The sequence below is a fragment of the Seriola dumerili genome, unplaced genomic scaffold, assembly GCF_002260705.1.
Source record: "Seriola dumerili isolate Sdu_G_001 unplaced genomic scaffold, Sdu_1.0 BDQW01000468.1, whole genome shotgun sequence".
In the NCBI taxonomy this organism is placed as follows: Eukaryota; Metazoa; Chordata; class Actinopteri; order Carangiformes; family Carangidae; genus Seriola; species Seriola dumerili.
This window is the reverse complement of record NW_019174723.1, coordinates 36955-180349: the sequence shown is the minus strand read 5'-3', so window position 1 is coordinate 180349 and position 143395 is coordinate 36955. Positions and strand designations below refer to the sequence as shown.

The 143395-nt window shown below is 39.1% G+C and overlaps 9 protein-coding genes across 13 annotated transcripts; 5 read left to right on the top strand and 4 right to left on the bottom strand.

Annotated features, from left to right (window-relative positions):
- The first annotated feature begins 68524 nt into the window (after positions 1-68524).
- On the top strand, positions 68525-76482 carry LOC111235039 (dnaJ homolog subfamily C member 11). The gene is made up of 16 exons (XM_022763337.1): positions 68525-68604; positions 69891-70020; positions 70146-70219; positions 71292-71393; positions 71523-71651; positions 71777-71899; positions 72052-72125; positions 72236-72425; positions 72535-72620; positions 72783-72899; positions 73422-73577; positions 73698-73767; positions 74032-74089; positions 75186-75328; positions 75565-75694; positions 76031-76482. Exons 1-16 carry the CDS (start codon positions 68533-68535, stop codon positions 76054-76056), a joined length of 1680 nt encoding a protein of 559 aa, XP_022619058.1. The 5' UTR covers positions 68525-68532; the 3' UTR covers positions 76057-76482.
- A 2988-nt stretch (positions 76483-79470) lies between these two features.
- Positions 79471-83481, top strand: LOC111235034 (F-box only protein 6-like). Its single transcript, XM_022763326.1, has 6 exons — positions 79471-79909; positions 80856-81105; positions 81221-81335; positions 81435-81530; positions 82333-82468; positions 82573-83481. The coding sequence occupies exons 1-6, from the start codon at positions 79802-79804 to the stop codon at positions 82717-82719; spliced, it is 852 nt and encodes a 283-aa protein (XP_022619047.1). The 5' UTR covers positions 79471-79801; the 3' UTR covers positions 82720-83481.
- Positions 83482-83592: 111 nt separating this feature from the next.
- LOC111234891 (cell division control protein 42 homolog) lies at positions 83593-89016 on the bottom strand. 2 transcript variants are annotated; one of them, XM_022763088.1, is made up of 6 exons: positions 88915-89016; positions 88245-88381; positions 88057-88129; positions 87841-87950; positions 86061-86258; positions 83593-85191 (listed from the first exon to the last, which is right to left on the bottom strand). In XM_022763088.1, the coding sequence occupies exons 2-6, from the start codon at positions 88347-88349 to the stop codon at positions 85102-85104; spliced, it is 576 nt and encodes a 191-aa protein (XP_022618809.1). In that variant the 5' UTR covers positions 88350-88381; positions 88915-89016; the 3' UTR covers positions 83593-85101. The 2 variants fall into 2 exon arrangements, with proteins under 2 accessions (XP_022618809.1, XP_022618810.1); XM_022763089.1 differs by lacking the exon at positions 83593-85191 and adding an exon at positions 85293-85883.
- A 583-nt stretch (positions 89017-89599) lies between these two features.
- Positions 89600-92788, bottom strand: LOC111235036 (CMRF35-like molecule 3). The gene is made up of 4 exons (XM_022763328.1): positions 92710-92788; positions 92220-92585; positions 91751-91808; positions 89600-91636 (listed from the first exon to the last, which is right to left on the bottom strand). Exons 1-4 carry the CDS (start codon positions 92744-92746, stop codon positions 91492-91494), a joined length of 606 nt encoding a protein of 201 aa, XP_022619049.1. The 5' UTR covers positions 92747-92788; the 3' UTR covers positions 89600-91491.
- A 2457-nt stretch (positions 92789-95245) lies between these two features.
- On the top strand, positions 95246-98538 carry LOC111234853 (acidic mammalian chitinase-like). Its single transcript, XM_022763051.1, has 11 exons — positions 95246-95270; positions 95451-95480; positions 95598-95799; positions 95935-95991; positions 96079-96244; positions 96488-96612; positions 96769-96892; positions 97073-97258; positions 97426-97545; positions 97803-97944; positions 98047-98538. The coding sequence occupies exons 1-11, from the start codon at positions 95246-95248 to the stop codon at positions 98337-98339; spliced, it is 1470 nt and encodes a 489-aa protein (XP_022618772.1). The 3' UTR covers positions 98340-98538.
- A 94-nt stretch (positions 98539-98632) lies between these two features.
- Positions 98633-102297, bottom strand: mfsd4a (major facilitator superfamily domain containing 4A). Its single transcript, XM_022763083.1, has 10 exons — positions 101939-102297; positions 101602-101800; positions 101106-101342; positions 100835-100997; positions 100575-100690; positions 100267-100440; positions 99638-99785; positions 99477-99547; positions 99217-99337; positions 98633-99114 (listed from the first exon to the last, which is right to left on the bottom strand). Exons 1-10 carry the CDS (start codon positions 102166-102168, stop codon positions 99020-99022), a joined length of 1554 nt encoding a protein of 517 aa, XP_022618804.1. The 5' UTR covers positions 102169-102297; the 3' UTR covers positions 98633-99019.
- A 13597-nt stretch (positions 102298-115894) lies between these two features.
- LOC111235096 (lamina-associated polypeptide 2, isoforms beta/delta/epsilon/gamma-like) lies at positions 115895-123913 on the top strand. Of its 3 annotated transcripts, XM_022763418.1 has the most exons (7): positions 115895-115905; positions 116179-116273; positions 119845-119956; positions 120090-120236; positions 120555-120616; positions 122245-122318; positions 123240-123913. In XM_022763418.1, the coding sequence occupies exons 2-7, from the start codon at positions 116211-116213 to the stop codon at positions 123550-123552; spliced, it is 771 nt and encodes a 256-aa protein (XP_022619139.1). In that variant the 5' UTR covers positions 115895-115905; positions 116179-116210; the 3' UTR covers positions 123553-123913. The 3 variants fall into 3 exon arrangements, with proteins under 3 accessions (XP_022619139.1, XP_022619137.1, XP_022619138.1); XM_022763416.1 differs by lacking the exons at positions 115895-115905; positions 116179-116273 and adding an exon at positions 117232-117426; XM_022763417.1 differs by lacking the exons at positions 115895-115905; positions 116179-116273; positions 122245-122318; positions 123240-123913 and adding exons at positions 117232-117426; positions 120900-120947; positions 121056-121311.
- A 356-nt stretch (positions 123914-124269) lies between these two features.
- On the top strand, positions 124270-137254 carry pm20d1 (peptidase M20 domain containing 1). 2 transcript variants are annotated; one of them, XM_022763047.1, is made up of 13 exons: positions 124270-124526; positions 124660-124746; positions 126825-127060; positions 127167-127253; positions 127355-127488; positions 127679-127798; positions 127913-127988; positions 128076-128137; positions 128215-128293; positions 128396-128467; positions 128559-128724; positions 128810-128909; positions 137012-137254. In XM_022763047.1, exons 1-13 carry the CDS (start codon positions 124307-124309, stop codon positions 137079-137081), a joined length of 1509 nt encoding a protein of 502 aa, XP_022618768.1. In that variant the 5' UTR covers positions 124270-124306; the 3' UTR covers positions 137082-137254. The 2 variants fall into 2 exon arrangements, with proteins under 2 accessions (XP_022618768.1, XP_022618767.1); XM_022763046.1 differs by lacking the exon at positions 137012-137254 and adding an exon at positions 129321-130061.
- On the bottom strand, positions 130164-133246 carry LOC111234851 (acidic mammalian chitinase-like). Its single transcript, XM_022763049.1, has 6 exons — positions 133046-133246; positions 132791-132915; positions 132561-132684; positions 131406-131588; positions 131164-131280; positions 130164-131043 (listed from the first exon to the last, which is right to left on the bottom strand). The coding sequence occupies exons 1-6, from the start codon at positions 133244-133246 to the stop codon at positions 130852-130854; spliced, it is 942 nt and encodes a 313-aa protein (XP_022618770.1). The 3' UTR covers positions 130164-130851.
- Positions 137255-143395: the final 6141 nt, after the last annotated feature.

Below are 143395 nucleotides of genomic sequence, written 5' to 3'. Positions count from 1 at the left end.
AACGTTCTCTCATTCCCTCTTTCACCTTCTCACTCTTTTGCCCTCTCCTGTCTGTGTGATCACATGCTATAACAAGCACACAAAGCCCAGTGGGATGCTAATGCTCAGTGCCACCTCCCTCCCCCTCTATCTCCTTCTCTTTTCCCTCTGTCTGCTTGTCACCTATGACTGCCCCATCTGAGTCAAGTCTGGGGCATGATACAGGAGGTATGTATTGTATAGGCAGTCTCAGATGGCTGGCCTCTGCAGCGGAAGAGAAAGGGCAGGGGCAAACATTATAGAAAACACAACACACACAAATGTAATGCCATGAAGCCTCAGGGGTGAAGGGCACAGGAGTCAACCCAGCAGTTCAGTGGTGAACGCTAATTAGCGCACAGCTCTGACCTTGACAAGCCATCCTTTCTCCTCCGTCAAGAGGCAGTTGTTGCCACAATGCAACACAGACTGAAAGAAAATCCTCAGCTGAATGAGATCTATTGATGGCAGGGTGAGCAGTGAAGAGGCAAGGAGACAGGAATAAAAACATCGCCACAACGCTTGACGTACTCCCTCAGCAGCTTGCTGTGACTTTGGCTTGTTGCACCCTCATTTGAATGCATTACACAACCTCAGAATACAAAAACACAAACCTCAATAAATAAGGCCTGTGTGTTTCAGGCTGCACCAGTCTGCACTGATCTGGGCCTTTCAGCCCACTCTGCATGATTAACAGAGGTAGCAGCGTTTTGCTTGAATAAATTAGAAACTCCAGTGGCCTATCCACTTTTAAGGGTGAGGCAGAGGGAGATACACAACCGATACGTCTTTGTTTGCAGAATCTCCAAAGGCTCCAGTAATTGAATTTGCACAAAATTTCCATGTTTACGCCACAACAAAAGAAATTAGATAAAGCACGGGGAAGAAGCAGAAATGAAATGTGGCTGTCACAAAAATAACTCAATGCAAAGCCCCTCAAAGTTAATGCATTAAAAACTGTCTTTCACTCCTGATACACAGTCAGCAACACCGAAATTACCAAAAACTATAGGCTTCACGGGGCTTCTTGTCTTTTACTTTTAATTCTCATCAGAAAATGTCTCAATAGTAAAAACAATACATTGCTTCTGTCTCTTTTAACATCTAGCAAATCCAGTCCAATCCAATCTAATCCAAAACCACACCCAAGAAAACAGTCAGTGCAGGTCAGACCAGACTGCTCCCTTTATCATGTCGGAAAAAACTTACTCTGATGAAATCTACACCACCATCACTGAAAAACAGGGAGGACCTCTGACTGAACTGATGTACCACACTTCTGGCCAACAAAAGCATTAAATATGTGATGGAGTGGGCGTGTTGCTACAGGTACAGTTGAAAAAGATGAGAAATGAACCGGTCCACTTTCAAGGTTTATTAAATGCAGAAACAATGCACAGTGGTTCATACTGCTTTGAGACATTTTTACATCTCTTATTGACACTGCAATGTTAAATAAAATACTGTATGTCCAGACGGTGCACGTAAGGTATTGCAAAAACAGGCCAGAAATATTTTGTTTGTATTGAGGAGGAAAGGATTTTCTCTCAGTATATTGCTGACTAAGATGCAACAATTTGTTGTGACCAATGGCTGCAAATATAGTATAGTACAATATAATACATAATGTTGTAGGCCAACAGTCTAAAATAGTAGCTACTGTATAGCATATAAAGCAGAGACCTTGGTGGTATAGAACAGTAGCATTCATAAATAGAGCAGATATAAGATTGTCTGTAATTAATCCATGAGCCTTTTTCCTGGATAGATTCTCGCATTTATGACTTTTTCATAAGGGGTTTCATGTATAATGGAGGCCGGAGGGAATGGGGAAGAATGTAAATTAAGAGTCAAGCTTGTTAGAAGGCCAGTTTGACTGTTTACATGCTTGACTTGCCCTGGGTCGACCCTAGTTAACAATTCATGGTGGAAGTTTTTCAATCTTTCAGCCAGACCTCGGCACAAAATGCATCTGGAGCCAAGAGGTGTTCAGCCTGTCTCGGTTCACTCAGTCAACCCCCTTTTAAGCTGTCTGTTCCTGTTGTCCTCTTCATCTTCTCTTTCTTGTGTGTCTGCCTTCTATTGGAGACCTGCAGGTCAAGGACCCAGTGCCACAGATGTGGAACACTGAGTTTTCAGGCCAAAGCTCTCCCCTAAGCATCGGAACAAGTCAAGTGGCCCAACAAGGAAGACTTTGAAGAACAACTGGTATTTATATGACGATGAACGTGTTTGGAATGTGTTTTTTTTTTATCTATAAAACTATCATCAGAAAATACTGAGCAGATGTACACTAAGTAACCATTAAGCACGTCACTTTATGAGCTTCTTGAGCAGAAAACTTCATGAGATTAACTGCTGTGTGATTAATCACTTCACAAAAGAGTTAAAATCTTTTAACAACAGCGACAACCAATGCCCTTGGCAGTTAATGGGTGTCTATGTAGAGTATGAGTGTGGAGTGTTGTGTGAAGAGTGTTGTGTGAGTAGGCAGTCATAAGGGAACTGAGCCACGTCTGTGTGCTCAGCAGAGTACATCAGGACTGAAAGGGACATCAAAGAGTGACGACAAAGGATTATGCTGAGCATGAGGTGTGTGTGTAGGTGTTGGGGTTACTCTCCAGTCACAGTGTTAATGACTAGCGGGATGGGGGAGGCCATCTCACTCTCCTTCTGGCCATCCATAGCGTTGCATTTCCCTGTCAGCGGAGCAGAGTCTGGGAAGGGGGTGTTCAGTCCAACGGATAATGGGTATGAACACAAGAATAAAATTTATCATGCATATTAAACCACAAGGCTGGCCTCAGAATATACAGAGTGCATAAAAGGATGCACAGAACGTGGTAGGAAAACAAAAAGAGGGGAATAAACCATAAGGAGAGGAAAGCCCGGGCCTGAGCCAACCCTCCCCCTGCTGGGAGATAAAGATGACTGATACCTGCTCCATTTCCAGCCCAATCTCTTTAATGCTAAGAGGAGCCAAGGATAGGAGCTAAGAGAAAGGAGAGGGGAATTGGGCACAAGGTACAGCAACTCTTTCTCCCTCGACCAAGTTTATCTCAGTTGAATTGCAGACATCGCACTCTCTTCATCACTTTACCCCGCCTCGCTTCCCTGTCTCCTCCTATATCTCTGACTAACACACTCATGTTTGTGGTGGCAGACAAACACCAACATCAGGTCCCTGGGCAGATGTGCTTCCCAGTGTTCCGCATAGAAAACGGATTGTTCAAATGCTGAATAATTACCATGATAATCATCTCCATCCCACAAGGGTCTGAAAATGCATACCTGACATCTGACATTTGGTACCCATGGCTCCTCTCTCAATCTGCATAATCACATTCCTACCTAATTTCCATGCATATGTTTGGGGAAAAAAAAAACTGAGGTAGATTTGTTTGCATTGTGGTGGGGGCTTGGTCGGACTAATATACCGCAACACAGGGTTTTCACATTAGAGCCAAAACAACAGGTTGATGAGTCGAAAAACATTTGCAACTATTTTGATGATCAGTTAATCATGTCAGTCATTTTTCAAACAAATATAGTGGAAAAATACCAAATATTCTCTGGAGCTTCTCAAATTAGAAACTTTGCTGCCTGTCCATGTTTTCTGTAATTGTAAACTGGTCTTTGGGGTTTTGGACATCTGAAGACGTTAGCTGGGAAACTGTTGGGTATCTTTAAATCAAAGATAGAATCAGCAGATTGACTGATAATAAAAATAACCATCATTTGCAGCGCTTATACACAACCTATAGTGGCAATACTTGCTTCATACTGTACTGAACACCAATGGTAGCAAGGACTGTGTCAACACCTTCAAGGCATTGTACAATACTGTAATACTCTAATATCTGTCACCTCTGAAGTACAAAGCCAGTTAAGTATTACCCATAAAGGGGCACTGAGAGTGTCAGTAATTGCTTCACCACACTGACTGTTCATAGACCCGACTGGGATGGTACAGCAAAACAATTATTTTCATTTTCAAAAGGCACTCATGTACTAAGATCAGCCACAGCAATGGGCAACAATAGAGCAGTTCCTTTATAGGGGACTTTCTGAAAGGACAAACATTTTCAATACTATGGATCATGTTCTGGCCATTATTAAGTTGTACAAATGTGTTTATAGTACAGTCCAGTCCATAAACATTGTTTTGGCTCTGTAAAATAAAACACTGGATTTGAAATGAAACAATGACAGTGGCTTTTTTTTTTACTTCTAAATTATATGACAATATCACAGGAAAATGATCCAAATGATCCAGTTTTTGTGACTTGGTTATTCTAGGTGTTCTATAATCTGGATGATTAAGAATCCTCACGGAAAAAACAACAAAGTGTAACTGTCCCACCACTTATGGACTGAAGTGAAGCGATGTAATGCCATGTTTTCATTATTTTTGATTCCACTATATATAGTACATGTTTCATTAAATTCTAATTATAGTAATATGATATCCAAATTTCCAGTGTTTGATAGAGTGAACGTGTGTGATGAATAAGTATATCTTTGTATTTTAGAGTGTAAAAAAGACTGGGATAGTGTTTATCTCATACTGCTTATATAACACCAAATCCAATCACCAATCCAAATTTATTCAGGCTAGAAGAATAGTATACATATATATATATATATATATATATACTATACATGAAAGAAAGAAAGAAAGAAAGAAAGAAAGAAAGAAAGAAAGAAAGAAAGAAAGAAAGAAAGAAGTAAGACTATTATAACTATTGCACTAAAACTATAAGATTGTTGTATCATGATATATTTCGATAACACTAATTGCACAGACAAGGATGTTAATGGCAATAGTCAGGTTTTTGCCCAAATTACAACTAAATTCCCAGCAAATAAGTAATGTACATAATGTAAGTTCATGTACATTATGATTTATTTGCTAAGTCTGTTTCCATTACGCCTTTTGTTTTTATCGATACATCATTTTCCACATCAGCAAGGCGTAAAACTTTTACTGTTCTGTTGAGCATTGAAATTGAAAACCTCCAGTGTGGAGGTTTTTATCAACATTATAATGAAAGGAATATGACTATGTCAGTGGCAACACTCTGTGTCTTAGGTATTACGCCTGTGCATCAAGAGCAGTTTGTATTCAATGTTCAAGAAGGCAGTGAAATATAATATCTAATAAAATCATAAAAAACTATTTATAAGGATTTTATATCAATGTTTATCTCTGAGTTTCATAGTTTGAACATCTTTGCTGCACTCAAACACTTGCACTGGATCTGCTACACTGAGACAGCACAGTATATCAATTACACCAGTAGTGCGTATGCTACTGCAATGCACACCAAGCTTTTTCTTTTTCTTTTTCACACATTCAAGACTTTTATAAGACATTAGGAGATAACAAGTTAGAAACGGTGAGAAATGATTAGGCAGAGCACTCGACAGATATGAGAGACTCAGTTAGTCCCTGTTTAGCACCTGTACAGTATGTCTCAGTCTGATGGTTGGGCAAGCGGGGGCTCCCCCCCCCCTCTCTCCACTATCCTCACCACAACACAAGGCCCACTCACATATTCACAGCTCTGCAGAGCAGCTTGGCTTCAGCGTGAGCTCCAATCCCTCTCACTCTGAATCACGCTGTGATGGGACAGCAGTCCAGCCTCTCATATTTCCTCAAAAGCACAGTCACTGATACAAAGCTTGACTGGCAGCCAGATCCATCTCTGTAGCTTTTTGTTGCCTCCACCTGAGAGAAAAGCCCTTAAACTGTGATGGCCACTCATTCCCCTGAAAGCGTATTGTGGGTTTTATGACAGAGTGTGTCGCCCCACAGAGGATCATCTGATGTGGTCTACCATGGGGTGCCTATGTTTCATGTATTACACACTGCAGACCCAACAATGCAGGCCCTTCCCATGTCTCTCCCTTCCTTTGTTTCTCATTATTGAGCTAAATGGAATTAAGAGCTTTTCTATTGGGATCCTTTTTTCTGCACTCGCCCTTTTGAACAACCTGAGGGGGATTTTAACATGCTATTACCCTTTGACACAGTGCCGGTATTGGAAGTAGGAGAGTTGTGAGGTATTTAGCCGGGGCTCCAGACAGTGAAATGGAAGGCAGGAAAAGACTGGCGCTCTCCTGCGAAAAGAGATGGAGAGGGAGCCTGGGGGCAGCAGGGGTGGAAGGCCCCAGCCTGGGCCCTGTCCACTGCAACCTGCCAGACACAGCCTGAATCCCATTTATTCCTGGTGACCTTAAATAAAATGCTGGCTACCCCTGTGGGCCCCATGTGAGGCCAAAACCAAATGGGCTGTGTTCTCCTCTCTTTCTACCCCACTGCTAGAGAAAATGAGCTTTATCTGTGGGGGAACTCGAGGCCATGTGACTAAATGCCCCTTTCTCGGCATGAGTTTCCCCACAAACTCTATTCCGCAGTTAATCTGCAAAGCTGTCGCCTTTTAATTACTGGCTTTTGGTATTGAAGTGCCTTAATATGGAAACCTTTTGATTCATTTTGCAAAGTTTCAGCTTGTATATCATTAGGGCAGCTAGACGGTTTGCTATTTGAGACATTAAAATTCCTTATCATGAAAATGTACATGTACTCTCATCACACACATGGTCCCCAAGGTGACATGGGGGCTGCCTGACAAATGTGTTGGTTAATTACTGCAAAGGAACTGATAAAAGAAATATGCGATCATAGTTGATTAAGTTAGGTTGTCAACGCACTGGGCAGTGACAAGTATTACAGAGGTGAGAAATTGTTAGATGAAACTCAGTGTGTGTCTTTCTGACTGTTTAGGACTCACAGCGCATAACACAATGTATCACAGATTCATATTAAGTGCTTTGATATTTGAAGCCAGTTAAAACAGGTATCTGTAATGTTTTAATTAATAAATCATTCAACTCGAGACTGAGCCGGTGGACTGGAAGCGACGATTTCACACCATGTTTGTATTTTTATGCATCAAAATCAAGCATAAGCTCGGTTGTATCACACTTCGCTAGCTGCCACATTTGCCATGCTTTGCATTGGTTGATTCACATAAACAGCAGGTGTCCACAGCCGTCAGCAACAGCTTCATCACATTGATTGAGACAGCCTGCTGCTGCCAGCAATGTGAAGAAATGTATGTATTTCACCTTTAATTCATTGATCTATTGTTAGTTGGTTGGTTTATTTTTCATTTCCGTAATGTCTTCCCCTTATTTCTTCATCCATCTATTTCCTTGGGATTGTTTTGAATATTCGAAATCTCCAATCCAAACTAAGAAAGTTGCCTATCTATCAAAAGGGCACCTCTTTGTCACAAGAACCCACGCAGTGTACTGGTGGTTTTCAAGTGCCCACTACACGTCAATGCACAACCAAAGTCTGCATGAGCAACTCTAATTAAAGTGGAGTTAATCACAAATAGCTGGATAGGGCCACAATTGAGGCATATGTTAAGAATGAATTGCTAATTAGAGCAGCAAGCAGTGAGACAAGTCCCAGACTGCTTGAGAAGTCTTGGCACGTTACTAATATATGAAAAGGTATAAACAAACAGCAATCTGGTTGTTTAGCTCCTCCATCCCACTTACAAGGATCCAATTATGGCAGATCCCTGGAGCCGCCAATACAATCAGGCAAGAGTGAGTCGGCGTTATGATTAACTGTGAAGGCCACATACTCTCTATGGCTGCTCCAGCCAGCCAGTAGGCCTCCTCTGACGGCGGTGGTTATGTGGCTCAGTGAACCCCACGGCTCCACTCCCAGAACAGGCCAATGGAGAGCCCAACACAACAGAACACAACAATAAAACACAGCCCCGGCCTCAGATACTGCATTCAGCCTGTGTTGTAATATGTACAAGCTAATTCGCTGGATGGCTTGCTTTTATAGGGCGCCCCCTAGGGTGTGGTATAACATACAATTAACACTGTGAATTCCTTGAACAATACCTATGGCGCTGATGTTTTGAGGGAAAACCTGTTTCTCTCTTATGACTTAAAGCAAGAATGGAGGCCCTTACATACACCACACCAAGAAGACGAAAATGCAGCTGAAGCTTCCCATCAGCCCACAAAGAGAAGATTACAGAAGCTGCTAATCTTCGTTGACAGCATTTTGTCCAATCAGCTGGTAGGCTTTTAGTCCTGTACCCCCGCCTGTGAACACCAAAAGCACAGGTAGCTTCTGTAAGCAGAATAGCTGTTTAACAGGATAATTCTATATCAAGGCCTCTCCAGTGCAGTCGCATCCATACATCCGACTGTGCTTTTCACCACACTTTCAGCAGGAATTTCAGTGTGCAGCCGAGAGGTAAGCTTGGCAATGGATGAAATGTGCTTTTTTTTGCCATTTGTCATTCAGTGCTGGAGGTCGTGTACAGTTAGCCATCTGGATCCTGGGGAACTGTAAAACGTTCTCCCTGATACCAGACTGCAAGGAGCAGTAGAGCCAGAGACAGAAGCAAACATATCATGTGCCTGTACAGATGCAGCCCTGCCACACAAGTAATAAAATAACATGGTCTTAAGTCAAGTCATATAACAACTGTAAATGCAGCTTGTGCAATGTCTTGATCTCATGATATAGTAGGTAAATGAAATGTTGCCGTTCTTCTTTTTCTCCCCACAGGCAGGATGTGGTACACGTCTGTAAACTCAAAGTCGAGAGGGGATCACTCAGATCATCACCAGCCATCCGGCGCTAACAAGAAAGACACCTACAGACACGCCACTGGAGGTGAACAGCATGATATAGTCAGTCCTGCACACAGACAGATGTAGACACACACACGCACTAACAGGGCACTCTGCAGGTGGGAAACAGTGTGATCCAGCCCTAACTTTAACCTGTGTGGTGCTGCCTAAGATACTCAGAAAAAACACAGCGCACCTCCTATGTCTTGTTTCCTTTACTCTGAGCCAAGAATGCCAAGTGTTCAAAAAGGCCCCCCCACTCCACTTCAATTAGAGACGCTGATTGGTACCAGTCCTAATTCCAGCAGGAAGCTACTCAGCCTTCAGCTCAATCCAACTTTTTACACCTTGATCCAATCTGGATCTCCCTCCTGCCCTGCCTCTCATTCGTTCTTAGTCATAATGTGCCTGATGTGTGTGTGCGTGCATTTGTGTGTGTTTTACAGTGCACTCTGTTAGCACAGCAGCACTGGCCCGCCAAGTCTTCGCTTCTCTCCCCAATGATTAATATGCCGGCTTATGGCGGAGTTGCAGGGACAAGGGGGAGGTCGAGACTGGAGATTTGTCTGTGGTTTAATTAGTGCATTCCTGGCAAATTCTCCATCCATAATTATGGCCAGGGTTCTTTCTGACCTTTCCGGTATTTTCTGCATGTTTGGCTTTTATCTGATCATGTTTTATTCAGGATCTTTGTTGTGTACATTCTGTTCAGCCACTGTCTCTGCCGCTGCACAAAAAAAAAAGAAAAAAAAAACACTTTACAGGATGGCCAAACGGCATTTCTATCCTTTATCATTTCCCTTTGATTCTTTTCCTGTCCCTTCTCTCTGAAATTACAAGGCTCCACCATGAAGCGATGGGGGCCAACGTGGTACTGGCTGAGCAGCTCATCCAGAAGGCAGACATCCATTTTTATAAACATGTCATTCAGTTTGCTTTCATAAAATTCAATTTTGCACAGATGAGAAAAAAAAGGGCATTCTAACTACATGTGAATAGTTTGCCGGTGTCCACATCAGCCACCCAATGGACAGGACATGTTGTCTGAGATGTTATTTTGACATCAGGCAGGGGATAAAACGTATATTTCAACTGGAAAAGGACTAAAAAATGATGGGGAAAAATGAAGCTGTTGAGTTAGCATATCATTTATATCTTAATAACAAGCTTAAAGGTGGCTTACTAGAAGACGACTTTTGTCAAACTAGGGATATGTATGTCTGAAAACTTTCCACATATAAAGAAAAAAGAAACGACTCAAGATAGGAATGTGGTGCACACACTCTTTACTTTACAAGCTGTGTAAGCTGTGGCAGATGTAGCTTGTACTATCAACTACAGATGATAAAGAGTGATAAGATGATGGTCTACAGTATGCATGCACATAGGCATGTACACATACACACAAACACAACAGCACGAATATAAGAGCAGAGGCAGCGCTGGGGGGATTTGGGCTGCCAGGGCCCCTGTGGGGAAGCAATGGCTTCCTGTTTGCAAGCCTTTCTTTAGTGAAAATGCTTAAAACGGGCCAAACGAGAGCAGTGCTTATCCAGCAAAATTGCTGCTAGATGGAGCAGAAAGTGCACAAATTTTCTATGACACCCCAGTAATGAGGTTTTATATTGACCCAGGCACAGTGAGTGGAAGGGCTCGCTGCTCCTCTTCTCCTAAACTCAGTCAGCGCTCTTCACCCTCTATATGGGGCCCCACTACAAAAAAAAAAAAACCGTATGGGCTCAGACAGGTAGCAGAGCAAAAACACACACAACTAAACGAGGGGCACTTATCAAGTATTCATAAACCTCCATTATACTGCTGGTTTTTCCTTAAACTGTGAGAAAATAAATGATTTTCTTTCTCGCAGAGAAGGAACATCTTTTCTCTTCCTCATCACATCAGAGCTGTTTTGGCATGAAACTGTGCCTGTTTGTTTTTGTTTTTTTTACCAGGTCTTATCACAAGCGTAAGTGCAGACAGGGATTTCCATGGTGCAGGTGCGCACGTATAGACCGCCCTAGTATCATGTAAAACCTTTCATGTATGCTGTGATCTCTCACTTTGATTTTTTTTACCATTTTCATTTAGTATAGATTTAAAACTCATCAAAATACAACTTTTAATGTGATAAGGGAAGTGATATACAGGTCAAACACTGTGCTTTACTCAGTTCATTTAGAGGTGGAGCAATCGGTCAATTAATGGATTAAATGATCAATTGATTATTGAAATAGCTAACGATTATTTTTTCCCAGGTAATTAAGTAATCTTTTCCAGCAAAATGCTAGAAAAAATGATCCGGTTACAGCTTCTCCATTGTGAGAAATTGCTGCTGGACCTTTGCACTTTTGCAATCTGGATAGCTTTTGACTTTGGACAGTACTAGTGAATCAATAAATCAAGTCAATAACTGATAATCAATTTGTTAAATCTTCTGAACCAAAACCAGAATTTTAAAAAACAGATACACAACCTCCTGTGCTTCTCTTCACATCTTTTTCATGTTTCCTTTTCTTAAACAGTGAAATCAATTCAAGTGTGCTTTGCTTCTTCAAAAAACAGTTCAATAAAAACAGTATTTTATTCAACTATTTGTACACATCACTATCTTCTAAAGTAACATTAAGTCATTTGCAACAGCAGGTATATACATGTAAATGGATATAAAAAGTGAGAGTCTGCCCTTGAAAGCATGTTTAGGGGTTCTGTCGTATTCATATTTGCGTTTCGCTCTCGAGAGTGTGCACCTCCAGAGGAGGGCTGTTTCTCCCCAGAGGAGCCAGCCTGGACGCTCCTCCCTGCCCATTAAACTGTCTGCTGATTTTAATGGAAGGTGCGAGAACCTGATTTGATTGGCCATTACTGAAGCTTGCACCAATTCCACCTGCTGAGTATAATATATTCCTCTACAACCTCCTAATATGTATTATGTTCTCATTCTACCCAAACCTCTCCTACAGTTTGTGATAGTGTCTAGTTATTAAAAACTGCTAAATTTGTTGGTCACGCACAGGCCACAATCCACTCTTAAAAAACGGTAGACATAGATTTTGCTCATTTAAAAGACTGAATAGACATAATGTAGCATTCAAAACATTCTAAGCATATCATAAAAATATTTCTTTTTCTGATCCAATATGTGTAACTTTTATTGGCCACTGACAAAGATACTTAAGAAAGATAATGTGAAATAACATAGACTATAATTGTTGGCTTTTATACAAAACTGTACAAACAGAAGTGCAGATGCTTTGATAACAGTGCATGCTTTTCGTTTGATCAGAGTCTCCCTGAAGACATCTCTCTCCCAGAATCCTAAGTGCCTAAGGCAGTGGCCCATGATGCACGGCTCTATATCCTGGAGCTGGAGCAAGTAAAGGTCAGCGCTGGATGTTTGTGAAAACCAGGGGAGCTGCTGATCTCTGCACAGCTATTGTATCTATACAGTAGCATATGTGTAGCATCTAGCGCTGTGGCCTAACACTGACATTCAGAGTAGAAAGAAAGAAAGGCTTAAAAACATCTATCTATCCGCGGCGCCTGAGATACGAGTACGGCTGAATATCGGCATCTTGTGAGCGAAGGCGCAGCTCAACATAGGCCTGGCAATCTCATTAGCAATATTTTTGTATGTCCATCAGGATAGCATGCACCAAGCTATTTTAAGCAAATGCATCACCAGTGAGTTTTTGCAAAGTCTGCAGTCCTCTGATAAATTAAAAATGTATGCTTGGATGGAAATAATTTTGGTATACATCATAATTATTACCTTAAAGGGAAACTCATATCGTTGCAAGAGAGGGGGGTTATTTCTAAAAATTATCTTTCTAAAGAATTTTAATAGTTCAGTAACAGCGGTGTCTGCCTTGCAAACTTCTAGCCACTGCATCTTCAGCCATTTAGCCCTGTTTTCTATATAATCTGTCTGAGGTGCCAAGATACAGTCTGTGCTTTCTGACAAACGTAAGCCTCAAAGGCCACTCACAATGCATTAAGAATGTTTTCTTTTTGACAGACATCAAAATGTGACCTTTAAATGATTCTTGTTATCAGGGAAGCTGAACAAGAAAATCGATAGGATGCAGCTGGAGAAGAGGGATTAATGCAGGGCAAATTGATCATTCCATTTCATTTTCATCTTGATTTGATGTGCCAGCCATACACACCTAATCTGACCACAAACTGCTTTTAACACTTCACAGGAGAATCCTTGGAGCAGAAAAATACACGCTCAACAAGCTTCTCAGTTACAAAAACGATAGGGCAGGAGCATGAGCCTTTACTGACAGTTAACCTTAATAATAAAGAGACAGTTTTTTCCTTTTCTTTTCATCACTTCTCAGTGCTTTTTAGTGTGAGCCTCAGTGCTGTTGCCTCTGTTCCCCACAGGGAATACAAGATGGCAAAGCTCATTGTCTATTTCACACAGTTTACGGGTCCATCAAACAGCAAAAACAAATACATTAATCATCAGAAAACACTGATAGATCATTAATTATTGTACCTCACTGTAGATGTCACACGTTGTTGAATCCTTTCATGGATAATCAGAGCACTTCGGCAGAACTTTATTAAACAAACTGTTCATTTACAAAGTCATGTCTGGACGCGCAGGCACCGAGTCAGAGAGATAAAAGACAATATTTTCTTTTAAAGAATCTTTCAGTAAACATTAAAAGGAATATCTGCCATGGAAGAATTGCACTCTTTTCCCGCGCTGCTTCCCGTACGCAGCCGAGATTGGGAGCGTATTACCGCTGAAATGCCAGAGCTCGACAGATAACTGTGATAACAAAGATAGCAAATCTGGGAAATGAAAAATGGCACTTCTCTTCTACAAGGAGATACATCAGTGTTTATTAAATCAATGCCAGACAGAGGAATCTGAAGGTAAAATAATGAACCACTTATAAATGATCTTTGCTTCGCTGGGCCTTACCTGATCAGGGTGTTCAGGGACCACCAATGCGAGGCATATTAGGAGAGGTCTATTAATCCTAGTGCTTCTCATAGCTGACTATAAAATGGGTGAGTCCTCTGTGACTTACAAGGCACATCCTTTTTAATTTTTCAATGTTAAAAAAAAAAAAAAAGTCAGCCACACAGCTCTCATTGATTGGGTGTGAAAGTTTGGGTTGTCTGTGTATTTCTGCTGTAACAGTGTGGATATTTCATTATGGTGCTCTGGGACACACATTACGCAGCTCTGCTACCTTTCGCACGGCATCCATGGCAACTAGGGAGGCCGCTCTCCCCGCAGAAATGTGCTTTTAATTGAGTGACATCTAATCAGGCAGTGAAATACAGCAGTGGAGTTAACAAAACAGGTCAACAAGGAACAAGGACTACCAGCTGCAGTCGCCATCACAGCACAAGCGCTTCGTTGTGGTGTTGACCAAGCCATGTTAGTCTGGTTTTAATGAACAAAATTACAGGGTTGGAGGTATTCTTCACAAGATCCTTGGGTGAATGTGTGATTGGATATGATGAGCCCTTCTTAAGACTACACCAGCTTGGGGAGGAGGCATGTCTTTGATGTGCTGAAATTACTGGAGCTGAGAGGTCTCACAAGCTACGCCTTAACACATATTAAACAGGCTCTAAAGGATGAATTTTTCACCGTCATCTGTTTTTTTTTTTTATCTTTAGCTTGTTGCATGGAGTGCCAGGCTTGGCTGTCTGCTATTTTCTTCCTCAAATATAGCTTGTGGTTTTAACTGAAATAGCATTTCTTCCTTATTATCAGATGTTGAATCAGTGCACAGGGGGACACCATCAACTCCCCTCGACCTAAAATCATCTGTGCTGACAGCACTCTGTAGTGACACACATGGATAGAGGGGGTAAAGGCATAGTCTCAGGAAATCTCCTGCCTGCGCTTTGGGGAATCATTGGAATTCATGATCTTTTCTCAGTATGCTAACAATAATCTTCTGCTCGCTCTGTCTCGCACATCACCAGGCATAGCAAACACTTGTCTTCACCCAGTCTCAGGGAGCATCAGCTTCTCCTCACCATGCAAATTTCAGGGCCATGTCTCTCTTTGTATTACAACTATGTCCTCAACCTTTTCCAGTAGCTTCCTTTCATATGCCTGGATGATGAATCCAGGGCTCATGGGTGGCAAGCTTAACACACACCTACATTCTCATAGAAGATTTTACTTTGATATGCCCTTGAACTGCAAACAACAGGCAAATGGACTTCTGCCCCTCTTGTTGTAGATTACAATAATTCTCTTAGACACATTTTAAGGCCCCCTTAAATGTCTCCACTAAACAAATGCTCCACTCCAAGCGCAACGCTGCCCTCAATATAAAAAAGGCACAAGATGCTTTTGTTAAGCAGAATATAACAAATGTTTCTGCAGTGAAAATCTGCTGGATAAATAAAACTCAACTCAAGTGAAATTTGTCCGTGTTTGTACATTCCACTATGTGCAGGGCTGCAAAGACAGTTCTTAATTGGAGGCACCTTAGATGGATGTTACTGAGGGTGGAGCTTTCAGCCTTTAGTTCATGCTTTACTAACAACTGAACTGTTGTCATATGAATTTGAAGAAGATCACAGCAGTGAACTTAAATCCTAAGGAGGATTTGCCTCTTGTTATTAGTTTGTTGCATGTATCTATGACTGGGAAGCTCATCTGTTGTTTTAATAATGAAACAGGAACAAATTCTTTAACAGGGTGGTTTTAGCATTTTGATGTTGTGTGATGTGATATTATGTATTTTATTATGCTTTATTAGGGTTCTTACCCAATTTTTGCTTAGGTTTTTTGTTATCATTATTATTATCATCATTATTATTTGCTTTACAAAAAAAGCCTCTTGGACCATTAAAGTCCACTGTGATGGATTTTTTTACTAATTAGTATAATGTGGAAAAAAAAAAGTTAAATTAACAGACCTTTTTGAATTTTTACTTTAGCAAAGCCAAATTTGGAATGCAGCGTTTGGGGACTGAGACACACATTTGTCACACAATTGTATCTTATGTTTGTGTGCATTCTAAAAGGAATTTGCCTTTTGGCACAATACAACTGAAGCTGAAATAAATATTGGCACAACAGATGGTTCTGATAGAGTACACTTGCACCACACCACTAAAAGAGGTGATGAATGTATTATGAGCACTGGTGAAGATAAATAAAGATATAACCATACACTCAAGCCCATAAATTGATTTATGACATTTTAACTGCTCTTTGTCATTCTGTTTTGTTTCACACATGCCAAACATTTACGATTTAAAGGTGTAACACACGGCAAATGTAAACAAAAGACCATCACAAACATTGGTAGCAAACACATGAGGCAATTACATCTGTATCTTCACATTTCTTCATTAACATTAGGACAATAATCTGGTGACTATTTTATGATTGCAATCGCGTTTTAAAAATGTTTCTACGGCGCTGTGTCTTATCATACTCATGGTATTATAGAACTATTTCATCTGCCTCACCTCCAGCGTGAAGCTTTTGATGGTGTCAAGTGGAAGACGACAACCAATTAAAAGAAAATCAGTCAAACAACTGGGGGTCAGATCTCAAGATGCTCCCAATCACTCATAATTTCCTGTTGTTGTGCTGCATTTCCACTGCTGCTGATTGGAGTCTGATAAGTCAGTTTGCACAATGGTCAGTGTGTGGTATATGCAGTTTTATCTCATCAAAAATAAACCCCAGTGAGTACAGCAGCAAAGCACTCTCCTTATCCGTCTTGTCTTTGGATAAGGCAGGTGACCCTCACAGCTTAACCATGTTACCTTAAACAAACAAGGGCAGAGGTGAGAAGACTTGCAGCACCTTTAATAATACCTTTGCCCACAGCATTGCACGGGGTGGTCGCTCTCCGCTTGGTTTTAGGAATGCAAAGGCGGGGAGATGATAGGAATGGCATGTGTGGGATCTGGCAGGACAAGGCAGTAGTCCTGATAGTGTTTCTGTGCACGTCCTCCTCTGTTAGTCATTACTGTGTGCAGACGAGGGGTGATGTTTACTCTGCTGAGACAAGCAAGTCTACTGCTCTGGGTTGCAACCTTGTGACTCCCTTCTCCCTCCTGCTGCCAGCTCTCCTAACGTCTAGCCCTGGCCCTGCCACTCCAGGGGCTCACTGGCCTATTGCTGCTGCTGAATGCCTACCGTCTACCAGGACCAGGTTTTTTGGAATAAATCCGGCAAAAAAAGGATGATGCATTTCTGTTCATACTGTCTGCCGGGTGGGTGTTCGGTTGATATTTCAGGAAATAATAGCATAATGCACACAAGGGATGTGATACTGCAATACAATGCTGTGCCATTTTTTTCTGCTTCTGTCTTTAGTTTCCTTGTGTTGTCACTTTCAAACATTACCTCCACCCACACACACGAGAAAAAGAGAAAGTTAGAGAGAGATGGTGACAGAGACTTACTGCAGTACACATTGTATGAAACAGGGAGTTGCAATCCTTGGTAATAGATAGAAAAAAAAATCAATCAATGAAAACATAGTTGGATGGTTTATCATATAAAGATAATGAAAAGAAATGAGAGAATATAACAAAGAAATTAAAGATGTCAGCAAACAATGACAATTTGTTTGTGTTAAGCTAATGGCTCAAGGACAGGGGAAGTAACAGCACAGAGAGAGATGAGTGTGAAATAAAAATAAAAAAAGACAAATAAATAAACAGAATGCAACAGTTACAATGTTACAAACAGAAACAATTATAATGGTCATGGAAAATAAGATGAAGAGACAGAAGCAAAACAGTTGTGATAGATAATGGCAATGATTATGATACATGGCAAAAGGATAAAATCAATTATAATGCACCAAATAAAAAATGAAATGATTACCAAGCTTATGCAGGAGGTCAGGGGTCAGAGGTCAAGTTCAATATAAACACGGAAACCATAATGGCGTCTGCATGGATGTCTCTGGAAGAAATAAACAAGGAGTTGATGTAAGTACACTTCACTGTAAGTGCTGTTTAAATCCTACATCTACTTGACAATATGTAGCACTCAAATATTAATGTGACACAATGCTGTAGTAAGCACTGATTCACAGCAGTGCACAAACCAGAGAAGCTCAGTTTCCTTAAGTGGTGGTAGTGGGCTATTCCAGGGTTCAGTGAATCAGAGACACGCTTATTCCAGCCCTTTAAAACAATAGAAGGCATCTTTTTATCATCCCATAACAGCATCCAGACCATAAATTAAGTGTTTGCTCATTTCAAAACCTCTCAGCAAAATTAGGTAGACTAAGCAAGACACCAATGCAAAGCTAACACATCACTCATGCTTTATGTTTCAAGCCCGCCCCCTACTCCCATGCTTACGCACAGTGTAGATACTAGTACGACAAAGAGCGTGTTTGATTTTTTTTTGTTCACCCCCCCCAAAAAAAAACAAAACCAAAAACTAAAAAGACAATACAAAAAAGAATCCTATAGTAGCATAGAAAACAGTCTGTGAGGCTCCAGCACACCAAAGACAACAAAGGCATTACTCTTTTCCAAATAAAGAAAAACTACAAAAAATGGCTATGCAGTCAAAGCAGAAAGTATTCATCTATTTAAGTCTGCACATTTTTGTTATGCATAAAATGCTTCACATTTATTTATTTGATATTGTTTGTGTGAAGTGGATAAGAAATGCACCAAATAAAAAGTATTCTCTCAAATATTATTCAAATATGCTGCCCCAGAGTTTTCCACCATATCGAGCTTGAACAAAAATCTTTAGTCTCTAAAAGTTTTTCTACTGTTTTACTCTCACAACAATGTTCATATGATCTGTGTGCTTCCAGTGACCACAAGGTCACTGACACTGCATCTCCACTTGCAGCCTATGTGTTTCACTAGAGGATACAAAGACGATCCAGGTCCTGGCATTTTGAAAGGAATATACTGTCCATGCACAGTTAAATACCAGCATGCAAAAGATGTAATAACACAGAACACAGAAATTTTACAATGGAGCCCAATAAAACACCCACTAAAACACTATCACTTCTTCAGTAAAATGGGCTGATGACTCATTTTTTAATTGAAGACCAAGAAACTGTACTTTTCAGCTGTTAAAACCTAAACCTAAAGATCCACTGAGGAGGGTCTAAGGAGCCAGATGTCACATTTATCAGCGAGAAGGACACAACATAAATGGTTTTACAAAGAAGAAACATGTTGCCAGACCCTGCCGGAGCATGAAATCCAAACAGCATTAGATGTAAGACAATAGTCAGTACACATGAGACCCTAAGGCAACATATTAGCACTGGAACAAGAAGGAAAGTACCTTTCAAAACAATCCTGAGTTTTATTAGTGTCTCGCACTTCAAGGAGCTCATGCACAAACTCTCAAATAAATTCATTTTGAGATTCTTCTGTAGTGCAGTGAAATACAGAAAAAAGCCCAAGGGTTGGGGAGACACTTCGGAAGCTTCTGCATCTGTGTGTGATTAGTTCCACTACCTAAGATAAAGCATGCAGAGCAAATGTAACCTCATCATAATCTATGTGTCACAAAGGCAGGGGAACACTCAACCAGAAAACAACAACAACTGCTGTACGGTATAGCCTACCACTGTGACAGTGCCTAGCATAAACCATAGTCCTGCCAGTGTTTTCCACCCATCATTAATTGTCTGATCATTGTGGAACAGAAAACAGCACGGGTTTGAGCAGACAAGAGATCTCACAGGTATTAGCTGCTAATTGCCGTCAACCAAACAGGCAGCACTTTCTGGAGAAAACAATCTATATTAATTCTTTCTATTCTCCCCTGTGGAATGCACACTTCTTGGACACACAAGATAAATGCGTATACCATAATTACAACTAATTGTGCAAATAATTGCAAAGTTCTAGTGCCACCTATACCCACAATAAAACAAAAGCAATCTATGCAGCTCTTGGCTGTGAAATTGAAACAGTCCTATTTCTCTAGTCACTTTCTTCTACTCATTCATTATCTAGCATTTGTATCTGTGGTAAAAGCCAGATTTTGCAAAAGTGAGGGGAAGGGAGATGGAAGGAGGCTGATGACAGGGATTCATAGATGCTCTGAATACAGACATGCTGCTCCAGCGTCTCGCCTCTCCCAACAAAACATTTGAAAAGCTTCAAAGCCCAAAGCTTTACGCTTTGGAATATGTCTTTTGATTATATCCAAGTCTCCTCTTTTTAAAGGATGAAAAAAAGAAACAAACAAAACATCACCTGTAAATCGAGATAGCCTTTTGCAGAAGGTTTTTGCACCTAATCCCTTTCATTTCAGGTCAGTAAAATATTAGTGCTTTCTCACTGCTCTGATGGTCAAAGCACATTTCAAAGATTCTGTGTGCCTCTCCAGCAGAGGGAAGGAGAGGGAGAGAGAGACAGGGCAGTGGGGAGCTCAGGCAATCCCCCATCTATTACAGACGAACCAATCATCAAAGACAAATTACAGTACACTTCACTGGGATATGCTAATTCCAAATTAGATGCAAGTCATCAAAAGATCAGCATTGCAATATTTTGCATCTACAAATTGAAAATGTCTGCTTACAGAACAGGTTTTAATACCAATATAGGATGAAAAAAAAACATGAACCTCCATCCAGGGCCAGAGCATGCATGTACATTAGGACCAGGTTCAGTACAGCAAATTGCATGTGGTATTTTGCATAGTAACATTGTGGATGAGAGCGCAGAGTTGTGATATCCAACATGTGTTTTTAGTCTAACAAAAAAAAACAAAAAAAACACCACAGTGCTGGAAATAGGCCACAACATATGTGAAGGCCCAGTCACGTGTCTCCTCACAGGACACCTCCCAACTGTCGCACATCTATGTATCATTAGTTGTGAATTACTGTCTTAGGATGCATTAGTTTCACTCGTCTTGTTACTGTACCTGTGCCCTGACATGGTATCCCTCTAGCAAAAGAGAGAGAAAATATGTTGTCTATTGGAAACACTATCTGTAACAAATTTTAGTGTCACCCTTCACTGAAGCATAATGCTATGTATGTTCTTCGCTCCCTTTTTGTGTTCTCTGCGAGGCGAGACAAGAAAAAGAATCTTTCCTCTTTTGACTGTTTGTGTCGGTGAGCTCGGTATCCTCAGTGTGCACAGATAAGGCTCAATTTCTGCTTTGGACCTCAGTTTTATTGGAGGCTAAAAAGAGCTGCATTAATATTTCCTTTTTTCTTCTCCTGTTAAATGGAGTCATACACAAGTTAAAGTGGTTTGTTTCCCTTGGACATTTAAGTTTGGTAAATAAAACTGTGAATTTGCATTGAGGTCTCTTGTGCCTGACTTGCTGTTCCAGTTAAATTCATACTATAATTAGATTGTTGTGGTGGGATTGATTGCTGTGCAAAAGGTATTTCTACAACCATTTTAGTTAGAAATACCTATTCATATGAATATAATCTAGACTATTGTTAACCTGAGAAGTTTCAAATATTTTCATATCATTGTCATAGTGCACCTGATTCATTTTGTTTACTTTTTATAGTCTAGTCTTGGAGGAGTTTGTCATGTGATAACTATTTTTCTATACTCTGCACATACCCACCCACTCGAGAATAAACAAATCATTATAACATCTAAATTTAGTCGCTGCAAAACAGCATTTCCTGTTTCCTTTGTTCTGTAAAATGTTGATTACATATCAACAAACTGTTCTCTGCTTTGCAAAGCATCTAACAACTGATATCATAGTGCATATTTATAATGTAATTTCCGTTGAGATCATAAACACATCGATGCCTCATTTTGTGTTTTGTTGCGTTGTTTCCCTTGCTTGGTGATCTTTATTCAGCGCGGCCCGGACATTTATCATCATTTGTGGAATAGTGCTGTCAATAGGCAACATTAATTTCATCCTTTGCACATCAATTGCAACATCATCAGCAGCGTAATAAAAATGAACATATACAGAGAAAAGTTCCCTCTCTATATAGACAAATAAGTGTTTGAAGCAGACAGCAGCTTAATGTTGAAGGCTGCCCTGCATAACGTTCTCACACAATGTCCTCAGCTTAGCGTCCTCAGAAGTAGTCCCAAGCATAGCCCCATGTAAATCCTCAAAGTGCTTTTTTTATATTTCAGTTTTGTATACATTGAACAAAGGATACATTAATTGTTCATTTGTGCTGATAGGTAGATGTTGTTACCTTCAGTCAGAGCCAGGTTACCTGTTTCCCCCTGTTTCCAGTCTTTATGCTAAGCTAAGCTAACTATCTCCTGACTGTGACTTCATATTAGGTGTTTAGATGGATATACAGAGTAGAATAGATTTTCTCATCCAACTCGAAGCATGTAATCTAATAACAATATTTCCCAAAATGTCTAAATGTACCTTTAAAGGTAATTCTTTGTGATATTAACACAAAATACATCACAATGAGTACAACCACATTACAAATATTGATTCTTTCTTCCAATCCAAAAGTATAAAATGCACGCTGTATTTTTTTCTGCTTGAATTCTTATAAAAAATATTGAATCTAAATTTGTTTCAAGAGCAATGTAATGCAGATCAGAATATACACTGTTAAATGAAAAGATATTGATTTGTGAAGCTGCCTCATCTGATCAGTATGGATACCACTGTCTTCCATCATTGTTCTGCCGAGGTTTCCATGGCTGATTTGAGGAGGAAGACTGCCAAAATCCAGTTAGTTTAAACAATAGAAACACAGACAGACAATTACCCAGTCCTGAGGGAGTCACAGACTAAAGAGCTGGTCAATATTTCTGTGCAACATATGCATCAAAATGGCTGGGTCAGCTCCAGCATCTTGGTGCTCACTCTGTTCTCTCACTAAGTGCCTCTTTTCCCAATCTATGTCCAAGGGGAGCACAATTGCCACATCAGGCGAGGTGCGAATGCGTTGATGAATTTACCCTTTACGTGTGACACCTGATATGTAAAAGCACGGCTTATGTTCAGAAGCAATGAGCGGTGCTTTGACAATGTCAATATTTCTCTCCAACATGCAGAGTAGGCATACAGACTAATGACAGACAGAGTATATCAGCAAATGAGTGCACAACGGGAGCAGAGGACTGGGGGGAATTAATAGCTCCAGCAACAAATGACCTGACAGGACAACTGCAAACACACAGACAGACAAAGAGGCTCGAAAACATACACACACAAAGGTATTGGTACACACTCACATGCACACCCTGTCAACTGCAAAACCACAGGGTAATGTTTCCTTAAAAAATACATCAGAGGACTTTAAGATATACCCACAGCATAAATGTTCCCCCGCATGTCACTAGTGGTAACATGTGAAAGAGGAAGAAAATAACACTTGCAAGTATGCATGCTGCTGTGTTTCAAAGGTTCCTCCATTAACAGTATCTTGTTGTGGAACACAAACCAAACTCCTGTGTGACTTTCACCCATGGCAGCCTACTTTATTTAAGGCATTTGTGGTCAGGTAAACAGATTTTTATTTCTTTAGTTCTTCAATAGAAAAATTCCTTACTTACGCCTCATTTGATGGCCCCCCCGACACCCTCCACCCCTCAGTTCTCATACTCCCAACACCCCCATCCCCCCAGCATAAGGCTTATCACGAAAGCACAACAAGGATATATTGTCAAGAATTCTTTTAGGTAGCCCTGATTGAAGAGGCTGACTTTTATTCTCTCAAGTACACCCTTCCTCTTTTCCCTCTGCCATGGTACACAAGGGTACCATTATGGTGGCTGTGGACCTCATCCATTCATCATTCTTCTCACCTATGAAGCAAAACACACATATATCAAGTACAGCTGCCCTCCCTCTTCCCTAAATCACGCTTTGTTCTGCTGTGTGTAAAGAAAACTGCCTCAGCTTTGGACAGCAACACCCACTGAGCCAAAAGAGAGGGATGCAGGAGGAGAGCTTCAACATTTTGCACTGCACAGTTTGAAATGGACAAACGGAGGAAAATCAATTAAAATGAAATATTTGTTAAGATTTGAATATCTTTAACAATTAAAAATTACATCTTTTTTCATTGGTGTTGAGTCTATTTTACTTTTTTTTTTTTTTAAATCAAAAATGAGTTGGACAAAAGGTCAATTTTAGTTTAGATTTAGCATGTTTGAGCCAGGTCTGACATAAAACATTTAATGTCTATTAATCTGTGGTAATATTTTTTTTTCTGCCTCTGCTGAGGTTAAGTCTCATTTGGAAAGAAGCAATTCCCTCAATCCAGGAGGTTAATGATTGTGTTCAATGTAGATATTATCATAAGTGAGCCTATCCAAACAGCTTGCAGCTGGTTAACGCTCTGTTGTGTCCTTTATAGCTTTTAACAGGGTTTTAGCTTTAGGTATGTTCATACTTTAATGGTTCGTAGGAGATATCAGGATTCATTATAATAAATGTAGGCTATTACTGTGAAAATCACAGGCCACACACTCCACACAATTTCTGAAACCAGACAGGAAATATAAGTGTCTATGCTCTGTGCAGTATACCACACACATACATTTCTCTCACTGGTCTATTATTGGTAGTTGTCAACTAAGGAGAGTTGGTATGCATGATAGGAATGCTAATGATAATCCAAGTTTGTTACCATTCCACCAGTTTGGTAAGACAGACATCCGAGTTATTAGCATAAGATGCTAATGCCAAGTACACTGCCAGCCTCTCATTTACCTCCTGTAAGTACCTTGGGGTTTTGGGAGTAAAATGTTGGATAACTGTTGTGTGAGCTACAGTAATTACATCTACCAAAATCAGCATTCAAAGAAAAATATTTGGCACCAGGATATTTCTAGGGTTTTCGAGGTTTACTACCAATTTGCTATTTAATTCCTCAATATTACAAAATTCAATATTTTTTTTCTCCACTACCACCAAGGTTTGTTGTTTCCTAATAAATCTAAAAATACGGTGCCTCCGATTAAAACAGCATAGCATAGCACAAGGACATGTTCAATTCTTCTGAAAGGATACTTATGTATCAGTGCAAGGTTACTTTGGATTTACCTCTACTGAACACTGACTGGTTTGCATACTGTATGTAGGAGTGTTAATTGTGGTGGGATTATTTGCCATTTATTCATTACACAAGCAATTTCTCTTGCATTATTCATCTTCCAACAGGATCCGGGCATGTTTTAATCACACTGAATGCAGACTGACAGTGCTGTGTCACCACTACTTTTGACTGAAGCCAGCAGAAAGCCAGCCCATCTTTGTTCAGTGTCGCAAAATGTTCAAACTTGAACAGATTAAAAAACTGTCCATGTGCAAATATCACTGGCATTTTAATGGAAAGAGGATGTTTACATGTTTTTTTTGTATAGGGATTGCAAAATGCCAACAAAATGGGTAGCATAGCTTCTGAGGTATGTTAGAATGCTGTATATGTAGCTGAGATATGTTCATGTAACACAGTAGCGGGGGCTCTGTCCTTTTAATCTCTAATCCTTTCCTCGCTAAGGAGGAGGAGAGGGTGAAGATCAGGAGAGAGAAGGTATCCTCTCCCAGACACAGAGCCATGCCATGGCACTCCTCCTGTCCTGTACTGAAGCTGTCACTATTGGTGTCTGGGGCCATGAGGCAGGCAATTTTAGCGCTGTGGTGTGAATCGATACCCAATCACATCACGTTCGGAGGCAGCACATCACCTGAAGAGGCCGTAGCGCAATTTACAGCATATTGTCTTTGGCCCTGTGAGCAAACAGGCGCTAGGAGCAATAGAAGCATCATGGCAGAGCAAGACAAGGCCTTGTCATGGCCATAACAGCCTTATCTCTGGTCACAGAAGTACTCATATTAACCACTCGAGCCAAGGAGGGCTGAAAAACACAAAGAGTGCATAATGCAACTGCTGTTTAATTTCAACAGTGGAATCCAATATGGTGGTTTGCCTTAGTTTATTGCAGGAATTCTCATTTTAACAAAGACCACTTGAAAAACATCTGTCTACATCCAACTGTCTGGTACACCAATCTCAAATAATGTATATATATTGTGTATAAAGAGTATATATAGTTGTGCATTTCTTCTGTTTATCCATACGAGGAAAAAGATTTCATATGATGCAAATATGCCACAAAGTCAGACACCACAAACATACTTAAACAAGTTTAAAGTTATTACAGATATATAAATGTATATACAAATATTATTTAAATATAGTTATCAAGTAATATCTGAATATAACATCAGAATAAAAAGTGTGCCACTGAGACGATACATCAGTGCAGGTGGTTATTGAGGAATCAAACTCCAGGGATGTGACAGACTTATCATTCAGAATAAAAAAAACATGTTTGTTTGTTTGTTTGCAACTTGCGTCTTGTCATGCCAACAAGTGGTTTCCATACACACCTGCAATCATTACCTTCACACAGCGGGGTTGCCACAGTGGAACACACTGCCACGCTGTGAGCACAGTGTGTTGCATGGAATCGAGTCGAGCGCCACAAGGTATTCTCTAGGAAAACAAGAACTAAGTGGGTGAAGATCACATTTTATACCTAACCACAAAAATAAAGTATGCTATTGTGTAAGGATGTGTCCTATATCTACATACTGTATGGCTGAAATGCGGTCTTATCCTGAAAGCATTGTGAAATTGCAATCAGGCCGAACAACCAATAAAAGGTAATTAATTACATGCTTCAGCAAACGCAGTTGCTGTCCTTTTTTTATCAAATAGACAGAACAATATAATGTGTATGCCTTTTTATAAAAATAACTCCATTCAGAACAGGGGAAAGCAAAGTGGCCAATAATGTGTTGTGTGATATACAGCACATTACAGGTCTTGTGAACACTGCACAAGCATGTTTCTTTATGGTTCACATTACAGCGAGAGCAGGTGTTGAGGTGACTTTTATCAGTGTAGGCACTTGAGTGGCTTACATGGAGGCAGTCCACTCTTCTGTAGTGTTCAATTACTAATCTGATCTGGAAGGCACAACAGGAAACAGGGCCATTTAATGTAAAAATGAAAGACATCTCACTAGTGTTTGATTGATGTGGTTATTCCCCAGGGAGAATAAGCCACTACTTCACTTTCAGCATCTGTGGCTGACACAATACACTGTACCTGAGATGGTTGTTATGACTACGTAATTCCCTTAAATTATGCTTTTATTCAGTGTAGAACCAACTGAAGCAAGTCAAGGGCAAAACCGCTAAAGCATTTACCTGCACAGCTCAGACAAATATCAGCTTTGTGTTCTCTGACTTCTCTTTAAAAACGCAGTCATGATGAAGATGTTTGAGATTTGGTTTGAGATTTCTTTTATTCAATGGTGGATTGATTTGTGTTTTGCAATTAGGCAAAACGCTAAAACTTTTATTCTAGTTAAGGTGGGCATCGTAATTTGTTCATTTTATCTTGAGCTCTAACTAATCATTATTTTCATGATCGATTGAGCTGGCTATTTTTTTTATTTAGTTTGGTATATACAATGTCAGAAAATAGTGAAAAATACACATCACAATTCCTCAAAGTCCAAGGTCACGTCTTTAAATTGTGTCTTTATCTGACCTACAGTCTAAAGATATTAACTTTACCAACACATGAGACAAACAATTCCCTCTTACTTTTGGGAAGTTAGTTACTAATCATAAAAATAGTTGCTGATTAATTTTCAGCTGATTGACCAATTGATTAATCGAATAATCTTTTCAGCTCTATTTTTATGCCGGTTGAGAGTTACCAAAAGACCAACCCACACTATAAGTGACCACAAGGACAAATCGTTGTAAGTTTTCTCCTTTTGTTTATTATTCATTCAATAGTCAGTTCCCCTTTTGCTGTGGTCGCTGTCACTGCCTCCAGTCATTACATTTCCCAAGGAGGGTAGGAATTATACATCTGGAGGTCCACTCTACTCCCCCAAGATCCCAAGCTGCCCCACACAACCAGTTGGAGTCACACAAAGACATGATTGCACCTGCAAACACTGTTAATTGAGCTGACATGTGGTTCTCTGATCCAGAGCTCTGCAGTAGTGAGCATGTGCTTTTATTAATGTGCCTTCGAATACCTTTAAATTTTGACATGGTAGCTGTTAACTCACTAGGGACATCTGTCTTCCCATGTTGTCACACGCAAGTTTTAAAAAACTACAAACATATCAGGATTAATTACAATTAATGTTAAAGGCTGTTACTTTGATAGGAAATGAGTGCATGCAAGAAAAAAAGCTGAACTGTCTGGGAGACAAAAAAGCCTCTTTACTGAAACAAAGCTTCATGTAAGAAAATTACAGCAATATCAGAATATCAGACTCAGGATTGCACTAATAGAAAAATGTCACCAGAACTTAAACACACGCTTTAGCTTTGACTACAGTTTTTCAAATTTGAACAAATATACTTCACAATCATGTAAAATCCTGTGGAGCTCAAATCAAACATGAAATAATAGGACAAGAATATCTGCTCTGATTTAATTCCATTGTATTGCTTATTTTTGCATTATAATTATTTTTATTTTATTTTTAAGTCTGAAGTCTATGAAATGGAAACGGCACCCATACATTATGTACACAAAGTGTATTGAAATTACATATGAAATAAGAACATAGTTCATTTGTCATCACACTGCTATCCTGTAACAGAGTCGAACTCAGGAAGATGTGCTAACATTTTAGTTCAGAAAGGAACGGATCAGGGGCTGAATTCTGACATTTCCATTTACAGATAGCAAGAGCTAATATCTTTACACTGATTAGAAGCTGTCAGACCTCTATTTGAATTGCTATCAATATATTATGTACACTAGTGCACAGTGTACGTGACATTCCAGGACAAACCGCTAGTAAATGCAACTCATTTACCATTGCAGATGTTCTCCACACAGAGATCAGTGTTCATATAAGACATATAAATGTGAATTTTCATCATATCCTCACGCAGAGAAAATTAATCAGCACTGTATCCCCTGCCAACCAGGCCTCATCCATATTCCTGCAGGCTTATTGCAAGGGGAGCCGGTGTTGATAAAGCAGGATCGATATGCAGAGCTGGTAAAAACACAGCAAGTACAACAGCATGGCACAAAGGCAAAGACTGGAGAGGACAGGAGCGTGAGGGAAAGATGCCTGGTAAGCCCAGTTTCAAAATCATCCCCCACAGCATTTTACAAAGAGGAGAGAAAGCAAGGCGTCCTCATCTTCTGTTATAGTTGTAGGATGCATGAAATGTACATATGATACACTGTAGACTGAGGTACAGTATAAATACTATTGTAGTCATGGTGGAGCATATTTCCTCTACTTCTGTACCAGCTGTTTTGGGGGTACAAATATTCATTTTCAAGGAAGCTATAAAGGTAAGTAAGCAAAACCTTGCTACTTGAAATGCCAGAAGGCATTTTGAAAAATACAGCAATAGTAAGTTAACTCTTAAGGTACTGTATATTTCTTCTTTATATCCACACAGAGCAAAAAAAAACTGTTATACAGTTCATGGGTGCAAAGATTTTTTGACTGCACCAGTCTAGCTGTACTATAACTTGGGACACACTGCCTTTAAACCTTTTTGACAGGTAAACCTGGGAAGGCATCAAAGATTTTCTCTCATTGGCATATCTCAAAACTGCCACAGAAAATTGAGTGACAACTTTATTTCTCATCTGTTACATAAATCAAGGAAATACTGTGAAAGTCAGCTCCACAAACTAAGAAATTCCCTGTGCTTTCTAAGCTTCGAAGGATTTCTTTAACAAAGTTTCACACAGGAGCGAGAGAAAAAGTAATTTCTTTGACAGGCAGACATTATGTGATAGAGGAGACTTTTCACTGCATTAAAGAATGGGGCTCCAAACAACAAAGAGATAGTAGCTGTTTAAAAGGCCAATTTTCCAGTCCACATTGTCATTGTCACACTCTTAACTCCAAAGGCAGACATGCACTCTGGCATCAAAGGCCATTGATTTTCTAATCAAGAGCAAATGATGATTAAGGCATATCTGCCCCCTTATCTTTCCGTTTAAAATCCTCCTTTCTGGATTCAATTTGACTTTGGCTGTTTTGCTGCTGAGGGGAATCAGGACAGTCAAAGACAAAGACACCTTGTAAAGACAACGGGCGGTGTCATGAATGATTAAGGCTTGTGGAACAGAAAATGATCGCCCATCCTCCCTCTCCCTGGGTCAGCGGAGGCCTGCACTGCTACTATGCCTTTTTATCAATAGACATGGAAGCTAGTAATGTTGATCGATAAACTTCTCATTTGACAAACATTAAACTGAAAGTTTATTGCGATTGATAGGCCACATGTAGTGCCAGTGGCATGAGGCACAGCTATTCCTCATCTCTGACTCAAGCAGCTTTACAAAAACATAAAACATGGAGCTAAGCTAGTTCACCCACTAGTGCTATATGGACTCCCACCTCAATATTCTCTAAAATTCCCAGGCTGGGTAGCAATAAACAATGTTAAAAAGGTTGGGCAATGAAACCCCCATCTCTTTTACCTTGATAACATTAAGAAGTAATACCACAAAGCAGAGCTGACTCACCCTAAGGGTGCACATGCTCATTTCTTAGCCGACTTCAATTATCCAAACTTTCTCCCGTGGTTTTTCTTCCTATGTATATGTTTAGCCTTTGTGATACACCTGCCTGAGGATGAGGGATTAACTTCCACCCCTCTCTCTAAGCTTGGTTTGGACTTTAGGTTTAACCGTCCTTCAGGACCAGCCTGGAGCTCAGCTTAACAATGATGCCCAAACCCCTCATCTCTCTTGCAGTCCCTCTCTCTCACCCTCTGTTTCCTCATTCCAACTCAGACCATAAACATTTCACTGGGGGGTGGAGGGTGGGGGGTTAAGAATCAAAGACAGATGGACATCATCAGTCCCTGACCTTCAGGCAATGCCGATTCTACATTCAATGCGATGTTTTTCGTTGTTAAAAGTATAGTAACTCTGGTGGTGAAATAAACAGACCGACAGACACTACAGACAGACAGATAGATACACGTTATAAAACATGCAGGTCCCCATATCTTTGATGAATAGGGGTCATTGTGTTACAGCTGTTTATGCTAATTACTCCAGTTTAATGAGTTATTACTTCAGGTGTAATTCTCTCACACAGCCAAATAATAAGAAGCAAGGACACTAATTTCCAGATTCATCATTTCCAGCTAACAACTTCTAAGTGTTCATCAGAGCCAAACAAGACAGCCTTATTGCAATTGGAGTGTCATTCGTTGAGGATTTCATTCTCTCAGATGTATTCATCCAGTCTACTATTAGCACTGTTCCTTCAAGCCTCCAACTATGTGATGTCAATATACCCGAAGTGATTGTGAGTAGGGCATCGTGACGGAGATGAGAGAATTGTGGGACGTCTTCTGTTGCACAGCAAGAGCTGACTTGTCAGAAAGAGAAACTAGCGGGCCGCTGTTGGGTGCACAAAGTCCTCTGCAGACAGATGGGACAACAGAGAGAACTAGTTTTGTTCCCTACCTATTTTCCTCTCTTATGGATGCCAACATATGCTCAGTGATTTTGTCTTCTCAACAGGGCTCAGAAACAAGAGGATCTCACGAAGATTGTGTTTGCCATATTTGAATACTGAGACCAGAAACTGACAGCGAGACACAGGCTGTACATCCTTGAGACGCCTATGGGTTGGTGTTTCATGAAAAGTCTTGCAGTCGTCTATATAGACAGATCACTGCTTTGAGAAGTATCATGTGACTTATCAGCCACCAGTAATGCTAACTCATGACTTTTGCATTTTGTTTAACAAGTTAAACTTAGTTCAGTGAAATTATTCCAGAAGTAGTCAGGGAGAGACAGGCAGAGATATGTAACACTGTCATTTCCATCATCAGATTGCTAAACTATTACCAGTCCCCAATGATTACCTCTACCTGTCCTTATCAGCTGAACACTACGTACCCATGTAACCTGCTATTCGCTGTGGCTAGATTTGTGTTTTCTTATGGAGAGGTTTCTGTAGATTTTAACCTTAATCCTATCAGCTAATGTGAAGGCACTGATCCGCGCCTGTCTTGAAGGTTATCTGAGCATGTTTCACACCCACAGGCATTCATTATTTACATAGCTGCTCCCCCGAGGCACCAGCCACCACAGGAGGTGTAGATGGGAAATCTACCTTCCAATCTGCCAGCGACACATCCATATCTATACTGCATGGCTCACTGACTTAGGAGGATGCAGTGTCAGGATTATCATCCGTTCCCTGGAAACTTCATCATCATCGGCACCGGCAGCTTCAGCGGTGGCATCAGGCAGCCGTGTTTGCCTTTTAAATCAGGGGTTCCCCAACACTGAGGCCTCAAGAGAGACATTTTTGGAGAACAACTAGGAAACAAATCAGAATGTAACAATGCTAACAATAACAACACTCATTAAGGGCAGGCTTGAGGATATAGTTAACTATAGCATGGAGACTGCCCTCCAAACAAAAACAACAAAATCTCGTTTCAGCAAATCCCCAAAAACAATATGTTTTCGTTCAAGTGACAAAGCCCTCTCATGGCAATAGGAATCATGATTCTTGTCCATAGGAGCAAAGGAGGAAGTAGTGTGGTGTTATTATAGAGCCACAAAGGCCGCAGAGGGAGGAGGTGAATGAATGGAACAAAAAAAAAGTCTTTTAACACGTGGGATCGTTGCTTGTTTACGATTTTCTACCTTACAGTCAGTGTTGGTTTCTTTTCATTCGGTTTCCTAACCTTAACCAAATAGTTATTAACACAACACACTAATAGTTATTTGTAACCATGATGACAAAGGTCAGCTGACCTGAACAAAGTCATTTTTATCCAGAACATGATGTTGTTTTTGAAGGCATGGACAAACAATGCCCTGTCGATACAGAAAGTGCTTGTAAGTGTTGCTCTAGAGGGCATGGAGCAAAAACAAATTCTGTAATTCAATTTAGAGGCCTTGTAGATAGGAAGGGACGTGACTTAAAACATTAAAGTAAAAAAAATTCTAAGCATGTTGCATAGGCTCTGAATTCAAATAATTTGTGGACGTCAAACAGCATCAAGCTATTTATCTCCAGGATAGAGGAACAGACTGAGAGGATTTCAGTGGCAGTGTTTTGAATGCAATATATGCTAATAATGCTTGTTTGGTTAATGTCTAAATCAGTCATTCATCTAGCATCCACACAGCCATGTGGAGTAAGATAAATGTAACAGCAGTTGGATGCAGCAATTTCACAGCCTTATCACATAACTCCCTGGATAATTAATTCTAATGACACTTTAATTCTGCAACACCCATCACGATAAACATCAATGCACAAACCTACTCATATGAATGTGCTATTGAGTATAACACTGACCTTTCCAGACCCCCTGGACCCCTGAAGACGTGTGTGAAAAACACCCTCAACACTCAACCCCAGCCCCTTTAGTGTGCGGGGCTGATTTGATATAAGTGTGACAGGGGTATTTATAGAGCACTATAGAGCCTCGCTCTCCCCTCCTTTCTACACCATGAGCCCATTCCAGCCCAGACACTATTGGCAACCCTGCTCACTCACTGGAAAAGCCATCATGTCAGCACACTGGCAGTAGATAGCATGTTGTGCTAACAGGTTTGGGGGTACACTAGAAGGAGCTCAATTCATTATGCAGTGACAATATACATCCCTTCTTTGATGCCTTATTGCACACCACCAAGACAATCTGTATTAAAATGTCACTGTTTTCTTTTTCAATCTAATACAGACATTAGCTTTTGCCACAGCCTGATATCTTAAGCTTCCATCAGCAAACTTGTGATTATTAGCTTATACATAGTGATGCAATCTTGAGAAACATTGAAAAAGTAGTGCAGAAAGTATTACATTTATGCAAATTTTGTTTGGGCCTCCCTTCAGTTTAAATCAGAATATTTCAGATATATCTGTGGAGGCCTTGTGGTGTGAAATGTCCACACATTTATTATGGAGCTGAACTTGATTTAAGTGACTGGTGTGTGTGGCATCAATTGCAGCATGCTGGACATGATTAAAATGCATCACAACTTTCAGACGGTAGATTAGATTATCCTGCTATTTGTGATCCGTAAATGCACTGGACCATAATCCACTTCAATGTACTTTCAATGTACTACAAAAATGATACTGTACTTCGTGTCAAAAAATATATAATTTTCAAGGACTTTTATGTCCTCCAATATGTGGCAACCAAGTTGGACTGACTACATAATTAGTCATTATCTCACAGTGTAAACATTGAGTATTGACTGTGTGATGTTGGCAGGGTCACTTTTGACATTACCTTTTAAAATACTTATCTATCTAGAAAGCCTAAAAGGAAAAAGAGAAAAAAGATTAAGTAAATACTAAATAAACAAATGCAAATTGTCTTCAATAATCCGCTAAACAATTAATTCAAAAGGAGATTTATAATCAGGAGGTAATCTAAGGCCATTTGACCGCCGTAGACCATTAGCAATGCGGCTTATTCAGCCACACCCATTCAAATGCAGCATCTTTATTCTAACAAACATTGGTTCAAAGAGCCAAGGACACCAGGAAACCAGTCTTCACGTCCCTGGATTTGGCCATTAAGATCAGCATATCATCAGCCACACCAGCGGGGAGAGGAAGATAAATCCAATAAATAAGTTACAACACCCCAAGCAGATGTTTACATAAACATCATGTACAAATACATAATGTATTGCCCAGTGCCCTCACTGCTCCAACAGAATTCTCCATTAGGTTTCCAGGTGTTCCTTTATAGTACAGCGATACACTGCTTTGATCAGCCTATCAGAACAATTCCCTCTTTCATCTTGGGAAATATGATTTGGTTAAAGGGAGATTTTGGATCGAGGTTCTGCCGGAGCCTGAGCACGTCCCTCCCTGTTGTTTAGTATTCATGCTGAGCATGGTAATCTGGTGTTGCTTTACTAAAAGTCATCGGCAACATCAATTTCTTATTAATACAGAGTGCAAATATCCGAGAGGAGGGAGTTGAGCCTGAGAAAAACAGCAAAGTGAAGTGTGGCGGAAAAAGTGGAAAAAAAAATAATACAGGGAGAAAAAGAAAATATGAATTTAAACTTGCTGTTGTCCTTTAATTTACAACTCAGATTTCAAAGAGTTGATTTATTACTGTTCAAGAATTTGATGCTCTTTTTTCTTTTGTTGAAGGCATGTCTAATGATATTTCACAAAATCATCTGGGAGAGGTTTGGCAAATGAATGACTGCAGGGCTAACTTTAACTATTGCTCATACGATCAAAACAAATTCAGCATTTCTAAAAACTGTCAGAGACAAAAAAAGAATATAATGTTGTTTTTTTTTATTATTCGGTTACTCTGGATTAAGAACTAAAGCAAGCTTTCAGGTGTTACACCTGCCAGTAACAGTCTTAGCAAAAATCTATAGTTTGCTCTTGTAAATGAAAGCAATTTTCCTCTGCCAACAACAGTGGTTTAAGCACTTGTGTTGATTCAAGAGGCTATGACTGGAAACCCTGTGGCAATACAAGGGAAAAGAAGTGAGCACGACAAACATAAATGTACAGTTTAGAAAATCAGTCTAATATAGGACAAACTGCTGTCTGAGAGGGTTTCCTTATCTTCAAGCAGAGAGGGATATATTGTGTCTGTCTAAGAAGAGGGAGTTTGGTTCCGAGATAAGAAAGACCAATCAAAAGCCAGGAGATGAAAGGTTTGATTCTAGGTACAAGCTGGTTGTAGTTTTCCAGAGAGCAACTGTACCTGTGTTACATCAGCTGTAACGTCTGTGGGGCAGAGTTGAACCACAAACTTGCACAGCAGCTGACCTTGCGATTTGACCTTTCCAACAAAATTGATCCTGTGTGTATGCGCTGTTTTTGTGTTTCTGTGTAGCAAGGTGATATGAAAAGTTGAACTCCGGTTTCTCTGCTTGATAGGGTTAATAAAGTTCTATTCCCTTTCATTCTTTGCTTTCTGCCGAGCACATCAATCTAACTTGGCGGGCCGAACTTGGTCTGGGTGCCACTGACTAAGTACGGTCTAAGCTTAAAAGCTAAATTATTTAGCCAGCAAGTCTAGTTGATAAATGTTGGTGGTGCAGGTCAATACATTACACGGATGTGCGGACCAACCCTTTTGTAGGATTTATTATGCATTGGGAGAGATAAAGGCCATTGATTGTCTTCAACAAGGTCACAATAAGGTCTCTTTCTCCACTGAAAGGGGTCTATCTCCTGTGTCGCTAGCAACAACTTTAGGCCACCATTTGGCGATACCACACAATAAGGTTAATCAAATCTGTGGGAAAAAACTATGAACTTTCTTACGTCTACCAAGGCTACAGAGCGATAATGGGCTGTATTTATATGAAGGGATATCTAACTTTTACATTATTCATGGGGCTGTGGAAAATGCGATGGCAGTGCTAATATAATATTGACCTAACCCCAACACTACATGAATGGCAATAGAGGCACGGCTTAACACACATACACACTATACACACATGGTGGAAAGTCTTACTGGAACATATCTCTTCCTCTGATGATCAACTCACATCACCTACTATACACAATACTTGGAAACTCAATACAGTAGATGGTCTTCTTAAAGGTCACAGGAGTTACTGGACACAGAGAGGAACAGAGTTGTGTCCACACAAACCAAAAAAAACCTTTATCATCAGACATCAAAGCCGTACAATGAAACTGTTTTCGGTCAAGAAAATACTCAGGAGGGAGTTTTCTCTCTTTATTTGCTGTTCTGTGTGGGTGGACAAGAATAAGTGGAAATAAAATAGTGCTTGAATGGATTAATGGTTTATCAACCAGCATTTAATGAAGATGTGTGCGCGGCTGACTGTATTGTAAAGCATAATCATCTCTCAAAGATAGCAGTAAAGCAGCAAAGTACAGGCTTAAGACAAGATCAGATTTTGGTAAGACGACACGTATAAAGCATGAGAAAAAAAATCGTCACAAGGAAACAAACATAATCATCAATCGCTTCTCAGTCAACCAGCAGAGGAAACTGTCTTCCAATTTGAATAGGGGGAAAAGGAAGGAGGAAAAATATTGAAGTGATGAAAGTGTGACTGTAAACCCCAGTGATCTATATGAACAAATGTATGCCTTCAGTAAAACAAGTTGGCAAGTACAAATATTATAAGGCAATGATGGTGTGCTGTGCACCGACCGATCCATCCACCCCAACTTCTCCTCCCTGCAACTTCTCTGCACTTTTCTGCAGTGGAGCTAACTATTGGCACTGAACCTGAATCGTACTGCAAAATAATTACTTATAAACATTCATATCAGACCACAAATATATCTCAGCCTACTTTACCATTATAAATTTGCGATTGGGATGTTTTGTCTCAGGGTGTCACACATCATTGGTTTCACATAATATAACCCAAGAGTCACTACGTGTAATGCAGGAAAAACAATTTGCCAGCTTGTCTTATTGAGAAAGTCAACATGTCATGGGAGAATCACAGCTGAGTTGAAGCATTTATGCCTCCAGTCCAGAGGAGATTTCTAAGCATTTTCATTGTTAGATACCATCAAAGCATTTTCACTCCTTTCTACTTATAGTATATAAACATGACTTTGAAAAATATCCTGCAGTGGGAGAACAGCAGAGCCACTGTGGGTCCATGTTGCCTCATCAACAGAGATTTCAAAAGGCAGTGCAGAATTTCAATGGTGCTTCAAGGTTCTGCTAAAGGACAGGCTGGGGGAGTGGAAGGAAGGGGGAGGGGAAGAGGACAGGTTATTATGGACTCTCAAAATACACTGTGTTGACACTTCAACCTTTTAGGCTCAAGCTGGAGAGCAAACGCTGCTGTCTTTCAACAAAAATCAACACCAATCAGTGCGTAGGGGTCAAACAACAATCCCACGTCACCATAGCTACAACTATTATAAAGCTACAGCTACTCTGATCTATAAACTGTCTGTACAAATGGAGGCAGGAAATTCAATTATGCCAAAGACAAATTTACAGTATAAAAGACTAAAGATGAAAAGATGAAAACGGAGCTCAAATTCTCACTGGTCAGAGAAGGTACAAAAAGCTACAACTAAGCACATGCAAGCTAGAGTGCTGTGTCAGACACATTGGCTATCTGTAATGTACATTCATTCAAATACTTTTCAGGTTCAGTGCTCTACAAGCTCTGAAATATAAGGGATTAAACAAGCCGCATATCTTGAAGTACAGCACTGGAAATATTTCGCGTAAAAATCGTGTCAATGTAAATTTTTTTTTAATTAAAACTCTTTCATATCAATTGAAAGGTTTATGCCATCTCTTCAAGGCTGTTCTTATTCTTTCCCATTTTACTTTAAATCATATACTACAATTCGTACCGTTGCTCCACTTTGTAGCACCTGCTACTGAGTAACTCAAAATCAACTCCCCTGCAGCAACTCCATAAGCTGCACAGATCACTCACATGAGATAATATACACCTCACTCTGGTGTTACTCATCAATTCAGTGTCCACTTTCTTCAACGTTTAGAATAATTCATTCTTCACTGCAAAACTATTCTGTCCTCAGTCTTTATTGGATGTGCGCTTATTCTGGAAATCATTTCTAGGCAGGATTTGAGAAACTGCTGCAGAGAAGCTAGAGACCAGAGCAAAACACAGCAAGAGCACAAGGTGGATTTTGTCGTTCCTGTTCTACGTATGACTTCAAAGAATAGAGGATTGTTGAAAACTAACAGAATAAATGACCTATCACTTTAAACAAGCATTAGAAGACAAACCTACTGAGAGTTTCCTTACTCTGCAACTTATCCTTGCTAAAAAGGTTTTTAAGAACTTGCTCAGTCCTGGATCAGGGACCTGTGGGATGGATCATTATGTCCTTGTCAGCTTTATTTTTCAAATTCAGCCAGTTTTACTGATGTGTAAACATCTCAAAGAGAAAAGGGACTTCACATGCTGCCCAGATGAACAAAAGCCTCAAGGACACCCAACCAAAAGGACGTCTGAATCCTGCTGGACCACGATCCTACGAGCTGCCTGAATCGGCAAAAAAAACAACAATGAACTTAAGGGGAACAACCTTTGGTACTGTGATTAAGTGAAATACATATATGTAAACCAAAAGGTCAGGGCGACCTATGCCAGAGTAATACAATACAAATTAAGATTTATTCAACCATATAAATCTTTTTTAATTTGTAGCCCTGAAGGTGCAGATACCAGAAGAACACAGTTTTAAAATTTTGAATTTTGAAAAGTTGTCGATTTTCTATTTGACTTTATTATAATCAGCATTTTGGTTCCTTCAGGATATTAATTAAAATTAGGATATATTGGATCTGCAGGGAAATTTTTAGCAACAAGACTTGACTCAGGTTCTTATTTGAAGATTTAAGACTGGAATCATAAGAATGTGTGATTTGACGCTAACACCTTGTTAGTTAGTCACCCATGCTTCTGGGAAAGCCAGGTTTTAAACAAGAAAAAATGACAGCCCAGTCAGCTGTGCATCCACAGTTGTGTCAACCTGCCAAATGCTCAGGTTCCTCGTCTGCAATTTTTTATAAATGCTTAACACATGCAGAGGGAGAGCTAAAAATAAAAATATGAGATGGATCTAGTGTGACTCCATTAAACACAGGTTTCCCCCAAATTGGGAAGAACTGCAACCATCAGCTTAACAGCCTCTTTGTTTTGCAAAAAAGTGATCATTAAAGACATTAAAGAATGGATACATGCAAGAAAATGCTCGCATTTTAAGACCGTCCCTGCTGCTTACAAACAAGGTCAATGATAGCCCTAGTTCTAGTTCCCCGCCTTTGACAATGAGAAAGGGTTTAATCAGATGAAGGCCTAATACAGCAGGGCTATAGAGGCACTGCAATGCCTGGAGCCGTCCATCAGATAGAAAAGGGCATGATGGGCTGGGATCCAAACAGGCCCACAGAGAATCCCAGCCTGCTGTTGTTGCTGGCTCTTCATTCTCAAGGACCTTTAGAGATCAAAGACCAACACACAACAAGAGAGACAGCAAGAGAGAGACGGAGATAGAAAGAGATGGACCAAAGAAAGTGAGTAGGGTAAGCAGGAAGGATGCCATGAATCAGAAGAACCCATGTGGCCTTCCACTGATTACCCAAACGCCAGGCCTCCTACTGAGTCCAAAGAACAGTCAAAGGGATTTCCTGGAGAACGTCTGTGAATCATCCACTCTGTGTCAGGGCAACCTCCTCCATCCGGTGCCAGATGAAGTATCTTCCGACCGAAACTCCATCCTAACATGTTATATTTTGTAGCGTGGAATGATGTGCTCTTTTGATACTCTAAAAACAGCTCCTCTTTCCTCTAAGGAATAGTTGAAGTAGCCTCTCTCCCTGCTTTCACTCTCTCAACAAAAATAAAAAGATACATGGTGTTCTTCTGCCGGCCAGCACTGTTGTTTAACCTTGGTGAAATACAAAATGGGACAAGCAGTAGAGCCGAACAAATACTAAGCTACATGAAGCGTTACGAAACAACTTAGAACATCTAAAAATGGACAACAAAAATACAACTGAAAGGGCAAGCCTCCCAAATATGAACTCAGCCCAAGCTCGGCTCAGCAAAGGCACAATTTTATTGTAGATTTCCACAAGGAGTTCAGCCGAGATCGTGTTTGCTCAGATGGATCTACTCCATCAGAACTACAAAGAAAGGATGTGGTGTGCTTAAAATGTATGTGCAGTAAAGTCAGTAGCTACAGGGCATGGACAAACTCCCACGGACATCATGTGATACAGTGTAATGCAATCAAATGCTATAGCCTTAATTACAGTATAAATACAGTACAACCTACTATAACTCTACAATGAAAGCTAAAGACTGTCAGAGGTGTTGATTCAGATCTTACACCATACAAAACTTGTTATGAGTTTGGTACAGATAACTATTAAACTACTGATTCTGCTTGTTCTGTCACTGCTCTACACAATGGCTTCTCTCTGGAGCTAATCGCGATTTGTGGAAACTCTCTGATCCTGATCTGATCCTTGAAAACCACAATCTTTCACTAACCTTAACCAAAGTCCTTTTTTTTTGCCTCACCACAGACGGGACTATTGATGTGAACTCCGGTCTCTGGTGTGACAGTCATACACTTTGTACGCCCACCATCCATCTCCCTGCAAATCTGCTTCTGTTAATAAATGTGCGGCTCTATTCATTCAAAAAAAAGAAAAAAAAAAAAAAAGAAATTTGCCTCTGAACAAAATCCTGCCAGCAGTTACTATTTCCAACAAAATGTATTTGCTGTTGCAGTTTGATTGTATATAAACATAATTTCTCAGAGACATTTTGATCATATTAAAGCACAGTTTGTTGCAAGGAACGAAAAATGTATTTGAGGGAAAAATAATAGATGATTTTGGAATCATTATTATTCTTTACACGTACAACATTTCGGACTATAGGATCCCAAACAATGAGCTAAGAAAGCCAATGTCAAACACAGAACATTAATCTTGACTGTGACTTAATCTTAATAGAGCAGACTGACTGGATTTATCATTTCTACTGGTCCTTACAGTATGTACTCGTAGAACATACAGAAGATCCAATTATGAACAATGAAATACAATATGGGCGTGCGTAATGCGGGGTCTTTTAACACATCTCTGCAAATGTGTTATGCCAGTGTTTTCAAACACCTTTACAAACAAATGCTAGAATTGTAGGTGCCACCTTAGTCGTCACCGTGTGACTCTCTTTTGGAGCAAAGCAGCTTTTTCCTGCGCTGACAGCACAGTGTGTGAAGAGATGTCTGACTGATAAGGAGGTACAAAGATCCTAAGTACAGAGGGGAAAGAAATTACCAATAGAAAGAAGTATGGAGAAGAGTTAACGTCATCTATTATTTTAAAAAGAATGCGGGAACGTAGGTCTCTAAGTACAGCACAGTCACTATGTTTCTATCGCAAACACACAACCATTGCCACAACAGTGTGCCATCTGTTGTACCTACAGTCTGGTACTTGTTCAATTGTTCACATTGCAGCTTTTTTATGGTCGGGGTAGAAAACTTTATTCCCTACATAGATTACTTCACCTGCAGTACACAGCAGAACATCAAACTGCATCCTGTTCTTCTCTTGCATCGTTTTCTAAGATATGATGTCAGCCTGAAAAATTTGATTGTACAGGCGGCGGTCCCAAAGCATTAAGCACACTCGCTGAACAATATAGCACTGGTCATGAACAATACGTTATCTGAAGTAATATGCATAATTCAGAATAGAGTAATTTTATAGCTTACCAGTTGCACAAGCAGCCTTCTTGTAAGCTGCAATCTCCTGACACACTTCTGACAGGATGTTAAACCACTTTTTTTTGTATTCCACAGGGTACAAACGACAAGAGTAGAGCTGGCATTAATTTTGTTTGCAATCTCTTTCCATGCATCTTTTTTGTCTACTCTTGTCACTTGGCACTCTTGTGGTACTAAATTTCCCTTTTATTATATGTTTTCTCTGATGTGCCTCCTCTGTGAGCAGCAGATTTTCCTCCAAGCTCCAGTTTGGTTTCCTCTTTGTTTCGATTTTGGCCAATTTGCTATAATTTCTTCTGTATTTAAATGGTTAGAGGCTGCTTGTTGTTAATTTCATATCAGTTAATTGCTGCTGGAGATTAAAAAATAAATAAATCAGACAAATTATATTCTTTTCATACATATTTTTTCTCGATATCTTATTATAAATTTAAGTTATTTATTTAAAAGAATGAACAAAGTTCCTCTAAATGAAAAGCTCTTCTAAAGTCTAAAGAAAAGAAAGAATACTTTCCTAGGTCAATAAAGTTTATATAGATACACCAATGAATCTCAACCCACACAACTTACTATAAGTCAAAGAACACCGTCCCCTCAAAATGTTATTTTTATGGTTGACCTCTCCACAAGGTGACGAGACATGTTTTTAGCTCCAGTACCACTAGTGGAAAAACATATTATGTTATATACAAAGAAAACAGATCAGTTTGCAAATATGCACTTAAAAGTTCCAAGAGGCTACTTAGATTACAGACAGGATCATGGAAGTAAATATGATAATATTCCTGCCATTCAATCCCATTCATGGCTGGAAGAACAGAGGTATTCACTCATATGAACATCTACTGTATAAGGAACAATATAACAGTTTATTGAAGCATAGACACGCACATCAAATGCAGAACTCATTTTCCTTTATCTAGTAAATAAAGTTAAACTCCATTACAAAATGGTTCCGCACAGAAAAATCCTGACCCAGCAATTCAGAGGGAAAGTTAGAAATCTTTCCGTCTACACCTGAATAGCTTTGCAGCTCAGTGAACACATGAGGGAAAAGGGAGACAGAAGATAAGAGTAAAGGAGGGAAACCAGAGGAAGAGAGAGCTGGAAAGAAATCAAAGACACAAGCTGGGTTCAATTTAGAGGCTTCCCACAGGAGGTGGAGTGACCTGTATCTGCTACAATAGAGGTCATGCAATTTTGAGTGGATACCCCTGCCTTCAGATGATACTGAGGACCCCTGCCTTGATGTGCGCATCCAGAGGAAAAAGCAAAGGGTCCCTATAGCATGCAGGACTCCCTGAATGACCTGACTGGTGGGTTCCTATTACAACTGCCTCGCTACACCGTAGCCTTGCAATTGACACTTCACAGTAAGCCACAACGCTAGCAATCAGTAAAGCTATCAAACTCACAGGAAGTTACTATGAAGTCAGCCATCCAAAGAAACTCCACCAATTCCTTATCTTTCTGTTTTCTGCTTTCATGAGCCAAATGTGATGAAAAAAAGCACCATGAAATATATTTAGTAAACTGGAATTGAGTGGAAACGACAGTAGATGAAAGTATATGATCACTCCACACAGACTCGACATAGGCATAGATTAGCCCGGGTGTTCCTATTAAAAACACTTTGAAAAGAAATGGTGAAAAGTTGTCATTCTGCAACACTGTGGCTGAATAACTGCACTCTCTGAGCAGCCAGAATAAATTGCGCAGGCATTTTGCCATCTAAATCTCAACCTGAGTGGTTCAATGAAGAGCTGATATAAATAAAACCTGAACCCTGGTTAAAAAAGATCCCCATAGGATGCACTGCACATACTCTATTCAGTGACAAGTTCTCAGTACCTGTTAACGAAGAAACACTGCATGAATCTAACCCAGAAAATAAATATGAAAAAGAAACAAACAGATAAACAAACAAATAAACAGATAGATGGACAAACATGACCTTTAATTTCCAATGATTGCCCCAGAGAAGCTAATGAACATTTCTGTAAACATTTGCAGTTGGTGGGAGTCATTTTAATTACTTTCCACAGAGAAAAACCATGCATGGCAAGAAGCTCAAATGAAGATAAACATTTAATCAAGCATGACCTTGTGGTCGATTAGGTGAAATCTCTGAGCACTGATGCCCATGAAAACAACACTGACCGTCCAGGTTTGGCAGTGTAATGACGGAAATGTATCAGGACTGGCAATAAAGAGTCAAATAAATAGTACCTGGTAATTTGACCAGGGTAGTCAGATCTCTCTAATACGAGTCATACTAATCCATAGAAGAAAGCTTTTATCCAGCCAGTGTTTTAATGAGGTCAGGATATTCCAAAGGGGATGCTTCAGCTTTAGCACCAGGAATTTTAGACCAAAGTCTTAGGCCTGCAGAGCGCTCCATGCAAACTCCAATTTGTTTTGTTTGTAAAAGGCCAAGCTGGAGTTGAATACAGTGCTATGAATAAATACAGGCATGCTCAATACAACTTGAGGTCTGTCTATTTAATAACATACACACCAAATGAAGCAGGTTGCACAGGGTTTCCTTTGCATTTTTTTTTTTAGTGGAGGCACCTCGCCTAGCCTGAATGCCTCCGCTAATGCTAGAAGAAATTATTGTGTTTTTATGTAATATAATGTAAGGTGCATTAAGCTTCAGGGAAATGGAGCAAGGGCCATCTTTTTAACCTCATCTAGCAACTACATAGATAACGAGATGAGTCGTCTAATTCAGCTCGACACCATATGTTTGCTTTGCAGTAAAAAGAACAGCACCTCACTGCTTGGTTTAAAGTTTATATTGACCAGCTGGACCTGTATCATCAGTGGGTGTGATTAGACATGGGGTAGCACACACCACCTCTGCTAACCAGTTTCTTATAGTTATAGTTGGAGGAGACGCGGTAAAAAAGAGAACATGGCGTATATTTAAAAAATGATAAGTCACATAGTTTGTTTTTATCATTTGCTGCTGATAATGTTATTGGTGTAATAGGTTTCAACAAAAAACATGCATAAAATTGCAACAACTTCAGTTGACCAGCCTACACATACCACAGTAAATAGTGCAAAAGTGAAGGTTTGTTCTGATCCCAAACCTGATACACTGCCCACACACAATAAATACACTAACTTTTATGTAGTTCTAGAGAATACTGCTAGACTGAGAAAAGCATAACACTGGAGGGTTGTGGCATAGCGATACCACTGTGGACAGATATCAGGTAGGGTTTATTAACAGTTAAGAATGAAATTATAAACTTCATTGTAAAAGACATCTGCTTCACATGTGACATGCAGAGCCATTCATTATCCTTTCATGTCTTAAATTAAAACATTTTAGTTTTAAAAAACACTGAAAGAGGCATTACTGTTCAATGAATGAATAAAAAAAATATTCATTTCCTCTCTGTAATTGTATTCAAGGGAGTGTATTGTTGTGTAAAATCATAGCAGCAGGATTCAAGATATCACAGTGGCATGGAGCAGGTTAACACAGATTATGTTTTAGTGAGAGCTAAGGAGTGAATTATTAAACTGCACTGCATCCAATTGCGCTTGTCATTACAGCACTTATCTTATAGTGTTACTGACAGTCTCTCAGGTTTATCCGATCTCACCTTTAATTTCATTTGTTGTGGTTTTTGATCACTCCCCCCCCCCCTCCCCCGCCCAGTGAGTCCACTAAGTGTTTCTGTTGGTGCTCCTGCTCTGTCCTGAGCGGTGGCATATTGCATGTAGGCACCATGCTGTGCTGCTGCTGGCGGTGGCGTGAGGCAGAGAGGATTATTCCTGACGACAGGGGCATTAAATGTGTAGCAGGCCGGTGGAGGCCTGAGCTGATGCTCTCTTGTCTGTTTTGGTTCAGCACCAGTTCAGAAGCAGTCCCCTCTAAGCTGAGTGGGAGCTCACAGTACTCAGAGCGTTGTGCCTTTCATTAAAGGCTGTGGGTGTCACACCAGCTTAGGCCCAGCGTCCTCCCTCAACCACAGCTTCATGCTGTACTCCTTTGCCTCTGCTTTTTAAGACTGAGTGACTAGGAATATAGTCACTTCACCAAAATTGGCAAATTTTCTGTTTGTCAATGCTTTATAATGTAACACGTTTGGGGCACTTGTTAAAAGTCAGCAAGGTTTATGTCTACAAGGAGGCTAACACTGAGGGGTCTAATCCAGCATGTTGCAGCAGAGAAAATATTGCTCGCTCTTGTCCTCAAGACTCCCGTGGCAAGTCATAAAAGCTGTCATTCAAACTCCATGCCCACAAGAGCTGCTACAGAAGTACATAGTTAAGGGGCAAACTCAAGCTGAATAGCAGAAAAGTCTAGCCAAAATAAAATCAGCCCCTTTCTTTGACTGGTAGTTTCTCAACGGGTGATACGCTTGCTTTGAATCTTATAATAATACACAGCCCGAATCAGAGCTGTAAAGTGAACCAAAGACCGAGAAGTCCATCCTGAAAACAGCATTGGTAAAATCGCAATTCTTCAGCAACCCTCATGCCAACATCAGCCTGACTCTGTTTGATCTTGAAAGGGATATAAGCCTAAAGCCCCTCCTGTGTAAGATGTCCTTCTTTAAAAAGATTCTAATCTCAACCGAAATGTCTAGCAAAATAGAGGTCATCGTGCCAGAGCACCAAGCAGACAATTGCAGCCGGCCACAGACCTGAGAGGAATTCTGCGAGGATGCGTCTCACCTGAGAGACACAGGGACATCAATGGCTGAGAGAGCAGTTACACAAACCAGGTAAATATAGACTTCTGGAAGTATTTCTATTTTCGTGTGCAAACCCAGAATTAAGTGGAGTGGTGTATCACCTTGTCTCATTTCAACAGATGAGAAATCACAGAAATGTCACTATTATTTCTACATAAAAATGTTACTCCAATCATAACCTCCCTTTGTATTTCTTTCAATAATACCTTGTTTTTTCTCCACTACACTTGCTAAGTAAATTCTGAAGCACTGCCAGGTGCTTCTCTCCCATTGATAATTTGAAGGCTGATAGCATATCCGTAACCTTGCACGCTGCTCATGATTCAATGATGAGAGCACCATTCAACCTTCTAAACTCCCATCCTCTCCCTTGAATTTTGATTCGATTGGTTTATCTAATTTTCCAGTAAATGCTTGAAATGTATTCCTGCACACCTCCTTCTCATGAAACTACACAGAGGAATCATGAGAATGAGATAGAAATGAATAGTTCTGCATTAGCTTCACTTCACCTCACCGGCAACACCACGGCCCCCACTCGCTCTCCTTCCAGATTAAAGTTTCCAAGCAGCAAGTTGTGTCCTCAATCACCAAAAGTAAAATGAAGTGTGTACCTCTTCTGAATGAAACTGAAACAGAATTATCCCAGATTTGAGCACGTAATGTACAACTGCAAAAAAAGTGGGTAGAAGGAAGAGAGGAACAATAGACACTTTATGAATATTCCTTCATACAGTATGTGCAGCTTTCAAATAGCTTTGCAGTCAGGTCAGGAATACAGAGAATGCCTTCTTGGAGAGCCACTGCATATATGAATGTGCACAAATAATAGATAAATACATAATAACCCAGCAGCAGAGACAAGAGATAGCTGTGAATGTCAACTGATTTATTATAAAGCCAAATAAAGATTTGCAAGCTGTTTTGTAAGTGTCCTATCCATAACGGTGCACATTTTAGCTGGGGAGGCGTCACCTGGGTTCACATGATCAATCAGTTAGTATTTAAGGTTCATTAGCAAGCCAAAGTCCCACACCCATAAGTTAATTTTATCATAGAACGACTTAATACTTACATGTTACGGAAAGCAGCTACTAGGTAAAAGCCCTCTGATGTTAGCTATTCTGCAAATAGCAGTAGATATGTCAATAATAGTCAATAATATGGGAACTCAATCATAAAATAACCAGTTGCCAGGCAAACAAACAGATATTCTATTCTGCAGCATTACATAATACAGTATAAAATAATTTCTAGGACTGACTGTTTCTATTATCAATTAATCTGCAAATCACTTCTCAATTAATGGTTTGGTCTATAAAACATTCGAAAAATAGTGAAAAATGCCCTCTGCAATTTCATAGGTGACATCGTCAAATGTTTTGTTTTGTCTGCCCAAGAGTTCAAAATAAAATAAATTGTTTGCTGATTGATTTTCGGTTAATGAACTAATAGATTAATCGATTAATCATCGCAGCTCTGAGTATTTCACACAGTTAAATGAACTTGTGGAACTCTAACATGTCTGCTAGAGACAATAATAGTTTTTAAACATAAAGTAGCAAAACTGTATGAGCTAAATGTTGCTATGGAAGAAAAACAACTATGGTATATGTCACACAATCAATTTCCCTGTTGTTCAAATGAACATTAGCATCTCTAACCTACCAGACTACTGATATTCCTTAAATCTAAAAGGTAGGAAATTAGTGCATTGAGCATGCTGAGCTAGTGCCAGAAATATGCATAGAATTGATGAGGTGTCACTTTCACTAAGAATCACACTATTGCGCCGACAAGAGCCTCTCTGATCCCTCCCTCCCTGCCTGCCTGCCACCAATGAGGCACAAACACTCTGATTTGCATGGTCTGCACAAAAAAGAAACGTCCTTGATTTTAGGAAAGGTTGCCTTGCTCTCTTAAACCCAGGAAAACACTATTGGCATTCATACCACAACACCACTGAAACCATCTTTTTTTTTTTGCTCATTTTTTCCAATATCCTATCAGCACACCAAACATCCACAGAAGACTCTGCAGCCCAGTAACACAACATGGTGAAATATGTCTGCTATGATTTAATTTGGTGAGAAATGACAAAGACATGCTAACAACTGTAGCCGACAGCATTTATCCCCAGCAAATGCTTAGACTTACATTTTGAGATCAATTTCATAGCCGTGTTAATTAATTTAGACTGCTAGCAGCACAATGCAGGTCAAACAGGGCAAACAAGTTACAACATCAGCCAATTAGAAACACACAAGCGCTATACATTTTTTTCATAAATAGGGCAGGGCTAGTGTGAAAAGATGTGACAGATTGAAACATGAATGGAGACTGCAAGTGATGTACAGTTAAAGAAACTATGGGTATTTCCTGCTGCATCAGTCACCACTGTAATTTTGTCTGCTTCTCCAGATCCACGTCTTTACCACAGATAAATTAATCCCTTCAGCTATCTTCTAAAATATATCGACTACACAAAGTGGGTGTAAAATAATATTTAACTGTATGTCAATGACAGATTGTGTTTTTGAATATCCTGTTCCTTAGAAATGAGCCTGTCTGGTGCCTTATCATCTGGTTGTTTTTCAGTCAATTAACTTTCATCACTGCAGATGACTATATTTATATGGTCACAATTTGTTAATCAAAAACATGGATGGTTGATTTTTGCATATTTGGTTTTAAGATTTGTCATGGAGTGTATTTAGGTCTAATTACTTACGGTTGTTCTCTGAAAAGAAGAAGCAGGTTTTTTTTTTCATCTATCAGTAGTGGAAATGAAAGAGATACATTTATCAACCTGTCCCCTGAGAAAAGGGGCAGGTTGGCAAATGAGTTCTGAGGCAAATGAAGTAACACAAGTTGCTGTTAGGGAAATACAATATAATGTTTGTGCATATGATGGTCAATGCAATTAAATAATCCAAAGGAAAATCAATCACTATGTTTATACTGTATCATGAAGATTGTTTAAAAAAAGGCAGCTTTGGTGAAACATATTCATTTTATTTGTTTTGGACTTCAGACTATATAAAGAGAAAAAGTGCCTTTCTTGTTTTGCATGTAGGAAATCTGACAAAACAGCAGGTGAACAGATGTGTGTCTACTACATCTTTGTGGTAGATCAAGATTTACACAGCAGTAACAAATACAGCAATTCACTTTGTCAGGAGACTCCAAAAAGGTACATTCCTTCATAAACACCACAAACATCAAACAAGACAAATTTCCCTTTAAGTAAATAAATTAAGTGCTGAAAAAACATTTAAATATCTCTCCTTCAGGTAAAGAAAAACTACCACAAAGGGCATCTGTCACAACTTCTCACCAAAGCAAATAATGTTTGGGTTTGAATTTCAAGAGAGAAAATGTAAAACGGTGCATCATCTTCCCTAATGTGATGCAAATATGAAATGCAAGACACCTAGAGCTTTCACAGCACCAATGTTAAACACTGTTTACGTTTACATCAAGAGGCCCTTGTGACGCTTGCTAAATACAGCAGGAGTGAAGTCTTGTTGAATAAGACTCAACGTGCAATTGACATTAACCTTTGATTTGTGCCAGACAGGGTTGCCTTGCAGAGTGAGTACTGGCAAATCCATAGTAAACATAAACTACAACTGTCTCAGTTCAAACACAAGGATAGAGGGAGAGAATGGTTTGTCTGTTTTGTGGTTTATCCTTGTACTTGACCTCAGAACATACTGTGTCACAATTTAAGGTGAGACTATCCATGCAGAGCACGGATGGCAGTTAATTTTGTATGACAGAGGAAGCTTTGGGCTCTTTAAGAAAATCTATTTTAAAATAATTTCACTTAAATTATTGCAAAGGTGATGTACTTTCTTGAGTTGCACTGTAAATGTCATATATAATAAAAATAAAATATAATGTGAAGTGTAAATATAAAAAATAATGAATCCCCTAAAACCTTTCATACAGTTAGAACAAGCATGACGAATTGTCCAGTAGCTGTAATCTGAACCAGAGAATCAACTGAAAGTAATATATTTAAATACATTCAATATGTCACATGGTAACAGGTTCACATGGTAACAGGTTCACGTGGTAACAGGTTCACTGTTATCATGTGACATATTTAAATATAACTATGGGAGCAGTTGAGAGAAAGGGGGTATATACTGGAGGATTGGGGAACCTCGTGGAAAGGTGTGAGGTATCTTTTTGAAGACAGTTCACTTGACTTACAAATCTGTTTGAAAGGGGCCCCGGAGAAGAAGTGTGTCGTCTGGATGGGCACCTTTGTAAAGAGATGGACTGAGAAGAAAGTGGTACGATAAGGAGCAGTGGCCTTACCTCATTAGTGTTCCACCGGTGTCTCTCCTTTGGCAGCGAGGTGCATTTTGGTAGACATTCAAGCAGCTTCTTGGGCAGGTATATTTTCAAATGTCCATGTTCATCTATAACAAGAGCAAGACAAAACAGATTATTTAGCACAGGCTTCATACCTTATTGACTTGCTCGTCTCCCTCTTTATCAGTCTATCAGTCCCTCCGCAGCAAAACGCTGACTGTAAAATAACTATCTCCAACTGAATTAGGAAATTAATCTAAAAACAGACTATTGCATACATTTTATTTTGTGCCCGGCTAAATTATTTTACTGTGAAATGCATTCTATCAAGGGAGTTCGCCAGAAATTTTTCACTGTCAACTTGTAAAGGCTGTGTCTATTCATTATTTAGACACAATAAACACCCTTGAGTGATTTTATAGTGTATGGGGATTTAGTATGGGAATCTGCGTGCTGCACGCCAGAATGTGGTATATTATTAAGGGAAATAATTACAATTACCAGGCCCAATGCTTACATCATAATGCATGTCGTTCAGTCCATAATTTACATTTCACAATCAGTTCACAAGTATTATAAAACAGTACGGTATGAAGACAGCCTCATGCACAGATGCATTCAAATGTTCATTTCATTCCATTGCTTTCTTCCTGCTCAAATATGCAGATGGCTTAAGTGTAAACAAACTATATTTGTTTAGGGAGACGAAAACGTGTTGCATTCATAATATCACTAACGCTATTATAATTGTGGGGTATTTTTTTCAGAGCATGGGATATGGGCTTATGTGGAAATAATTTAAGTAATTTACATACAAAATGAAAATCTTATCATTAACAATTACTTTCAATGCAGAAAATCTGTGATTGTCAATCAATGTGAAATGACAGAGGAACCTTTTTTAGGAAGGAAGTGCTGCAGTCAAAAAACAATCACAGGTGCATCAACATATAAAAAGTCAGTGTGGGAAAGATGTATGGTTTATTACAAAGGGTGAATACACATACATCAGACTGTGCAATTGAGAAAATATCACCTAGTAACAGCACCCAAACGTTATGAGCTTCTCTTTTCTCTGTAGCTTCAAGTTAAGTTTAGGTTATTCCTCCCCCCACCATTCACACAGACTTTGAGCTTCTAATCTTTTGTATATACCACACTTCTAATGCATTTACGAGCTGTAAATCAAGCTACAACTGCAAATCTTGGATGTAGAGTTAGTTAATCCAGGTAATGTTCCAGCGTGTGCAAATGAATCTATTATTCAGTTTTAATGGGTGTGGATTTAATGTACATAAATTCACAGAAGGTAATGCAAAATACTGCATATATGTGGAATGTAATTTAGCTTGAAAATAAGTTACAGCTAAAAACCAAATACCATAGACTGAACAACATCCTTTCACATTTATATAACTGCAGGTTGGGATACTAGGGAGAAATGGGGCAAGTAAAGGGAGAGACATAGAAAAGCCTGAATATGAGTGCTGACTATGGTTCCCTGGAGTAACTAATGTCACTGGTTGAGTGTAAAAAAAAAAAGAGAGAAAAAGTTCAACCAAAGCAAAATACCACTTTAAAGCCAATACAAATAATATGGTAGTGCACTTGATTATGAGGATATGATAAGAGTGTATGTAGCCTGCTGTACATCACAGAGAATGAACAGAGTGCTACTGCCCAGAAACCTCAGTGAACACAGTTGGTCCACAGAGATGGAGCTGGCTCGGAGCCTCTGAGTGTAACGCGTAAGGTGGAACATCATTGCTCCCAAAGGACCGCAAGAGAAGATCTGTAGTATTTGCCATTTCCATCTGTAACTATAATCCTGCATGTAGTTTTATATCAGCTGCACAGGTATCTGTAATCATTCGCTATGCCCAATTAAGAATCACATACAGCATCTGCTCCTTGGTACCACCAGAGCGGTTTCACTGTCAGAACTGGAAAACACGCTGCAACTGAATGATCAGAAGTACCAAAGTAAAGAGGAAGCTGTTTTTACAACAGACTTTCTTACTATGCAACAGAAAACTTAAATTAAGCAAAAGACTGCTTAATGCCAAGTCACATATTTTTTATCATTCACTAAAAGGTTCAAGAAGAGCAAAGGCCTTTCAAATTGAAGCCCACTCACAAACAGAAAATCACACTCGATCCCCACTCAGATAGAGCGTGGGTCAGTACAAAGTTTTGGACATCTCCCATCCTACAACATGTGCTCTGAAGATTCGCTCTTTGCAACTGACAGACAGCAGTAGAAGCAGATACATATGGCAAGTCTGTCTCTACACAGATTATTCAGGATTCAAAGCTGCCCTCTGGCACAGCTTCCTATGACACCATCAACACCAGACAGAGCTGGTTTGGAATATGTCTCAAGTATGTTGAGGATTTTCTCACCAAGAGAGTCAGGATAGAAATCTACCGCAGGAGAATATGTCTGCTCAATTTGCCAGCAGGCTAAAATACCTGGGATGAGAAGATGCAGCATAGAGGATCTTGACTATTGCAGTGAAATGGTAGTCTCTCACTTGGTTTTAATCATCTCACAACATTTTAACTACAATGGTCATTACACAACATGTTTTAATGCAAAGTATTGTTGGCTCTACAACTCTCTGCCACGGAGCCCTGAATTATGCAAAACGCATCTCAGTTAAGTATGCTGTGCACATGAAAGGTGACACAGCTGCCACATAACTGTATTTTACTTTGAAATGTCAGTCTTGTATTTGACAGCTAACAACCCCCCAAGTAACAGAGCAACCTATGTAAACCCTGCGGGACTAACAACATGTTAACTGAGTTTCTCTTAATCCTTTAACCTTACATGTACACTTCTGAAATCAGATTACTGGGGGATGATCAGATTACTAATGTGCATGTAGCCATACTGAATGATGATGTGCAAAGACTCAACTCTGTTATAAGGACAGTCTTATGAGAGTCCAATATATATTTATTATTTTTACAGCAGACAATTGTGGCATAGAAGATTAATTTCCACTGGACACATTCTGGGTAATGTTGTGTTGTAAATTGGATGTCACGATTGAAATTCCACGATTCTCGATAACAATTTGGATACCTCAGCAAAATACTGAAAACAAGAGGCTGCTGCAAACAGTGTGCCAACACACATACACGCACACCCGCGCACACACCTCCATATATTCAGTGTGCAACCAGCAGTTTTAACTGAGTAATAGGGTGACAGACCCATGGCGTGAAAATATTCATTTAAAAAGTCAGCGTACTATTTTAACAGACTGAACGGTAATGACTGCAGCCTGCTAATGTTGTGAGCACCCAGCTGACTAGAAGCTGTCTCTACGTTAGCCTTAACAAGCTAACGTTAGCCATTGTGAACGTTGTGTGCTGCGGTGTAACAACAGATGCCAGCTGTCGCAAACAATAACGGAAACATTTCAGGACATGAACATTTTGACGACATGTTGTTCATATAAAGTTAACAACTGAAAGTCACTCACCATGGACTCGTCTTAGAGCTGCTTAGATAAGTTTGATGAGTTTCCTCCTGTGGCACCGCTTGCTTAGTTGCTTTTCGTTATCTATAACTTGTCCCTGATGGCCCGCGTCAAATTCTAAAATCTCCATGCACCAGTCATGGTGTGTCTTTTTTCCACAAGTCACCGCCGACATGTTGCTGCACCTGCACTAGCTGCTGTCATTCCACCTGTCGTTGTTATTGTTTACTGTGCCTGCCTACTTCTTCTCTCCGAGTTTGATGTCAGACTAGGACGCCTGTAGGGTTATTATACTGCTCTTGTCATTCCTAGAACAATCACATCTCTAGTATGACATCTACGTTACCAGCGGTAGTTACCGTACTGTGGGAAAACAAGTAGGCTACCATCACATTTTCAGAATCTTGGCATCGACTTGGTACCGAAGTCTCGGTTCTCGTGACATTTCAACTTGAAAAATTTGACTTAAAAAAAAAACACTTTTCTTTTGTAGCCTGTCTATTCACGATCTGAGTCAAGCCTCGATGAGTCGCGTACACAAAATTTTAATTTGCTCATCTTCATCTCTCATCAATGTCTGTCTTCACACGCTAATTGGCTGTGGTAAAATGTCATGGACGCATGCGCATGCGTGACTCACATCTACGGTTGGCTCACATCGTGTATTTGTATGCTTATCTTATGCATAATAGAACTTTTATGAGAGGCATGTCTTCCCCGTTTATTAGCCCATGGACAATTGTTAGAAAGTCAATCGAAGTCACGAGCCTCATGCATTCAAAGCTCTGAATGGCTCTAACACAGAGGTTGTCAAAGTCTGATAACCATCATCAGAATTCCCACCTATATTGAGGGGATAGCCTATATTTGTTTACATTTTGGCAAATTAACATTATTAAAAGTTTGCCAAGTTGGCTAATAGCAGTTCCTGTTCAAAACTTAAAGGCATTACATTCTCAGGCAAGTTCTGGACTTATTGGGAGCATCTTTTTCCCTAGATTTTGAAGCGAATTTATGGAAGTCTAGTCAGGAAGGACACTGATATCCTCAAGAAGTGTAAGACACTAAATCTAAACATATGTTTATCATTTCTGTCTGTTCAGATTTAACTGAGTTATTACTCCGAGGAGGAGTATGGCTTTTGATGTAAATTGAAGCAATTGGGACGCCAAGAGTAGACTCCATGCAGTGTATGCCACATCCACTGAGACTGGTCCAACAGTGGGCCGTGATACACCGGCCAAATCAACAGGCTGAACTACAATAGTTAACTTCTTTTCAGAACACCAACACGGACCAGTCCCTTTCACCTCTCACAGCCTTTGCCTCAAGTCTTAAAGTGGGCTTAAAGTGCTGAATTTCAATTTTCCATTGTTGATATTTGGGTTAACCACGTACAATGCATCGTCTTTCGTATTCATAGTCCCCCATTTATAAGGCAATATTGCTAGACAATGATTCAAAACACAGAACAACAACAACAACAACAACAACAACAAGGCAAGTATGCAGTTTTTATGGCCAAACTATGAAATTTTCTTGACTGGCCAAGTCAGTGGCCTGACTTCAATCCATCTGTTTCCAGGCATCTGTTTCACTTGCTGAAGACCAGACTGAAGGCAAAGGCCTCCAAAACAAGCAAGGAATGAATATGGCTGCAGTACAGGCCTAGCAGACCATCACCAGGGAACACGCCAAGTGTTTTTTTGATGTCTATGGATCATGGATTCCAGACAGTCAATGACTGCAAGGTTTTTGTGACCAAATATTTAATATTAGAGTATACTGTATATCGCCTGATTTAAGCTACAAACTATTTACTAAGATATCTGCATTTTAACAGTATACCTACGCTATGTGATTTTGCAACATCCAAATAAAGCCAGCTATTCTGAAATGCTGTCCTGGTGTTTGCAGCATCACCAGTGTAGTGGACAAAGCACTTACTTAATTTATTTTTGCTGTGACATAATGATGATTTATCGAAGACAGGCAGTGTTGATGTTAATTTTTGCTGCTAAATTAACACTAAACTACGTTGAGAAAAGCTGTTCAGCCTGTTAAACACACACATGGTCCACACAGTAGAGGCCTTGTAAGGGGCCTACAGTACATTGACATCAGATAATACAGAGGGCCACTGTGTTCAAGGATTGATCTAACTCAGATACGAATGACTGTATTTCTTTGAAGAACAGACAAACTACTGTTGTGTTTCAAATAGTGCACTGTGCTTGTGCTGTTAAATAAACCATGTGTTTTAGACATGGCACTTCTTTTTCAAATGTTCAGTGTTGGCCTTCTCTAATACGGGAGCCCTTGTCTAACTTGAGAGAGGCCTTGTTTACATAAGAACGTTTCTTACAAAGCTCTCACAGGACACAAAAGTGAACTCATTGTAACTGTTGAGTGCAGAGGTCTCTTTTCTACAGCATTATACTATCATAACTTTAACCTGTTTTGGCCTTTCAGATGCTATTTATCCACACTAATTATATTTTAGCTGCCGTATGTCTTTGCTTCCTTCCACTGGGCATTTCCACAGATGTGAAGGAGGAATTGTGAGCATTCCAACAAAGTATTGCTTACTAATTAAAGATTTGTCCACTGTGGCATGGAAATCCACATATACTGTAGTCTGTGCATCAGCTGAAAACAGCCCAAAAGGGAGTAACTTGGATGCCTGATTTGGAATGGGTTTATAGAATATAGACAAGCTCTTCATAATCAAATTGTATGAGTTTATCAGCGTTTAAATTAAAAATTATACACAAAATTTGGCTTCAAAAATGTAAATGTAGCTGTTTTTTCTTAACTAGAAGCTGATCAAAGCCTTAAAGAAACTGTATGTCTTTGCATTTCCCGTGTACTCCCCTGTAAGGTTTAATATTTATTTTGGAGTCTAAACAGCAGGCTTAATGACTGCTTGTACATTAGCCAAGAAAGGGATACACAGAAAACTACTATTTGGTTGTAAAACACTAAAGTGCAAGACAGGCTGATACCAGAGCTTGTTACATGAGAGGATGAGCTGAGCTGAGCTGGCACACTGGAGCCAATTACATTCTAGGTCTTGATGAGCAAGCTCACATACAAAAGGCTAAACAGGGAGACGGGCTCTTCTCAGCACAGAGGCTACAGGTCTGCAGCTTTCATGTTGCCATTGTGTTCTGAACAGTGGCAGCCTGTGCATGCCCCTTCATAATTCACATCACCCTCTGTCGAATGGGTATAAAGATATATATTTCTGTGTGCTGATGTTTGGATTATCACTGATCCTGGCTGCTAAGCAAACACTTGGGCCGAATTTAAGGGTATCTGTCATGCTAGCTTGCTCCAGCCCCACCCTAGAGACGAGAGCGAGGGTCATGAGACTGGAAAGGCTGACAAAAACAAATCTTTAATCAATATTTGAGCCCTGAACGCAAAACCCTCTCTCTTCCGTCTCTGTCTCAGAGCGCTCTGGGAGTGACAGTTTTTCTTTTTAATCTGCACCCACATTGTGGAGAAATTGCAAGCTAATGTTTTGGCTATAGATCATTCAACAAACCACTGCTGGCGGTGCATATCCAAAGTAACAGTTTGAATGCAAACATTTTCCACAACAGTTCAGTGGCTAATATGGCTTAAGGAGGTGAGGAGCAGTGTAACAGTATCTGTTCTTTTGTAGCTGTACCTGAAACACGTGGGAGGTGAGTCACAAAAGAACAAACAGTCCTGTGGATAAACATTTGGCTCTCATCTCTGTCCAGTAAGAAGTGCTGTGAACTGAATTAGGCCTATGGCAATGTCTGTTATCATTAGGTTGGATGACAGCCATCCACTGGGCTGGACCGAAAATGCCCCTAAGAGTTTTGCTCCAAAATTAGCGCGGTTAGCCAAAAGAGCTTAGCTCAGACATATTTCATCAACTGGGGTGAGAAATGTCATGCTACCAGAAACAAAAAAAACACACTCCTTCATCTGCTGCATATAAACTGTAGCCAAGCAACAAGTTAACAAGTTATCAGTATGATACTGTATGTATACAACAAAAAAACCCTCAACCTTTGCAAAAAAGCTCTTGCTCTGATGCACAGTCTGACATCAAAGGTTTAGCCTAATGATGGCCACAAGTCCATCACATTAGCATCTTGCAAGAATTGCCTGTGTTGCATTTTTCCTAATATAGTGTCTATATTCTAACTGAAGGGAACACAGTGTATTTGCAAACTGAGTCTTCTTAAAGAAAAGCTGCATTGTTTCACCTGGTGATGCACTGTCATCTGTCACATCCCCTGAAACACAGAATGATGTTTGTTCCAAGAGCTTACTTTTGAATAAGCTACAGATATTCTGATCACTTAATCCCTGTATTATATGGAAAGAATAACACTCACACACTTTGCACAGTCACAGTGAGAGGGACAGAAACAGTATAGCATCAGTTATTATTTGAATCATTGTACTTGCATCACTAGCAGAAGATTTGAAAGAAATATAAAAAAGGAAAGCCATCATCTTTCTGCGTGTACACAAAACATGCATGGTACCGAAAAACTCAAAAGCATAGGCCTATTACAGTAGACAGGGAGGAAGAAAATATACAACAGAAATGCCATTAATTCATAGCATGCACAGAAAAATATTACACAGCCTAGCTGCATGCAGTTTCTACAGCATCCTCAGTGATATATGTACAAAATATAGTGGGTGAAAGGTGTAGGTATGATGTGAAATATGACAAGTATCTAAATTTAAACAATCTACGATTGGCATGTGGAGTGTGTGGGATGTGTCATGCAGTAGGTATAATGACCAGATCTATAGGAGGCAAGATGTCAAACCCAGTCCAATGACAGACTGGACCTAAAGCTCAGACCACAGGTCAACATGGTTACAAGATGTTGGCAGGTGAAAAAAATCTAGACAAAAAAAATAATGTGGTTAAAATTTGAAGCAGAGATTAATTCAGACAGGCAAGGTGCAGTGGTCAACTGATGACATGCTGTCAATTAAAAGCAATGAATCTGGTTGTGAGGTGTGAAAGAAGGAGGGAGGAAAGGTAAAGAGGGGGTTTAACCTGCAAGGAGGCTGCTGCAATGGCATTTACTGCAATGCAATAATGCTCCTGTAGCCACTTTCCCTTAATTCAGCTAACACCGAAAGTTCCTGCCAACGTCACTAATCATTTGTGGCCAAATGTCATGGCCTCCAGGCTCATTTAACATTTTTAAAGCAAACAATAATCATTAAAAATATTAACCACAAATATGTTACTCATTCAATATATGTTTATACATGTGGGTAAAAAAAATTTTCCCCTTTGCTCTGTGAAGGTCGTGTCACTTTTCTGTTTTACATGATAGTCCAAAATCCCTCATTTCAAGAGATGTGAAATTTCACAAAACTTGAAAAATACTATTTAATATGAACAGGTCATGAATATCGATGTCGTTTATTTTTTGTTAGTGTGACCGGCGGTGCTCGGCCACAGAGCACTTGATTAAAATGTAGTCTGTAGCCTACTACTTGTGGGAGATCACAGGACAATTTCAGCAGTGTCAAATTTCCCTGGCAGTTAAAACAGTGATTGGCCTATAGTCCAGGGCCCGCTCTCCCCACAGCCTGATGGCTCTTGATGAGAACATGGAGAAGCGTATGTAGACGTTCTATAGCCATGTGTTAGTGTAGGACTGGGAAACCAATTATCTTTATCATTTGGCCTATAGCCTGTTCGATAGCACTCTCACATACAGTGAAATTATGAACCACAAGTAAAAAAAAAAAAAAAACAAAAGTCTTCCTGAACTTCACCATTGCATTGCTATGTTACAACAAAACTACAACAAAGACAACATTACATACATTGTTGTGATAGCATCTACGATGAGTGTTTGACCTGCAAGACACACACAACAGCTGCAGCTGCTAAAGGTGTTTTCTTTTTCCTCCCAGTGGGAAAGATATAGAAAGAGCCTGAATGCAAGTGAGAGATCTGAATTACACTAAATCTCACTGGACATCATTGCTTATTCAATTGTGCTACGACCAAACAAGATGCAACATGTGCAGTGTGGCAGCTTTCATTGTTTACAATTACATTGTTTACATTCCGTCAGTGGCTATACGCTGGACACATTATGGCTATGTGTGGTTCTAATAGTATAGTGTAATATAGCATAATAAGGGAAGACTGTCAAAAAGTCAAACAGCTGAAAAAAAAGCCTAGGCCTATTACTGGAAGTTCAACAAACATGCACACACGGTTAACTGCCTGCAACAAACTGAAAATGACTCTTTATGTGTTCTCAGCCCTCACCAAGCTCACCCATCCATAAAAATCCCATCTCAAGGAGAGCAGAGGTGAGGTCTCTCTCTCTCACTGCCTCTCTCTGGCTCTTGTTCTCTTACACTTTCTCCCTCTTGCTTACACATGCACACAAACAAAGCCCTTCTTTCTGTATCATAACTACTCCCACAATTACTCAGACGATTACTCAGATCAATGGTTTACCTGCCTGTTTGAGCTGCTCTATTCTGCTAGCGTGTCCTGGTGAGGCAGAAAAACCTCCAGGCTGAATGCATTAAACAGGGTGTCTGACATGGGTACAGGATACTGTAATACCACGCAATAACATGAGGGAAAATAGCAAGACTGGCAAAACGTATTGTCAGTCACAGCTGTCACACATGAGGGGGTAACGCAAAAGTCTATCAACAATGTCCCTGTTACAGTCTGCATCCCTGTTTCATAGATCTGCACAAGCAATCCCCTGCCATTAAATCTCTCAAAGCATTCTCTGTTAAAAATACCAAAAAAAAGATTGGGTGCAGCAGAGCTCTCCCAGTGACAGCTATCGAGTGAGGAGTCTAACAAGGGGTTGGGGGTGATTTCAGACTCTCTATTTAGAAATGACAATACATGAGCACACTTAATTACCCAGTCTCTAGTCTAGATCAACAGAGTCTTCCAGCAGTGAAGAGACTGGTGTATTCATTAACAATGAGCAGGCTCTTTTCTGCTGAGAAACAATCTGCTTTACAGAGGACAGTTTTTTCAATGGGTAAAGACAGGCTAAAATTCAGACACATTCTCTAAAGAGGAATGAAGGGAAACTCTCTCACAAATAAACTCAAGACTTTGGCCTACATTTCTGACTGATTTGTTTTGGTCATGACTGAAGCAATTCCCACAGAAACTGCTTTTTACAAGTCATAAAAACCTCAGCTATGATGTTGTGTTGTTTTTGTTCTTTGCCCCTAGTCTACAGTTCTCATAGAACACAAATGTAATGAGAGGGAGGCAAAGATTAATCCATTTGAAGGGAAAAAAATCGTAGGATCGTAAGATACAACTTTTTTCAGCACTCTATAAATATTTTGGTCATACACAATTTGATTTTGCAACATTTTAAAGTCATATTGTCAAATTTTGATTTCTTTTTATCACCCATTAAATGCAGGTTGAAGGGAAGCAGGGAAAGGCAAGTACAGGGCCATAATTGATGGCTCAAAGTGTAAGCTTTCTCTCTGAGGGTCTGCTCAGGTCCTGATCTCCTGGCCTTAACCTGAAACAATCACTCTTAGTTAACGACAACACTTCAGCTATTGACAGCGTGATCCCGTAAAGCAGACACTTCAATCAACAGAGCAGCCGGAGGAGGTGTTGTGTTGGAGGAGAATAAAAGAGGGGGGAGGGGGGGAGGGGGGGTCATGGGTACGGATGAAATCAAGAAGTAAATAAATGAATCGATGAATGAATAATAGATTGGCCAGCTAGTGGCCTCTTGGAGCAGCAATGCAGTATTAATAACTGACTCTTACTGTTCATCTCTGTGTCATCACTGATACTCTTAGGTGGACCATGGCCAGCATAACACACTGCTGATCTGTACATTCGATCCGGATTACGAACTTTCTTCAGTCCTTCAGGAGGCAAAGAGAAAAGTAGAGAAAATCGAGGAAAAGAAGCATTCTCCCAGCCTGTGATAACTAAGCAAACTCCCCATGCAAGCAGTATCAACAGAAGCTAGACAGTATATTGAAATACATTTAAAACACTGTTGGGTAAATATGATGCTAATAATAACAACAATGATAATAATAATAATGATGATAAATCACAATGAATTTGTTTATTGTCTATTTAAAACAGTGAAGTATTGTGTTGTTTGAATTTTCTTAGACCTTCAAGAAACACGGCCAATAATAAGGGTCACTGTAGCTCTGGCCCAGTTTGATACGGGTCAATAATACTCCCTATTGCATCACTGGTAAACTGGATCAATACAATCAATCAGTGGAGGCCGTGCAAAACAGTCAGTAAAGGTCTATTACAGGCAGGCATTAGGAATGATACGTCTCAGGAACCACAGACCGGACCTGGGTCCCATCCATCCACACCTCACTGATTCAATTAAAAGGCTGGGGAAAAAAATGCGGTGCCTGATTCAAAACAAAACTGGGAGAGCAAATCGTCCGACATCACAAGGAGGTTAAATTCATCCTTCTTTACAAAACAGCAGAGAAACATTTATACCAATGCTGCACAAGCACTTTTGTAAGTTAATGGCTGACTGCGTGCTTACTTGATGTTTTGCCGCCTCACCCTGAACTTTGAGTGAAATGATAACATCATGAAGCTTTTTAAACTGCACCCGCTTGAAAATAAAAGAGAAATATTACTTCCCGCGCGGCTGAGACTGTGGGCTTAATTCACTACATTTTTAAAAAGCAACCTTTGTTGATTGTTTCTGCTGTCATCAATGTTTGAACTGCATTACACTTAGATTTATGCAACACACCTGTGTGAGTTTTATGTCTCAGTAAACTGTCCCTTTATTACTGGCCTTGCGTTTCTGCGATTTTAAATGAATGTAAATATGCTACACAGTTCTGCTAGGTCTACAAAAAAAACTGACAGTATCAAGATTCGACTTCAAAAGGTAAATGCATCAGGATTTAATTTTAACTGTGTTTTGTTTTCTTTTGAGTCCCAACAACACAATAGTGTTAGCACTGCAGCTCATGTTTACAAAAGTGCTTGTTTCATTCCTCACATTTGGGTCTTGCACAGCAATATTTGTATGAGTCTCTGCTCTGGTAGAATCAAGACGATTGGCTGTGGTTTTATCCAGAGCAGTCTCAGTCTAAGACATATCAAGCCTGTCTTTTCAGTGCCCTCCAGGCCTTGTACTTAAAGTAACGGACCCACAGTGCTTTTTATGAGTGTGAAGAAAAAAAATACCCCCAAGGGTGCTGACAATCAGTTAGGCTGGAGAGAAATACCCCAGGATGTAAACATTACACCATTGAGTGCGACTAGGTCATGGCCCCTGGGTTTAACACAAGATGTAACCCTCAGTTGTTATGGGCCATCATAGGACCTGCCAAACAGCTAAGAGATCAGCACTGCCCGCATACCACAAGGACAAAAGGTTAAGAAACACCGTTCAGCTCACTGAGTAGCCACCCCACATCCAGGAGCATGTCATGTAAAAACTGTAATAGTGACGTACACATTGAAAAAGCATGTTCTACATTAATGAACAGCCAAACTAAGAAAAACTGGATGCAGGAGTGAAGTCCAGCATGAGAGTCCTATGTAGAAGCTATAAGGGTCAGGTTTGCATGAGACGACATTGCATTTACATGAAAGGTATGAAGCTCACTCTCCCTCCCTCTCTCTCCCTCTCTCTCTCTGCTCCCCCTCCTCCTCCTCCTCCTTCCTTTTTCCACTGACCGGCCTCACGGGAACACTGAAAATAACTTAACCTGCTCAGCAATGGGACTTTCAAGTCAGGGTTTTCAGTGAGAGCTCCCTGTGTTGGAGAGGAATCGAGATTAACAACTGGAGCCTATTTGTTAAGTTCAGCTATGTAGATGAATACATTAGGACTTTACACCACAGTGAAGTCATTACTATCATAAAACCAGATGTCTTCATTTTTTGTCATAGCTACAGACTGATCCCTCATATACTAAGTGTGCTTCTGTAGCTCAATACCACCCCCTGGTGGGACTGTGTTTAGTGGTTGGCACACTGACATCCAAACAACAGAAATCCCAGGGTTTTATCGTTTCCTCTCATATGGACAGAGGTAATTTGTTTACACTCATTTGAAACATTAAAGTAATCCTACATCAAAAAGAATTTGTGTTTGAGGTTACTGACACCAAACTCTGACAGAGGTCTGTTGAATTTTGAAGCCTGCAACAAAACATTATGAACAGCTCAGAAGAAACTGGCCCTGACAATTTATGTATAAATCTTTTTTTCTCTCTTTCTCAAATTATGAAGTCAATTTCAAAGTTTAGGATGACTCTTTTGCTTCACCCTAAGGGTATATATAAATCGATAAATATTTTAAAAAATGCCACAATTTCAGGGGGCTAAAAAGCAAGGACATGCTGTATTAATGTCCAATCATCATACTCATTTCAGCTAATCACAAAGTTAAAGTTAAACATTTAAAAAATATGACATAACTAAAATAATTCACATAAAAAGAAACAGCAAAATGTTATTAAACATGCACATATGGTTAACAAGCTCAAGCATTTAGCATGAAATTCTATAAAATAAATTTTTAAGTTGCTTAATGATTTTATCATCTGAAAATGTCATCATGGTCAAATATGAAAACCAGATGGTGAATACGTAACTCAATCCAGCCTGGTTCAAATACTCTTAATAGTAGGAAGCTGCCATCAGGGTAGAAAAATGAGTCTCTTCAGAACTGATGTGCTTTATCTTATCTTCACTTTCATATAGACGTTGTTTAATTACTCACCCAAAAATTCCATGGGCCTGTCTGAATGAGAACAGATCTCTTATGCATATGCTCTGCAGTAAAATATCCCACTAAAAAAAGAAATAAGTAAGTCTAATGCATTTCATTTCGAGTTAGTGAGCCGTAACAAATAAGCTGAGGGAAAGAAAAAAGTCATCATTTTGTCCTCTGAGTAAAGTAGTGTAATGGGCAGACTGCTGGAAATCCTACTCTCCATCCTCCCTGTTTCCTCTTGTGTGATGGCATTTCATTTCAAGTGCGATAGGGCTTTGCAAGCGGAGCGGGCATTACAACGTTTTGATGCCCGTGTCTCACACCAAATATAGGCCAAGTAGTACTAATTGGCATTTGGAAAATATTTTGATACCCCCCCCCCCCCCCTCCCCATTTAAAAAATACATCACTTCTGTCTCGTAAACACTATTCGCTGAATGCCAAAGAAAATTCTCGCGCTTCAAGGGGGAACTGAACGACCCTCTCCAAGACGGAAAAACAAAAAAACTACAGTTATACATTTTAAAACAGACATGTCTAAATGGTTATCACAATGCCTTCAAAACAAGCCGCAAATAGCGGTCGCAGGAGAGAGCCGTATTGACAGATAAACTAACACAACCGAGCCGCTTTTTAAAGCTGGGTAATAAGGGAAGAAGTTAGTCGATGCCAATGACATGTTGTCATTAACTTAGCCTTGTTGTTAACAACTTGAATTGCTCGTGATTTGACAACGATACTAAGCAAAATACACGGTAAACGCGGTACTTTTACCACGCTGACTATTTGTCCCCGTGGCGTGCTTTAAATGTGGGCTACGATGGGAATAGTAGCTGGCTAGAATGCAAGCTAATATTAGCTGGCTAGGTGATGTCTCCACGTTTTAGCTGTCTATTCGGAGGAAAATAGCGGAGCCGTTTTCCACCCGAAAATTTCTCCACTTGTCCTCCCGCGTGTGTCATCTCCGCACAGAGTTACAACTGTTCTAGAAAAATCACACAGCGGTCATACTAGTAAATTAATCCCATTATATTTCTCTTACCTTCCGGCTTGTTTTCGGCAGCCATTTCCCCTTCACGCGCAACATCCTCCTCCTCCTCACGACCGTGGGTACCACGCGCGTGCACGGCGAGGACAGCACGAGGAGGGACCGGAGGAGCAAGCGGCGAGTCGGTCCGACCGAGGCGAACTTACCATTGGCTGTGAGGCGGTGACTGACAGAGAGGCTCCGGGATGAAAACACATCTCCCCTCACCTTGGCACCATCAGCAGTGTTTTTTTTTTTGTTTTTTTTTTCTTACTGTGAATTTAAAACAGCTCAGAGGCGCTGCAGGTCTGGCATGACGCTTTTGTTAAAATATGGTGACGTGTTGTTATATTAAAAATAAATAACTTAATGCTCACCAGGTGAGGCTGTGGCTTTTATCCTTAATTAAAACTAATGACACTATGAATATTAAATGTTTGTCTTTGAGCTGTCCCATTGAAGTCCTTTAACACAGGCATTCCCATGAGGGACACCAGAACATGGACAGATTATGAAAAATGCCCTAGATACACACAGGTGAAAAGGTAAATAGCCCCCTACCCCTCCAATATAAGACCCCCAAACTGAAAGAGACTCAAAACAACTACAACCTATCCGACCATGTCATTTGTAGCTATTTTCTGTCTCCTTGTGTTCCTTTTGTGCCTTTTAACTGAGCTCTTAGACTCTCAAACAGGAAATATACTTCATGCAGAGGCTCTGGCTCAGGGGCCCCCTGACCTCTCAGACCCCTCAGGTCTTTACTGATTAGACCTGATCAGTAATCCATCCACAAAACTAATCTTCAACCACTGAGTTAATATGCTAAATTACTAACTGTTATGGCCTTCATTATGGTTTTCATTACTTTTTTTTTTAAACATGTCTTCAGCGATAAATCAGCTAAACTTATAATTGCAGTATTTCATAGAAATGATAACAGAATAGAAATTTCATTTTAACATAATCATCAAGCATAAGATTAATAAGCATTCATTTTTGCATGTATTGTTTTAATTTTACAATTAATTTTACTATATTTAATCAATTCGTTATCAATACTGGTTTCCAGAGACCTCTGGGTACAAATGACTTATTAAAAACAAACAACAAAACATTTGAGGCATATCAAACAGTAGTAACAGTCTGCACAGTCTGTCAATCAAGTGTCCAAATGTCAGTTTACATTTGAAAGTCTGTAGGCTAGTTTGTTCCCTTGTAAACATGTCTAACTGATTTCAGATAGTGGCACTATGATACTGAAGGCTGCAGGGGTTTCCAGGAGATGTGGCTCGCTCCCCTTATGTGACAACAAGGGCTGGTGGTGGAGTCCATCTAAACAGTTCTGTCAGGTAGTGCAGGGTCAATGTGGTGCGCAGACTTGAAGACCAATTATATGAATACAGTCACTTTAATTCTGTACCATTATGCTATCAAGGTTCAAACTCAAACTATCATTATGGTGCAGTTACATAAGCTTGACAATAGTATGGCTACATTAAATGACTACAGGCAATCTAATTACAGATCACTGTGCTTCACAGACTTTGCTTTTGGCACTTGTGTGAACTACAGCACTTAAGGACAGCCTTCACCCCGTATTAACAGGCTGGTGGCCATCAGTGCTGAAATGCAGTGTATAGTTTGAGGTGGTGGTGCTGAAAGGACAGCTCCTTTGTTGCCTGTCCGCCTTGTATAGTCAAAGGCTTGGTGTTATTGCAAAGTAATGATGAACCAATGAAAGACCTAATGTAGTGAAATGATTTTCTCACCTCTCTGCTCCTAGGTGGGTAGGATGCAGACAATATTCCTTTGGAATTAAGCATGTAAGCAATATTCATTTTTGTATCTAAAATGTATATTATATCCAGATATGTTTGTCTTTCATAAAAATGAAAGTTAAGTAATATAGATACATTATATATTATATCCTATGCTGTCATATATTACAATAAATAAATCAGTAAATAAATAACATTCAATAAGCATTTAAGTAATTAAAAAAACTATTGCATGGCTGCATTTTGAAGATGCCGCTCTACTTTTTATTTTGGAAACATGTTACATATTACATAGTATCTCTGCACTATTCCTCAACAACCAATAACTAACGAATAGCTGGGATTTTAAAACTTAAAAATGAAAAGCACACGTACAGCGAACTGAATACAGTTGGGGGTGTTGTCGTTCATCCCCGACACAAGGGGGCGTCGGAGGGCGCAGAGAAGCGCTTGAGCGATGAAAATGACACGAAGAAGAGATGACCGGGTCTAAACATGGCGTCTGCCTTGGACGATGATGAGATCGGCAATGATGATTATTATTCCTTGCTAAATGTCAGAAGAGAGGTACAGTATGCCGCTGCGATCTGAATAGATGTTTGTGCGGGTGCATTTAGCTGTCATCATATAAACTTTCTTTGGCTCTTGTTTTACAGCTACTTGTATAATCTGATTTAACGTTAGCTAGGTGGCTAGCTTGTGACCCTCGACATTGATTTCTATGCTGTGACTCTTAGGCTGGATACTTTACAAGACACGCTACAGGTTGTTGAGTTACGACTTTACCCACAGAAGTTGTCACTTGGCGAAGCAAGACAGCGAAGCCCGTGTAATCTAGGAGCCAATATTAAGAAAGTTATTTTCAGTTTCTGGATGATCTCTTGGACTGGGGACAGGGCTAAACACAGTGGCTAATGCTACAACTGTACTTCAAGGTTTCATCATGCAACACAGATTACACTATAAACATATGTTCTAAGGTCTGGGGATCAGATCCTTTCGGTCATGATAATTTTATTTGTTGAAGTGCAAATTATATGTTATTACACAAGGCCATGCCGTGTTGCAGAGTGATTAAAGTTTAGTTTTAATGTTATAACTAATGAGACATTTTCATTCAGTAATTTACTAGAAAATGTTTAAACCATCCTACTGAATGTTACAGTTGTATGCAAAGGTTTCAGAAAACTCCACATGTTGTTGATTTTTGAAGTGTCAAGAAGTAAGTACAACCCCTGCAGAAAAACTGACATTTAAGATTGTGAATTTTTCATGAACTTTTCATGAATTGTGACATATTCAAATGTCTGGGTACTGTACTAAATCAGTACTTGGTAGGTTAAGTTCATGAAATAAAAAAGTAACAATGCATCAATATTTGAAGAAAGGTTAAGACTTACTTCTTTTCACTTTAAGAAATAAAGAAAATATGTAATTTGCCCAGGGGAGTCCACATTTTTGCACACAGCTGTATGGAGTAAAACAAAAAGTCAGTCATGGTCATATTAATGTCAGTGATTTTAAAATGAAACTTATTCAGTTAACAGTAGAATTGATTACATGCATGAGAGCCCATACTCAGTAGGTTTTGCATTGTAGTCTATCTCACAACAATCTACTTATAACCTAAATGTAAGCAGCAGCAGCAGCAGCAGCAGCAAGTTTGTATGTTGTTTTGTCACATTACATGTAAACCCTGCATGGCATTATAGCAGAGCTGGTAGACTATATGAAGTTCAAATAAATGTTGTAATGTAAATTAAGATGGAAGTAAGTGAGTTCAGCTGTAGCAGCTTCATGCTGTGTGTTTTGTATGTTGTTTTTGAAGGACATTTTTCAATACTGTGCTTCAGGCAACACAGGAGGAGCTGAAGGCAGCATACAGGCGATTATGCATGCTGTATCACCCAGACAAGCACCGGGACCCTGAGCTAAAGCGACAAGCGGAACAGCTGTTTAACCTCGTACATGAAGCTTATGAAGGTAAGAAAAGCTTCGTTCACATCATGCAGTTGACTTCCTTTGCAGCGACACATGAAGCTGATGTTATGATCCATGTAAACGATATTGTTTGTTAATATTGTTGGTGGTTGTCTATCTCTCTCTAGTGCTCAGTGATCCACAGTCACGGGCTATCTATGATATTTATGGCAAAAGAGGACTCGATGTTGAAGGATGGGAGGTAAGTCCAATATCGAGTGTAGTGTCTAATAATTAATAATCAAGCTACCACATGCAGTTACAATCAATAGCCATCGTGTTGATTGACTGTTCACTATTTATTAAGGCCAAAATATACATTGACACCCCTGATACGCACTACAGGTAGAAGAGCTGAAGCCTCATGGGTCACACTCAGTGAAGTTCTGAATTTCAAAAACCACAATTTTAAAAACAGCATGTGGAATTAATTATAAATGTCACATGTGTATTGTAAGTGAAGTGCAAACATGGCCAAGTGCCATTTAACAAAAACAAACATCTAAAACATTTGGTTTTGCATTTGCAGTTCCTAACTTTGAGAATACACATACACAGAAAGTTTCAGACCAGTGTGAGCTGCAGTGCATTCCATCAAAATTAAAACTTTTTGCACAACTCTTCTCCAGTACAAAAAGTTTAATTAACCTCATGCTGGTTAATTAATCATGCTTTTAGTGTTCTGCCTGTATCAGGGTGGTCAGGATAGTGTGTTTGCATTTGCATCCATGGTTGGCTGCTTTTCAGTGGAATCAAGGCTTCCTTAACATCCTTCTCTTTGGAATACATTTATGCCAGGTTTAGTTAGGCAAGGGCTCAACAACTTTAATAAATCAGTACATTTTTAAATTAAACACATCTTTGGTAGTTTAGTGTGCTTTAGACAGAAATCTAAAATTCCAGTTTGTAAATGTATGTTTGACCACGTTGATGGCAAGTTAGCAGCATTCAAATGTGATATTAAGTTTGCATTTTATGTTCACTATGTTTTTAAAAATGCCTGCATTCTTACCCCAAGACTATCCTGTCCTATATGACATCACTTCGTCAAACCTTAGAAATAGATTTTGTTTTGCTTCATCTAAAATCACTGATGCGAGCAGTACAAAATATGACACTTCATAAATATTCACACTCAAACATATGGGATTGTGAAATACTGGTGAAAGTTCTGCTACTGTAACTTTTTTTCTTTTTTTTTTTTTGTATCTGCAACCTCTGAAGCACCCGACCCACCATTCGCTTTGCATCCTAATCATATCTTCTTACTCCAGGTGGTGGAAAGGAAAAGAACCCCTGCAGAGATTCGAGAAGAGTACGAGCGTCTTCAGACAGAACGAGAGGAGAGAAGGCTTCAGCAAAGGACCAACCCAAAGGTATGTTCACTGGAAGATAACAAGCCTCATATTGATGTGAGCGCAATATGAAAAGTCATTAAGTAGCTTGTGCGTATTATGTACTTTGTGAATTACCATAGTATTCATTCCTGAACATATTATTCGCAGGGAACGATTAGTGTGGGCATTGATGCCACGGACCTCTTTGACCGATATGAGGAGGACTATGAGGACATGGTCGGAGGGGGAGTCCCACATGTGGAAATCAACAAAATGCATATATCACAATCCATAGAGGTGATGAGTTTCTTAAAGTGAAGTCTTACATCTCTCAAGTGATGTGTACTTTGGTGTGTTTTGGATTAAAAGATGTCAGGACTGTGATAGCTGTAAGGAAAGATGTTTTATGTGTTCTACTGCAGGCTCCACTTACTACAAAAGACACGGCCATTTTGTCTGGCTCCTTGTCAACCCACAATGGAAATGGAGGTGGCACCATTAACTTGGCCTTGAGAAGAGTCACCTCAGCGAAGGGGTGGGGGGAGGTACGCTGCATTCTCGCACATACTCATTTTGTAATGCATGCTGAGACTGGCACACTTTCTTCATCTTTCTCTTTCTGTGTTTGTCACAAAAATGCCTGCCTGCCTCTGTGGTACAGTACGTGAAACATGATTTGTTATCTGTGCGCACACAGGTAGAGGTAGGTGCTGGAGACACCCATGGACCTCTCTTTGGAATGAAGATATTCCGAAACTTGACACCTCGATTGTAGGTTGAAATGCAAGAGAAAGTTGTTGTATGGTTTTTTTTTTTTTCCTTTTATTACAACATGAACAATTAAGCTTTTTTTTTTTTTTTTTTTTCCTTTTCTGCCTCAGCTTTGTGACCGCTCAGTGTGGGCTCCAGTTTTCATCCCGAGGCGTGCGTCCTGGGGTTACCACAGTGCTGGCCCGTCACCTAGACAAGAACACTATGGGCTATCTGCAGTGGCGATGGGGGATCCAGTCCTCTATGAACACCAGCATAGTCAGGGACACCAAGAGCAGCCATTTCACCTTCGCAATGCAGGTTAGCAGCCAACAGTTATATTTAACTTTAATGTTAGCCAAGACACTATTAAATCAACAGTTGCTTGTCCGGGTTTTGTCCGATCATTTACTTTTTTTTGTCTCTGCAGCTTGGCATTCCTCATACTTTTATGATGATGAGCTACCAGTACAAGTTCCAGGATGAAGATCAGACAAAGATTAAGGGCTCAGTAAAGTACGTTGTCAAATTGCGATATGTGTTTTCTGTAGAATATAATCCTATTAGGACCCCTGTCAGTCAATGCATAGTTAGGTGTTTTCATGAAAGAAGTGACAGCTCAAATCCAAGTAAACTTTGACTGCAGGGAAAGAGCGAGTGACTGTCTTCGTGTTACAGATCAGGTTTCTTTGGGACTGTGGTAGAGTATGGTGCTGAGAGGAAGATCAGTCGACACAGTGTCCTGGGGGCCACGGTCAGCGTGGGAGTGCCCCAAGGTGTCTCCCTCAAGATCAAGTAAGTGTGGCTCTTTGCTCCAGTTTTCCGTTTGGTGCAGGTTTCAGAGGGTTTTTTTTTTTTTTCTGCACATCGCAGCTGCTACGACAACCCATGGGAGGCAAGACACAGCATCATCAGCCAGTCAAATTAACCTTCCCCCAATTGTTTCAGTGTTGAGGGGTGCATCTTTGAGGATGTCCACACAGGACTGAATCCATTGAGATGCTGGGTGGTACTGGGATATGATATTTAAAAGCATGTAAATTTCTTCTTTTTCCCAGACAGTTCAGCACACAGTTCACTGTCCTCTCCATCCATAGAGTATGGCAGATATTTTCACCTTGTGGCATTTTCAGTTTTAGCCAGACAGCGAGTATGTAGCTGTGAGGATACTAAACTTTTATTATTTTTGAATGTGATCTCGCCTGTTGTGCCGTTTTCCAACAAAAATTCCCCCAAAGATTACACGGAGTAACCAATTTTAGCAACCAGCCAGTGGCCAGTTAGATTTAAATAATGAAACCAATTCTCAATCTGCAGACTAAACAGAGCCAGCCAGACATATTTCTTCCCGATTCACCTGACTGACCAACTCCTGCCAAGTGCTGTATTTTACGCCACAGTTGGACCATTGGTTTTCTACCTCGCCATCCAGCAGCTCGTTATTCGGCCCTATGTGCGGGCCCAGAAGGAACAGTAAGAAACCTTCACTTTAAGTTGGTTGATTCATGCAAGAAATGTTATGGGAAGTATGTTTTGTTATGGCTGGATTTTATGAGCTAATTTTATTCCTCCGTTTATGTTCTAACTCAACAGAGACCTGGAGAAGCAGCGGGAGAGCTCGGCCTCTAATATCGCCAAGAAGAAACAGGAGGCAGAGGCTGCTGTGAGTATTTTCCAGGCTTACTTGTAGCTGTGGTGGCAATCCTATGTTGCGGTTCAGTGTTAGATAAGAGATGCAGGTGTTGTGGGTGACTGTCAAGAAATATTACAAGTCCCCCAACATTCAGACAAAGGGACTGAGATGGGATTAGATAAAATGCAAAGTCTTATTGAAATTCATTAGTATAATCCATATGATGTGAGATCTCATTGTTTGTGTCTGTCTCCTTCCCTTCCTCTGTGTGCCTTTCCTTTTTCATCTCTGAAGGTCTTGCTCATGCAGGAGTCTGTGCGCAGGATTATTGAAGCTGAGGAGTCTAGAATGGGTAAGATCAATAATAGTTAAGGGATGAGCTTATCCTGGGAATAATGTTTTTTAAGTAGGTTGTGAAACTGTTTGATTCTCTCAGATTCTGAACTGTTTTTCATACATTCTAGGTGAAATATGTTGAAAGCCAAGCCTGATTGAACGTCACGCACTTCAAAGTGTAATTTCTGAGATACAGTGTCTGTTTTCGCTGTATGAAACAAAACTAGCTCCCCCGTCACTGGTGTTTAATTTTCTGCTGCCTATGAATTCCCAGCTCACACATCAAAAAAAGGAAACTACAGCAGAATACACAATTTAAATCATTTTCCTGGGTAGTTCGCTGAAATTTAAAGGGACTGTATATCCAGCAAAGGCAAGACTAGTATAGGAGACTTTGTGGACACTCAAGGTGTCTGGGGTGGTTTTTTGGACATTAGGGTCGCTTTTTAATCAGAGTTAAAATATCTTATGGAGTAACAGAGTTTAGTGGATTTCTTATTTTTTTTGATGACCCTCCAGCTTCCATTTCTACTGGAGGTTTTTAGTTTGCCTTTGATAAGTACACTAACAAAAAGCTCCCAGCTGAGAGCATAATTTTCACCTAGGGGAGTTTGGCAAGTGATAATTGGTTTATGACACCTGTCACTGTAGAGGCTGCTTTGATTTTAGTATCATCAGAGGTCCCCTAGACTTTGCACATATAAAATAACAGTTAATAGCGCTGTGTGTGTGTTTGTGTGTGTGTAATGGCAGACACACAGCTGCTCTTCTTTATTCAGTGGACTACACACCATGAAATGGTTATGGTACTGTTTGTGCAGCTTGCAATTAAAATTAATTGTGCTGTCTTTTTGCTAGGTACTTGCAAAAATGATTTTAACAAAGAAGTCTCAAAATTACACTGGTTATGTAATAAACCGTGTGGCTACAATTGCAGGCACGCAAGATATAATTGTTCTGAGTTGAAAGTGGGGAGTGGTGTTGGACTTATAATATCTGTTTTGTCTGTCATTTGGTGACTAATTAGCATTTTGAATCACAGTAAAATAACATGTTAATACATTGCATTTCCAGCTGATTAACTCTATCCTCGATGCTGCTTCCTGAATCAGGTCTCATCATCCTCAACGCCTGGTATGGCAAGTTCGTTACGGACAACAGTAGAAAACACGAGAGGGCAAAGGTCATTGATGTGACCGTGCCTCTGCAGTGTCTGGTGAAAGACTCAAAACTCATCCTCACTGAGGCCACAAAGGTAAGTACATTAATCCAGGGGCAAGGTTTCCAAACCCACAGAATTTATCCAAAACCTATACTATAAAGTAGTTTTTCTTTTAGCTGTAATGTTCCTGTAACCATTGATACAGTACATGGTATTTTGCTGGTACACATACTCGATAAATTTGTGTAAGTGTTACAAACTGATGTCCTCAACTTGCTGTGCGATGATTCAGTCTGCTGCTGGTGCGTGACCTGATGTTGTTTTTCCAGTCTGGACTCCCTGGCTTCTACGACCCCTGTGTGGGGGAGGAGAAGAGCCTGAAGGTGCTGTATCAGTTCCGAGGAGTCATGCATCAAGTCCTGTCAGGAGACACGGAACCACTCAGGATACCAAAGCAATGTAAGTCCCTTGGTCTACTATACAGCACAGTGACTCCCTCATATGGGGGACGTGTTGTGTTGTCTTTTTGTTCCTATTATTCTGTTGTTTAGCTTCTTCAGTGCAGGTTAAGGATTTTGTAGATCCTGTATTGTCTTGAACTGTCTTACTGGCCCCTGGGGACTTTACTTCAGTCCTGAGTCTTTATAGATGTATATAACATATCCTAGAATATTTTATCTCCAATTTGAGAATGTCTCCAAAAAAAAACCCACTGAGCTATATTACCTGCCACCTTAATGTGCCTGCCAGCAGCATCTTTTTCTGACTGCTTTGTTGTTGTTTCCCGCTGTACAGCTCACAGGATCGACGCCGACACATAGGAGCTCCTCCGCCGACCAAAAAGACTCATCTCTCAGCTGTTGGACAGAAGATGGATAAACTTGTTTTAGACACATCATGGATCTAAGTCCGTGTTTCTCAGAAATTGTGCATTTACCTTTTGTCTTTATATTCATTTAAAAATGCAGAGCGGAGTAAGAGCATCACAGACTGGGCTGTTCATAATTCAGTATCCACAGACAGGGTTGTGGCCTGCTTGAAATTCTAATGTGACACCAAAATCAGTGGCTACCATCCTACTTCCCAGGTCTCCTAGCCTCATTGGTGGCCACGTATTTTTGGTATGACTTGTAATTTATGATTGAGTTATATGTACTGTATTGTACACAAACTGCAGTGCCTATGTGATTGAAGACATGAATGCACCTCTGTTTATTTGCCATATTATTAAAAATCAGTCTCTCTCATGTTGCTTAAGATTTGGTACTTTATATATTTATGATTGTCTTGGTTAAATTCAAGTAATTAACCTTAGGAAAAGGGGACAACTGAAATGTGTGAATTTGAATAATATTATGAATGTGGTGGACAAAGAGCGGCTGTTGTACAAAGGAGGTAATAAGAAGGAATATCCACCAGTTACAAACAAAGGTGAATCAGTTAAGCTTCAAACTGAGGTCAGCATGGAGAAACTGCATGTAAAAAGTGTTGTGACTTGATAAGAGTTTAGAAAGAGCATTTCACAGTCATTTTAAATTTATTTTACATGCTGATTAACTACAGTGACGCCTGTAGGTCTCCTCCCTATGATCCTTTTTTTTTATCAGGGGGAAATGTTCATGGATCTTCCCATCTTTCAATTGTTTGTCAGTGTGTCATCAGTAGAAAGGAATGGATTAACTGAAAGCACCATGAGAGCAAATATTGCTTTATTTTTGTGAAAAAATGCAACCCTACTTTCTCAAGGATCCTAACAAGTGAATCATGCAAAGAATGCAGACAAAAACAACAACCTGACAATGTATCATGTTCTTCCTTTGAAGGCACTGAGGATTCCTTAATCAGGTTAATCTATTTTTATCAGTTTATTATCCTGAAGAAGCGTCCTGGCTTTTTGATCTTAATTAGTCAGCTGATTTGTAGAGACGCATTATTTACAAGTTAATCAATTTCAACTTTTGTCAGGTCATTAGGTGTGTGTTTAAAGAGTTAAAGTTTTCCAGGACAATTGAAATGATATTATGTTGTAACCAAACAGACAGAGGTGATCAGTATGATTAAAATGTCTCGTGTTCGAAGACCATACTGATCAGGAACACAGAACAGTGAAGACCGGAAACACTAATTGCCACAGTGATGGTGAGTGTACATTTTTGGTATTGCTTTCTGATAAGGCACCATTTGCAAAAGATTTCGATGCTAGTCCACTGTTCATGTCGTCCACTCAAACTTAAAAATATGAAATGTCACTGAGTAAATGCATTTAAATCTTGAAAATAGCTCCTTGTTGCTTTGTTGCCAATTTATTGGTTACCTTGGCACTGCCTGCCTGGAGTGTTAAAGTGTGGCAGTATAAATAATAAAAAAAAATTGATAAATAATAAATTAATAACCGTGCGTGATTAAAAATAAAGACATAAAATGGTAAAAAAGACATAAATCTGAAATTTTATTATTATTTTATATTTCATTGTTTCACATGATGTAATGTAGGTGTGTGACAATAGCCCTTGTTATCAACAAGGAAGGAAAAAATATAGAAATAAATAATTAATGAAATATATATTCATATGGATAAAAAGTAATGTGTAAATAAATAAATGAAAAGCTTAAATATAAAAATAAATGAAATGCATAAAAATATATTATTATTTATTCATTTATTGCACACTATTTATTCTTTTTTTGGGATCATTTAGATTTCTTTATTTATTTTTAATTATTCACGGTGATTTATTTATTCATTTCCCATAACACATTTGGCCCCCCATTAAACGAGCGCGGAGTGAGGCCCGATACTGAAAGTAACTTGTGCTGGTATTTCTGTGGAGATCTTTTATTTCACTGTCCTTTCTTTACAACAAAGAGCTACAGTCGTAGTCACACAAACTAAAAAGATATGAGAAAACTCTAACAAGCGAGAAGGATCTATAAAGTCAAGTGAAGTCCATGCATTGTTGTTCATTTAATGTTCAAATGACGTTGTCTTCGTTTCAAATATTTAAAGTCCTCTTAGCTTTCTTGTTCTTGATCACAACTTAAATTTAAGGTGCCATACTGAGGAGTTCAACAATAAATTAATGAAAGCAGTGTTTGGAGCCAGTCCATTTAGATTTGTGGATGTGAAATTTAACAAGAATGACCAGCAACTGAATCATGTTCATTTCCATTACATCTTTCCACCACTTCTTTTACAGGGAAAATCTGGTGTTAAACCTTGAATGACACGACTTTAACTAAGCTATTCTATTAATGCCTGTGTGTGATGTCTATCACACAGAAAATAAGACATTTAGAGGAAACCTTTCTTAAATCTTTAAGAGAATCAGCGGGAATAAGGTATATATTAGCATGTTCTTTTGATACAAATGAGGTAAATGATGTACTTGGTTTAAACCAAGCATGGGGATGATACATACCGCGAGTTTCCTTTAAGAATGGATTTTAAGACAGCTGCTACCAATTCTACCCGGCGTACACCGGGTAGGCGGAGTCAACAGCGGACTCCAGGGGTGCCCAAACTATTGCATACAAGTGTGTTATATCATTAGATTATTATTTATAATGCATTGATGCACATCTTCTTTACAGCAACATCTAAATGTTATAGTTGGCTGAAATAGAGCTGATTTATAACTATTTCACATAAGGCTGTGATTATTTTCATTATGGTTTGATCTGCTTAGCGGATTATTATTATCTACTAATTGTTTAAGTCATTAGCCTGTAAAAAAATGCCTTTAACAATTATCAAAAGTGTTTACATTAATTTTGTGCAAATCTACTACAGCTCTAATTGTAGGCCTGGTTAGTTTAATCTACAAGAAAGAACCACATTTTGTAAGATCTCTATGAAAAAATCTTAATTTGTAAAGTAACTAAAGCAGTAACGGAATAAAAAGTATTCTCTAAAAGATAATGGAGTAAAAGCCAAAAGTATCATAAATGGAATGGGGCTAATCGAGTAGACTACCTCAAATTTGTATTCAGGTACAGTATTCTACCACCGGTCTTTTTGCATAAAGTTTCTTTTAAATCTTGTCTCATTTAATTTAATGTTTTATTTTCTTTTGTCTTGCTTTCGAATTGTACTATACAAATAAACTTGCCTTGTCTTGAATCATAGCTGCCCAGCACATTTGCTGAGTTATTTCAGCGTCTAGCTCCGCCCGCGCTTTTACCTCCAGGGTGTCCTGGGGTTAATAACTAGCGCTACTTTTACCAAATGACAAGATGGGGAATTTCCGCAAACTATAACCTGTGTAGACATGTTATCGAAAGTGACTTATTAATTTTTGATATTAGATGAATACGTTGTTATTGGTAAAATTTAGAGTTATAGGAGACATTAATGTGTTGTAGCGGGTTTTACCTCAGTGTATATACCTCGGACTGCACTTCCGTGTTGTGTTGTCGGATATTTATAACTGAAGCCATATTTCGAGATACTGCAGCTGTTTACGGCATTACACACATTTGCTAAAAGGTCGAGGGGAGTTTCTTAGCTTAGAGTATATTTGGCTGTGCTGCTCGTGAAGACGTTACTGGCCTGGGTTTGTCCCAGGCATGAAGAGAAAAGCAAAAGCTATGGGTACAACTCAAAGCTACGATTCAGCCTCAAGTTGGATAACGTCTGCAGCCACACAACCGCCAACCTCGTCTTCAAATGAAGATGTAAGTGCTTTACATGACTACCCAGTACAAAGTACCTGCTGTGAGACCGTCACGTGACTGCAGCTGGTACAAGTTAACGTGATGGTGAAATCTCAATACTTTCATTTTGGACTTGTGCGTTGGGAGGGCGGGTTTATATTGAGTTTATAAGGGTTCCAGTCTAATGTGTGAGGGTTGACAGTCTGTCCCGAATACCCGCAAGAATATAAACACTGGTCTTGATCGGTGAAATGGTCACAGTTAAACTAACTCACCCAGCAAACCTCAAGGTGAGCATGCTGACAAATGACTGATTAGGCGGACATTAAAACCAATATTAAAAAATTATCGAAATGCTACCTTTGAAGAATACTCAAATTATTAGTGTCTTAAAATATACCAAAACGCCGTGTATAATACAAACAAATTAAAAAAGGATAACAAGTTTAATAAAAAAGATTTAATAAAGATAAAGATTTAAAGCACCACCCCCTTCGACCTGACTGTTAGATAAATTGGGAGAGGGGATTTCAGGTTGAGTGGGACTTTTACGCACAAAAATGACTCACAGCAAAAGGTCAGAGATGTAAAATGCTAAAACAGTAATCATTTCAATTTATTTCTAAAAAGTTATGTAAATACATAACAATGTACAAGTATGAAATTGCTGTTGAAGTCCATGTTTTATGTTAATTAGAGAGAGAAGAGGTTAAATAAATATTAAATATTAAGGAAATCAGAATAAAAGCAAGAGGGAAAAAATTATGTGGTAGTGGATAAAAGACAATAATAGGCGGCAAGGGGTAAATAGATTAGGGGCACTGTCACTGTCATTTAGACAAGACCCTTTAAAAAAAAAAAAATTAAAAAAAAGGGTTTGATTGCATTGGTCCAGAGTCAGCACTAGAAAACTGAACTGATTACTCAAAGCTTCACCTAATCTGTGTCCCTTTTTGTTCTCTATCAGCTGTTCCCTGTTCCTCTTGAGATCCTGGAGGAGATCTTCCTGAATCTTCCTCCTGATCAGGTGATTCGTTCATGTCGGTTGGTATGCCAACAGTGGAAAGAAGTGGCTGACAGTGAATCTTTGTGGAGAGAGAGATGTAGAAGAGAAGGATATCGCCTCCGTGATGCTTCCAGAATACCCAAAGACTGGAGGTTGTTTTACTTCTTGTGCAAGAAGAGAAGAAATCTTCTCAAGAATCCAAGAGGAGAACGTAAGAAGCCACAACAACTATACTTAACATTTCGTGGTGCCAGTGTTTGCCTGCTGAATAAACAATTACCTCCAGAAAATAATGTCTCTTGCAATCCTCATCTTTGTTTTTATAGACAAAATGAAGGGTTGGCAGATATTGGAGAACGGTGGTGATAAGTGGAAAGTAGAGGGACTCATGGTGCCACATCCAGATGAGACAGTCCAGAAAAACTTTGTGACCTCTTATGTGTGAGTATTCACCAGGAAAGATACAGAAATCGTATGGCATTAATTCTATATGGTACATTTACACTGTGTAGTAGGTAAAACACTGTCCCCTCTCTGCAGAATGTGCAGGAAAGCCCAGCTGATTGATTTGGAGAAGGAAGGTTACAACCCTTCATTTATGGATCACTTCCAGCCAGACATCAAAATATCTGATTGGTGAGAACAATACTCATGAAATACGTCTATGTGACTGCTAAATCCATGGCAAATTGTATCAGTCACAGTCACAAGATTTTACAGTGTTAACATCATGTTAGTAACAGTATAGAGCTTCCTAATATTCCTATGACAAAACACTGGAGAGCTTAGTTTCCAAAATGGTTTCAAAAAGATTTATCAAAATGACGTATACAACATTAATCAAGATCCACATTTAACATTGTGTACAGCTAAATAAAATCCTATAAAAATATCTTGAAGTATTCCCTTTGAGAGTTTGCATTAAAGCCTGCTAGATAATATATAACGTAAACACGAGGCTTGTGTAAATCCCAATAAATATGACCTCATTACATCTAATACTGCCCCGCATGAACAGAGGTGTGCTATTTTTACAGCTTGTGGTGCTGAAATGAAGTCTAATAAACTCACAAGATAAATAACACGGATAGGTATTATAACTTATTATAACTGAAGGACTCATCACTTAACCTCATCTTTCTTTTTTTCAGTGAGTATTGAGACACTGTGATTTTACACTCAAAATAAACGTACTCACTTGTCTCATAGTGCAACAGAGAACTTATGTCCATGTTTACAAGACATTTTTTTGCCAAATGAAGATTAACATAAGCTGCTGTGACTGTTGCGCTTAAATGACTAAACAAACAAAACATACTGAAAACCCATAGGAATGTGTGCCCCAACGAACACTGCTGAAAAGAAACTGACCCATAGTTGAACCTAATCGCTGACCCCTGATCTGTGTGCACATGCTTGTGCTTCTGTGTTGCATTAGGTATGCGCCGCGATGGGACTGTGGCAGTGAGTATGACATCTGTGTAGAGTTGCTGAATCAAAGAAAGAGGCCTATCCAGACATTCGCTCCCGAGACTGTCCTCTTTGAGCAGTGGAACGATCAGAAATGGAATCAGGTGTGTACAAAGCATAAAGCGTTAAAAGTTAATTAATACAATGAGGCTGAGAGGAGGTACAAAATGCAGGGACAAATCTAGACTTACTGATATTTGTTTTTCAGATGACCCACGTTTTCCAGAACTATGGACCTGGAGTGAGATACATTCGCTTTACCCATGGAGGCAAGGACACACAGTTCTGGGCAGGATGGTTTGGAATTCGTGTTACTGACAGCTGCGTTGAGATCTGTCCAGCAGCGGACACATAGCTCATCTAATACCTGCTGCCTGCTTTTGCCTGAAATTGCACATATTGTCATATTTGCCTTCTATAATCATCTCTCATTGTGCGTTAATTTTTCTTACATACAATGTATGCATATTAATTATATATTATTATTACCTTTCAGTTTATCTTGCTGATAACTGTTAAAAAAAAAAAAAGAGGTTCGTGGGTAATTATCCACTTTTCCCAAAGAGCATCATACTGGTATCTTTACGGTGAAGGTAGTTGTTTCTATTCTCTACCAAAGAGCCATTATAATCCCTGAGAACGCAGTACAGTTTATCAGTTTGGAAAGCCATGTCACCATCTCATTTTCCATATTCTACATTCCTAATTAAAACAATTTTTAACACTTGAGTCTGAACAAAATCATTTAGGGACAAGAAGCCATGTACGGTATCAAAGTAGCTTTGAGGAACAGACTCTTTGAATGGTCTATCTGGCTCTGATATTCATGTGTACGTCTCAGTTGTTGTAAATGAAAGGTGTTGTGATAACATAAATGAAATATGATTACAAAAGTGGGTGTTTGACAGATTAAATGCTACATGGCTTTGCAAAAGAAAAAAGTCAAAAAACCGACCTTTCAGATCTCAAGTGATTCTGTCTGTATTGCTACTGTAACACTGCAGCACTGTTCTTTGACCCACCAGCCATAGTGGAAATATTCTTTGCACTGCTCTGTAATGTGTAAATTCTGATGCTGTGGATTTGTAATTAAAAAATACTTTTATTTGGCGCAGAACCTGTTGTATTTATAATACATTCTTTTGTATATCTAGTCCCTCAGTCATCTGTGGAAAATGTATTCAAGTTCATAGACTTTATTTATGTAATCATCACAACAGACAACATGTAGTATTTGAAGTTAGGTTTATTCATAATACTGGTAATACTGGTTTATTGTGATGCTTTATCACAAGCAAGATACAGTACAACTTTGATGCCAAATTGAATAATCGTGGTCCAAGAAACTTATTTTCCTGGTTAATTTAATCTGTGTCATGTAAGCTTTTTTAAATCTCAGTATCAATAATGCACACATTTTATTCAGTCAATAAGTATATTCTCACTATATTTACAAATCAAATTCAAGCCCACCATCTAGGCATGGATAGAGTAAAAGACAAATGCAAATAGTTGTAGTTCAGTCATCTTCACAATCTTCACAGGATCTCAAACTATGTATAGCATTTTATAAGAACTGTCACAATGTGGTGCTATTTGACTTAATGATGCTGCAGAGTAGCAGCATGTTCAGTTTACAAAATAAGAAATTAGCCTGGGGTTATAAACTGAAAAGCTCAGACAAAGTTCTGGTATTGCAACTTTTAAGTGTTAAGGGCATACATCACCTTCTTGTTAACTCATATCTTACAAAAAGGAAATGACAGGGAAATCATTGTGCTCAAAGTCTGTGCATGTCGTTACTTAAAATGACAGTTACTGTTTGTGATAGATGACTTCCAATGGAATGTTCACACTGTATTTAAAACTCAAGCTCCATGTATTTCCTACTTGCCTGTCAGGCTCTGTGGATCTCTGCTTTGTCAGGCGTCAATTTATCAAGTGTTCTTTAAGCAAACTAGAACTACAATGGAGCATAGCCTAGAAATGTCATATTACGTCAGATAGTTCTTAGATCTTCTAGGAGACTATGTTGACACTGACAGAGTGAAACATAGGGGCTCCTACTAACCCTTTGAAAGTTGTGTCAATTCTTAAAAATGCCTGGAAAACAAAACATCTGAGTTCTATGACTTAAGCTGGATCTGTATTGCTATATACTTCATCAGTGATGGAGGAAAAACGCAGTGTCGACCAAAGGCAGTCTTGTGTGCCAGGGTTGAACATACAGTATAAATGATTAACTTTAAGGAAATTACTTGAAAAGCAAGAAACAGATATGGGTCGCTCTAATACAGAATTTCAGCATCTCACTAACCAATCATTATAAGCTTGTTTGCGTTTTACAGGGCACTCGATACAACAGTTAGATCCACTAAAATACCATTCCATAGTCAGTTCTTTCAGAGTAGCTCTTCTGAAAAATAAACTTAACATGTGGTAAAACTGAAATATTATCTAATGATGTTGCCCACAGTTTGCTGATACACTTTTAAGTATTCAGTGTTGACATCATGTAAGACCATTTCAATGGTATCAAATCATCACAAACAGCATCAAATGTTACTCAATCTTAAAATCATGTTCAGCACATTGGCTATGTATTTAGGTTAAGTCAGTCAGAAGGCAAATATTTCATGATATCTCAACTCATGTTGGAATGTGCTTGTGCAGGAAACCTCTTACTGTACTGTTAACCTAGATTTGGGAACTGGTGTGGAGGAGGCTGCGATGAAACTTAGAGCAGAACACATTTACGTCTTTTCTTAGGTTCAGGAGGCTCCAGGGCAGCCAGTATTGCCTCATCAAACACATTCTTTAATCCTTTCTGTGGAAACAAAATATTAATATTCAAAACAGAGCTATGTTCCAAACACAAATTAACATCTTCAGGGAACTAATTGCAAAAGAACGCTGAGTAGAAAGGGAGCAGGGCGATCAAAATTTTCCTTTATTCAAATAACATTATACAAGACTCTCCTTATGATCAAGTTGTCTGAGTAAAGACAAAAGCCCATGGAAAATTTAGATGCTGCAGTAGAAAAAAATGATTACTGTCTAAGACAGAATGTAGCATAAATGCTATGTAGGGTACAACTGATGCTGAAGAGCTCAATATTGAATTTATAACAGAATATCAATAAAAAAACAAAAACAAAACAAAACTCAGTCATGTCCAGTTACACAACCTTGCACACACGGTGCTGACAACAGGGAGGAGAAAGATTGGCACTTTTGTCATATTAGGCAGCATGGACAATTGTGATTAGGCCAACTTGAAAAGAAAGCACACATGAACAGAAGGAATAAAGTTAATGGGCACAAAGTTTTTAAGTTTAAAAGAGCGTTGTGATTATTTTAGTGACAGACAAATCTTTACAATGAGTAAGCAGCAGACGATCAAGAGGCAAAGCAAGATGCACGAAGACATCAGAACAAACAGCATTTTCTCTTTCTCTGAGTTTCAGGGGGCTCTAAAGCAGCTAGGATAGCCTCATCAAATACGTTCTTCAGTCCCCGCTACAGAAAGAGGAAAAGAGGAAAGAAAGACAGGCACACAACACAGAGTTAGATGGAGTTTGTAGCTAAATGCTGTTAGCAAGAGACAAGGCAAAGCATTTCCACCCTTGTTAGGAAACACATTTAAACACATGCTTGTCACACCAGCTTTACGGGTTGTTTAATGGGAGACCTTACCTGTGTTAGGGCTGAGCACTCAACATATTTGACTGCCTTAAGGTCACGAGCCAGCTTTTCTGCTGTCTCCGGGGTGATTGGCTTCTGTTTATTCTTGGCTAACTTCTCCACTGTGGAGGGGTCATCACGCAGGTCGATCTGAGTGCCTACCAACAGGAACGGGGTCTTGGGACAGTGGTGAGTTATTTCAGGAACCCACTGGAGGAAAAAAAAATGAACAAAACACTCATCAACAATGGACAAATGATGCTACATGTATGCAACTATGCATGATAATGCTATGAAGTCTGAAAAATTACATTGTTGTAGATTGAGGGGAGGGGATATAAGTAGATAAGATGAAAGAGCAGAAAGGGGTTATGGGTTTTTTGATAGAGAAAATAAGGAAGGAGAACATTTTACTTAACTACAACCTTTGTTGACATGGTACTAAACTTGTTCAGTAATGGAACACAATATTATAATACAATTTGTACATACAGTATATATGTGTGAATGTCAGTAGTTGTATGTCTGTTCATGTCAGGTATAAATCATTATTTAGTTTCATTTATTTATTCCCCTTTTTCTAGGTCATTTGGTCTTAAACAACAACAAATAAATAAACTTTTAAAAATTGATTGTAACCACCATGAACAGAACTTCCTATGACTAGGTCAGAAACTAAACAAGATACACAGGTTAGACAGAGATTTGCCTTCTGCCTTCTGAAAGCATGCATTGCGTGACTGAATCTTATTCAAAAACCTAATACTCATGTTCTGTTCTTCATATTTAAAACAGTATCACAAGGTTTAATTGTTTTCCTTGGTATGTGGATAAAAAATGCCTTCTAGTTTTTATGATGGACGCAGCAACGAGAAGAAATAACCAACAGCACAATAAGAGCTGCAGTTAGAGCGTACATCAAACAACACTTTGTCCTTCAGTTTTTGCACATATTCAAACCCATGTAAAAACATGGCCTTGTAGAAACACAAGACAAAAAAAAGAAGAAGAAAAAAAAAAGACAATTTGTAAACGGCATTTAACACTGACAACAGTTATGCATTAGATTGAAGCACGACACAGAATTAAAAAAAAAACAAAGTTTAAATTATTTATTTCCTTTGTGGTCCTGACCTGCCCCAAATCATGACAGCAAGAAGGACAGCTGTGCCCCTGCCTACTGTTGCAAGTTGTGACATGCAGAATATACTGTACTACAAGTTGTACACATTTACTAAAATACATTCTAAATACATTCACCCGTCTCTCCTCTTTCCCGTTCATTGAACAAAAAGTTTTCACACCCATTTTTAAAAACTGTAATGGATAGGGAAGATCACACATCATCATCAAATTTTAGCCCCAAACACTAAAAGAATTTAGATCCAAACAGAACTTTGAATTTTGACTATACCTTGTATTCTACCGATGCTGCTTTCTAGTATGCTCAAACACCTGTAAATAGTCTGTTGCCTGGCCAGTTAGGAATGTATATACATGACTTGCAGCTAGATAGTGAAGTCTGAATATTGTATGTTTAATTAAGTGTATAGGTGGGCTCCTAAGCTACACTAATGTGTTCTTAGAGAATGTATAATTTAGTGTTATCTGTTTTACCACTATTATAGCATCATGTCTTTCATGTGTTGTCTGCTGTGGCCTGACTGACTGTGTCTCATGTTACGGTATTTGTCATGAGGAATCAAACTAACTGCCCCTCTGGGGATCAGTTAAGTTCTTAGATTTGTAGGTAAGTAACACCACTGCCATTAAATACACATTTTGTACTCACCTTTTCTTTAACATTCTCAAACGAGGAAGGTGAAACAACTGAGAAACAGACTAAGAAGACATCTGTCTGTGGGTAGCTTAGTGGTCGTAACCTGTCATAATCCTCCTGACCTATAGAGAGACCACACAACAAATTAATTTACCTCGTGACAGACTAATAACTCTACATCTTTCAATTAGAATGTAATTGAATTGAGACAGAAATAAATAAACATACCTGCTGTATCAAATAAGCCAAGGGTGTAGGGTTCACCCCCGATCATTACAGTTACTGCATAGTTGTCAAACACCTGTAACAAAAGAATGAATGGCATTCAGGAATATTTCTTACTGTGCTGACCATGTTGACTGTGTTGTTGACTGTCACCATGCATCCAATTGTGAAAATACACCAAACTTACTTACTGTTGGTACATACTCAGAGGGGAATTTGTTGGTGGTGTATGAAATCAATAGGCAGGTTTTTCCTACTGCTCCATCACCCACCACCACACATTTGATAGTCTGCATCTCTGTGCTTTCTGATTCAGCTGGAACGTCAGCTGCAGGGAGGGGTAATAACTAATTAATATTTTCAAACCATACAAACGTTAGCCCCGAAACAATTTCAGGTTAATTAAGGGTTAATGACAGCTTGGATTAATCTGAGGGGAGAAGCTGTTTCCTATCATTAACTAGATAAGTGTCACACCCCACCACCAACACTGTCTGGAGGCTAACGTTGGCTAATGACAACGTTACTCACTAGCTGACGCTTGGTCAATTTTAATTACCTTACTAACTTTAGTGATAGGATAGAACAATAGGACTATAACACAGTGTGACACTATCCACTTTAACAACCGCGTAACCGTAATGAAGATGAACATTTGTTTGTGTATTGGCTAGCAAGCTAAGCTAACGCAGCGCTAGCAATCACTAGACAATGCTAGCTAGTTAGCCAGTTAGCAGCCGGACGCTGGCTTGTAAACGAACGAGTTCCAGCTAACAAGATGAAGCCTGAAACAAATGTCATAACTGGTATTTGGTAAGTAACCACACACTTAGATGTCGGAAAAATGTTTGAAGTACGTACCAGTGTCCCTCCGTATTTCTGCTCTTTAACGTTAGCTGTCTATTTCGCCGGGCGTTGGCACCAGCGAGCAGCAACTTGGTTCAGTACTTCCACTACCACTGTCAAGCTAGACAGAATAACACCGGATATTACCTTCAAAGTAAAACATCAAAAGCAAAATCTGACGTTATATATTATACAAGATGAGCACCAATGTAGATATAATGAAGTCAAGATTCAATCTAAAATGATTAATTCAGGGTATTTGCACCCTGTATGTAGTGTTTTTATAGATCTTATCCATACGAGTCTTCACTTCTTTCCTCCTTATGCTTTTACATTGAAAGCTAAAATCCTCTGGCTATGTTGGCTTTCTTGATACAAGTTGAGGTTGCAGAAGTGGTGACATCACCTTCTCAGTCCCTCATATCCTGCATCTTCTCCTGAATCTGCTCTGCCACACAGTATATCAAGCTATTCTGTATATTATTAATATGGTATATAGATTTAGATTAGATAGAAAAGGATATGAGAAATTTCACTTTTAATTTAGCTGAATAGGTCTGAGTGACCTGAAAAAAAAACATTGTACAAATTACATACTTATAAAATACTTACTGGTTCCTAGTTATACTTAGGATATATGTAAGTACATTAGAAGAACATAAAACATTACGTTACATTACTTTATTAGTTTTGTCTCCTTGGTTGACAATAAAAACCTTCCATAGTTGTTCATTTGAGGAAGGATACATTTGTTTTCTACACCACTGAAAATGTTATGAGCAGCTGCAGTTCTGGACTAACATTCCTGTTAGGAGCAAATTTTCATAAATGTAGATCCATTTCTTGACTTGTCCTTATGATACATGCAGTATGTCCTTTGAATATTAACACATACAATAAAGTACGAGAGGCATTAATAAATCCCTGAAGCGTAACTGTCACCTGTAAAATTTGAGTAGCTACCCCTCTATTATATTGTATTTTCTCCCATCTACATGCAATAATGTTTCTTAATAAACTTCAACAGTTATTTTACATTACACAGTAAGAACAAGGTATTTGGGTTGTAATATCAAGTGTCGACTGCTCTCCCTTAAGAACAAGGTTGTTAACACAGTTTTCCACAAATTTCAGTTTTGTTTCTCCAGTAGTATTCATTGTATTTACAAAAATACAGGGTACCTTTAAAAATAAGAGTATGATTTATTTATCCTTTGCTCTAAAATTGCCAATTGTTACTCCCTTGTTCCCCATATGTCTTAGCGCCGAAATGAATACATTACAATTTCTTTACACCAGTTTTGTTATCTGGTTGTTGACATAATTCTATAATATGTTTGGACTTTAGCTACATTGCTTTTGGCCTTTTTCACAGAAGATGTTTTGAAATGTCACAGAGGGAAAAGCATAGGTGTAAATTATAAAATCAATAATGATAGCTGAATTCCATTTACTTGCTTCAGTTTCAGGGTCCTGCCATTGTTCTTGTGGCTTACTGGGACACTTGAACAGAACTGAGCCATCATTGATGTTACAAGTAACACCTGTTCTTCTCCTACTATGACAAGTCAAGGTTGTTTCTAAAGGTTTGCCCACTCCCAATTACATATACGAGAATGATGAAATATCAAAAACAATCTATAATGCAAACCAATACAGCATCACCACAGACTAAATACTTCACTACCTCTCTGATATGCATAAACTGAACATCACATGCGTCACAGAAATAAGATTAAATGCAGGGTTATTGCATTATATTATACAAGTGTGGATAATAAACTGTTAATACTAGTCTGTATGCTGTTCTATGACCAGCAGACACAATTATCCAACTTCTTGCAGCAGGGTAATGCAATCTGCTTGGCAAGGATCATAAATCATCACCGCCTCTCTTTGAGAATATAATATATAACATTTTCAGGGGAATTAAAACATAATTTACCTTTGATTGTAACTGAAAATCAACAGTTTACATAAATTATCTTGGACAGAAACACTCCATCTCAGATGTAGGTGTGATTTTCTAAGTCAGTGTGTGTGTGTGTGTGTCTATTAATGTGAGGAAACTATGCCTCTGTGATCCTTCCTTAAATTACTGAAAAACAGGGGAGTACATCACCACTATTCAATGTCATAGCAACATTTCACAAAAAACAGGCCTTCATTTATGCATGAAGTGATTTTTATTCTGCCTTCTATTTTCAGATCTTTGGAGTACAACACTGACAGATTTAGAAGAACCCCTAGAAACTGGTGGTTAAATGCAAATGAACACCACCTTTATGACCATTCATATACGATCTGCAGATAAATTAAATAAAGGCCAAGAGCCTCAGTTCTCCAGAGGTACTAATTTTGGATATTCAGTTGAGCCCAAAGTTATCTTAGGCCCTGGACACTGAAATTAATGAGGTTTTAATCAGTTAAATACAAGGGAAAAAAGTGGCTGAAAGCCAATTTTTCACTTGGTTTGTTTTTTGGTTTAATTCACACACTGATAGAGAGTCCTCTGGAGGAATGGTTTTGTAACCTTAGTATTAACACATTTATAATTCACCCATGATTTACACTCATGGTGTTACCTAACTTTCAGTCATAAATGTTTGAGTTTTGATATTGAAATTGTTGCACACATATTTTCCTGGCACCTTTTATCCTCCACACAGCGATGTGTATTGATGCCAGACTACACAACATTAAAATAAAGAGGATCCAACGTAGAGTCGCCCACCATCTAGTTAAAAGAAAAAAAGAGATGACCTGGGATAAGAACCAGTTACTTTTCATGTACATGGCACATTATTGTACATTTACTGTAGTCCGTGTTTTATCAGTGTGTCACTCTCACCGCATTTCATCATGTTCCAATGAGGAAGTGGTTGGTGTGGTGACGTTAGTTGTTACCACTGCAGAAGAAAAAACACTGTGCATGAAATGTTAAACACTGACTGATCAAACCTGTCTCAGGGAAATCATATGTATATCAAACAACAACTATATAGCCCTACTACTAATATTTCCCATTATGTGGGGCCAATATAAACTTTTTTCATTAAATATCATGTTGCTCTGCTTACATGAGAACATGAAATACATTTTGGTACATTTCAACTATGCAATTAAACACTACACTCATTTTTGAAAAACTTAGTGTAAAAACATAATTTCAAACCAAACAAAATGTTTTAAGGGAAGTTAGTCAAGTATGGAGTCACTTATATGAGCTTTTGTCTTTCCGAGTTATCAAATCAGTACTATCAAAGCAAGAATTGTATTTCATCTGATGAAGTGTCTGAGGTAACCCAGCCGAAGCATACCTGTGTGGGAGACTGAGAGCCTGACACGACTGTAGATGTTCCTTCCAGATGTGGCGATGACACACCAGTAGAAATCTTCATCACTGTCTCTGAGTGAAGTCATAGTTACAGTGAAGACTCCTGCCTCCTTATCATCAGCAATGGAGTTTCTGTTACTGGGTCGGTTCTTGGGTGTTTTCACCACTATGGTACACAGGTCATACACCAGTCCTTTGCACCAGTACTTTGTGTTTTCTCTGAACTGATGCTCATACTGACAAGAGACTGTCACAGATCCTCCGTATGGTGCAGTTACCTTCTCTGGGGCTGACAGCTGAACCGAGTCCACTGTATGCTTTGTTAGCCAGATAAGACACAGAACTGTGACTGCAAAATGCAATGAAAAAAAAACACAACCAAACATTTCACAACATGTTAGTCAATCAAACCACCCATTCTTTCCATGTTAAACCACCATTACAAACCTATAGAAGTGTTTTCAAAAAATTACCATCAAAGAAGCCAACAAACATCCCCGTGGTCTTCATGATGGGAAAGTAATGTGAAGTAGAAAAATGACACAAATAGATGCTTCGTCTTCCTCTTCCTCTATGTGGTAGGGTTGTGCAACCAGGTAATAGATAGAATTGCGAGGAAAATACGTATGCTGTCAGTGTTTATTTGCATAGGTTTGTTTTTGTATGGGAACTATTGTGTTTACATCCTATGTTAATGTTTTCCCAGTGCATTTTGTCCCTCTGTGTAAACTACTGCAGAGTGAGAATTATAAAGCCAGTTTATTTAGAGCAACAGCAGGTGGCGCTAAAGTCCAAACTGTCAGAAGGATTTTTTTTCCTTTCCAGAATATCTACTCCAGTGTAGCATAGCCTAATCAGACTTTGTAAAACATTTAGAAAATCCATTTTGCAGGTACAATTTGCAGTGGGACAAACAATATGATCTTTTGTCCTATTGCTTTACATCCATTGCATCTGTATGTAGTAAGCCCTGAGTATTTTCTCAGGGCTTCCTTCCTATGATTTGAATCTTTGCCATTTTGCAACAGAGCACATTTGATGCCAGTATTATTATTAAACATTATGCTTCAATATTTCACATAGTTATCCCATTCACAGCTGTTGTCTTTCTGAGGTGCAGTTCAGTCTAATATACTTGAGTGGACTTTATATAGGTGTAAATATTTCACAGTTCAGATGTATTGTAGTTGTTTTACGTCATCTTGATCTTTATAGATATTTATTTCTGCTAACAAATTTCTTTATTATAGTATCTATGATAGGATATGTTAATTTGATTTTATTTTTAGGAGAATTGTGTAGATAACAAACAACAAAGTAAGACATATCACAGTTGAGTAATATGTCTTGATTGTGTCAGACAGCCATAGTATGAGATTGTATCAGTTTGCATTTAGACTGACATGTCTTTCAACTTCATGCAACATATTTAAAAACATTACTTTTTATTGAAATCTATAAACTTTTCAGGATGATTTTCCACTTTTAATGAATTATCACAATAGTATAGAGAATAGATTTTCTGAGCTCAAGATGGAACTTGAATGACGTTAATGTGGCCTGAGTCAAGGGGTCAGTCCAGAGAGGTAAAAAACAGAACTGTGCTGGTGAAACATGAAATGAAATGGCACAGAGGTTGCAACACCCAGCCACCAAAGTCTGATTTCGAAAACTATGACTTTTTCCAAAAACCTATACATAGGGTTGTTCTGCAAAATGTGACATATCACTTCTGTCTCTTTTTTGATATGGAACTCCTATTATGTTTGCAAGTATTTAAGTTACTGATGAATGAGATCACAGTGTTAGTATTCTTCTATATGATATGTGAGAGATTAGCCTTTGATTTACACCTCGGAGAAGGAATTCTCAAGTAAGCTATTAAATGAACTGTCCTGTGATGATTAAGTGACCTTGGTAAGAATTTAAATTGGATCATCATTAATTCACATTTAACTAAGAAAATCAGGCGGTCAATGAAACATCCCATTCCCAGGACCCTTGACATATGCCCAAACATTTTATTTAATTGTTGAGACACACCATGAAAAGCAGAAGTAGTTGTTTCATAAAAGCAAATGACATTACTTCTACTGCTAGGCTTGGCAAGGCCGAATCGTTTTTTCCGCTGACAGCAGCATATCTTTCTTCAAATATTACACAAACTGTTGAAGACAAACAAGGCTGCATGATAATGAAAGCAAAAATGATTAGATAAATTCTCCATTCACACTGTGAATGGTTCTGATTTTAATGTAAATCCCGACACATGACATATCATGATCCTCTTTTCAACCTGTTTAGTGATGTCAAACATATTTATCATCAAGTCTGCAGTCTTAATAGTTTTCCAAAGGCAATTTTGTCCAGTGTTTATATGAGTCGACTGCAAACATTTAATGTCACCACTCAACAGAAACATTTACTGCATGACATGAAAAGCACATTTGATAAGATCTGATTGATCTTATTCATTCTCTTTATTCAAATCACAAAAGAAAATCTGTATTTCCTCTTGTTTTGCTGCGTCTCCATGGTAAAGATATATACAAAATTTCAACATTTAAAATTTGTTCTTTCTTATCAGCTCTTGGATTAGGATTTTCATTACAATTGGACCAATAAGGCATAACTGGGGAACTACACTGTATCTACTTCCCCAAACAAATATTTGTGACACATTTAACATTGTTGTTTTGGGCAATTTGTGGGGATTTTATTTAAACATGTGTCAGGTCTATTTGCTGCAGTACTCTAAACTGTATTTGCTCTGGATAAATGAGACCTTCACACAAGGAGAAAGTGTGCGTGTGCAGAATATGCCTGAAAGCATGATAAGTAATCACATATTACTCCTTAAGTGAGCACATTTGATAATCTTCTCTGAAACAATCATTTTTCAAATAAACACCTATTTTGGCATATGTCCCACTTTTGTTACGTTTGAACATACTGGGTGTGTATAAAAATGAGTGCACCAGTTAGTTGACCTCCTTGTACAAGGTAGTCATGGGCAAAGTAGTGTTTGTGACGGGTAAGTCTGTGCTGAAATGTTTCTCTCTTTTATATGCCGTAGATGGCTTCCTGAGAATTGCTATTTCTCTGATTTGGATGGACTTTACATCACATGAATTTTTAGGTTGCAATTTTAGCATTTTTTTCACCACTTATTTCTTTTGCCCAAAGATAACTATGTATTTTCTTAACTTTACAGCTCTGGCCCTGCTGCTGCACGTGCAGCTTGGTAAGCGATTTATGAATATGATATACAGTGCATATGTTTATTCTTCTTTTTATGGTTGGAAAATTGCATTGCATGGTGTGTTTGGTCCATAAATAATGAATTTCTTATGTATCAAAGGCTCATCCTTCATACTGTCATGCTACTTCACAAACTGGGCACAGTACAGACCACCTCCAACCATTTATATGCCCAATGACATCGACCCATGCCTGTGTACCCATCTTCTGTATGCCTTTGCCACCATTAAGAACGGCCAACTGGCCACCTATGAGTGGAATGATGTGGAACTCTACAGTCAGTTCAATGGCCTCAAGAACATGTGAGTCAATAAAAAAAATATGTTTTCCCTTGTATAAAAGGAAATAATTCCCATAAACAACAATAAAGTTACAACAATAAAGCACAAGTGTTTTTAGTTGCCACTAAAGAGTAAAAACTTCTGATTCCTTGGCAGGAATGGCAACCTGAAGACTCTTCTGTCTGTTGGAGGATGGAACTTTGGCTCTGCAGGGTGAGATAATCTGTAGAAATCTGCAGACTTGGCACTCTAAACAATGAGGATCATCCGCTTTAATACATTTCTCTTCCTGCACTATAGTTTCTCACAAATGGTGTCAAGTCCTGCCAACCGTCAGACCTTCATCAAGTCAGTAATTTCATTCCTGAGGAAGTATGAGTTTGATGGGCTTGACATTGACTGGGAGTATCCAGCCAACAGAGGAAGCCCCCCTGAGGATAAGCAGTACTACGCTGTTTTCCTGGAGGTTTGTTCGCCATGTCTTGTTTTCTGTTTAGATTCCACTTTAACTTTTTCTCTCTTAACTAATAAAACTGTTGAAACTTGTCTCAATTTTTTTCGGCCACACTAAATGTTTCCACAGAGCCTTGATGAATAAAAGATACACAAAAGCAAAACAATTCACAATCTGACCATGTTACAAATCATGGATTATGAGTCCTGGAGTTCAGTTAACACTAAATATTTTATATGTGTTGGCATTCAACAGGAGATGAGAGCTGCCTTTGAGAATGAGGCCAAGCAGAGCAACAGGGCTCGTCTTCTGATGTCTGCTGCTGTGTCGGCTGGAAAGGACACCATTGATTCTGCTTATCAGATTCCCAAGCTTGGACAGTAAGCATTTTAAGCAATATTTGTGGTGTGTCCAATCTTAGACACAGCAGCATAATGGGTCCCTGTTAAATACAACTCTATACTCTAAAATTAATTATCTAAAGTTTGTTAAAGTTGGTGTGGTAACCTCTCACTCTGTTTGTTTTCCACATCCAGGGCCCTGGATATGATCAATGTCATGTCCTATGATTTCCATGGCTCTTGGGACCGTATTACTGGTGAATGTAGCCCCCTGTTTAGAGGCCCTGAGGACCAGGGTGGCTTCATCTATTTCAATGTGGTGAGTACTTGAACATCCTCATGGAAATTGTATTCATTTGCCAAAATTGGATGTGTGGAAAGAATATACATGCAGTTTGTCAGTAAATCCACATCTGCAACTTTTATCTGCAACTACAATGAAGCATCCACAAAATCTATAGTATCAGAGCCATGTATATTAACAATTCCTTCGTTCCAGGACTATTCCATGAACTACTGGAAGAGCCAGGGAGCCCCAGCTGAGAAGCTGATTGTTGGTTTCCCCACATATGGTAACACATTCACTCTAAGGAACCCTGCTAACCATGGTGTTGGAGCACCTGTTTCTGGTGCTGGAACTCCAGGAAAGTACACACAAGAGGCTGGAGAACTGGCTTACTTTGAGGTATGCTTTCTTGTTACTGGTAAAAAAGAAAAAGCTTGAATGTTAATGGTGGCTAATTGTTACTCATATCCTTCTGGGTTGCTTTATCATATTATCAGAGACTCCAGATGAAGACGTGAATGAGCTCCGATTCTGTTGTACTGACACATTGCTTTGTGAAATTGCAGATCTGTGGCTTTTTGAAAGATGGAGCAACTCAGGTTTGGAACCAGGCCCAGGATGTGCCATATGCCTACAAGGGAAACCAGTGGGTGGGCTATGACAACATCAAGAGCTTTCAGATCAAGGTAGTAGACATGCACAGAATACTTGTTTTATCATTTCTCAGGCCAATCTGTTTGGATGTGATGAATTACCTATGGGCTAAAAATGCTTCCCAATCCCCATAACCTGTCAAAACCTATATTAATTATTATAAAATGATGCCCCCTTCTCTGTATGTGGAGCCTTGCTGCAGTTATCAGCAAACACTGTGTCATGGCCTTGTGATAAGGTTATGTCGATTCAAAAGCTGTCTACAACACCCCCTCCTGGCTGTCTGTAGGTTGACTGGCTGAAGAAGAGTGACTTAGGAGGTGCCATGGTGTGGACAATTGATATGGATGACTACTTGGGCACTTTCTGTAACCAGGGAAAATACCCACTGATTAATGTTCTCAAAAAGGGCCTTAATCTGGACCAAGCATGTAAGACCTTTAATACCCTTATTGTTGACAATCAAGGTGAAATCCATTCGGTTTTTACCAAAAAATCCTTTCATTAAAGAATTAATTTGTGGTGTTTTTTAGCTTGCGCCCCTCCTGCCACACGACTTCCTCCAATTGCCGGAGTGAGCACGACTCCTGGAGACAGCTCTGGAGGAAGCTCCGGCGGGGGCTCCAGTGGCGGCAGCTCTTCCGGTGGGGGCTCCGGCACCAGCGGCATGGACAGTGGGTTCTGTGCTGGAAAGGCCAACGGCATGTATGCTGACCCAACAAACAAGAACCAGTTCTACAACTGCAGTGGGGGAAAAACCTACTTTGAGAACTGTGCTGCTGGTCTGGTCTTTGACAGCTCTTGTTCTTGTTGCAACTGGTCCTAAAGCTGAAGTTATAGATTGACTGGTTAACTGCTCAAAGGCGGGTTGAGTTTGTTTTACATTTGTTCTTAGTTCTCAGAGCCTAACTACTTTGAGTACAAAGAACATCCCTTCACATGTTGGGTGTTAAACAATGTAAACCCCGATGCTGTCACTTTGAATAGTTCCTTTTGAAAGCAAAGACAAATAAACATTTGAATTGTGTCGTATGTATCCCCAGTCTTTTCTTTATCAGTTAAAAAATGAGGTGTCAGGATTTTGTTCATGAATGAAAAAAAACTACACTATGTTCACTGTCTCAGTATAACCGTTTTAATAGACATATTATACGGTATGTATATTTCCCTTTACATATGCCAAAATACATAAAAACAATATGAAAAAAAAGGTGTAGTTTCTGTGGCAAACTGCTGATATAATCATTATCCTTGTATTGTAAATTTCAAACCCTAATGTAATATAAAACAGAACACAATTTGATGAACACTGTCTGCGATTCACAAAATAGAAAAAACAATCTGAGTTTGAACCCTAACTTCTAAGAGTAGCACACTATCTACATTGCATCTACCAAGTCATTTCACAGTGCTCATTTTGGTAGGCTTTTGGTAAATCACAAGTCTTTGATGACAAATCGTCTCCCACAGTAACAAGTAAAGGATAAAACACAGCTGGTGGTCCCCTCAGCTGCTCTCTTTCTCCTCTTTCTGTTCTGTTTTGGCAGATCCATTCTGCTCTGCCACTGGTTCCTCCACCATGGCAGACTTTTTCGATGTTCCTGTTGGGTTGCATGGGGAGGTGGTGTTGGGGATGATTAGTGTTAAATGAATGAAAACAAACCTTCAGCAGCAGTGTTTGAAGGTGCTGGTTGATACTGTACCCGTGAGGTAATTTCTGTGCATTCGATGGAACAGCAGGAGACCAATGAAGAGGATAAATCCAATGCAGGCGATTATCATTCCGCACAGCAGGAAGCTGTAGCTGCCTTCAGTCTGGATAATCTAGGGATGAGACGGCAACATTAAACTACTGAACATGAATCTAAATCTCCACTGGCCTTGTTTCTGCAATTATGAGCCTATTTCACTTCTTTGACACACACTCTATTTTGATAATAATGAAGTTACTCAACAGACTTACTGAGCCAACCAGAACCTGCATTACCATCTCTCCCATCCCCGCACTTGTCACCAGGACTGAGGTTGCACATCCTGCAAAAGGAAATGGATGGTTCATTTCCTCTCCTTGCTTCACTTCTATTTGTCTATTATTATTATTGTACTATAAACACTTCATTATACCCTGGTAATCAAGGATGTCTTCAGTGTAAGCAAGCATACAGGGGAAGATGCTGCTGAGGAACAGCCCACATAAACAGGTACCAACGTACAAAAAGATGCTGCTGGTGTAGAAAATAAGCAGCATCAACACGGTAACAATAGCACCTGCCTGTAAAAAAACAAAGAGGAGAGAGTATGATCAATTTAATGTTGATATCAATTTTTTGGCCTTGAAGTTTCATCGTGTATGTCTCATCTATAATGAGACCGGGCGACTGGATGATCGCTTTTAGATCCCCCACGCTCTGGAACTCTCTTCTGACTCAAATCAGACACTGCAACTTTTTAACCTCCCTTAAATCTCTTCTTAAAATGCATTTCTTTGTCTTATCCTTTGGTAATGTCTGATATGTGTTTTATCTATATTGTTTTATTTCTAATTACTGTTTTTACATTTTTTTTTGCCTCTTTTCACTTACTGTCAGATCTTTTCGCATAATGTTGATTTGAGATTTTTTTTATTTATACTGTTCTACTCTTTTTATTTTGCTCAGTTATTTTGGATTTTTATTTGGTTTTACTTTTTTCTTGTAAAGCACTTAGTAACTTTGTTAAGAAAAGTGTGTATAAATAAAGTTTATAGGCTTTACCAGGTTGAACATGAGCAGTCTCACAGGCTGGAAACGATATGAGAGCGGTATGGACACCAGACGTCCAGCGGTGATCGCTGCCCAGAAGATACTGGCCAGGTAACCTGCTGTCTTATGAGGCAGTGACATTGGTGGTGTCACAGCATAGGTGTACACAAAGCCGGCATATGCACCCTGAAAAAGAAAAAGCGGGTCCTTTAATGTGATCTACTGTCTGTGAAGCAGATTTTGTACACATTCATAAAATTTTATGCGGAACATAATTTGCAAAGTGCACATCATGTTATTTATCTGTACTCCTCACTCACCACAATACCATCGGTCATGAAGAGCACCATCCCGCCGAGGATATGAATCATAAAGAAGGATACTGGCAGGCCGCGCAGGTTATCATTCTGACAGCAGCTGAAGATATCCCCATGACCTGTAACAGAGCGAAAAGTCACAAATAACAGATTATGCACATAGCATGGCATTTATTGTTTTTTTTTTTCATCTTAGCTGACTGAAATTTAAAGAAAGTATGCATTATTCATTTTGAAATATAGTATAAAAATCACTTCTTTACCTCCAGCTTCATGTTCCTTCTGTTCCACGTCTGGGCCGTCAGCCCCCTGCTGGTTCTCCATTGCTAATTCATCTTTGTCCAGAAGACGAGGAGTGCCGCTGGGGCAGCATGGGATCAGCTGTTCCCGATACATCAGGAACAGGACTGCAATGGGTACAGGCAGCTGAGGATGCACAAAAAAATATTCTGTTTTTACACTTTTGTCATTTCAACTAAAAAACAGATTTAGACTTAAAAACATGGTTCTAAATCTGTTTGTTCAGTGTCGTACATTAATAAGTGCCATGATCCAGAAAGCATAGTGCACAATGGACTCCTCTTCCCCTCCTCCTCCCTCGCTATGAGTTATGTTGTGCTCTGCAATCGGACTGTTTCTCAGCATGTTCCTGAAATGATGCATCATCTCAGTCCCATTCCCCGTGTGATTCCCACAGCCCGTCTCTGAGAGGAAGGGATCTGCAATCAGTGGGCTCACCAGGGCTCCAAACCCAATGAAGAAATGAAGAGCCTGCAAAATGTAGACAAAGACAAAGACCAGAGACATGACTTACTGTTGCTTTTCAAAAATGCAGTATATCCTAACTTGACAATATACTCCTAAAGATCATGTGCACAAAATAATAGTTAATTTGTCTTTGCATATTTGTGGGAAGACAAAAACTATAGATTTTATTTTGCTTGAACCTTCTATTAATTATTAATTGAATGCAAAAGCTGTCATGTTAGTATCTCTATAGATATGGTGTTGGTACTGCAGGCTTTTTTACCTGTAAAAAAACAGCAGAGTCCTTCTGATAGATGGTCACCAGTTGGATGTTAGCAATGGTGTCAATGACACCCATCGCCAAACCGGACACAGCCATGGCGATGGCCAGCAGGAGAACATTATTGCACAGAGGGATGATGGCAAATATTACAGAGATGACGAGAGCAGAGACAAATAAAGCAGCAAGAGCACTGAACAACCTTTAAGAGAGAAAAGAAACAAATACCAGTAATAATGACAGACAATCATTTTGAGAGTTTTATTATAGTATGCACACCAAACAACTGCACAGGAAAGTCTGGGAGATAATATTCCAGTTGTGAGTTCATGATACTTACGTCCGCTTGAAAACACCACCAACAGAGCTGCCAATCAACAAGCAGAACTGCTGGGCAAAGAATACCCAGGTAATCTGACTGAGTGTTGAGTTAGTTTGACATTGCAAGTCCAAAATTGTAGGTCCAAGGAAAGCGATGCAGAGTCCAAAGCTGAAGAAAACACTCCAGTAGGTCAACGTGTGATGGGCATTCCTTTTGAACAGAGTTACAATCCGCTCATCCATAAACATCTTGGCCACAATAAATATAGATGTAGCTCAGTGACACAGACTGCCAATGATTTTTTTTTTTACTTTAACAATCTAAAAATGTCACAGCAGCACTTGAAGTTTTGTGAATGCTTGTTGCAGGATAATGAGCTCCGCAATCTCTTTTTAAAGCTTTTAGCTCCCTCCTCTTTGTGTTGCTTAACTGAAAAGGATGTCCTCTTGAGTTAATGGGTGAAGTGGAGGACCTTCCAACAATAATATGCCTATTTGAATTGCGTCAATGATTGTCAATGAAAAAAAAAAAGAGTCTGTGTTGAAATGCTACCAGAAGGTGTTTATTTATATGTCATGGCACTTCCAACCCTATCAATGGAAAATGTATCATTCAGGAAGAGATGACGCATAGGGTGTAACAAGACAGATTGTCTTTTCTTTCATACCTGGAGAACCCTATGGCACTTATTACAAAAAAAGCTTGTATGCTACAAATTACATAATGTGCTATAAAAATGTCAATGAAATATAAATACAAAGCCGTGACTACAACTGAAACAATGTTATGGAACCATCAATCCCTCTTTATTCTCATACATTCGCCCAGCTCTCTGAATATTACTTTATTTTTTCTTGCCAGCAAGAAATCTAATGTTGTCATTCCTTGCATAGAATTTTGTACAGTGGCTCATTATTGATCAAGTCCAGTGTCCAGTATGTGTCCACAATGTTTGAACTTGTTTATTCTTTCTTTTTAGCCACTCTAGCAAAGCGGCTCTATTGATGGCAGTATTGGTCTCTGTCATTCTACCACTTTGGTCCAGACTGAAATATCTCAAAAACTATTTGATGCCATGATATTATGTTCAAACATTCACGGTCCCAGAGGATGGATGATTTTGGTTATTCTCTAACTCTTCATTTAATATGACCAACAGGTCCAAGTTTTCAGTTATCCTGTGAAATACATCCACTTTTACCAGATGGATTTTGTTCATACATTTATGGTTCCCAGAGGATGGATTTCACCATGAGGTTGACATTGACACAACATTATACCTGCTTAACATCAGCATGTTAGCATTGTTACTGTGAGTGCGTTAGCATGATGACATTTAGCATTTAGCTAAGTCAATGTGATAAAAGGAGGATAAAAGTTTCAATAATGATTGTTGTTGAATTTTATTTTATTTTGCTAATTACTTTTTTCTTCCGCGCGCGCGTGCGCGTGCGTGTGTGTGTGTGTGTGTGTGTGGATCAGCCACCTGCCACAGTGAGGATAGACAATATGTGTGATATGACACTACAATGTTTAGCTTGACCCCATTTCAGAATGGATGTCAACCTGCCAATAAACCAGCAGAAGCCGTGCATCTCAAAGCCACTGCATTATTTAGATATGTGGGAGGCTTACATGTAACTGTTAATTGGGTTTAGAAATGTGTATTCTATAATGAATAATGATGAGTAGTATGCTGTATTACCACGATCTCAATGGTATGAATAAAAGAAAGGACTTAATACCTAATCCCCTTAATGATTGCAGAGGAGAAGCAAAGCTTTACTGGTTGTGGCCAAATATGGGCTTCCGGCAAATCCTGACACAGGCTTATTATTACAAATTTTGTGAACATGCATTATATGTTACTACATGTGTGATTTTATGCTCTGAGTAGTCAATGAATTATCTTTAACGAAAGAAGGGTTTGCTTGGCTCTTGCTGTTGCAGTGGACAAATTTTACTTGATATTTTTTTTCCCCACAATACAGAAATGTAATCCATATCTATAAAAATATTGCAATGATCCTTTGCCATGATTCAATAACTGCACTGATTTCAGCATGCATGCATGACTCACACAGCCTACAGAGAAAAGCTGTGTAACTGATTTGCCAACATCACCTACAAGGTGGAGATGCTGGTCAGGTACTAAACCCTGAGAAATATGTGTGTTTATACAAAAGGCATTCATTAACATCCACTTCCTCTTGTGGAGATATAGCAACACAAGATGACTTCTTCAGGTAATTGTCAACTAACGCAATCTTAGAGGTGTGTAAGAGGATGTTAAAAATCAACAGCAACTTCTGGTTACTGAAGTAGGACATCTGTTTTTGAATGAACTTCTTTACACAGGTTAGATTAGGAAGAGGAATTGGGAATTCACAAAATTATCCATCATCTATGAATAAGCAAATATTGTTCATTTTGAAAGTTTAAGTGCTGGACACAGGAAAAGTCAATTCTCAGTGTATCTTTGCTGGAAGCTGCGAGTTTCTATATCACCTGTGCTGGAAGAGGAACAGCAATATCAAAGTGAGAAATACTCTGTTACATGTAAAGTCCTGCATTTGAAATACTTATATCAAAGTTTGTCGGATATTAACATTAAATATACATAACATACCAAAAGTGAAAGTGCAGAATCATCTATTTCAAATAACATCATATATTGTTTGAGTATAAGTATTGAACCATTATGTGTAAAAATCATTATAATGTTGCAGCAGGTACTACTGGGGAGCTCAATCTATTCATTTGTTGATTACATTTAGTATTTATAATATTAATCTAAAAAATAGCTAGTAAGTAAAGCTGTCAAATAAATGTAGCAGAGTAAAAAAACTGAATATTTGCCTAAAATGTAGTGACGTAGAAGCATAAAGCAGTATAAAATCAAAATCCTCAAGTAAAGTACAACTAGAAATGTGTATCTAACAACAGTACTTGAGTAGATATATGTCATTTCTTTCCACCACTGCATATCACACTTGTGTAAATTGTATATTGTACCGCAATTGGCCTCCAAACTAGTTGTGTATCAATGTCACAGAAATTTGCACAAAATAGCCACCTAATGTCAAACTCTACATCGTTCTACAAAGTGAATCCAGGTCGAACATCCAAGAGAAGTAACAAAGTAACGAAACACATTGCAGTGTAGAGGGGGACTACAAGTTGTGAGCTATTTTCTCCACTAGATGGTGTTAAAGTATTGCATCATTCACAATTCAAAGCAAAATCAATAAGGTTTGCCGCTATATATATTTCTATATAAACATAATTAATCAGCATTTTACACAAAACAATGAAAGGAACAAAGTAATTATAATACATAACGATCACTGTTATTGAATATGTTACTTTTTGTTGCTTTCTCTCTCTCTCCCTCTCACACACACACACACACACACACACACACACACACACACACACACACACACACACAGAGAAACACACTCAGTGCACAGTATCTCTTTTGCAGTCTGACACATGGTTTGCTGATGGCAGCCACATAAAGAGACAAGACATCAGTAACAGGGTTTAAAGTGGACAAAAGCCGTGTTGCCTTGCTCCTCTCCATCTCATCTCCATAGGCTGACATTTAGCCAACTCTCAATCAGAAGCCTGAGACAGTGCCAGGACAATGTGACAGGAATCATAATCTGATTGCTCTATTTTTCCTCACTGCTCTTCCCCCACCCCTGCTGTTTGCTTTATCTATATATTGCGTTTCTTTAGGGTCCAGCTAGCTCGCAGAGCAAAGCACATGTTGCCAGGTATGATAAAAGTGGAGTAAAAGCCTTGAATTACATGCCAATACCTCCAGAGACAGATACATTTCTTCTTAAGTCTTGTGTGTATATTTAATCATATGTGAGACAAACACTTGAATGTCTTTGAGAAGGATGAAGGCACAATATGTTTGTGCATTATTACCTGTCAACTCAGGCGGTTATACATGATTCAGTACATTCAGTACAAGTGAGGAGATTGGCTAAAGTAGACAATACACAGGTTCCTCTTGAAGCAATAAGAAATGTAGCCTATCTGTCACCTATCCACATTTCTCCAGTCAGTCCCCGTAGCCCTGGATGGAAATGCCCTGCAGTGCCCCCCCCCCCCCAACACATCTCCTCAGGCTCAAAATAGAGCAGGGATATGTGGTATGCAAACAGACACGTCTGCAGGGTGAAACAGTGCTAATTCTACAGAGCTCTGTGCTTTCAAACTAGCTGTTGGTGAAGTAGTTAAGACATAAAGCATTTATTAAAGTAAGTGCATGAGTAGATCAAAAATGGGTACAATTATTCAGAGAAATTTGAAGAGTCACTTTCATGTGAAATCATTTCTATGAAACTGATTATAGGGAGCTTTCTCTAGGCAAACTCTTTCTACTTTAGAGATAAGAAGAAAGCAGTCCAAAGATGCTAAAACAGAGATGAAAGTGATCTCATTTTAGCACTGACTAACATCTTGACCTCTTTTTGTGAGATACGCTAAAGTTACATTATTTCACAGGATAGCACGTACCTGTCTAGAAGGTATGTCAGCCTACTAATTTGTTTTGCCATTTCTTTTTTCCACTGAAGGAATCACTATGCTTTTGTACTGCACACAAGTCATATGGAGGTAGTCAGTGGATGGTGGAAGGTGTTAAAGTCACTGTTGACTTATTCAATATTCAACCAACACATAACCATAAAAAAGTTCAATCATGTTTTAGTAACAAGCACATATCGTCTTTCAAGAGCAGAAATTGTAAGGGATATGAATGAATTGCATTCACCTTGTCAATTAACATTTAGCAGATACTGTACATCCAGTATCATTATTTTGCAACCTGGCAAACACATTCAATCTCAATGCTCTTTAATTATGTTGATTAAAAATATTTTCTTCTGAATAACTTCTACATGCCAGGGAAAGCAGAAAAAAATGGCTGATCTTGCAGGAGAGAACTTTTAATCATCCCCAGAGTTATTATGGGAATGCTGTTCTTTCATTGTAATGTTTCCACATTAAGTCTTTCAGAATATAATGAGTTTTGTAGTGTATTGGACTGGGGACAAAGCCTTTTTCTCCAACAGTCCAGCCTTTAATATTATGTGAATACAAGTTTAAGTTCAGTGAAGCGTTGATGCTTATCCAAAGACTTCAGTCAGGAATTCCCACCTAGGATTCTTAAAAGCGCAGCAGCCGATCACATCTGGAGCCCTCTGAAGATAATGGCTTCTGTCAGCCAGTCCCCACTTTGTACTCCAGATGAATGGAGCAATGCTGCATCGTTTGATCCTTGTTAAACTGGCTAACTATACTCCAATGCTCAGTGATGGACTGATCAGACTTACTATGAATTGTATATTAGTGGCCAGTTGTTGCTGTTTCTACATTTTGTCTTGCATAATCTCTTGTCTATATGACTGTCTACCATCATATTAAACTTCAAGAAAATATACAGAAACTGATACAAATGACTGATAATAACACATAGAACATATTTTCTAAAGGCTCAGTATTTCACACCAAACCGTACTCAGACATCACCTTCAGGTTTTTGGTTTGAAAACTGGTCTAATTTGTTCTTTTGATGCTGTGAAGCTGACATTAATTCCTCTCAGTTGGATTTTAGTGTGTAGGGTGGGCTCTGCTCTAAAATGTTGTAAAATCCTGGACTATATTACTCATCAAATGCCACTCAAGACCAGCTCACAGGTGTTACAGAACGGCTACAACTGACATGATTTTCAGTTTTGCTCATCACAATTCCCAAAAGTTAATTTACTCATATTGCTTTCATTGTCTGAACAACAGTAGAATAAAGATATTTAGCATAATATCGTAGAACTTTGACAATGACAATTTTTGTCATTTCACCTTAAAAAAAACAATTCAAATGATTAATCAATTGTCATCAAAAGAGTTGCCAATTACTTATGTTAATCGACTAATTGTTGCAGCTCTAGTTGCTGACTGACTTCTATAGTAAACCACCCTTAGATCACTTTTTGTGAAAATACAAAAGGAACATCTTAACTGTCTCTGTCAGTTTTCAGTTTACTTTCTTCGCTGATGTTATCAGGAAAGAAAAGAGGATACACATCCTCTCTATTCTCAAATCCTCACAGAGATGATTCGTTTTTTTTCCTTGACACCTCCAGAAAGAGAAAGTGGAGTTCAGGTGCAACAAACTCTGCAGAGTGGAATCTGCTAAAACACCCTTGAACCCAAATAAATTGTCTGTAAACGGTTGTAAATGTAGAGCATATCTACACCCTCTTTTTTAAGGTTTTATCCAAGATGCTCGAAATGTGTTTTCACTGAAGGTCTTCTTATATTACTGCACATTTCATATGTTTTAGGGCGAATAACACAGCCACAGCCTTTTGCAATTGATATCATCTTCTTATCATCTACCTCATCTAAAGAATCTAATGTGTGTGATTGTATGTGGAGGTTACCACTGCAGCATGGCTTCTCCTTGCTTGTGATTTTGCTGTAATTCTAGGAGTCATTGTAATCTATTGAGAACATCTGAATAAAGAGTAAAATTAAAAGTAGCATAACAAAGGATTAGTTTCATAGTGAAGTATGGTTTTCCTGAAATGGATGTGACAGAGTGTTCTAGAGTATAGAAGGCTTACAGCAGGCCAACACAGGAATATAAATCAAGCATTGTGCCCATTTTCATGGATGAAATGCTTTGTCAGTACATCAGCAGAGATAATAATTTGAATGCTGTGATAGAGTGTACGACCTCAGTGGATTTAATGAAAGGCAAGTGATGAATTTGAAACCCCACAAAAGATAACACATATCTGTATTGAGGACTGAACCAGCTTTGTTCCCCTGAAGATTTTTCTGTCAGAGCCAGAAAAAGAACAACTCATGCATGCAGCTGTCAGGTTATATATGTACGTACACACATTCGGACACAGAAAACACAATGGTGATTTATTCTTTTTCTATCATAAGATGTCTCTTGCTTTTCCCTTCTTCTCCTCCTCCCTGTCCTCCTCTCCCCCGCCTCTCCTGACACAGTTGTAGAGAGCAGAGCAATGATGCATGTCTTAGTGAAACCTGGTGAATAGTAATGAACCGAGCCAGTGTGTCTATTTGAGGGAAAGCAAGAGGAAGACAGAGAGAGAGAGAGAGAGAGAGAGCGAGAGGGAGCGGGTTGGGAAGGGTGTGAGGGGAGAGAGGAGGAGGACGAGGAGGAGAGGGAGGAGGAGGAGGGGGGGTAAGACTGTGAGTGAAAACAGGGCTTCTCTTGCGGCACTGATGCAGCACAAGCAGCGGAGAGAAGCGCAGCGGTGACTGACAAGAGATGCAGTTGCATTAATCCTTTACACGATCGCCTTTGCTCGGTGTCACACAGCTCATTAGCCATTCTGACCAGGCCGATGTGATGTCACTCATTTAAACCTTCAGTAAACTGTATCTTTTCTCTGGGTGTGTTGCTTGTGCTTCATTATACAGTACCTCATTCTCCCTATCGAAAGCCCCCCCCCCCACATACACACACACAAAAAGGGGGAGGAGGGTGTATTAGTAGAGGGGGAGAAAGCTGTAAGTGAATGTGACTCACAGAGGGGCAACAGCACCTGCTGTCTTCATCCCAGATTCACCAGGCAAAACTGCATTCTCCCTGTGCTAGTGATGGACTGTTAGGCAGACAAAGAAGGGAGAAAAGAGGCCTAAACAAAGACTAAGAGACTCTAAAGACACCACGATCCTCAAATCAGTGCTGACTTCAAGCCACCGCTCATTTTGTATTTGTTTTATTTTGTTTGGTGCTGGATTTCTGTTTTAAAACTTACACCCAAACTGTCAATACTGTGTGTGCAGCGTGACAAAAGCAAAGTGTGTGTCATCATTTGGGAGAAAACGTGTGCATGAATCCAGAGGAAAATGATAGAAATGTGAGCTTCACAGTACACTGCTGAGGGATAAGTGACTGGAATATTCAGCAACTGGCTGCAAAGATCAACTGGAGTGCCAGGGCTGAAAGGAAGGGAACAAACACAATAGACAGCCCCCCTACCTCAGCCCCTCTTTTATCCTTTTCCATCCAGGACCCATGGGCACTCTGCCAACTTGGAATCTTAAGAACTCATTCAAAGAAAGCCAAAGAAAGGGACTTGTTTAAAATCAGGAGCCATTCTTTCACAGTCTCTTGTTTTTCCTTACATTTCCCACGTGAAGAGGGATTTCTGGTTGCTGTTTTCTCTGACATCGCATCTGAGGAGGGGAGAGTGGAGAAGGAGAGAGAGAGAGAGAGAGAAAGAGAGAGCGAGCGAGGGGGAAGATAGGGGAGGGCGGGGGGTGGGGGGTTGGTGGGGGTGCTCTAGAATTGCCATTCATGTAACGTTTCGTCAGATTCATGGTTTGAGAGTATTGTGAGCAAGTGATCTCCCTTCTGAGCCCCTTTTCTCCCTCTCACGCTCTCTCTCTCTCTCTCTCTCTCTCTCTCCCAGTTTTCATTCTGCTTTTACTCCCTTCTGTCTCCCCACTCTAGCTCCTGCTCACATAGTAACTCCTCCCCCCCACTACCCATTGTCTCTCCATACAGTATTAGGCTGACGGGATGCCATACTCGTTCCAGGGAGGGACGCAGGAGAGGGAGAAGGAGGTAAGAGTCAGATTTATAGCATAAGAATGCATCCGGCCCTAAATGCATGTCACCGTTACTTTCAGAAGTGTAAAGTGTGCTGGTCAAAATAGCTGTTTGTTTTCATCAAGACTGACAGTGAGGATAAGAAGCAACTTCAATGATGCTCTGAAGCTTTCATGTGTTGTATGCAGTGCCTCAATGTGTTTTGGTTGTCTAGTCTGCCTGGTGGAAGGTGCTTATAGGTGTGTTTTTAATGGATGAAAAGGGGAGTACTGCATAGGATAAAAAAAAAAAAAAGAAAAAAAAAAAAAAAAATCAGGTGCTAACCCCCAAAACCAGTTCTTAAATGTCAAATTGCGGGATAGTCATTTGCAATATTGATTAAGCTTTTGTATCTACAATTTCTTAGATAAAATGTCCACAATGCTCATATTCTCCTGTCAAAAAGGAACAGATGAACATATTCAAATATATTAAACATGGCCATAATCTAAAGCCATTAAAAACATCTGGCCACTGACGATTGCCTGAATTGGCTCCCAGCAGAGAGGGACCATGCGCGATGTTTAGGGATTAAAGCTAATCCTCCCTGTGGCTGAGATTCACCTTCTTGTCTGGACAGAGTCTGACACAGGGGCTTTACTAATTTATGCTGAGACATGCATGAGCACAGGCTCCCTGGAGCTCAGTGGCAGTGGTCTTTTTTCAACCTGGAGAAGGCTGAAACACTTTCCCTCTATCAGTGGATAATGTTCTCTGTCAGAGGTCATGCGAATATCCATCTTATATAAGGCCAACCAGATATTTATCTAAGTTAATGATTAGATTTTTTGTTGGGCTGACAACCTTAAAGTCATGCTGGGGTTCACTGTGTTTCTGCCTCTTTAGAGTAAAGTTAGGATGTCTTATGATAGAAGTTAGGACATGTTGGAGCTATGCGACTGAATAAAAAAAAAAATCTCAGTGAAATGTAGCTATGAGAAAAGATGTGAAACCATCTAACAAAGTGTTCTACTTCCTTGCACTGCCGGAATTACTTGAAACAGGTGCATAAAAAAGATGACTAGAAGTGGTTTTCTCAGTACTGGACAGTTGCAGCCTAGTACAGGAAGCTTTGTGTGCTGGTTCAGAGAAAAAAAAAAAGGGAGGCTGCCTCAATGGGGCTTTTGTTGTTTGAGTTGGAGACAGCAAAAGCACAAGAAACACTGACTGACAAATACCTGGCCCCTCTGTGCCTCAAATACCTCTGCGTTGCACTTGATACAATGTCAACAAATGCCTCCTCTGTCCTCTATAGTAGCCTGTTTCCTCTCTGTCCACAAGATTTTTTCATGTTGTTATAAAGGCTACTGTTTTCTGAGCAGACATCTGGGTGAGCAGATTTGGCCTGCATAGCTGGAGTGCTGAGTCTCTACTCACTGAGGGGTTGAAAAGGCTCCAAAGGACTTCCAACAGTCTGGAGCTTAAAAATTGTGGTAAACAGTCTGGTGTTTGAGTTCAATGTATGGAAAGGATTCTGAATAAATTAAAGTTACACTTTTTATTTGACTCCTTTAAAGGTTAAGGAGTCATGGGAGTATGAATAAACTTATAATGTAATCAATGGGAGTATGAAAAAACTTATAATGAAATCAATCAAGCATACTAATAGTGTTTCTATGCATTAATGATGCACGGCTCATCAGCACGATGGCTTTGATTTAAGAGGCACGACGGCTACTGCAGGAAAATGTTAACTTTATAGCTGCAAAAATATTTTGGTTATTAATAAACACTGCTAAGCTTTCTGTGCTCAGTGGTTGAATTAAAATGCTGAGGTAATGATCTCCTTTGTGCTTGAGGAAGTCAAGCAGGGGGTTGCTACAGAATATAGAAAGAGTTTACGTAATCTGTTTTGAATTCAGAAATAAAATCCTTTTGATTAACATTGTACCTTCTCCCTGTAGACATTGATTTAAAACTGCATTTTTAATCAAAGATTATTCTACAAAACCCCTAAGGAATTGAATAGCTTATAGGATATTGCTGGTAGATTCAAGCATTGGATAGGGGGTCAATTTATTTGAGATTGTGCTGTGAGAAATACAGTTTCTACTGTCTAAAGACTCAGAAGACAGTTTCATTCTACTCCCCCGGGCCTCAGATGAATACTTCCAGTTTCTTTGGTTAATTATTCATGCGGATGTGAGTTTTAAATCCTGAATGCTGTCTGCAACCTGCCCCTATTTTTTCCTCTTTTGTTTTCAAGCTTTCAGCTCTAACCGTATTCTCAGGCTGCGTTTTTGTGTTATTGTCTTCCAAATCAAACCACAGCTGTGTCTTATGGCTTTCTATTCCTATGTGAGTTCTTTCTAACATGTCATGTAGGGTTTAAAGCCATTGGATACACAGTGGAGGGTCAACTGAGGAACTGTGTTTGACCTTTTGACATACTTTTATTTTTAAGATGTCTTTACTATTCTTTTCTGTTATTTGGAAATCTTATTCAAGCCCACCCAAACAAAGTCAATGAACAACACAATCCAAACATAAAGGTGTGATCATGTAAGTTTATCTTCTGTGGAATTTGGGCCCAGCTATTTGTAGCATCTAAAATCTTATGTAATGACATCAACAAAAGCTGCTAAATCTACATCATGCATCTTTCCTAGCATCAGACTTTTGGAGCTGTGGAACAAATATAGATATTTTGAGTTTGAGCTTTTTTTGTGTGTGTGTGTGTGTGTGTGTGGGGGGGGGCTGCTTGGTTTTCATAAAAGTTGTGGCTTTGCAGATGGTCAAGGAAATGAAACAGTTCTTTTCCTGCTGCTGTCAGCCGTTCTACAACTTCCACGAACAGCTTGGAGCTCTCATTTCATCTGGGAAGTTTGATGTGGAAGTCACAACTCATGCATTCAGAGTGTTTCATTTAATCACTGTAAAATATTCTATGCCACCTGTTATTTTTAAGTGGAAGTTCAGGATTTTTTTTTAAAGCTTAAAGCTTGTCAGGGCATTAAAAATTTTTCACACCATTTCCTCAGGTAAGGACAACCTGTCTAGTTTTACCAATGTAAGTTAAAGTTTAAGTTGTATCACATCATTACTATCTAACAGAGCTTGAAAAAGATAAAGCTCTAAAAATCCTGAATCTACCACAAACAGCGGTTACAAATTGTTACTGATCCTGAAAGAATTAGACCTACGTCACTGATGCTGATACAGTGGTACTGTTCTTTGTGTTCTTGCATCTAAAAAAATATATATATATAATGGCCTTATGGTTTTCCTATCAATAAAATGAATGAGGTAAGATTAATCACTCCAGTGATACAGTAGTTACTTCCTATAGGACAATTATCGCTAATCACCAAAATTATGATATGAACCAACTGCAAAATCCTGTTTATCTTGTTGCCTATAAAAGGCTGTTAACATTTCAGTGGTTGTAAGAGAAGTTCAATTAGAGACAATTATTACTTAACAGTGATAACAGGATAGCAGCATGTGAAGACTAGGAACATGAAGAGCACGTTATGCCACAGCTGGAATAGATATAGAAATATATTCATACTTGGAGGTGAAAAAAAGATGTTTTATATCAAGGGAAATATAAAAAGATTCCTGTAAGCAAAGTGTCTTTGGCTACATCTTTTCGATCCAAGAACACTTTCCTCTCCATTACTTAGTTGCAATGTTGTGGTGATCCAGTTTTTGACCTGTCTATTTAAATAGACGTATTTTCATTCATCTTGTTTACTTTGTTAATTTGCCTGAAAATAAGAGCTATTGGATGTCCAGTATTCATGGTTCTCATTAACTTAAAGTGAACTGGGATCCAAATTCAAGCAATGATTATGCGCTGACCTGCAGCAGTACTTAACCGCAGTCACAATTATAACATTTGTCGAATGAAAAATTGACATTTATTAATCCCTCATTTTGGCTTAAATTAGTGATAGAGCTGCCTGTTTAATGGTACTTTGCATTTTAATATTATTATTGCTCATTTTTGATCGAGGTCAGAGGATACCATGCAATAAAGATCCCTTAGCTCACTGAGCTCTCATAGCACTTGTATAAAGCCTTTTGAATGTGGCCTCTCATGCTTCATCCACCCTCCCCGTTGAGTAGATTTTTCAAAGGGATTCCAAGAGCATTCAGTCTTCTAACCGCAGTACCTCTCTGTTGAATATCTCATGACTTTGAACTTGAAAGTATCTATATCAGGCTTACTGAATAAAATTGTATTTCTCAGAGCAAAGCAAATATAAGCAAGTCAGGTCTCAGATGACTTGAGTGCTTTTGATTTGAGACGTTTTATGTTAATCATAAAACTTTGTGTATGCATTTCAGATACAATCTGTGTATCAACGTTTAACGCCACAATCTTAACTATAAATCTACTGTGTGTATTTTATGCTTTGCTGCATGCTTGATGTTTCAAACCACAACAGTAAAACATCACTTAAGGCCAACAAAGGGCATCACAAAATATTTCATTCATTGGAACAGTGATGCACTGACCGTGTGAGTTTATCATACAGTTTCCTGACCTGCTTTCTCTGAATCATTGGCTAAACCTGCTGGGCGACAAGTACAACACTGTGAATCAATAGGGAAAGGTGGCCCTCCACTGTTCAGTGGTAAAATGTGACAAAAAAAGATTCAGAGTCCAAGTATGCAAGTATTTTTTAACTAATAATAAAACAGTGTACATGTACACAACTGATGAATGCCAATTAGGCAATTCCAATCCCCTCATCCCGCTGGATATCCCCACTGCAAACAAATGTTGTTTTTCTCACATCACAATGTGTTGATCTAATCTAAAAATGGTACAGTTCACAAAGTTCACAACAGTAAACAGCACAGCAGGTGATCAAGTCTATTCAACTCTCAAATATCAATACACTGCGATGTAAACACCTGCTGTCTTTTCATTTCATATTTGCATTTGCAGAGCAGCAAAATAGCAAAGTTGTCATCTAATTAAATACGTTTTCGTTGCTTTGCAGCAAAGACAAACAACCTATCTATTGTTCAGAGGTTCCATTTTGCTTCATCCGTTGATGTTTTGATTGGCATTAAGTGGTACTCATGTAATGCAATCCTGTTTGACCATCTTATCCTGTTTCTTTTTGTTTTATTTCACCTCTGGACCTTGGGAAGGGACCATTTGCTTTAAAAGCTCCCCCGCTTTCACTTTTATTATTCATGGTACAAACTGTTTTACCCTAAAACAGGGAACTGTTTCTCGTCACTCCAGAACCTACCAGATGTTAGGGGGGTACCGGGTGATGAGTTTTACTTTGTACAGCCACCCGGGGTCCAATAACCTTTTTTTTCTTTTTCAGGTAGACCCCAGGTGTATGTAACCATGATCCAGGTAATTTTATTCAAACTTGTTTAATACTGATACTGATAATACTGAGGCCTATTCCTAGAAGATTTAATGAGTTGGAGTTGTTGATTTTCAAAGCAACTTAACCAGACAATCAATGTGTTTGTTGGAGCAAATAGCTTATGTAAGTCTTGTTGGAAAAAAGTCCTTAATGGCACATGTGGCACTCCTTGCCTAACAAGCAATGACCTTTTTAATAATCTGTTAACAGGTGTTACAAAAGGAACTACTTACCACTTCTTCTACGTGCTGTACTAGGTGGTTGCATCCAGTAAAAATGGAGCAGCAGAATGCACCAGAGACGCTGCAACTCCATCAGCGAACAAAGCCCGGGTCAAACCTGGAGGTCAAAGGTATACAGTCAACTGGCAATGGCTTGGCTGGAGGAACTGGCTCTTAAAACTGCAAAAGCTGATGTTTTTTGGCCACTTGGGGGCAGCAGAAATAAGCTGTAAACACAGAATTGACATATTGTCACAGTTTAAGTTGATATGGTGAACTTGTTTGCAAATAGTTGCTTATTTACACATTCAGCAGAAACATTACCATTCATTTAGAGTTAAAAATGTAAATTAGATCCAAAAACATTTAATAACATTTCTCCCTTTAATCGGCTAGAAAAATATATTTAAGACCTTTGTAAATGAAAGATTATGTAAAACCTCTCAAACCCTTCCTTTGAGAAAACTGAAATCAAAACTTTCAAACTTTTCAAAACATGGTAATACCATGTTTTTCTGCTATGAAAAGTCAAAAAATGGGTTAATATTAGATTATATTATTACCTTATTCAATTTAAGTAGTTTTAATTTGATTAAAATCATTTCTGTTTTAACATTAACAGCTCTTGACTTCCATATATGTTGAAGAGCTGAATAACTGCAGTTAAAGATTAACATTTCAAAGAACACATTCTGCTTACTAGCTTGCAAGCTAATTATAATCCAAAATATGATAACATATAATGCCTTCTAAGTTTTGTATTCTAGAGTCATCATTTCATAAATGTTTAAATGAAGTCTGATCATTATCTGTGATGAAGCTCAAAGCTAGCCAAACTTGTTAGTAGCTAGTTAGCTTGCAGTGCTTGTTTGCTTAGTGCCATTCAATGCGACTTACTTACTGTCAATCAAGTCATCGGTTGCAGCTGTTCTCAATCGAGTCAGTGTTATTCTCAGGCCACAGGCAGAGGGCTTCTCCGAGCAGCTCCGCCGGGTTCGTCCGACTTTAAACACGTCTTTCCACAATTACAAGGGACAGCCAGGCGCTGAAGTTTTAACTAGTTGTTATATCCCGCGTCGTCCTTGTGACATGCCCGTGTTTGTGGAGGACCCCGCTCATCTCTCTAAATCTAGACTGAAATCAGATTTAGTTGCCCACAATGTCGAGCTGCCACCTGGCAAGAGCAAAAAGGAGGTTTATGTGCAGTTGCATTTAAAACACATCGATCAGAAAAACGCAGCGGATTTCTCTAGCGACGAGGAGGATCAAGTACAAGATGTAGCTGTGAGTTGATCAGCCTTTGGCGTTTTGCACCATTTTTTTTTTTTTGAGAAATAAATACGTTATGCATAACTTGAGTATAATATTGTGCTGTCAGTCTAATTTGAAAGACCAGTAGTGACACAAAAGTTTTTTCCAACCTACTCTACTGAGAAAGGGCACAAATTATCAAATCAGTTTTCGTCTTTGCACAGTGGTAGAAGTACTTTTACCTAAATAAAGGTACCAGAACAAGAATGTGTAAATACTCCATAACAGGTAAAAGTCCTGCATTCAAAATCCTATTTGAGTTAAAGGTACACAAATCTGTTTTTCAGTTGTGAAATATTGGATCATTTGAAATTATAGTTGAATTTGAAAAAAGAAAAAAAAAATCCATGTGAAAAGTTAAGAGAAGAAATGCTTCTTTGGAACTGATAACAACTCACACATCTGGAATGTGACATGGGGCTCCACATAGTTACACCTTTTTTGCTTGGGCCCACAAACCAATAAAGTTGTGAGCTGCTGGTTTAATGTTAAACAACTAATTGTTTCTCAAAAAGTATCTAAAGCTGTTAAATAAATGTAGTGGTGTAAAGAGTATGAAGTAGCATTCAATTATAGCTGAATACTCAAGAAAAGAACAAGTACCCCAGAGTACAGTGCTTGAGTTAATGTAATTAGTTACTTCCCCCCACTGCAGTTGTAAATATGTTTCCTGGTAAAATATATATCAATCAAGTGGTCTCCAAGGACTTTACCATTATAATTTAATATATAAGGGCTATTACGGCAGTATAATGATTAGTTAGAAGTGATTTTAAACCAATGCTGCTGGTAAGCAGCTGAGGAAAGGAGGAGGGGGAGATCTGGGTCACTGCTACCAAACAGTCTTCTCAGCTTGCTGTAGCACACTGGAGGTCCTTGACCATTTAGCCACCTGCTGTATAGTTGGTATAGATTTACATGAGACGTTTCTGTAGTCAGTGGGCTGCCATTACTAACGTGTGCATATGCTTGCCGCACCTGTCACACTCATTTATGTGTGCAAGGAAGAGCACTGCAACTTGAAACAACTTGCTGCACTTTTCAGCAAGTTGTTTCTGTGCTGTGTCATGGGGTGGAAAGACTGGCAGAGAGCATAAACACAACTGTGTTCTTAAGTCGGGGTAGAGTTTAAAGTTTAGAAATTGCTGCAAGATTTGCTCTCTAGACCCAATGCTGCTATTTAGAGCTGAAATGATTAGTCAATGATTAGATTAAGGGACTTGGCAGAAAATTAATCTGCAACTAAATTGATGGACAATTTATACTTTAAGTAATTTTTCAAGTGAAGTATTCTGTTTCCAGTCTCTCAAATATAATGATTTGCTGTGTTTTCAGTTTTATATAACTGTAAATCGAATATCTTTCATTCTTCAACTATTGGTCCGGCAAGACAAGCAAATTGAAGACTGTGCTCCAGGAAGCTTTGATGGTCATTCTTCCACTTTGTTAGTGACATTTCAAGATCAAAATGATCAAGTAAATCCTGAGATAATTGGCAGATGAATCAATTAAAGATAATTGTTAGTTGCAGCTGTCCTGATACTAGAGTGTTTCCCTCAAAGGATAACTCATGTTTTTCTTATGGTGAGCTGTGAAAAACATATCTATAGTACTTTACAGTTCAAGAATAATCACATTAGTACTCTTAACAGACGGCATCAATACTGATTTAGCTGGACGATGCTACTCTGTAAGTTTGTGTTGTAGGAAATGTATACAATAGGGTCGGTCTGATGAACAAAATATAGTATAATGTTGACATGCTTTGTAAATGGCTCTCTATATTTTCTCAGATGTGTTATATACACCTTTTTTTTTTTGCATATAACTAGGGATACACAAAACCAACCTTTTCTCCTCTGATACTGATACTTCATCTCAGGCTACATGCCAATACTGAGTACTGATCTGTTCTCTTTTTCCCACGTTTAAAATCTATGTACTGCACTTTGTGGAACTAATTGGAACCACGGTTATGTAACATGAAGCCAGGGATTGATGTAGCATTAAAAGCAGCCGACTGTGAAACACTGTTTTATGACACTGATAAGGAAACTGTGTTTTATGTGGATTGCCTTATTCCAGATCTGTTTCATGCAAATACTAATATGTGATAAACCATTATCTGTTGCTAAAACAATCCCTCTTATATGTTGATTGGGCTTCACTATAGGCCTGTCTTTCATTTCCTATTTTTCTGTGGTTGTTGATTTGGAATCACAATAGGTAGATGTGAAAGCAGAAGATTTACACATAAACATTTGTGAGCTGCAAGCCTCCAGCTGGTTTTTAAGCTCTATATCTCACACTGTGAAAGTACTGGCATTCAAGCTGCAGCTTTTGTCATGTCGTGAACAACATTCGGTAAATTCGGCAAATTTTGCTTTTGAGGACGAGCGGGAGAAACCAGAGGATGCAGAGATGCCCGACCCGAGTGGTTTGACTGATGATGACCTCAAGGCTGCATTGCTCGTACACGGGGTTAAAGCCGGACCCATAGTTGGTGAGGTTGCACTTAATACTGTCTTCAAATTATATTTCATCATAGAAATAGGATTCCTGTCATCATGTTCACGTCCAGTTTGCCCCTGTCTTAAAAAAAACAAATTACCGTAATATTGTTTGCCTATTGCTAGCATCCACCAGGGCCTTGTATGAGAGGAAGCTCAGCAAACTGCTTCAGTCTGATGGACATTACCAACTTAATGGAGCAGAGAAAGGTATCTTGTACTCTGACAGTGAAGAGGAGGAGGAAAATGGAGAAGAGGATGATGCAGAGTCAGGTATGACCTGAAATAATAATATATATTTTTTGTCACATAATCATATACTTTGACAAGTCAACTTTATTGTCATTCATCCACATAAAAAGTATAGGGCTGAAAGAAATGTCAAAGTAGTAAGACAAAGAAAACAGCCCAAACTAAGAAAAACAGAACTATGGAGGCGGGTGTGTTGCATATGACTACTGGGGCTGTGTGCACACTTGAATGTAAATACAGTAAAAAGTATCAGTGATATATATATATATATATATATATATATATTATATGTGTAGGCCTATATATGTGTATGAGTGTGTATTATTGTCTGACTTATAGGTGCTGAAAAAGAAAAACAAACAGTTGAACAGTCGGATCAGGCCCAGCAAGAGAGCAGCCAGGTGAGAAAACTAGGACGTTCTTGATATCTTGGGTATATGATTTAAAGTTTCTGTCTACATGAACCTCTTGAAATGCCTGAAATCTGGGAGCTTACACTATCTTTATACTTTTGATGGTTAATAGATCTTCGTATTGCATTTTGCCATCACTTGCCATATTGAAATCAGTCATCCCTACAGTGCCACTTAGTGGTTACAGATTACAACTGTAAAATATGGTTTTAAATGTTAAGCACAGGCATTTTGAGTGTTAGTGTTTTTTTTGTTTTTTTTTCTTCCCCAGAATGATGCTTTTGCTTACCCACAGTGTTTTTTACCCTCATCAAGACTGGTAAATACCACAGATACTTGTGTGTTTGCTCAAATTTCTGTCAGACTGAGTCTCAGGGGGGGACTAATGTGTCTTATTTCTGTGTTGGATTGGATTGGCCTTTTCTAGCATGCGAGGCCTACTAGAAAAGGGGAACCTAGTGTCAAGTGGAATTCAGGGAATGCGTTAAAATCATCAGAGCGGAGTGGGTCTCGCTGGTCACAGATTCCCGCAGGAATTAGTAGAGCATCCTCTGTAGATCAACGCTCAGGATTAGGATCAGGGGTAGGCTGGTCTCACTTCACATCTCTTGTGGATTTTAAATTCTCTGCATTCCTTGCTTAGACTTTGTGTGTCCTTCTCAAGCCACTAATGGGATATGTTTCGTCTCAGAGTGATGGGCGTTGGTATCTCACTGGTGTATAGACTGGGTGATGACTGATACATGTTTGTGTTTCTGTCAATATGATAATAATGTTAATCCTTGCAGGTTCCGTCTGGATCACAGTTAGTAATGGCCAGTAGTTGCTCATCATCTTCCTCTCAGACCTTCAGCATCACTGAAATGGTTGAGGAGGAAAGTTGTATTTAAAGCCTCATTCCACTTCTTTAAAAATCACCCTTTAATTTAATTGTATTTCTGAGTGTCAGTAATCACTTAGTAATGTACATTCTCACTCTAAACAACAGATGGAGAGTCAGAGGTCACTCTCTACTCGAACAAACACTGAGAGAGAGTTGAATGGGAGCAATGTGCAGGAACATTGGTCACGCTCCAACAGGGTCAGTAGTTCTCACACTGTTCAGTCACACTTTGAGCTCAAACTTTGGTGGTTGAAGTGTTGGAGCAGTTCACTGGAGGCGGGAGGATATTCTACAGAAATCGAGTGTGTCATAATCTGTTACGTCTCCTTTCCTTAGCTGGACGTGCCAGTTGTGGACAAGTGCACCATGACGAACCAGTCCGTGTACTACACCCCCGGGGCTTCCCCTCATGAATGGGGAATGAAGGCACATGCATCTTCTTGCTGGCTTTTGTTTTTCTGTTTTTATTCCATACGACTTGCTGGGGGCATGCGCATTTCCTACAACAACACACTACGTTTGGTGTAACTCCTTGCATATGTCAGTGTTAAACTAGAAAATTAGACACAATTACCCCAACAGTTGCTCAATTTAAATATTTTGTCAGTATGTGTCAGATCACCCTTTTCTCTCATTTTTTACCAGACTGGCTGGGCCTCTCTGTGGGACACTGCTGTCTAGGATAATTTTCTGCCTGGTTGTTTCTGGGAGTAATTTCTGGTTTCTTTTCTAGCTTACTCAGGAGCCTGTGAAAGATACTTTCAAGGACATATTTCCAGATGCTGAGACCACACCCACGGGGATCTAGTAAGTGCTCTTACTCCACTTCACAGGTTTGTGAGTTGTTGTTGAATGAGAGACAGATTTCACTGAAGTACAGGAATTGTAATTGGTGATGGGTGACACATGGACAACTTGCATAGTAACACATACAGACACATGGTAGGAGTTTTGTGATTGCATTATCAACAAATATATGCTGGTGATGTTCTGTGAGAGTTTGAGGCTTTGAAGTGTGAGTCAAGTGTAGCTGAGTTATTCTGGTGAAGCGCATGTCAATGTGTGTGCCATTTTAGACGTTATGACGTAACTGATGATGTGTGAAGCCTCACTTCTCATCTGTACCAAGTGACTGCTTTGATCTCATTTCTCCCCAATGACTGTATAAAGAAATATTGGATGGCTTGAGGATTCACTGAAATAGTGGGAAAGATGGAAATGAATTTAGCCTTTACAAGCTGGCAGTGGGGTTTTTGTGTAACCCAGCCTCATCTGTGCCCTGTGAAAGATAGTTCTCAAAGGCAGGAGAGATCATAAAAAATTAAATCATCTCAATCCCAACACAGTTGAGCGGTTTTTATTTCTTGAAAATGATCAGTGCATTTACTATTATACATGTTCTTTCGTTTTCACACTGACTACTCGATTTTCACACTTCAAGTTAAAACACAGAAAGTGGGCCTAACCTGACTAATATTTATATATTTGATGCATAGAAAATGTATTTGATTTCTTTTATAGTAATTACTATAAAGGTATGCTTAGACTAAAAAATACAGTCATGGTTTCCCTTTTATAGTGATGCCTAATTTGTAATATACAAATGTTTCTATTTGCTTATTTTACATTCTGGCCAGTAGATGTCGCACTCCAACCACTAGCAAAGTGGTTGCATCGGAAGGGTTCAGTGCTTTATCTCACCATCACTAATATATCCTTCTACTTCAGCGCCACTCGTCGGAGACCCATCAAGGGGGCAGCAGGGAGACCTGTGCAGTACGCATACCCAGACACAGCAGTCAGTCCCACGACCCTGGAGAGACGAGAGGTGGAGCGCCGCCTTGTGCCCATCCTCATACAGGTTTTGGTCTTCCTCATTGTGGTGTGCGTCCTGTACCTTATTTATGTTTGTCTTTGGGACACCTCATTCAGTCCGTTTGTGGCCTTACTGGACAGTCTAAACCAGATGTCAGACAGTGAGGAGGGCCTTTTGCTTCAGACGGAGGTACAGGATACACCAGCACCTTCTGGACAGGAATAACTGTGTGTTTTTTAACTGTCTACATTGATGATGAGATGTCAAGTTACCTTATTTTTGTTGATGCAACCATAATGACTTTGTCCTAGGATGTCTTCAGGGAGCATATGTTAATTTAAACATGATTTGTTATTTACTGCGTTTGTGTGTCTGTATGGGAGCAAACCTCATAGTCAAGTTTTATATTTACGTTTTGCCTATGGATGTTTTGCCAATCTTGTCCCTATAGTTAAAACAATTGTGTAAGCATTGAGGTGCTCTTAAAACTTTAGAGAGCTGCATATTTTGTCAAATGTAAAAATGAGAATTGTGTAATTTGCTAATCCCATTTGTGTAACCTGATGGTGCCTTTTCAAGGAATTGGTATTTTTGATGTGCCTTCATTTTTTAAAAAAAATATTTGAATCATATTTCATTAAAGGATGTTTTGCTTCAAACTTTCTTTTGCAACTGATGATCCTAAAGTGAAAAAGAATACATGCAGATATAAAAAAAAAAAAGAAGGTATTTTTCACATAGTAAAATGTACGTTTACTACATGAGGAACATTACCACTGCAGGTTACTTTCTAACATAATGGTAGCTCTGAATGAATGACTGAACCAGGTGAGAGGGTAATGAAGCTTTGATACCATTATTTTGTAGTAACAGTAAATTCGCTTTCTGACCAGCAGGTGGCTCTCGTTCAACATCCTCAAACTATTTCAGTCTGCACTCAGTCACAGTGAACGAGTTCCGCTGTCACAACAAATAAACAATGACAGAGTCGGGGCAAAAGTTCAAAATATTCAAGTTTTTAAAGATTATGATTAGCAGCTTCCTCATTATAATATTATTGTTATTTACTGTAGCATCTATCAGGACTTTCTCACTGGACGTAAATGCCGGTCTTCAACTCGCAAATTGGGAAAAGACGAAGAACATCTCGCTCGTCATAGACCACCATCAGAGAGAGGAACTAATAGCAAATTTTAAAGGTAATTTGAGTCGTGTTTTAGACGAGTACCTAACCTAGTTAAATGTTCTCGTAACATTGGGGGGAAAGCACGTTAAAGAAATGTGGAGAAGCCACCATTAACGGACAGTGTGTCTCTCAATTCATACATCCAGAGGCTATTCGGATCCCCACTGTGTCTTTCTCCGGGACGGAGAGCAACAACACTGCGCTGCTTGAATTCAACAGGCTCCTCCGTAAAGGTAAAGCTGGCTCTAAAATATTGTGAGAGACTTATTTGTCTTGTACAGTCACGGTTGTGTTTGGTAGTTAACAGTGGCTTCACACACCCACAAAGTTGCGGTGATTTAGCAGAGCAGTTCCAGCTAACTTTACCCAATAGCTAATGTTTAACAGTTAAGCTAACGTTAATATTGCATGCCAAACATGTATGAAAACAGCTACTAAGCTACATTTCAGCTAACGTTAGCTAGCCACGCAGCTGACACATGGACACATGGTGTCAGCAGGGTTTTTGTGCTACGATAAATGGTAACATGGCCGTATTAAGCTCCTATGGGGCCTTCAGGCAATCATTTGTTGTTGGGCCCCCTAGGGTTGTGAAGTGGAGTGGATAGATTGTTCCAGAAATGTTTTTTCCCTATTCTGTATTTCTATCTAAGTTTTTTAACACCTGTAGCATATCCATTCAATTATTCAATCAGCTAATCATGTGGCAGCAGTGCAGTACATAAAGTCATGCAGGTACAGGTCTGGAGCTTTAGTTAATGTTCATGTCAAACATTAGAGTGTTGGTGCCAGACTGGTTGCTTTGAGTGTTTTCTGAAACTGCTGATCACCAGGGATTTTCATATAAAACAGTCTCTAGAATTTACTCAGAACAGTGCATAAAAAATCCAGTGAACCGCAGTTTTGCTGTTGATGAGAAAGCTCAGAGGAGAATAACCAGACTAGTTCGAGCTGACAGAGAGGCTACGGTAACTCAGATATTTTATTTGGTTTTCTTTGATATTAATCCCAACATCTTTTGTTTGTAGACTGTTGGTCTGATTAAAAAAAAAAAAGAAAAAAAAAAAGCCATTTGAATAATAATTAATTTTAGGTTTGGGGATCCAAATTAGAACCTGTTCCAAATTACTAAAAACTGGATACCTGTAAAAACTATTAGTTTAATTTACCTTGCAGTTAAAATAAACATGACGTCATATGAAGAGGACACTAACACTGCCAGTCCAAAGTATCAGGAGCAATGTCTGTGCCTCTGCCCCGCAAAACATTGTGCAATTACGATTTTACATTACCCACAAAGAGCTTCAGGGAATAATGTAGCTAAACCTCTAGTAACAAAGGCCTAGATTCCAAGATCACTTTTCAATTGCATATGCTACATATTTCATTAGGCCTATATTATGTGTGACTATAAATGGGTGGATTCAGTTATTTAATTATTAAATAAAGTGTAATTCCTAAACAATCAAACTTATCAAATTATGCAGACCTAAACAATATGGCGTAGACATAGGGGTTTTGCGACACCTGGCCAGTTGCCCACTTCTCCTTTAGACATCTTACAGTCTTTCATGTGACATTTTAATACAGACTTTAGATTACGTTTACTTTAAATATTTCAAGTTATGGTATTGATTTATCCCAGCCATATGATATATTAATTACTCTCTACTCCAATGCTAAAATATGAAATAGGGTTTGTACTAGCAGTCATTTTTATTATTGATTAATCTGCCAATCTTGTGCCACTTTTGTCAATCGATTAATTAATTAATCAATCCCTTTTGTCTCCAAAATGTCAGACAATAAGTGAAAAATGCCCATCACAATCATACTCTCTTCCCTTGTTTTTTGTTACCAGCACTCCAAAACCCTAAGATATCGAGACTACTGTCAAAGTTAATCAGCAAATCCTCACACTTAAGAAGCTGGAAACTGCAAATTTTTGGCATTTTTGCTTGAAAAGGGACTCAGACAGTAGATTAATTATCAAAGTAGTTGCTGATTGATTTATCTTCCAGCTCTCTATATAGTATAACAAAGTCAGACATGTCAAAATTGTCGTACTTGTAATAGCTCTTTAAGAAGAATTAAATGAGCACTAAATCAGATGAGTACTACTTTTCCATGAAGTTTGGAGGAACTACAAAAGAAGGCTTGTTTCAACCTTTATGACACCAGTTTCTAACATAGCCTTTGTTTTGAGGATAATGCTGATGGCATCTTCAGGATTATTTTCACAGACTCCGGTGCTCCACAGCTATACAACTAGAGTTCCACCTTTAAGCTTGCGCTCTTCTTCCTGTACCAGCTTTCCCAACAGTTTTCTCTTCAAAATTGGTTCATCATCAGTTGGTGGCCAACTACAGCCACCTATTTTGGTTACAAGGATCACAGCCTGACTTGGCGCCATACCTGCTGCTGGCCCACATAGATGTGGTACCTGCTTCAGAGTCGGATGGCTGGGAGGCACCGCCATTTTCTGCCAAGGAGATAGATGGCTTCATATATGGTAGAGGGACCATCGATGACAAGGGCTCTGTAATGGTGAGGGAACAAGTGATATTTTGCGTGATCTCATGGAATTGATTTACATACTTACTTACCTTTCACATGCTAGCAAGGCTAAACTAATATGCCTTATGTCTTCCAGGGAATACTTCAGGCGCTGGAATACTTGCTAATAAAAGGCTATGCTCCACGCAGAGGATTTTACATTGGTCTTGGTCATGATGAAGAAGTAGTTCAACTATTCATACAACTCTCTTGAAATTTTGAACTTAAACAAGAATTAAAATACTATATTTGAACATCTGAATCCTTCTGTATTTCTTTTTAAAGGTCGGTGGTTACAAGGGGGCATTGAACATAGTGCCAATGCTGAAGCAGCATGGTGTGCAGCTGTCGTTTGTCCTAGACGAGGGCCTTGCTGTACTGGATGATGTCATCAGTGGTCTTGAAGGACCTGCTGCTCTGTGAGTTCCTGCCATACTCTAACGTAACAACTCAGCACGATATTTACGGTACAGCTTTGGCTTGGTAAAAAGTCCAAGCCTGACATCACAACAAAACTCACAAGCATAGTATAAAATTGCATGTGTCCTTTAAATTGTGCAGGTGACTGATTGACATTCTGTGTTTTACGTGTGTGCTCATTGTTTACAGAATTGGGATAACGGAAAAGGGCTCGGCCACTGTAAAGCTGAGTGTGTCTATGGCCCCTGGTCACTCCTCAATGCCTCCCAGAGAGACCAGCATTGGGATCTTGGCTGCAGCAGTCAAAAGGTGAGAGGGACATACAATGTATTGTGGTTAGTCTCTGTGTTCATGCTGTACCATATGTTTGACTACAAATTTTATATTTACCATCAGACTCTGACTGTCATTTTAATTCCTCAGACTAGAGGAGAACCCCATGCCAAGGTTATTTGGTCATGGGCCTGAGCGTGGAACCTTTGAACACCTAGCCCATAAGGTAAGGACAACCAGCTTCTTGTCCACTACTCATCACAACTTGTAGTATTTTAGATCTCTCCCTGTTTAACTTGATCTTTGACTTCAGTTCAGGCTTCCAATGAAGTTCATAATGTCGAATTTGTGGCTGTTCTCCCCACTCCTTGGCAGGTAATTACATCCTAAAATTTATTCAGCATGTTTTCTTCTGACTGTGTCCTGTCTAATTAGAAAGTTTTGTATTTCAGGGTACTGGAAAGAAAACCAGACACTAATGCTTTTGTAAGGACAACCACAGCAGTTACCATGTTTAATGCAGGAGTTAAGGTACAGTTAATAATCATAAAATTGAAGGTTATTCACAGGAAATTAGATTTCAAGCAATTCAGTTTGCCTTCGAAAAATCCTAAATTCTTTCCCAACTTGTAGGTGAATATCATCCCTTCCCTAGCTGAAGCTTATGTAAATCTACGAATCCACTCAGCGCAGTCATTACAAGAGGTAGAGTCAGAAAAGTAATTCTCCTTTTTGAGAATTCCTGATGTCACCATGAATTTTCTGAGTTGAATAAAATGTGTGCTATCTCATATAGGTCCTGGACCTCGTCCGTTCCACAGTGGGTGACCAGCGAGTGAAGATCGAGCTTGTTGATGGGTTTGACCCTCTGCCTGTCAGCTCAGCTGATGAACAGTCCTTTGGATTCCAGATCATTAAGAAAACTGTGTTGGACATGTTTCCAACAATTACAGTTGCTCCAGGTAGAGTCCAGACAGATTTAGTTGCATAAAAATTAGGTTGTTAAGGTATTTAAATATTCCATTATTGTTTTGATATAATGTGCAGGTATCTGTATTGGGAACACAGACAGTCGACACTTCAAAGACCTGACCAGTGATATCTATCGCTTTGCCCCTGTCTGGTTTAAACCAGGTGATGCTAAGAGGTAAGAATCTAATATGTCTAACCCTGATTATAATTACTCTCAGGAGAAGTCTCAACAAAACCTGCTGCAGTCATTACAATGAACTGCTTGTGCAGTGTAATGATTGGCAAACTGTAAAACAACTTCTTGAACAAAAGAGTGCTTTCTGCTGTTGGTCACACGTTTAGATCACAAACTTGTGATGTAAATATCTGACCTACTTGTACTGTGCAGACGTTGAGCTCCTCTGGAACAAATACAGTAAGAAGAGTTTTAACAGCTTGCCCAGTTTATCCCTCAGCTTTGGTAATAAAAAGCCATTATCCTGCAAGAACAGTGACAGGCAATCGAATAAAGGAAACATATTTTCCTCGTCTTAGATACTGTGAATGAATGCTATTAGCGGGAAAAACATTTTTTTTTCTTTCTTAGATTCCATGGCATCAATGAAAGGATTTCCAAAAAGAACTACGAGGAGCTTGTACTATTTTACTTCAGCCTGATTCAAAACTGTGACATTCAGAACCTCCCTGAGCCTCACAGCTCTGTCCATGAACTCTAAGGAATTGACAGTATTGATAACAAGTCAAACAAATGCAAACCTGTGTTAATGTTAGTCTGATTTATTTCAAAAGCACTCAACAGGACCATGGCCTGACTTACTCCTCTTTTTTTTTTTCAAAAGCAAATGATTCTACAGAGAGAGATTCTACATTTTAGAGCCAGAAGATAAACTTTTTTCAGTGGCCTGTAATTTTAGGGTTACAGTAAAACAGTTACAGTAACTTACTAATTTCAATCTTGTGTGATCAGATACATAGTCTTGATCTTGTTGCAATGAAATATTCACGGGTCAAGTATATGAATCTCCTTTTGTGTTTGTGATGAAGATTGCTACCAAATTATTATGGTATAATTTGATGAAGTGACTGAATAAATGCAGTTGTGCTGCTAATAATACTGTATTACTTAAAATGATCAACTTCTAAGAAATAATTAAATGCTGATGCTGATGATAGACGATACAAAAATATGCTGCTTACTGAAGAAATTCTGAATTGTGATATTTAAAAAGTATTTTATTACTTCTTGTTGAATCAAGTACAGTAGTTTATCTCTTGAAGAATGCTGTAGTATCACTGACTGACACATTAAAATGAATCCTGATTTGTACAGGGGATTTGAATTTGCGCACAAGCTTGACACAAACATACAACAAAAACAACAAATACAACAAATAACATAAGTGATGAGCTTAGGGTTATGTTATATATTTTATTTAATTCTGAAAATAGTACACAACCATGACATCACAATTTCCCTGTATTTTATGTTGTATTGAAAAAGAAAAAAGGTTATTCTTACACTTCTACTATCTAAATAGGAGGCATTCAGCTAGACTTCATTACATAACACCGCATAACAAGAACCTGACATTAAAATGAAGCAAAGCATTTTTAAAATCTTGTTCTGAATAGTGAGAACAAGTAAAGCTTTATGTAAAGCATCCTTTTTGATTGTATATATATTACCACTCCTGGAGTATTAATGATAGACTCCCACTTAAGGGCGTCCACAGCATTTGCAGCTATCTCGGAAGACTAAACCAGAGGGACAGTTTTGGACATATGTAATGTCATTGAAACAATTGTAAAAAGAATTTAGGTTACTAGGATTGGGATAGAGCCCGCTGGTCTTTCCTATGCAGAAATTTGGATCAGATTGCTCAGCACAGGATGCGGTGGTGGCAGTGGTAGTGGTAGTAGTAGTAGTGGTTGGCTCATCTTTGGTGACTGCAGGTGGAGTCTCATCAATGGTGGGAACTCCTATATCTAGAGAGGTTTGTGGAAGGTGAGAAAAAATGAGTCACATATTGTAAGGTAGTGTTATCTGATCATTACATGGTCTGACTATGACTGAGCTTAACTGCTGAAATTTTGCACAAAATTTCATTTTTATACCTCTACCATTCTGCAGGATAGGATAGTTTTTTTTTTTCTTTTTTACAACGTTTCGGTTTACCTGACACCAGAAGACTATGCAGATGGCTGATTAGGGGGTATTTTCCCTGTTTACAAAACTGCCCATTAAAATCATCCAGGTCCAGAGACCAGACAAAGACGCCTCCGAAGTTGTTTTCTGTTAGGTAGCTGACCTGTGAGAATTCGATAGTTCATAGTCATGATAACACAGCAATGGTTTAACTGGATGTTTCTACAATTAATCATTTTCTAAAGAATTATTGAACAATAGTTTTAATGAAACGAATGGCTACCTTAGCATTAATGCTGTCTTTATTGTCAAATCCGACCCACTGATTTCCTGTGGTACCATATGGAACTTTCTGGTCTGCAATCCACTGGACAGTTTTTCCCTCAAGATTAAGACAAACCTGAAAAGAAGAGTCAAATTTTAATCCAACATATTAGCATAATAAGAAACATGACCCACCACACCATAAAATCTGTATGTATGATTAAGCCTATTATTTAGATTGATTAGAGATTTTAGTTTCACCTCATAATAGGACCAGAAGCCTGCCTCCTTGGTGTAACGACCCGCATTACCAGCACCACTGATTGGTGCTCCAATCTCACTGGATTGAAACGACAGAGTAAAGGTTCGCCCATATGCAGCAAATCCCAAAATCAGCTTTTCAGCAGGTACCCCCTGGTCTCGCCAGTACTGCATTGCAAAGGCCTGAAATGTGGAAAGAATAAAAAATTGGCTTTTGGAACTGTTGTGTTTGGCATATGTCACTGTTGATTATAGGTATTACTTTGTGGCTCTGTTGGCATATACCATTTATGAATACATTATGTAATTTAAAGGAGCTATTTGCAAGTTTTGCTTTTGCTACATGGCTATGGTTGCTATTTTTTTTTTGTGTGAAAAAATTAGGGACTCTACATGGCCAACGTTAACATTACCGGTTTTGCCAAGAGCTTCTGCCATAATTGTATTTATAATACAAGAGGTTAGATTACACTTTCTGCTCGTTCTTCAGGTAAGACTGGATGCTATAGTTACTTGGTATTGGAAAGTTACAAGATGGGCCGAGCAGGTGGGTGTGAGCTGGTTAGCATGCTAACTTCAGCATAAGAAAAGGAGTGATAGAAATAAAAGCAAAACGAGGGTTGCTTTCAACAACTTGAGACAGCTCTTGATGAATAAAGGAAGATTTTTTGATGTTGAACTTACAAAGTTTCCTCTAGGCTGGTAAGTAAAGAGTTTTTAATGCTAATGTTGGCTATGTAGCAGTAGCAAAATATAAAAATAGCTCCTTTAAAAAGTATATGCTACTAATAAATGAATGCCACTTGTGTGTCACTGAAAGGTACTGCCTCCTACTGGCAGAGTTCCATTTAAAACTGGTCATTTATACTACTATTTGTGCTGGCAACCATCATTACTTTATATCAATGCTGCTATTGGCATGTAGTTATGTTTCTCTCACATTCAAGTCACATTCATACTGGGATATGATACTTTAATGGTATTGAATACCATTTGGTCATAAATGAACATGACCAATTCAATCTGAAAATTAATACATTGAAACAAATTCATATTAAATTAAATTTGTTTTCTTAAAATAACCTCTTAACCCTGCATCAGTTTTAGCCCAATAATAATCAATTGACAAATGATGGTATGAAATCCGCTACTCACAGTATTTAAGTAAATACGACCTCCAGTGTCTTGGGATCTCTGGTTTAAAGGGCTGTGATGTCCTGTGACCCTGTCCCAGGTGCCATGAAGGTCAAATGTCATCACATTAATGAAATCCAGGTACCTAAACAAAAAACAAACAAACAAACAACAAAAAAACACAATTGTAATCAAGTGCAGCAACACATGACAGCTAGTCACTGGAAATATAAAAATAGCGGAGAATTTACTTGGCAATCTCTGCGACTTCATAACTGGCATCGATGGTTCCTTTGCCAGCAGCCACAGCAGCAGTGACCAGTAATCTGGGACGGCTACTTGCTTTTCCCTCAGCCTCGTAAGCAGATAGGAGTTCCTGTACAACATACAAGCATGGGTCAGTCTGCCTTGATTAAGTGTCAAATTACATAAATAAGTATTCAAAACCATATCCATCATATATAGTATATTTATGATGACTGTCTCAAAGAAATTATATTTCTGACCTTGCACAACAGCGTGAATCTCTGTTTGTCCTGCTGATGGCTTCCTCGTGTACCGGGGAATTCCCAGTCCAAGTTTATCCCATCAAAGCTGTATGTCCTCAGTAGTGCGATAGATGACTGGATGAACTTTCTTCTGTTGGCTGCTGTTGATACCATGGTGCTGAATCTGGACATTAAAACAAATGGTGCTGAAGTAGACATGCCACGTATTCAATTAGATATTCTTAGGTATGTTTTATTTACGTATCGCACTTTTGTGTGCCAAAGTTCCAGCCACCAACTGCCAAAAGGGTTTTGAGATCCGGATTCCTATGTGAGAATAGAAGTTAAGCAGTGGTTATTTAATACTCCAAAATAAAAGACAGTTTTCAGCATATTTAATGAATTAAGCACTGACCTAGATTTCAGTCCATTAAAGGTTTTGTAGCTTTGTGTGTCACCTCTGTCAGAGGGGACCAGCTGATTGGCATAATTAATGCCAGAAAAAGCAAAGATCAGATGGGTACACAGGTTTGGATCAATATCTGAGAGCGTGAACTTCCCTTTCGCTGCTCTATATTTGGACCAGCTGGTGTAGTAACACACTAGTTTGGAGGACGAAGCTGAAATATTTAAGACATCAATGAGTTACTTTGAGATGAATCTCATTGTTTAACAACATTAATTATTTATGCATTTCATTTAAGATTTTTTGTTATAGCAAAATACAAACTCACACAAGTTGATGACGCTTAAACAGAGACCTTCAAAGAGACAGACTCAGTCAGTATTTGGTTAAAACAGCCTTTGTAAACAATTTGATCAGTTTAAAAAGTCCTTTACCTGCAATTAGAATTGGTGCCCTCATGTTTATACTGTGTGAACACACAATTGGAAAAAAGAAAAGAAAAACAAATTTAATTATATTGTTAATAAAAAAAGTATATGCAAACCATAATAATAATTACTCAGACACAAATAATTTCACTGTAGTAGTTTGTTGCTGTATTTAATTAACAGAGGTGGACAAAGCACATAACTCATAACTTACTTGAGTCAAAGTTTAGATATGCCTCCTCAAATATTACTCCAGTAGAAGTGAAAATTGTTGAGTCAAATATTTACTTGAGTAAAAGTACTGGAGTACTTGCTTTTAAAAATACTTATTCAGAAGTAAAGTTTTTTTAGTATCAACAACTTGTTGTATTGTTCCACAATTACAGAACCTAATGACTCTGAAACAACCTACTGAATGCATTGACTGTATCCTGTATAATAAAAAACTTGTAAAATAAACAAAGCCCAAAGAAATGGCCATAAAAACAAGTGAGTCAACCAAGCCACAGCCATTATTATTTTTGTATTAATTTTTTTTATTGAACAGACCCACCCCCCACAAAACAGCATGGCAGTATTCTGACACAGCTCGTAGCCATCGATAGTCACTGTCAAGTTCAAACTGAGCTATTCAAAAATGCAGCAAGTGTAACATGACCGACAGCGTAGGAGTTGGCTGTGATTGTTTTTTCTCCTGTGAAGAACATAGTGTACGGTCTATCCCATTTTCAGAAATAAAAGAAAATTCAACCCGCTGACTAAAAGCTTTGCTTCAAAGTAACGAGTACTTCATGGAAATGTAGTGGAGTCCAAAGTAAAATATTTGTTGCATGGAATAAAAGTCCTAAGTTTCCAAAAAAAAAAAAAAAAAATGCAAGTGAAGTACAGATACTCAAAAAATATACTTCAGTACAGTACTCAAGTAAATGTACTTTGTTACTGTCCAACCCTGCTAATTGATAATACATTTAAAGTCACATAAACTGCAAAACTTTGAGTTAAGTTCCCAAACTATGTAAATTCTCAAACAAACAAATGAAACAAAAATATCTTTTGTGTCAGTGCTAATGGCATAAACATCATTTGATGAGACTCCCAGATGCTGTGAATGTCATGACATGTCAAATGTGAAGTCAATTCACTGAAGCGAGAATTGAAAATTTATTTGCTAGTTTGATATGCTACCAAAGAATACTAATAGATAAGAATGGACTAAAATACCCATCATTAATCCTCATCCTTGAAGGACTGTGTATTTACTAAATATGTACGCTGTGTGTTCATCTGTAGAATTAGCAAAGGGCAGAAGAGATAGATTAGAATGTTTTATTACAACATCCAGTCAAAAATTACTACAACAATATTTAACAAAACAAGAAATGATGTAATATAAGGACTTCCATAATAAATCAAAATTGTAAGGACTGTAAAGGACAAACTCAGCAGCTGAAAATACAAATGTATCCACTGAGATTTTAATTAAATTAAACTCTTTCTTGACAGAGATTAGAAGATTATGATATTTTATACTATTTTAATCCCATAGGATGCTACATGTCTCAGGTGTTGCCAGAATTGATCTGATTTAACATATTGGTTACTGCATGGCCTTTAATCAACCTATTATGGTTGGCCCCTTCATTGCAGCATGTCTGACCATGAAAATAACATGAGGTATAACATGAAAATAGAAAATGCAGGCACTTCCCTGTTAGTTCAAGCACCCGTCAAAATGTGTCTGTTTGTTTAGTTTGATAAAATTACTGCAAGATTTTCTCAAATTTTTTAAAAATAATTTAATAATATTAAAGAAGGGTAATACTTACAAGTATGTTGGAGATGGAGGCTACTACAGTCTCTCTTTACTGTGGCTGAGGATGTGTGGTGATGAGGCCTTATAGTAGACAGCTAAAGGAGGTGGAGCATATTTAGAGGGACAATTGATACAATGTTGTCTATGTTGTCTTAATTTTTTAAAAGTTATATGGGGAACATAATAGAATAGGCTCACATAATATATACAGAGTCATCAATTTTGTGTTTCAGAATTAATTGCAATTTCAAATACAAATCCATTTAAACCTTTTTAAACACTTGTATAACAAACCTTGATAAAATGTTATATTAACTATTTTTAAACCTGCTAATCAATTTGAGAATCACTATGAGGTTCAGTCTTATGTTTTATTTCCTTGTTGAAGGGTTACATCTTTATTGACATTTGTATAATAGATTGTGCTGTTAATTTAACAGCATAATTACCATGCATACCAGGATAATGTCAGTCACACCTAAGCCAGTTCATTCTATTATGGAATTTATGTCATGCTGTAATTACCATGATTTTTTTTTTTTTTTAAAGGTTACACGTGTATGTTTGACACAACATGTGCACTTCCTTTTTTTTCTTTGAGTTTACTATTGGCTATATTATTGGCAATGGCTTTAGAAAGAAATCAAACTAATTAACTAATTCAGGCTAATTGATTAACACCATAATACTCTCTTATTCTGTTATGTCATTCTTGCTTAAAAAATTTTTGTGGTGTGTTGCTAATCAGACTAAATAAAGACACTCCTACTAGTGAAGATATATGTTACTACCAGATTTCATCTGGTCTGTGGAGTTGGATGGCTAACTGCCAATCATGGATGGCTAAACTATTAGAATGTGAGACATGTTATGAGATACCACAACAGTATATTACTTTATCCTAGATATATCGATGAGTACAGAAACTTATCTATGGGTCACAAGGCAATTGTAATGATGTAAAATGTTTTGAAGCCCCCCTCTGATGAAAATCAACTTTTTAACCTTGTTAAAATGTCCATAAGGTGTTACTTATATAATACAAGACATATCATGAGTGAAATATGCAATCAGTGGCATGACTTAGTATTGTCATCCTTGGAGCTGCAGTGAACCAATGGCAGTCTAAAAAAGGGATTCTGACATCCTGGGTTTTATACGTCACAAACCTAAGGAACCAGGCAAAATAAACCTGAAACCTTGTACTAGTACAGAGAGCAAGAGGTTGTGTCAGCACAACCCCTAACAGTGTGTCAGCCACTGCCGTTACAAGCTAACAAACTACTTAGTAAAGTAAAAGATGCTAACTACGCTTACCATTCTGATATGTCTGCTAGATGCCAGTTTTGGTCACAACAGACTCTTCATCTAAGTCTGGGTCTGACTGAGGGTCAAACATGTGGCTGAGTCTCTCCGAGCAAGCAGCAGTGGTGGCTGAGGCACAAGGCTTGATCCAGAATTTCTCAATGAGGAAGTAAGCAGCTTTTTTCAGTTATTTTTATTTTACTTTTTATGTAGGAAAATTGTGTTTAACAACATATTAATTTTACATAGGTTAAAATGTGTCTGGCGGGGAATTTTAAAAGGAAACTCAATGTGCTTTATATTAAAATTCACACGGTATCAAGTATGGTAACATAAGCTCTTATCAGACTATTTTGACAAATCATGAAAAGTAAACAAAGTTGTAGGTACAAGATTTTAAAAAACAAGGGGGTGGGAAGTATTAGTTATTTGACAGTTTTGGAGTGAAACTAAATATTCTGTTTGTAGAAAGTAAGTAAGGAAGTAGAAAGAGTTAAAAACAAACAAACAAACTATTATTATTGTGACATGTGATGAAGGTCCTCCTTGTTGCCGTAAGTACAGCATGGTGCGGAATGTACCGACATACCTGCGTTAAATCCCTCCTTAAAACCTATGCTGTGCTGCTTCTTATGTAATGATTTTTTAAATAAATCAAAACATACTCAACAATAGTGCCATCATCTCAGATTATTTTCTTGCAGCTTGTCATAATCAACATTGACAGACAACTAATTTGATGATGCAGTTAAAAAGTCCTGCTGTTTGCCAACACACACTTGCCAAACCTGGCTTATACCTTGTGTGTGTGAAAATGTGTGCTGTAGATGTTTTCCTTTATAAGACATACATGTGTAAAGGTTTTCTCTAACCTGTTGTCTTACTAGAGCTACATTAGAACATTCTGGAACAAACAGTACATTTAGACTAATCAAAACATCAGGAAGGAAGGAAGGTGCAGAAACCTTGATAATACGAATATATCAGCATTATATAAACATTATGTTATGTTATGGATTATGTATTGGCATGGATATCTCTGGAGCCCTGCATCAAAATGCAAATCCAAATGAAGCAGAGTGCTCAATGGCTTTCACATACGGTAAGTCCAGGCAACCTTTAGGTGTTCTTGAAGATGGTCACCGAAAATAAAAGGTTCTTTGGGTACTCTTAGCTAGAGCAAGCAGAAAAGTTATATTAAAAGCCTTTATCTAATTAGGCATAAATAAAATGCTGGCTGGATTTGACCTGTCAGGCTGGAATTTGTAAAAAAAAAAAAAAAAAAAAAAGTATACACCTGGTGCTCCTTATACACAATGTGCCAGAAATAAACATTGCATTGCATAATTAAATAACCAACAGCGAAGAGGAGAACAGCTATCCCAATGATAACAAAATATTAATATCGTAATAAATAATTATTATGAAAAAAAGATGACCATACAAATCCTATCACTCAGGACAACGCGGTCTCATTATTAGATACAGTTAAGAAAGTTTTCCCTCTGCAGCAGTATTTTTTTTAGATGTTTAACACATTGTGCTCTGAAGAGACTACAGTTGCATACTTTTTAACACACAGAGAGGGTATTTACAGTAGCTGTTTTATATGAAATAGTATTGTCTATTGGTCCACCAAAATAGAATAGTTAGCTGTAAATGGCTGAAGACGTTTTCTTGTAGTCTTTCTGATCATGGTGTGAATTCTCTTAGAATTGTAGTATTTGAAGATGTTTATAAGGAGTCAGTATTTATTAAAGCTAGACAAATAGTGTATGTAAATAAGTGCAATATGCATCAGCCATGTCATTAGCTGCATCATCTAGACCAATCATGCTAAATATAAACCAGAACATACCCTAAATAAGCATAGAAAAAAAAGAGGCATGTCAGAAAAAAGAACGAGAACATAATGTGCACAGCTGATTTAACTGAAACATTTACAACATTTTCCCTCATTCAACAAGTTTGGGAAGATAATTTGTGTTGTAAAAAAATCTTGCACAGCAGGATGGTTATAACTCATAACAGTTGTTACTCAGGATTGTTTAATTATCTGTTTTAGCCAGAGGCATATTGTCACAACAGGCAAACCAGGCAAATGCTTGGGGCCCTCAAGGGGAAAAAGGGCCCCTGATGTATAGATGTATAGATATAGGTACAAATTTGAAGATACAAAAGAAGATCTACTTTGGAAAACATTTCCAGACAAATAATCCAACTGCTGCGTCGTAAATTAACTTCAGTCTTGTTTACAGCTCTGCATTGTCAGTAAAGCTCTTGCTTGGATATCAAATTACTATTTTTTATTTTGTGTTTTAATTGCATTGATCTGATCATATAGTACCTGGTCTGATCTGAACTAAACAGAATAGCTGCATGTTAGAAGTTTACAAGTTTGATCAGTTAAATTTGTGTGTTGTGAAACAACTCTAATAAAAATCACTTGTTATAGATAGATAGATAGATAGATAGATGTTGATATGGGGATAGATTGATGATAACCAGTTAGGTAGCTTGTTTTCATAGCATATTCAGTTCACTTTTATTTGTAATGCGCTAAAACGCTATGTTGTGTCTTTTATCCCATAAGCACCTGATAGACAAAGAACAACCAACAACATAATAACCAATCTTCCAACAAAATATGGAAAACTTGTAGAATTTTTGTAATTTATCATTTTATTATTATTGATTTATCAATTCAGTAATATTTATTAGAATTTATCAAAGTAAAGCTTTAAATATATAAATATATGCTATATGTAACAGGTGCATCGTCATGGCAATCATGTGAGGGCTAAACATAAACCAACAAAAAAACACATCCATACAATAGGGTTAGATACACCAACAGTAAAATATTTATGCAACAACTATATAATTAAGTAAGGCATGGTAGATTAAATAATGGAAGAAAGGATAAAAAGAACATACATGATCAACTGGTTTAGATATATTAGATATTAATAAATAAAATAAATAATGTGGTATATTTACAGACATGAATGGGAGGACATTTCATTGGTGATAGGGAGCTTATGGAAATCAATCTGTAAATCTTGACGGATTCACCTAAAAATGTTAATGCTAGCATGTAAATGGTGTTTTCAAACCTACATGTACCTTATTGAGGCCTAAAAAGAGTAAAGTAATTTTTCACACAAAACATCAGTGAAGAATCATAACAAATGACACATATAACATCTGTTGACAGTAACCCCATTTTGTTGATAAGAATATTAACACATATCTTGCCACTCTTTAGGGGAAGTCACAGCATTGGCAAGATTCCCTGAAGATCAAACCTGCTTGGCAGTATTGAAGGTACACTGCCCTATCACCACAGTTGAAAAAGGATTGTGGGTCTTTAGGGTTGCTGATAAGCCCACTGCTCCTTCCATCACAGAGACCTCTAGAATTTGTTGTAGTAGTGGGAGCTGTGGTCGTAGTAGTGGGAGTTGTTGTCGTGGGAGTTGTGATTGTGGTAGTGGGAGTACTGGTTGTAGTAGTGGGAGTTGTGGTTGTGGTAGTGGGAGCTGTGGTCGTGGTAGTGGGAGCTGTTGTCGTGGGAGTTGTGGTTGTGGTAGTGGGAGCTGTGGTTGTAGTAGTGGGAGTTGTGGTTGTAGTAGTGGGAGTTGTGGTTGTAGTAGTGGGGGGTGTGGTGGTGGGAGTGGGAGTGGGGGTTGGGGGTTGTGGTTTGTAGTAGTGGGAGTTGGTGGTTGTGGTAGTGGGAGTTGTGGTCGTGGGAGTAGTTGTAGTGGGGGAGTGGGGAGTATGTTGGTTGTAGTAGTGGGAGTTGTGGTTGTAGTAGTGGGAGTTGGTGTGTCGTGGTGTGTGTGGAGTGGAGAGTAGTAGTGTTGTAGTAGTGGTGAGTTGGTGTGGTTGTGGTAGTGGGGGGTTGTGGTGGTGGGAGAGTTGTAGTGGGAGTTGTGGTTGTGGTAGTGGGAGTTGTGTTGTGGTAGTGGGAGTTGTGGTCGTAGTAGTGGGAGTTTGGTTGTGGTAGTGGGAGTTGTAGTGGGAGTTGTGGTTTGTGGTAGTGGGAGTTGTGGTGGTGGGAGTTTGTAGTGGGAGTTGTGGTTGTGGTAGTGGGAGTTGTGGTTGTGGTAGTGGGAGTTTGTGGTCGTAGTAGTGGGAGTTGTGGTTGTGGTAGTTGGGAGTTGTAGTGGGAGTAGTGGTGGTGGGAGTTGTAGTGGGAGTTGGTGGTTGTAGTAGTGGGATAGTGGTGGTGGGAGTTGTAGTGGGAGTTGTGGTTGTAGTAGTGGGAGTTGTGGTGGTGGGAGTTGTAGTGGGAGTTGTGGTTGTAGTAGTGGGAGTTGTGGTTGTGGTAGTGGGAGTTGTGATCGTGGTTGTGTGTAGTGGGAGTTGTTGGTAGTGAGAGTTGTGCGTGTAGTGGGAGTTGTGGTTGTAGTAGTGGGTCGTGGTGGTGGGAGTTGTAGTTGTAGTTGTACTAGTGGGAGTTTTGGTAGTGGGAGTTGTGGTAGTGGGAGTTGTGGGTGGTGGGAGTTGTAGTGGGAGTTGTGGTTGTGTAGTGGTGGGAGTTGTAGTTGTAGTAATGGGAGTTGTGGTAGTGGGAGTTGTGGTGGTGGGAGTTGTAGTGGGAGTTGTGGTTGTAGTGGGTGGGAGTTGTGGTTGTGGGGGTTGTAGTTGTAGTAGTGGGAGTAGTGGTGGTGGGAGTTGTAGTGGGATTGTGGTTGTAGTGGTGGGAGTTGTGGTTGTGAGGGTTGTAGTTGTAGTAGTGGGAGTAGTGGTGGTGGGAGTTGTAGTGGGAGTTGTGTTGTAGTAGTGGGAGTTGTGGTTGTGGGGGTTTGTAGTTGTAGTAGTGGGAGTAGTGGTGGTGGGAGTTGTAGTGGGAGTTGTGGTTGTAGTAGTGGGAGTTGTGGTTGTGGGGGTTGTAGTTGTAGTAGTGGGAGTAGTGGTGGTGGGAGTTGTAATGGGAGTTGTGGTTGTAGTGGTGGGAGTTGTGGTTGTGGGGTTGTAGTTGTAGTAGTGGGAGTAGTGGTGGTGGGAGTTGTAGTGGGAGTTGTGGTTGTAGTAGTGGGAGTTGTGGTTGTGGGGGTTGTAGTTGTAGTAGTGGGAGTAGTGGTGGTGGGAGTTGTAGTGGGAGTTTGTGGTTGTAGTAGTGGGAGTTGTGGTTGTGGGGTTGTAGTTGTAGTAGTGGGAGTAGTGGTGGTGGGAGTTGTAGTGGGAGTTGTGGTTGTAGTAGTGGGAGTTGTGGTTGTGGGGGTTGTAGTTGTAGTAGTGGGAGTAGTGGTGGTGGGAGTTGTAGTGGGAGTTGTGGTTGTAGTGGTGGGAGTTGTGGTTGTGGGGGTTGTATTGTAGTAGTGGGAGTAGTGGTGGTGGGAGTTGTAGTGGGAGTTGTGTTGTAGTAGTGGGAGTAGTGGTGGTGGGAGTTGTAGTGGGAGTTGTGGTTGTAGTAGTGGGAGTAGTGGTGGTGGGAGTTGTAGTGGGAGTTGTAGTTGTGGTTGTGGGAGTTGTAGTTGTAGTGGGAGTAGTGGTGGTGGAGTTGTAGTGTGAGTTGTGGTTGTAGTGGTGGGAGTTGTGGTTGTGGGGGTTGTAGTTGTAGTGGGAGTAGTGGTGGTGGGAGTTGTAGTGGGAGTTGTGGTTGTAGTGGTGGGGAGTTGTGGTTTGTGGGGTTGTAGTTGTAGTGGGAGTAGTGGTGGTGGAGTTGTAGTGGGAGTTTGTGGTTGGTAGTAGTGGGAATGTGGTGGTGGGAGTTGTTAGTGGGAGTTGTGGTTGTAGTGTGGAGTTGTGGTGGTGGGAGTTGTAGTGGGATTGTGGTTGAGTAGTGGAGTTGTGGTTGGTGGTAGTGGGAGTTGTAGTTTACTAGTGGGAGTTGTGGTTATGTAGTGGAGTATGTGGTGGGGAGTTGTAGTTGTAGTAGTAGGAGTAGTGGTGGTGGGAGTTGTAGTGGGAGTTGTAGTTGTGGTAGTGGGAGTAGTGGTGGTGGGAGTTGTAGTGGGAGTTGTGGTTGTAGTAGTGGGAGTTGTGATGGTGGGAGTTGTAGTGGGAGTTTGTGGTTATGGTAGTGGGAGTTGTAGTAGTGGGAGTTGTGGTTATGGTAGTGAGTAGTTGGGAGTTGTGGTGGTGGGAGTTGTAGTGGGAGTTGTGGTTGAAGTGGTGGGAGTTGTAGTGGGAGTTGTGGTTGAAGTAGTGGGAGTTGTGATGGTGGGAGTTGTGGTGTTGAAGTAGTGGGAGTTGTGGTGGGTGGGAGTTGTAGTTGTAGTAGTTGGAGTTGTGGTGGTAGTTGTAGTGGGAGTTGTGGTGGTCGGAGTTGTAGTGGGAGTTGTGGTTATGGTAGTGGGAGTTGTGGTGGTGGGAGTTGTAGTGGGAGTTGTGGTTGAAGTAGTGGGAGTTGTAGTGGGAGTTGTAGTTGTAGTAGTGGGAGTTGTGGTTTGTAGTAGTGGGAGTTGTGG

Bases quoted from the DNA above. Each gene is read 5' to 3' on its own strand.
- LOC111235039 (XM_022763337.1), top strand. From the start codon at position 68,533: ATGGCGTCTGCCTTGGACGATGATGAGATCGGCAATGATGATTATTAT. The intron at 71,394-71,522 runs GTATGTTCACTG...TATTATTCGCAG, and splicing joins AGCAAAGGACCAACCCAAAG to GGAACGATTAGTGTGGGCAT. The intron at 75,695-76,030 runs GTAAGTCCCTTG...CCCGCTGTACAG, and splicing joins ACTCAGGATACCAAAGCAAT to CTCACAGGATCGACGCCGAC.
- LOC111235034 (XM_022763326.1), top strand. From the start codon at position 79,802: ATGAAGAGAAAAGCAAAAGCTATGGGTACAACTCAAAGCTACGATTCA. The intron at 81,106-81,220 runs GTAAGAAGCCAC...TTGTTTTTATAG, and splicing joins CAAGAATCCAAGAGGAGAAC to ACAAAATGAAGGGTTGGCAG. The intron at 81,531-82,332 runs GTGAGAACAATA...GTGTTGCATTAG, and splicing joins GACATCAAAATATCTGATTG to GTATGCGCCGCGATGGGACT.
- LOC111234891 (XM_022763088.1), bottom strand. From the start codon at position 88,349: ATGCAGACTATCAAATGTGTGGTGGTGGGTGATGGAGCAGTAGGAAAA. The intron at 87,951-88,056 runs GTATGTTTATTT...GTCTCTCTATAG, and splicing joins TGGCTTATTTGATACAGCAG to GTCAGGAGGATTATGACAGG. The intron at 85,192-86,060 runs GTAAGGTCTCCC...TTGTTTCCACAG, and splicing joins AGTGCTCAGCCCTAACACAG to AAAGGATTAAAGAATGTGTT.
- LOC111235036 (XM_022763328.1), bottom strand. From the start codon at position 92,746: ATGAAGACCACGGGGATGTTTGTTGGCTTCTTTGATG. The intron at 92,586-92,709 runs GTAATTTTTTGA...TGCATTTTGCAG, and splicing joins GTTTGTTGGCTTCTTTGATG to TCACAGTTCTGTGTCTTATC. The intron at 91,809-92,219 runs GTATGCTTCGGC...TTTCTTCTGCAG, and splicing joins GCTCTCAGTCTCCCACACAG to TGGTAACAACTAACGTCACC.
- LOC111234853 (XM_022763051.1), top strand. From the start codon at position 95,246: ATGGGCAAAGTAGTGTTTGTGACGG. The intron at 96,245-96,487 runs GTTTGTTCGCCA...GGCATTCAACAG, and splicing joins ACTACGCTGTTTTCCTGGAG to GAGATGAGAGCTGCCTTTGA. The intron at 97,546-97,802 runs GTAGTAGACATG...GGCTGTCTGTAG, and splicing joins TCAAGAGCTTTCAGATCAAG to GTTGACTGGCTGAAGAAGAG.
- mfsd4a (XM_022763083.1), bottom strand. From the start codon at position 102,168: ATGTTTATGGATGAGCGGATTGTAACTCTGTTCAAAAGGAATGCCCAT. The intron at 101,343-101,601 runs GTAAAAAAGCCT...TACATTTTGCAG, and splicing joins ACTCTGCTGTTTTTTTACAG to GCTCTTCATTTCTTCATTGG. The intron at 99,115-99,216 runs GTACAGTATCAA...GCAACCCAACAG, and splicing joins GCACAGAAATTACCTCACGG to GAACATCGAAAAAGTCTGCC.
- LOC111235096 (XM_022763416.1), top strand. From the start codon at position 117,232: ATGCCCGTGTTTGTGGAGGACCCCGCTCATCTCTCTAAATCTAGACTG. The intron at 120,617-122,244 runs GTGAGAAAACTA...TTTCTTTTCTAG, and splicing joins CCCAGCAAGAGAGCAGCCAG to CTTACTCAGGAGCCTGTGAA. The intron at 122,319-123,239 runs GTAAGTGCTCTT...CTTCTACTTCAG, and splicing joins ACCACACCCACGGGGATCTA to CGCCACTCGTCGGAGACCCA.
- pm20d1 (XM_022763046.1), top strand. From the start codon at position 124,307: ATGACAGAGTCGGGGCAAAAGTTCAAAATATTCAAGTTTTTAAAGATT. The intron at 124,747-126,824 runs GTAAAGCTGGCT...TTCCTGTACCAG, and splicing joins CAACAGGCTCCTCCGTAAAG to CTTTCCCAACAGTTTTCTCT. The intron at 128,910-129,320 runs GTAAGAATCTAA...TTTCTTTCTTAG, and splicing joins AAACCAGGTGATGCTAAGAG to ATTCCATGGCATCAATGAAA.
- LOC111234851 (XM_022763049.1), bottom strand. From the start codon at position 133,246: ATGTCTACTTCAGCACCATTTGTTTTAATGTCCAGATTCAGCACCATG. The intron at 132,685-132,790 runs GTAAATTCTCCG...TTTTTTGTTTAG, and splicing joins GAAGTCGCAGAGATTGCCAA to GTACCTGGATTTCATTAATG. The intron at 131,589-132,560 runs GTGAGTAGCGGA...TCCACATTTCAG, and splicing joins GTCGTATTTACTTAAATACT to GCCTTTGCAATGCAGTACTG.